Source organism: Pituophis catenifer, unplaced genomic scaffold (genome assembly GCF_029215685.1).
Source record: "Pituophis catenifer annectens isolate HBS135680 unplaced genomic scaffold, rPitCat1.0.hap2 SCAF_1, whole genome shotgun sequence".
Taxonomy (NCBI): domain Eukaryota; kingdom Metazoa; phylum Chordata; class Lepidosauria; order Squamata; family Colubridae; genus Pituophis; species Pituophis catenifer.
The window spans coordinates 308655898-308757212 of NW_027256881.1; the positions used below are offsets into that span (position 1 = coordinate 308655898).

General features: G+C 38.2%; 1 protein-coding gene across 1 annotated transcript; it reads right to left on the minus strand.

Annotated features, from left to right (window-relative positions):
• Positions 1–5430: 5430 nt before the first annotated feature.
• On the minus strand, positions 5431–88368 carry CLMN (calmin). The gene is made up of 13 exons (XM_070931538.1): positions 88287–88368; positions 44788–44849; positions 42751–42846; positions 40218–40301; positions 28234–28326; positions 23827–24017; positions 19861–20054; positions 19160–19242; positions 16955–18199; positions 15292–15479; positions 12900–12960; positions 12071–12135; positions 5431–6601 (listed from the first exon to the last, which is right to left on the minus strand). Exons 1-13 carry the CDS (start codon positions 88366–88368, stop codon positions 6439–6441), a joined length of 2607 nt encoding a protein of 868 aa, XP_070787639.1. The 3' UTR covers positions 5431–6438.
• Between the last annotated feature and the right edge of the window lie 12947 nt (positions 88369–101315).

Consider the following 101315-nt stretch of genomic DNA (forward strand, 5'->3'; position numbering starts at 1 on the left):
TTTAGCACAGAAAATCCATCTCTTTTATTTGAAGACTTGGAACATAAAAATGTTTTAAGCTGTTCATTATTGTATCCTCTTTTTAAAAGTATGACTGCAGATGAATTGTTTTGCAAACAAAGAACCCATTTGCAATTTCAATTGTGCATCTAATGTTTATTAGTTTTAAAGACTAATTGCAAACATTCATATGTTGAAGCAGGAAAAAATATGAAAGGATAGAATGTGTGTGCATTTCTATTTATTAAAAAAATAAATTTAATTTTATATTAAAGTAAAAAAAGAATCTTTTAAAAAATAGATTGTTAGAAACTGAGAGTTCCTTGGTACTCTCTGAGCTTGCTTGTTTTCTTGCAGACATTTCATTACCCAAACTAAGTAACATCATCAGTGCTAGCATCAGTGATGGGATTCAACCAGTGTAACAACTGGTACGCTGAGTTGGGGGGGTGAGGGGGGGCGGGAATGAAAAGCAAATTTAAAAAACTTTCTATAAATGCTTTTTTGTTTTTACATTTGAAGCATTTCTCCCATCAATAAAACTGCCAAACCCACCAGTATCATCTGCTTATTGTGTAACTCAGTTTCAGATTCTGCTTCCAAAGTCAGTGACCCTTGTTGAAAACTTAAGAAATCAGAGAGCATAGTAACACTGAGTCCACAGGTGATAAATCTTCACAAGAAGTTAAGGATCCACAGATCCTACCTTCAATATTTGAGTGATATTAATGGAAGTTTCCACAAACACTGGAATTAGAAAATCAGGAAATATAGTTAAATTCTAGTAAATGAATTCCATATTTGGAAGCACAGGCCTCAATCCAATTCAATATCATGGTAGTCCAAGTCTATGCCCCAACCACTGGTGCTGAAGAGGATGAAATTGACCAGTTCCATGAAGCCCTACAGCACTTTATAGAATTAACACCAAAAAATGATGTCCTTATCATCATGGGGGATTGGAATGCTAAAGTAGGAAGCCGAAAGATAACTGGAAATACAGGAAAGTTTGGCCTTGGAATACTAAATGAAGCAGGGCACAGGCTGATAGAATGTTGTCAAGAGAATACAATGGTCATAGGAAACACATTCTTCCAACAATCCAAGAGACGACTCTACACATGGACATCACCAGACGGTCAACACAGAAATCAGATTGACTGTGTGCTCTGCAGCAAAGGTGGAGAAGCTCTATACAGTCAGTAAAAACAAGACCAGGAGCTGACTGTGGCTCAGATCATGAGTTTCTTGTTGCAAAATTTAGGCTTAAATTGAAGAAAGTAGGGAAAAGCACTAGGCCACTCAGGTATGAACTAAATCATATCCCTGATGAATATACAGTAGAGGTGACAAATAGTTAAGAAATTAGATCTGATAGAGTGCCTGAAGAACTATGGACAAAGGTTCACAACATTGTACAAGAGATAGCAACTAAAACCATCCCAAAGAAAAAGAAATGCAAGAAAGCAAAATGGCTGTCTGAGGAAGCTTTGCAAATAGCTGAGGAACGAAGGGAAGTGAAAGGCAAGGGAGAAAGAGAAAGATACACCCAATTGAATGCAGAATTCCAGAGAATAGCTAGAAGAGATAAGAATGCCTTCTTAAATGAACAGTGCAAAGAAATAGAAGAAAATAGAATAGGAAAGACCAGAGATCTCTTCAAGAAAATTGGAGATATGAGGGGGACGTTTCATGCAAAGATGGGCATGATAAAGGACCAAAATGGCAGGGACCAAACAGAGGCAGAAGAGATTAAGAAGAGATGGCAAAATTACACAGAAGAACTATACAAGAACGAGCTTAACATCCCGGATAACCATGATGGGGTGGTCACTGACCTCAAGCGAGACATCCTAGAATGTGAAGTCAAATGGGCCTTAGGAAATCTGAGCAACAACAAAGCTAGTGGAGATGACAATATTCCAGCTGAGCTATTCAAAAGTTTAAAAGACGATGCTGTCAGATTTCGTTGCTATCTTAAACTTCATTCTCAAACGCAAGGTCTCTAATGAATTTTTTTTATTATTTAAGAATAGGAGAACGACATCCCTGAACTCTTTGTGCAGCCAAAACTGACCCCTCCTTCCAAAACCCTCCCTTTCCGTTCTTCAACCCCAATGTCTCATTGGCCATCGTGCAGATCCATCTCTTCGTCCCAAGCACTTTCTTCTCACAGGAATTTCCCCCCTCCCTCTCGCCCAGGTAACGCTATCTACTAAAGAGCAGGAAACTAGGTAAAAGTTCATCTCAGCATTAAAGCAAAGCTTCTCCCTTTTTCATTCATGTCAGCGCTGGAGGAGAACATAATTTGGAATGCTGACAGATGCAGTAAAATGCTATACTCAATTTGCCAGCAAATTTGGAAAACTCAAGAGTATTGGAAAAGGTCAGTTTACATTCCAATTCCAAAGAAAGGCAATGCCAAAGAGTGCTCAAACTATCACACCATTGCACTCATTTCACATGCTAGCAAGGCTATGCTCAAAATCCTACATGCTAGGCTCCAGCAATATGTGGACCGAGAATTACCAGAAGTACAGGCAGGATTTTGAAGAGGCAGAGGAGCTAGAGATCAAATTGCCAACATACGCTGGATCATGGAGAAAGCTAGGAAGTTCCAGAAAAACATCTACTTCTGTGTCATTGACTATGCTAAAGCTTTTGATTGTGAGGATCACAACAAATTGTGGCAAGTTCTTAAAGAGATGGGAGTACCAAACCATCTTATTTGTCTCTTGAGTAACCTATATGTGGATCAAGAAGCAACAGTGAGAACTGGACACGGAACCACTGATTGGTTCAAAATTGGGAAAGGAGTCCAGCAAGGCTGTATACTGTCGCCCTGCCTATTTAACAGAGCACATCATGAGAAAGGTGGGGCTAGATAAATCAAAAATTGGAATTAAGATTGCTGGGAGAAATATCAACAACCTCAGATATGCAGATGATACCATTTTAATGACAGAAAGTGAAGAGGAACTAAAGAGCCTCTTGATACGGGTGAAGAAGGAGAGTGCAAAAGTTGGCTTGAAACTCAACATTAAGAAAACTAAGATCATGGCATCCTCTCAATTCCTGGCAAATAGATGGTGAAGAAATGGAGGTAGTGACAGATTTTATTTTCCTGGGCTCCCAGATCACCGCAGATGGGAACCGCAGCCAAGAAATTAAAAGACGCTCCTGGGGAGGAAAGCTATGGCAAATCTAGACAGCATACTATCTAGAAGCAGAGACGTCACCCTGCCAACAAAAGTGTGTATAGTCAAGGCTATGGTGTTCCCAGTTGCAATGTATGGCTGTGAAAGTTGGACCATTAGTAAAGCTGAGTGCCAAAGAATTGACGCCTTTGAACTATGGTCCTGGAGAAGACTCCTGTGAGTCCCTTGGACTGCAAGGCGATCAAACTGGTCATTCCTAGAAATCAACCGTGACTGCTTTTTAGAAGGCCAGGTCCTGAAGATGAAACTCAAATACTTTGGCCACCTAATGAGAAGGAAGGACTCACTGGAGAAGAGCCTAATGCTGGGAAAGATTGAGGGCAAAAGAAGAAGGGGACGACAGAGAACGAGGTGGCTGGATGGAGTCACTGAAGCAGTCGGTGTGAGCTTAAATGGACTCCAGAGGATGGTAGAGGACAGGAAGGCCTGGAGGAACGTCCATGGGGTCGCGATGGGTCGGACATGACTTCGCAACTAACAACAAATAGATAATACCCTTGAATAATGTGACTCAATATGAATAATGTTAATGTTGAATAATGTTACCTCAATATGACATCATAAGGATTTTTTAAATCAACCAATGAATTCATTGTACAAACAAGTATTCATTTCAATTCATTTTTCTTTAGATAAATTTGGATGTTTTTTAATCTTTGAGCCTAAATTACTTAATCTGTTTCTTAATAGTTTTTAACTTCTATATGTATTTGTATTTATTATGGCTGTTCACCACCCTGAGTCCTTCGGGAGTAGGGCGGTATACAAATATGAAAAATAAATAAATAAATAAATAAATAAGTGAATAAAAATGTACTGATTTCATTATGGATAAATGTTTGTCTTTTTTTTTTTTTAAAAAGATCAATTTTAGGAGAATTAATGGAGCTTGAGCCCTCAGGAACATGCCTCTTATATATTGAGTTTGAAATTCTCAGGACCCTTCCTTCCTCCTTCCCTCAATTGTTCTTTTTCTCTTCTGACTTTCAACTGTACCATTTTCCAAGTGCCTGAATTGTGATCCCATGATTGCAGGGATGCTGCAAGGCAGCAACTTTGAAGACCAGTCATAAGTTGTCTTTTTCAGCATTGTTGTAATTTCAATGGTCACTGAACAAGTGGTCAGTAAACAAGGATTACCTGTATGTTGTTTCCTGAATTAAGCTTATTTTATCTTCTTTCGTGCAAGCACCAGCATCAAGAACACTGATAGAATATAAAAGTTATACTCCTAAGCAAATGCTCTGTCCACACATTTTTTTCTATTATATAAATGTGATTTTCAGTGGTTTCTCAAATTACAATACGGAAACACGCTTGTGTAATGTAATTTATGTAATGAGTATTAAGTGACATACACAGTATGATAAACAATCTGTAATCCACTATCCAGTCCAGAGTTTCTCAATGTTGGCAACTTTAAGATGTGGACTTCAACTTTCAGAATTCCCCAGCCAGCTTCAGCAGAGATAATGTATAAGTTATCTCCAAAATAGCACAGAGTGCTTCCCAACTTTTTCTAATATGAGAGTCACAGGCTTTTCCCCATGGCTGAAAGAAAGTGCTATCTGTTCCCTTGAGGTGATAAAAACTTTGCTGGCATCCCCATCCATATTCTGCCAAATAAAGGAGCTGGTAAATGGCATTGTTCTTATTGGATATAGTCTCAAGACTTTTATTATTTTATTAATCAAGACAAGATTAAAAGATTGTTATGTCAACAACCACCAGCAAAATCCTTTGCTCCAATATTGGTGAAACACACATACAGAGAGGGAGGGAGGGAGGGAGAGAGAGGCTAATCCCAAACTATGGTTTTGAAACAAATCTTGGTGCCAATTCAAAATGGTTGGGTATGTGTGTATGCATATTAGCCCAAATCAATCCACTGCAGTATCAAGGTCTCTGCACTGAAGGTTGTGGAGCATAATTACCACATTTGTCCAGTGTGGGTTGGTAGAGAATTGGTTTTCAAGTTCTCTATCTAGGACTGAGAGAGAGTGACTGGATCAAAGTTACCCAGTTGGTTTCTGTGCCTGAGGGAGGATTAGAATCTGGGTCCTTCCAGTCCTAGTCCATTATCTCAGCCACTACCCTATATTGGTTCTAGGTATATGTATTAGATTTCATGGATGTGCAAATAAGCTAGAAATAAAGGAATAAATTTTGAAGAAATACCAAAACACTCTAAATACAGATTTCCCTACAAGATAGTTCATTTTATTTTGCATCCTACAAAGCAAGGCATAAATGTACAAAAATTCTGAATTCATTAACCGAATGTCTTCACTCTGTGTAGATCTCTCTATACAAATATATATTATGTACACAAAAGGTCATATAATGCAACAGTAAAATAAGAATACCCATGGAACCAGCTCTGAGCCCAATAAGAAAAGATTACAAGATCTGAGCTTATTGATTTAGAAAAAGGTGAGGAAGGAGATGCCAATGTTAAGTTATGCAACTTGAACAAAATAGAATATTTTTTTCATTCATTATATCAGTACTAAAACTATAGTTTCCAATGCAGTTGAATGATAGATGATCAGGACAGAATAGACAAAAATATTTCCTTCAGGAGGTCTATGAAATTTGCTGTCACAGTATGTAGTAATGCCCCCAACTTGGGCAGTTTTAAAAGAGGATTAGATCAATTCACAAAGACTAAGGTTACCAGTGACTATTAATCAAAATGACTACAAATTATCACAGGGAATACGTATATGAGTATCCATTGCTAAGATAATATGAGCAAGGAGATGCTTTTGCCCAGGGGTGAAATCCAGCAGATTCTGACAGGTTCTGGAGAACCGGTAGCGGAAATTTGGAGTAGTTCGGAGAACTGGCAAATACCACCATTGGCTGGCCCCAGAGTGGGGAGGAAATGGAGATTTTGCAGTATCCTTCCCCTGGAGTGGGGTGGGAATGGAGATTTTGCAGTATTCTTCCCCTGCCATGCCCATCAAGCCACACCACACCCACAGAACCTGTAGTAAAAAAAGTTGGATTTCACCACTGCTTTTGCCTTATTCTGCTAATGGGCTTCTGGTTGGTCTTTGCAGGAACAAAAAGAACCCAAGTAGGTTTTAATCTCTTCCTTCTTAATCCTGACCCGGTTATTTTGGCAGGCATTACTACATCCTGAAGAAAGGATTATGGCCACATAAACATAAACCTCAAGTGGCTATCTTTTATTACTCTGATGCATTCACAGAGATCAAAGTGGGCTGCTAACAAGCTGTGGAAGGAGTAATAAGCAATAAACTATTGCCCAGAGGAAAATAATGAAGTAAAACAGCTCAGGCTGGTCTGTCCGTGAAGAGCTTCTACATAAAAGTTCCTTCTCTAGAATGTCTTCCTCTTCAAGGTCTTTTCTCTTCCTGGAAAGAGTGGAGAAAGTTAAATTACAAATGCCCATGAGCCAGATGATCAGTGATGACCCTTTTCCAAATAGCCAGACATTAGAATAGTCACTAGAGGACTATTAAAGATAAGGCCTTTGAATCCCCACCTTCCACCGAAGTATCTCCCAGGTACTTCAACTATTATCCATTAAATTCTAAGGAAAGAATTCTGTACCCCAAATTTGGTTCTTTGTTAACTGGTGGTCCAATTTACCATATTTTTCGCATTGTAAGACCCCCCCAAAAAAAGTGGGTGGAAATGTCTGTGTGTCTTATAGAGCAGAGGTCACCAACCAGTGGTCTGCGGACCACTGGTGGTATGTGAGAAAATTTTGGTGGTCCACAGCATCCCCGGGTGGAGGAGCTGTTCCGGGATTACCAATGGGCAGTCCTGTGACTAGAGCTCTGGAATATGGGACTGGCCAGGCAGCTCATGGTCGGGCTGGAAATTTTACCGTAGAGGGAGGTACATGCAACTTGCAACTTTGCAGGTGGTGAATGTGCAAGGAGTAGGGCAGCTCGTGGCTGAGTGGAATGAGGTAATGGTGCTGTTGCAGCAAGGGGGGGTGGCGGCGCAGACGTGCCAAAGTAACGGGTGTTGGCAACCCATGGCTCTTTCATCCCCCTGCTGTGGCTTCCTGTTGGATGATCCCACCACTGGCTGTCCCTGCCCCTCGCCCTCCCAATCACTTCTCGCCTGGCCTGAGAAGGGAAGGGCAGGGGATGGAAATTCACTCCATATTTCAGAGCGGGAGCAAAGCTTCATTCTTGCTGGGTCTCGCAGGCGTTTCTTCCAGCCCTTGTTGGTGCTGCATGCACCTCGGTTGCACCGGAGAATCAGAAAGAGAGAGGGGGAAGAGAGAGGGAGATGAGAGAGAGGGAGACAGAAAGAGAGAGTTACAGACAGAGACAGAGAAAGAGAGAGAGATGAGAGAGAGAGGACAGATGAGAGACAGATAGGGACAGAAAGGATAGAAAGAAGAGAGGGAAGAGGAGGGGGAGAGAGAAGACGGGAGAGATGAGCGAGAGAAAGAAGAGGGGAGAGAGAGAGAAGGAGAGGGAGAGGGACAGAGAAAAAGAGATGAGAGATAGATACTGAGAAAGAAAAAGATGAGAGAGAAAGAGATACAGAGAGAGATGAGAGAGAGATGAGTGATCCCAGTGTTTTGTTTTCTGTGGGAAACAGGTCCAAATGGCTCTTTGAGTGTCTAACAGGCAGCCAAGCTAAGTGCCTGAAGGTCCCCATCTCGTCACTATGAGTCCAGGCGCTTCAGCGAGCAGCACGCTGGATTCATATTAGTAGTCCGCAGGATTTATAATTATGAATTTAGTGGTCCCTGAGGTCTGAAAGGTTGGTGACCCCTGTTATAGAGCAAATATTGCAGTGGGGGGAGGGGGGTTGGTGTGGTGGCAGTGTTCACCAACTTGTCACTGCCACTGTCGCCTGTTACCGCCATCACCGCCTGTCATGGCCGCCAGGGAACACTGGAACAAACCTTTGCTGCCGAGCAACCAATAGGCGGTTGGACCGGTCTCCCAGAATACTGCCGATCAGCTGTTCTAGGCGGCAGGGATCACAGCCACCACCTATCGCCGCTGCCACCGATTGCTGCCGCCACACTGGCAATGATAGGTGGCGAACGGCAGCAGCAATCAGCAAGAGGCGGCGGTGATAGGTAGTGGTGGCGATCCCTGCCGCCTAGAACAGCTGATCAGCAGTATTCTGGAAGGCCGATCCAACCATCGATCAGCTGCTTGGCAGTGAAGGCTCCAGCATTCCCTTGTGGCAGCAGCTCAGCTCAGTTGACCAGTGATGGGCGCAACGAAGCAGAACCCTGACAAGCCACGTGCTGGGGCTGCAATAATGTGCTGAAGCTGACCAGGCTATTTGCTGTAAGGATGCTAGCCAGAAAAATACCAGATGGCTGCTGGGAGGCAGAGGCAGATTTTTTCCCCTTCTTTTTCTCCTCTAAAGCTAATGTGCGCCTTATGGTCTAGTACGTCTTATAGTGCGAAAAATACAGTAATTTATCCCTGTATGCCACTGCAGTATGCCACGTAATACTGCAATGGTTCTCAACCTTTTTCTTCACCACGGAGCCCTTTAAATACCTTTTGTGGCCACAGATCCCCAGAACTTAACTCAATATTTAAATCATAACATTTCTTCAAGCCTGCACAGACCCCATGATAGCATCGGGGGGCCCCCAGGAGTCTCCAGACCACAGGTTGAGAACCATTGTAATATTATATATAAATACACTATAAAGTAGTTGAGAGAGGCAAGAATAATTATATAAAATCCCAGGCACAACTTATTTCTATACCCTATTTCATCCTCTCTTTACCTATGCACCCACTGCTCTGTTGCAATTTAAATTGTTAAGGCTTTTGAAACAAGACCTTCGAGGATGCTCTATAATAGATATCATCAATATAAACAAATAAAAGTTGTCACAAATGAACGTTGTCCCAGGATAAGGTTGCAGGATCCAACCTGGATCAGTCACTGGGACCAGAGATTTTGTCTTCCGAGCTTTCGGATTTGTGCTGGAGCCCATCTTCAGGGAACTTGTCTTTAGCAGAGTGCTGTTCTGTGTATTTATAATGCCTGTTGCAAGTGGCTTTTTAGATATTGATTGGAGTGTGTTGATGGCTGGTTTTTAACTCATTAGCTGTAGTTGCTTGTGCTGCCGAACCCTCACCTTCTAAGTACTTGATAGTTTGGTGCAGGGGTGAAATGTTCCCGGTTCGGACTGGCTCGGGCGAGTAGGTAGTGATGGCGGCGGGGAGTTCGGAGAACTGGTAGCAAAAATCCCTTCCCCCCCAGCCTCTAGCTTGTTTATCTTCACTCTTCGGACTGAATCTTGAGCCTCTGGTTGCAACGCCTGCCTTGCTTCGCTTGCTGTAACCCCTGCAATCCATTGCATCAGCAAGCAACTGAATCTCTCTGCCTGCAATCAAGCTCATCGGTCAGCAGTCTATCTGCCTGCCTGCCTGCCTGCCTTGTCCCTTCAATTGGGTATTTTTTCCCATTTTTTTCATTTTTTTCCCCTTTGGGAGCTTTAAAAAAATAGTTAATTGGGGTTTTTTTTAGTTGTTCTTGTTTTAGACCTAGCCATTTAAAGTTTAGGAAGTTTTAAATTTAGCTGCTTTTATATAAAAATAAAATAAAATAAAATAATATTTGTGCAGCTTTCTGAGATTTTGTGTGTTTCTGTAGTGTTTCACTCTAACTACACAAACACACAAAATCTCACAAAGCTATATGTGGAATTTTGTGTGTGTAAAGTGTGAAAGTTGGTTTTTTGGACTTTTTGTGGCTGTGTGAGGTTCCTGCTTGTTGCAGGGGCCATTTTGGGTCTAGCACAGCTGCTTTTACATTGTGGGTGAGCCAGTTGTGTTGTGTTGTGTTTTGTAGTTTAAAAAAGGGCAAAGAAGTGATGTCGACTTGGCCACGCCCACCTGGCCACCAAGCCATGCCCACCCAGTCACCTGACCACCAAGCCCTGCCCACTAATTAAGCCATGCCCACAGAAACGGTAGCGAAAATTTTTAGATTTCACCCCTGGTCTGGTGGTAAATCAAGACTCCTATTGACTGACGAGGATCCTGTTTCCCAGGCTTCAATCACTTCCCTGGCTGTTTTTTTGCCTGCTCATCCAACAATCTTAGTAGCTGCAAATTGAATGTGTGTCCTTGTTCATTGCGGTGCGAGGCTACCAATGAGTTCGGGTTTCCTCGTCTGACTCCTCTCTTGTATTCTTGCTCCAGAACGAGTCTGAAAGCTTGAAAGACAAAACCTCTGGTCCCGGTGATCGATTCAGATTGGATCCTGCAAAATTCAGTTGTGCTTTCTGGATAGAGCATGCTATTAATGAAGCAGGCTGATGAATGGACAGGGGAGAGAGGAAAGGAAGGGAAGACCACAAACCACCCTTTCGCTCGGATGAGTTCAGAATGAGACTTTCAAGAAACTACAGAGGGAGAGGGAAATTGGTATGGCTTGTAAGGGATCTGAAGAAATTCTGTCTTCAACAACGATGAGAATTCTACACATCATAAAATAACCAAAGAGGGGCTGCAGATACACTTCATAAACAGCTGTAGGTAATGACTCCCTAATTAACTGCATTATGATGTCTGGAATAGTAAATATCACTCTGACACAATTATTTTATATTTTAAGATCTATACCCAATGTTCAGATTACAGAGGCAAGCATTTTGAAAAGAACTTACTTAGGAATTACAGTTTATTCCACACGGTTAAACAAACCATGGCTTAGCATAATTTTTGAACACGTGCAGAGAGAGAGAGAATATAGATCACTCTTACAATCTTGGATGCCCTTCAGAGTTGTGCTTGTCAGCTCCAGGAATTCTGCAGCCAGCATGGCTGTTTTGTAAATTCAGGGAGCTGAAGTCCATACATTTGTGGGCGCCAAATCTGGGAAAAGATGCTGCCACACATTTCTGAAACCAACCAGCTGCCAATAGAGTGGAAAAATCGAAAGCTCTGCTGAGCCTACTCTGAGCCAGCAGTAGCAAACCAGGAAAAAACAAAAATAATCACAAGGTTATATTTTGCTGCATCACTTACTGCATTTCCCTCACTACTACGTTTCTCAGTATGTCAAAATGGGAAACAGATTAGTGATTAATAATTGGTTAATATTTAACCAATATTGCAATAGACCCACAATGCGAATCTGATTTCAAACCAACATTATAAAGTGTTAAAAATCTGGGTCTGCCATCCATCAGCCTCATCTCCCGCCATTCTCATCCTTCAAATCTTTCAACTTTACTATTTGAAGAGCATCACAATTGGTATGCTCATATTTAACAAAAAGCAAGGATATTTTGACTCTATGATTGCTAAGTATCCAGTTTTATTCTATTAATGACCACAACTGGGAATGGAGTTTTGGCTGCTAATGCGGTTATTAAGTGAGCCATCACATGACCAGAACCGATTTTATGACCATTGTTATCCCAGGCTTTAAGTGAATCACAATAGTTGGTAAGTGAATTGCATGGTTGTTAAATGAATCATTAAGCAAATATAGCTTCCCTGATTGACTTTGTTTGTTAGGAGCCAGCTGGAAAGATTGCAAATTGTGATCATGTGCTGCAAGTTGTTGCAATTGTTGTATATGCAAGTCAGTTGTCAAGTGCCCAAATTATGATCACATGACTATGGGGTGGTGTGATGGTCAAAATTTTCAGAACAGATCATAAGTCACTTTTTTCCAAGGCCATCATTCATTTAACTATTATTAAATGAACTGTCATAAATCGAGGACTACCTACAGTTATATAATATAATTTTGGTTAGGCATTCTAGAGAGGAATACCAATATGATTAAAGGTACTTTTCAGTCAACCAAATGTTATCTTTGTTCTTAAGGCTCGATGTACAAAAATGAAACAATATACCTACCTGATAGCAGGAGTTGGATATTCGCTTGGGATTATGCTCTTTTGTACACCAGGCCTGCCATTTTCCTAAAAATATAAAATCCAAAAGTGTAGCCATATTATAACTATATAGGCTAAGCTTTAAAGTAGATGATAACAGCACAACTAAAGTTGTTTTTGTGTGTGTGCGCGCGCATTGAATTGTATCATTTATCCTGTCTAAATGAATCTGAGAATGACATGGGCATTTACTAATATAAGTACATTTATAACTTTAATATCAGTCTGTTATACCACTTCAGACTGGGCCTTAATAAGCCAACTGTCTTGGAAGTCAGCTCTTAATATAGGTAGTTCTTGTTTAGTAATCACAATTGGGACTGGCAACTTCATTGTTAAGTGAAATAATCACTAAGTCAAACGACAACTGTGCATATAATCTTGCTTCAGGATACTTGCAAATGTAAATGTGAGAATTGGTCTCAAATTGTAGTTCAACTCTTTGAGGGACATAATATTGAAGAGGTATATTATACAATAGACTCATTTATGATGCTGATAATTTAAAATGATGTGCAGTTTTGTCACAGCCAGATATTTGGACAATATGAATGACAAATGAACATGAGATTTGATTAATTAAATGCAGGTAATATTAATTTTATCTAATTGTGATTCCTATCTGGTGTGCTTGGAATAAGCCAGGGGTTTCAAATCAAGTTTGGAGCATGTTAACAGACAGGACTGATTGCTCCACTGGAAGTATTTAAAACTATGCTATTTCAATTTCATTTAGATAAATAGTAAGAGTAGTACAGGCTAGTTACAGAAGTAAAAGTTCACTTGCTTACCTTAATTGTTGAATCAGTAGTGTTTATTTGGTACACAATATTGGGATCACTGTGGCTGATCCTGAAATGCATAAATGAATCCATATGTAAGTCAACCATGATTTGGAAAAACATCCTAATATTGTTGCAGACTTCCCAAGCCTGAAAAGATTTAGGTATAGAAATAAGACTTATATTGTCAATCTTTAATATTTTAATATTTTTTTAATTTTTTGCTTTTATGATATTGTCACTTGATAGTGAGATGGGTGGCATGTAAATTTAATTAATTATCCCCATTCAGATAAAATACAATGACCAAAATATTGGTGAGTGAATTATAATCTAACTCATCTAGAAGATGTGCTGGAGAAGGATGGTTTAAAAGAAAAATATCTCCAGTGATACAACACATTTCTCACGTTTCAACTATTCAGATCCCAAAATTATCCTAAATGTATGTCTAAGGCAATCCATGTTATCACTTCAACATTTCCACTTTAACATTTCTACTTAGCTACAATTTATTAATAGTTTATTAATATTTATTAATAGTTTCAATCTACTTGAATAAAGGATGTTTTGGAACACTCTTACTACTCTTGGCGGGAAAGTAAGCCAACTCCCAACTCCATGCATCAAAAGTGCAGTAGATACTTTCCACTGTATTCACCTATTTATCTCAACATGGCAGCATAAATAGTTCTTAAGAAGAAACATATTCTTAAGGAAAGCCATGACATGAGGTGTGTTTAACATAACCCCATTGATTTGCCCAAAAAAAAGGAAATAGAGAAGATGAAGAGGTAGCAGAAACTACTGAAAGCCAGGGATGCTGCTGAGTGAAAATGCAGTTGGGAGAAGGGTTAATCAATAAGGGATTAGGCAGAATATTAAATTTGGCCCGTTTGATTCAGTGTGCTGAATGATGGGCTAAGGAGAACGATATCAAAACACATATGAATCCACCAAGTGCCTTAGGAAGGAAATGGCTTCCTTCCTTCCTCCTCTTTCTTTTGACTTCCTCAGCTCATCTTCACAGAATTAAAAAAAGAAAAAAGATGTATCTCTAAAGGCTATTGATTTCCCAAACAGTAAACTGAGATAAATTCACTTTAAAGATCTAGCCTAGTCATGGATGGTATTCTAACAGAACTTTGATAAAACCTTGGTAAATGAGTAATTCTCATAAAAAAATCCTGCATGTAGCTTAGCAGATCACAAGGGATTCTTAGTCTGCTGCATATGTTGCATTATTGATCTTCTAGTTAGAGAACAATCCCAGGCAGCTATAATGAAGTAGCAGTGAAAATATATTCAGGTATTGTTTTGAGTACGGCTGATTCTATGGACGAATGAATCCATTTTTAAAGGAAAGTGACCTACCTATTCTTCTAGGTGACCAGCTGCCATAAAACATAAGCAATTAAAAATATTAAATTCTACAATAACAACAAAAACAAAAGCACAACTAAATGATTCAGTGAAAAACAAATGCAATGGATGGTCAAAAAAATATCTTCCCAAGGTACATTGAGAGGAGGAGGAGGAGACAGTAATACTCAGATAGCAATAGTGCTTAGACTTATATACCACTTTACAGTGCTTTATAGCCTCCTCTGTAAGCGGTTTAGAGTCAGCATATTGCCCCCAACAATCTGGGTCCTCATTTTACCAATCTCGGAAGGATGGAAGGCTGAGTCAACCTTGAGCCATTCAGAATCGAACTCCTGGAGTGAGCAGTGAGTTAGCCTGCAATACTGCATTCTAACCACTGCGCCACCACGGCTCATATATACTCAGATGTTGATGAAGAAAACATATTTTGTTTTATTTTTCAATTGCTTTTCCTTCTGTTCAGTTGTGTCTGATTCTTGGAGACTGTCTAGATAGATCCTGCAGTTTTCTTGGCAAGGTTTTTCAGAAGTGATATGCCATTGCCTCCTTTCTAGGGCTGAGATGAAGACTAAGGCCAACCAACTGGCTTTTTTGCCTAAGACAGCACTAGAAGTTACAGTCCTCTGATTACTAGCCAATACCTTAACCACTACACCCAACTATTTCTGTTTGCTTTATTATACAATAACTAAACAAAACTTTAAAAATACAATATCAAATTCAGTTTTCAATTTTTTAATGAAAGAATGATAGTTTATGCCCTATTAATTTCCCTGGAAAGCCGTGTACCCAATGATATCACCTTTGATATGCTTAAATGTTGGCCATATCATGTCCTTCCAAAATCCATCTGGATGTATATTTTCTCTTTCCTACTCATTTCCCATGCTATAGTTTTTAGGACTGTAGCCAAGAAGACCAGTAAAATGTGAGATATGGCTTGTAACTATGCTTTAGCTAGAAACTGGGCAAGGAAAGTGGCAAGACAAGTTCTGTAGGTGGGGCCAGAAAGCACCTTGACAGAGCCAGATGGTCTATTGATTCCTCTTCCAGCTTATCTATTAACCGGGTAAAGCCAGGTTTTGAGCTCTGGGGACTTTCTCCTTGGAAGATTGCTTTGTTCTTCCTTTTTTCTTTCTTTTTACTTCTTTCTTCTGGCAGCTTTCTTTCTTCAGCTGCAGTATCAGATTGGTTTTCCATAATCTATAAAAAGAGTGTAAAATGTTCAGATTGAAAACATATGAATTATATTCTTCCACCAGGAACTTATCTTCTTTAATACATGTAATTGTTAAATTCATTAGAGGGTGATATCCTATTTTCTTACTTGCAGAGTTTGTTTAATTGATAATGTGTCATCGTTAGTGTCAATTCTTAGCAACTACATACATTTTTGTCAATCATGTTATAATCCCTTGCAGAGTGCTGTCCAAATCATCTACCAACAACATATCATAGAAACAAGTGTGTGTGTGTGTGTGTGTGTGTGTGTGTGTGTGTATATATATATATATATATATATATATATATATATATATATATATATATATATATATATATATATATATATATTTCTTTTAATTCATAGGTATAAATGTGCGATATTTTGGAATCAGGGTTTTTTCCTATGTTGAAAGATGTTAAAATGGCCATGGTGGGATGAAATCTCTATTCATCGCTTTCAGGCCTGACAGACATTTTATGTTGTTTCTTCTGAGACTTATGGGTGTGTCTGGCTGAAGAGGTCCAAGAAGGCCGAAATAGTGCTATCCCAGTCTCCCATAAGTCTCAGAAGAAACAACATAAAATGTCTGTCAGGCCTGAAAGCGATGAATAGAGATTTCATCCCACCATGGCCATTTTAACATCTTTCAACATAGGAAAAAACCCTGATTCCAAAATATCGCACATTTATACCTATGAATTAAAAGAAATATATATATATATATATATATATATATATATATATATATATATATATATATATATATATATATATATATATATATATATATGCATATTCTTTCTAGCCAGGTTTTACCTACGTAAACTAAGTTGTTTTGTAGCTCTGGTTGTGTGAAATCTCATTCACAAGCTTCAGGGCTTTTTTTCTCTGTTGACAAACTGCAACTCTGTGTTGCTCTCTGGGAGACTCAAATAGCTATTTCTGCCTTATAAGGCTTCGTCAGTGAGCCACACCCACTTCTCAAATATTCCCCCTGTAAAGGTATAATGTGTCTTTTTCTTTTTCGTAGGCTTTTATGTGCATATTCTTTCTAGCCAGGTTTTACCTACGTAAACTAAGTTGTTTTGTAGCTCTGGTTGTGTGAAATCTCAGAGGTGGTATTCAGTAGGTTCTGATCAGTTCTGGAGAACCGGTAGTGGAAATTTTGAGTAGTTCGGAGAACCGGTAAATACCACCTCTGACTGGCCCCGCCCCCATCTATTCTCTGCCTCCAGAGTCCCAGCTGATTGAGAGGAAATGGGGATTTTGCAGTAACTTTCCCCTGGAGTGGGGAGGAATGGAGATTTTACAGTATCCTTCCCCTGCCATGCCCACCAAGCCATGCCACGCCCTCAGGACCAGTAGTAAAAAAAATTGAATCCCACCACTGGCGCAAGTTAAAGTAAGAACTATTTTGTTGAACCAAGCAAGTAATGGCAAAAGCTAACTTTACCACATGAGCATCTGGGTGCGCAGAATTGTTTTCAGTGGTAGCCATATTGTTGTTCTTCTGAGGCAGTGTGTTTTTCCCCACCACAGCAGACTTGCTAAACGAAAATTTGGTATGACTCTGAGAATCTCTTTTCTGTTTTCTTGGGCTTTTATTGTCCTTTTTTTTTGGCACATCCTTCATATTGCTTGGTAGATCTTGTTTGGGAATATTCCCTTCAATGCTTGGGCTAAGGGGCTCATTTTCAGCCAAACAATCGACTAGAATTTCTGAGCAGATTTTGCTGTTTTCTAAAAAGGAAAGGTCTGTATCAGAAGTGGAGGTAGCGAAGGCATCCAGCAGTGCTGATATGGAGACATCATAATGTGGATAATAGAAAAGGTCATGAGGAATTATGGAAACTTTGGAAGGATTCGGTGTCATCATTAGTGCTTCATTAGCAATATTAAGGTCTTTGGAAGTATTACTGATTGGTTCATATTCAGGTGTATAAATTGCCTCTGAATTATCTTCAATGTCATGTTCATCAAGTTCCTGATTAGTAGATGGGATTTCCTTTAAGTTAGATGATTGTTCCATAGGTTCATCATTTTCTGTAAGCTTAGATATTATTTCCTGATTCAACATCTGTAATATGTACTTCTGTGCGACCTCTTGTTCTTCAGATACATACCCAGGTTCATTTGTCAGATATTCTGATACATTTTTAGATGAATGGGAAGTCCAAGGCAAGGAACAAATCTTACTCTCAGGTGATTCTTTTATTTCACTGGATGATTTTTGAATGTCAGAGTCAAATTCATCAGAGTCAACAGAATCTTTATGGTAAATAAGAACAGTTGATGGGAGGTCATCACTCTTTATCGAAGCTGACAAATTCACTTGATTTACTTCAGATTGATTTACATTGTTGGCAAATTTAGCAATGGGGCTGATCTGAACACTTCTTACTGGCAATGACCTAGGCCTTTGAGGTTCTTTTGTAGAAGAATCCATATAATCAGCTAGGCTGTCATTAGGTTCTGTACTTGTTGCATGAAAATTTTGATTCTCCTCATCAAGAGGCAAAGTAAGATCATCAATTTGGGGTGGTGGTGATTGGTTTTCTACTAGGTGAATAGGATATATATGTTCTCCATTTTCATTCAGGAGCAACACTTTTTCTTGTTTTTCTTCCTCAGGTATCTCTTTAAAATGGACATAAGCAGATTCAATTGGAAATTCCTTGTCCAGATCTGAAAAGTCTTCCTATGTGACATTAAATATAAATAATAATAATGAATACATAATCATAGAACCATAGAACCTGAAAAAAAGTTGAATGATTATATTTTCCAAAACACTGGGCAAATAATTGTTCTAATTCAATATAAATGAACGGTTTTTATCAAGCAAACTGTACTACAACTAATAATAATGGAATGAAATTTAGGAATTCCAACAGATTGTCTATCTGTTCTGCTTTTTTAAACTGTCATAGCATAGATGTGAACGTTACTTTTTAAAGTCTATATAGAATACAATTCCACCACAAAAAGTTGAAGGAAGGCATTGGGCAGAGACTTAGATAAAAGTGGACAGTATATGTCTTAATTCTCATTTGCTGAAAATTGAGGGTAGGGGAATGTGACTATATGCATGAATTAATCAATATGCTGATTGTCATATTTTGAAAACCAGATTCAGAATACTTTGTTTTCCTTGTAGGAAGCTCTATACCAAGGGCCAATGTCTTCAACAAGCCAGTCTCTGAAGTCTGATATCCTGTAGTATCTATTTTGTTGATCTTTATAATCTAAATTAGGTTTTAAAGGATTCACATGGTCATAACTATCATCAACTCAATTTGGGCAATTTACGATGAAGGTACCTTCTTCTTTCCAGAACAGCAAAGTCCTTGATATTTGCTGAATTCAATATGGTGCATCGTTGTAGAAAATAAGTGATTTGATTATACTTTAATTTAAAATAATAGCTGAATCATCTTATGATCATAAGTTTGAATATATTGAAGTATTAATACCAACAACTGACAAAACCTGACAGAAGTGGGCAACAATCATACAAAGTTAAAGTCTGAAAATCAGTAAGCATTCCTTACTTAATCTATTCAGCATGATAATGTATCAGAAAATCAGAAGGAGTGATACTATATAAGTATCTTAAAAAGAAAAAAAGTTAAAAAGTGAAGTGAAATAAAACACATACCCCTTCCAGTTCTGGGAAATGCTCCAAAAACTGTGCCACATACGTCATGATGGACTGCTCATCAGGTGAATCAATCATAATGTCTGGGAAGAAATCACATGAAGCATCATTTCAATATTAACCAAAGCATCCATGAATGAAAAATAATTACCATTCCAAGACACTGTCTTTTCAAAACTGCCACCTTTACTTTATTCTCAGTTAATATCTTAGTACCTTAATATTCTTCTCCAGGTACAAAAGTTTCTTTTAAAGAACAAGCATGGTCTGGAAGATGATTCTAGAGTAACCAGTGCTGGTATCCTTCCTGATAATGAGTTTGCTAAATTAAAAAATATTTATTTTTCTTCCTTTTTTTTATAACCTTCGTATCTATAAGGTTGGTTTTTGTTCTAGGAAGATTCTCAACATGGTGCTATCAATTCTGTTTTGTATTAAATGCCATGAATGTTCTAAACCTTCTTCTGAACCATTTCTCTTAAGGGTGGAGTGCATGTTGTGATTTATCTGCCCTGTATGTTTATCTGTTTCTGCTAAATAATAACAACAATAACAACAACAATAACTTTATTGTCATTGTACGTATATACACAGTATACCCATACAACGAAATTAACTTAATACCCAAAGACCAGGTCCAACATACATAACAATCCCCAAATACATATATATATAGTGACATTCAAAGATGAGTAGGCTACCTTCTGGTTCCAGAAGCCTTGGAATACCCAGATAGTCTTGTGCAGTACAGAATGCATCCTCTAAGTTTTCCCTGGGAGATTTCTCTAAAGCTTGCTTCATATCTACCAAGCTAGAATCTATTGCTTTGATTACAGCTAAGAAGGCCAGGCCACTTCTCCAACTGCTGGTAAAGTCCTGAATTGCAACACCATATCTAAAAGAAGAAGAGGCACTTATGAATATTCAAATACAAAAACAATAAGCTTAACAACTTTTGGAACATGAAAAATTGTTGCAATAAAATAAGTCAGCTTTAGAAATTGAACCACACAATTATAAGCTGACGACTAAATTTCCAGGGTTTTTTCCCCATATATTTATTTCAATGGAATGGAATGGAATAAAATAATAAATAATAAATTTTATTGTCATTGTACATATATACAACAAAATTGATTTAGCCTCTACTGGTGCAATCCGTAACAAAAATACAAGACAACATGAATTATATAGAAAATGGTCCTTATACAAGTAATTAGGGAGAAACCAGTCATATGTTTCCATGTATGCATGGAGTGATTGTAGTTGTATTTAGGAGTCTGACCGCCCATGGATAAAAGCTGTTTTTAAACTTGTTTGTCCGGCTGGCTATACTTCTGTGTCTTCTACCTAATGGTAAAAGTGAGAAAAGACACTGACCAGGATGTGAATCGTCCCTAAGTATCTTCCTTACTCTGCTGAAACAACAAGACCTAGTGATGTCATCCAGTAGTGTTAGGGGGCAACCAATGGTTTCTTGTGCCAAATTAATCACTCTCTGTTGTGCCTTCCTGTCCGGAGCTGTTGAACCAGCGTACCATACTCTTATACAATTGCCTCCATAAGCTGTGAATACTCCAACACTGGAGGTTTTTAAGAAGATGTTGGATAACCATTTGTCTGAAGTGGTGTAGGGTTTCCTGCCTGGGCAGTGGGTTGGACTAGAAGACCTACAAGGTCCCTTCCAACTCTGTTATTCTATTCTATTCTATTCTATTCTATTCTATTCTATTCTATTCTATTCTATTCTATTCTATTCTATTCTATTCTATTCTATTCTATTCAGTATGTAAGAATACTTTCTATCGTAGACCGATAGATAGAGGTCATCAGCCGTTGTTACTAACCACCAGGGATGTGTGTTGTTTTTCCAGGTGAGATTGACTAATAAGCAATCCCAATCCCAAGAATTTAAAAGAGGAAACCCTCTCCACACGGCCCCCCTTGATATACAATGGAGCAGATTCCTCTCTGTGCTTCCAGAAATCCAGCACCATCTCCTTTGTCTTGCTAGTGTCCAGAATACATATTCTTCTATCCTGTTTTTCATTTTTAAAAAAGATTTCAGTTATTTGCTTATCAATTTTTTTTGTTTGCGCTTGTAGTTGATCTACATTATCTTTTATCACTGTTACTTCTGCTGTGTATGTAGGTTGCTTTTTGAACACCATGTGGATAGCTTCTGGACTTCTTCTCTGTATGCTGATTTGTCCTCTCCAGTTATAAGACCCTCCAGGAATGGAATGGAATGGAATGGAATGGAATGGAATGGAATGGAATGGAATGGAATAGCAGAGTTGGAAGGGATCTCGGAGGTCTTTTAGTCCAACCCCCTGCTTAGGCAGGAATCCCTATATCATTTCAGACAAATGATTATCCAATCTCTTCTTAAAAACTTCCAGTATTGGAACATTTACAACTTCTGGAGGCAAGTTGTTCCACTGATTAATTGTTCTAACTATCAGGAAATTTCTCCTTAGTTCTAGGTTGCTTCTCTCCTTGATTAGTTTCCACCCGTTGCTTCTTGTCTTGCCCTCAGGTGCTTTGGAGAATAGCTTGACTCCTTCTTCTTAGTGGCAGCTCCTGAGATATTGGAGCACTGCTATAATATCATCCCTAGTCCTTCTCATTATACCCAATTCCAGAAACTGTTCTTTAATTTTAATGTTATCCTTCAACAAAATTTATTCCACGCCAGTATTTATGTTTAAGAAAAAAAATATAAGAATATATTCATACATATGACTTGATGCTGGTTAACTCTGGTGCACCTTAAAGCTTAAATGTGCTTCCTATTTTAAGTGAATTAATTTAGGGCTGTTTTAAACATATTATCTAGCTTTACTAGCTTTTCATTTCCATGTAAAAATATACATCAGCCAGAAACCTCCTTTATTTACCGTGTTTCTTCGAAACTAAGACCCTTTCTTACATTTTTTTGAACCCTGAAATAAGCACTTGGCCTTATTTTCAGGGAGGTCTTATTATTTTGGGGCGTGTGGAGGAAACCAGAGGAAATGGTGGGGACCAGCTGTGCATGCATTTAAATATTTTTGGGGAGGGCTTATTTTCAGGGGGGGCTTATTTTAGTGCATGCACTCAAAAGCCCAATTGGACTTATTATCAGGAGATGTCTTATTTTAGGGGAAACAGGGTAACTAATGCCCATTGTCCAGAGAGACAATTATCATAAATTAACATACATGGAAATGCCATCGACATAAAACTGTTTATAACAAAGAATGTAATAGGCCCATGCTCAAACACATTTGGTGATATTACAGCACAGTTTATTACCTGTGTGACATGAAGTATTTACCGTAAATACTATCATGAAATTAGGGATTGAAATGATTGGCCCCATAGAAGTCCCTTCTATGACTTCTGAGTAGTATTTGATTCTATGGCCATCACAAAATGCAGCTTGGACTCCATCTGGGAAGTGAATTGAGTCCATCCCATGATCAACTGACAGCACTGCTGGACAGTATCCTCAGCTGCAAAGGGAAGCTGAGACTGGACATTATAGAAAGTCCCCAGGGACAATATCCCCTGATCAGTGAGTAGCCCAGTTTGCTTCCTGTTTGGCTCAAGACATGTCAAACAATGTCATAATTCACTGAGATTTCAAAATACAGTAGACTAATGGGTCTCCATGATCAGAAAAATGAGAAAAGGATAATTCTCCCTATCCCAAAAATATGCCTCTACGGGTGTAATGGTGTTTATAATTTTTAAAGTAGAGATTAAAATTTAGGTAGAGACAGAAATACAGAAAGAACTCGGGGCAAGTTGATCTCTGTAATAATGTAGAGGAATTATTAACTGCTTCCTGAAATCTAATGGGCAAGTAAACAGTTTATTCAAATGATTTAAGCTGTGAATGTCTATATTTGCACAAGATGAATATTTGAAAATATTGCCATGGGCTTTTTATAATTTTTTTCCAGCAAAAAAATAAATAAATAAATAGATAGTTCTGATTTAGAATATATTCTTACAGAAATGTGATGTGCATAACAGTGTCATTCCACTGACCCATTTCACAACTGTTCTGTAAGAAGTCATTAAACAAAGAAGACATGGAAAGGAAGGTGCATGGAAGCTGCTTGCATTTTAGAATAGCATTTTAACTGGGAATGAAATCTCTGACCATTCCAGGCACAAAAGATTGACCTCTAAGCTGCATATATAGAGATGAAAATTAATCTATGGACAATGGAACTTCCCTCCAGACAAACAGATTACTATACCCCCTTTCTTCTTTGAGATTAATGGATAGAAATGGAAGACTGGAATCACAAAGCTGAATTCCAGTTTAATTTTCCTGACAAATTATGACTCTCCCCACTTTCTCCAAAAATACCTACTAAGAGAAAGAACTGGTACATTCACTCTGGTTTCCATAATCTTTGTATAGTAATGAGGATTTGCACAAAGAAATCAATTGCAGGGAAATTCAGAACAGTGTTATCAACACCAAAATCACAGAACAGGAACATCAGGAAAGCTGATCAGCTTGATAACAGGGTCAGTTACATTCTGTTCTTGCACAAGATCCACTTTACATTGCTTTAAACAGATGAAAAAAAGGACATTTTTCATCCCTCTAACAGGCAATGAAATTGACTTTTGTTTTTAAAAAGTGAGGAGAGGAATCAACGTACTTTCTAGTTTTCCTTTGAACCCAAGTTAAAAGAGCCTTGATTGCTTTCCGCTGATCCTTCACCGAAACAGACATGTTTCTCTCAACATTAGGTGTGCTGGGATGAGATGTGTCCGAATCAGGGCCACTTGGCCCTGATGACAGGCTAGATGAGGAGGAGTTCCTATTGAGGTTGCCTGTAAGTTCCTTTATCTGTAATGAAAAAGGCAATTATTAAGGACAGAAATACAAAACAAAGATCATTATCATCTAGTCATGCTTCCCAGACAATCAGCCCTTTTCATTGCTTTAGGCAAGAGATTGCTTGCAGGCACCCCTTCAGTGCTAAGACCCAGAGTTCAGCTGAGGCCAATTTGATGCATCTGAAAACAGCTGCCCATGCCCTACATCACTAGCACTGGCAACTGCTTTCCAATATATATCATAAAATGCACACCACCTTCCAACAGTCAATATTTTGCAGTAACATGGCCCAGATCTGGGCCAAACTACAGGTATGGATGCTGTAAGTAAACAATCCACAAACATGCTCACTTTAAGAGTAACATATTTATTCTGTGGATTATTTCCTCAGCTTTAAGAGGTTACAAAAATAAATAATTTGCATATACGGTATTACAATGGGGGCAAATGAATATAATGTGCAACTATTCCTAAGTAAACAGCCTTAGCCATTAATAATGTTGATGCACAGTGAAGATTTAAATATATACAATATGTGATTTGTCTTTGCTCACTACCGAAAAGGTAAACTTTAAATTTTTTCTTTTTATTATCATGATTAATCTGTAATAAATCTACTCATCTATCTATTGGACAGAGTGACCTTTCCATAAACACATCTCTTTCTCTTCATAGAAGGGATTGTATTACAGTCGAAAAGCCTGCTTGAGAAAAGTGCTTCTGTTATTTCCCTCTTAAGTGCTACAGGCCTTCATGTAACTGCCTTGCTATCTGAGAATCCTACTTCCCTGAACATTGGATTTTCAGGGGAATCAGTATAAACTATGGTAACTCTCTGCCTTCCTGTAGTTGTGTTCCCATGAACTCTGCTCCAAACCCTTCTAGCCTTTGCCAGAATAGGACGTCACATCTCTTCGCCCCCCCCTCAAAAGCATTCATGGAAAAATGAAAGGTAGTTCTGCTAAATATTGATTATCTTATATGTGGCAATAACATATGATTTATTAGAATGTAGCAAACTGCCTTTTTGATTGAAAGTTACCAAATGATAGAAAGGAAAAAAAAATACTCCAGCGTTTGAAAGAGATAACAAGTGGCAAGGAGCAGGCTCAGTTTGGAGTCCAGTGTTAGTTACAGTTTATGAAGAAGGTATTTTTGGAATGCCATAATAGCAGTAAGACAATGCTAAAATCAATGCCAATGTCACTTTGCAGCAGAACAGGATAAACAACCTGATCTTTTAATGAGTGATACTCAGCACCAGGCATGGAAGACTCTTTGCTTTTCAAAGGCCTGACATATTTACTTTTTAACAGATGGTGGGGCCGGGAAATGTCTTCTCATGTTTCCTGGCTTGTTAGCTCCCATTTTGCCATTTGAAAATTTGGCTCACCTTTAAAGGAATAATCATGTTTAGGAAATAGCAGCTGAAATGGGGGCAGCCGGAAGGAAAGTAGTAAATGGCAAAATAATTGAAAGGAAACGGTAACATTTTTTTCTCCTTACCAAATTCACACAGCTACTGTATGATTATCTGATCAGGTTTGGCCCATTCTAAACCCATACAGTACTCAGAAAGCATTTGGTTGGAAATTATGTTGCCAGGTTTTATTTTTTCTCCTTTCCCTAGCAAAGAAAAACTATTTTGATTTGGCCATTTTGAGGGAAAAACAAATATTTTAAGCATTCTAGTTAGATGTTTTTAATTGAATGAGTATGTATATTTTCTAGCTATAGTTTTGACAAAGCTATCAAAAATCCATTGTTGGGGGAAACTTAGTTCAGTTGGCTGAGCAATTGGGCAGGGGGTTGGACTAGATGACCTACAAGGTCTCTTCCAAATCTGTTAATCTGTAATCTAATCAATTGCATCATCATCACCTGACCAATCTCGCTTAGGCAAATAATCAGTTTAAATCAGCAAGGCTGAATATTCCACTTAATACCTTTTAAAAGAGATTCATGAGAATACTAATGCTTGTGATTTTTACAAACTCTCTTTGTCACCAGTAGGGGTTTTCCCCCTTCAAAATACTGTCTATTTTAAAGTAAATGTGGTTGCTCATTGCACATTGAGGAGAAACATGCTTACAATAGAGAGCAATGTAAATTATTTAAATTATATTAGTGGCAAGAGGGCACAAATTTCATGTGTTCTCCTGCTGGCTATCAAGTTCCCATGTAGGACTTAATCCTGAAATGTCATTGAAAATTTCACTGCCTTTCTTAAAATTAGAGTTAAGATGATCTAGCAAACTGGGATTGAGTTTCCAGAGAAGTACTTCCTAATTTGATACCCTGAAGATCAGCACTTCTAAATCTCCCAACCTTTCTTACATTAAATCCACAATTGTCTAATTGTTGTAATATGTTTTAATGTGTTTTTGTTGTTATTGTTCAATTATTTATATCTGTTTTGTTTTGGATTTTCTTTTTTAACTGTGTGACTCTCCCATAACCATGTATGTGGGATGGGCAGCTATACAAAATAAATAGATCAAAATAAATAAATAACATCTAGACCAGGGGTGTCAAACTTGCATCGTCATATGATATACTGCGACTTCCCCCCCTTCGCTAAACTGGGGTGGGCGCGGCCAGTGCATGATGCATCCAGCCTGCAGACCGTGAGTTTGACACCCCTGATCTAAACAATAACCCCAAGTCTTTTCAGAAAGTGAAGGGACTTTTGTGACTTTGGGAGTTAGCAAAATTTAATTGCCCAAATTGGAATAAGTCAGTTGCCCAAATTAGAGTAAGCAGAAACAATTCCTGTTTACTTGAAAGCCATCTGTAGATACAATCTCTAGTGCCAACCAGACTTTCCTAAAGATAAACTTTAATATATGCAGAATTCAGAATTACATAGTTATACAGCATTTAAATATTTTTTTATAAAAATGACTGTAAAAAGAAAGAATTTTAAGAAGCATGTGTCCAAGATAAATCAGACTTCAACATTTTAATTAAGGTTGCATATTGGTATTCTTCAAATATTTGTGGTATTTGTATGAATCCTCTGACTGAAACAATAGATTGGATAGGTTATTATAATTAAATATTTTCTTCAAAACTGGCAATTCTCTCCTCCTCGAAAAGGTCCAAATTCATTCAAGAGCCATATGATCTGCTTAGGTAAAACTCAAGGAATATTGATTAGGTTTGAAGGACCTGCTGTTCTTCTTCTTAGAAAAGTTTTCAAGTCCTGATTTGCACGTCTAGTAATTGGGTAGTATTTTCAATCTATCAAGGTGGCATAAATAGAACTCTCAATCACATTAGAGGTCATTTGCGGAAAAAAACAGCAACATTTATAGAGAGTAGAAATGCACGAGAAGTATTATTGGCCAAAATCTGGTTCCCAATGCATAAAATAGGGGGCGAGTTAGATCTGCTCTGGACTGATGTTTTTAAATAGTTGGAAGCATATTGATTACATGGGTAAATCATTGTGTGACATTTCAGAGTTTAATTTTGGTGTTAGTACATTGAAACAATGCACATCTACAACTGTTTAAAAAAGCAGTGTGCAACCTTTATTTTTTGACTGAGTCCTGCACTTGGTTTTTTGTGGCATATTGGGAATCATATTCCAAAAATTACCACAGGACAGGATAAAAAGTAGATAGGGCCAAGGATAACACTTACATTTGATTTAACATAAATGTAAATGTAAGTAAAATTAAATAACATAAACACTATGCAGTGTCCCCATATGTTAATTTTTCCTCTCCACCAAAATAAAAATGACAATTTGTTGTAAGGGTTTCTGGAATCTACATCTGAGACTTGAGAGGTTCAACTGCAACCTTAGCTGGGGCCTCAAGTTTTGCATCTCTGTTTAAAGCATAATTGGCAAGATGCATACCATTAAAATGAAGAATGCAATGACTGGAAACTGATCTAAGATTTGGATGAAAGCCAGAAACATTTAAGTCAGGCTGGACATAAGTAACTAGATGAAGAAAACCATTTGTGAAGATAAAGGAAATGTCCTGAGAAGGAGGTAGAGGAAGAAAAAGGGAGAAAAGAAAGAGGTAAAAAGGCTCGGGTGATGGGATCATTGCCATAGTCCAAATTTTGCAATGTTGCTAGACAAAAAAATAAAATAAAAATAAAAAATACAGATGACAGCAAGCATCTATTTAATTTGTATCCTTTTTTGTATATCAATCTGTTTTCTGTTGAAAGCGAAAACGTGAATTATAGCATTGGATTTTTTTACCTGAAAAAACAGGATTATGTTCCATATCAGGCCCAGTACCATGGAGGAGTTCCCATCTGCTATTTCAGATGCATCAATGCTAACCAGCTTTACCTAAAGAAAAATGGTTTGCATTTTTCAAAGTTATGTTTTCAAATAAATATATTCATCAAATAATTGATTTCCAATTGTGGAACTAGAGACTGTATGTACCATCTACATTTCTCAATAAGACTAGGCAATTTTTCGTCACATTGTGCTTTTTTACAGTGCAATAGCTACTGACTACTGTTTTTATCTACGCTTCTATATAAACTGTGCTAGTTTACAATATACAGTAATATGGCCCCACATATTTTCTTGCCTGTAGGACTGGCACTTTCTCTTCTTGCTACCTTGTTTTACCAGGTGACAAAAAAGTGTCAGCCTTTTTGAGAGAGGCCAGATCAGGGAACAGACTATTTAAAAGCTTCTCAATTTTACACTCTGCCCCTCATAAACCAAACAGAATCAAATGAGGGTTGTCTTGAGTTACTTTCATACCTCTTCTCCCTTCAAGGGCTAAGTTGATTTTTATTTAATGATTCATGCATTCTTTCCTCAAGTTATCTTGGTATTCCTCTATACCAGCCAGCAGCAAAGACAGATAACGATCCTTCTATTTTTATTTCAACATAAAGGAACTTGGCCATGTTGAAGGAATGTATGTAGGCCTGACATTTAGATCCCCAAGTACCTCTGGACTCCATGAGCAGGAGAGAAAGATGTCTTACCCAGACTAGAATTATTCATACTGCATTTAACAACTGTTTTTGTGGGTCAGTCACTGTTTATAGGCTAAATATCACTACCAGCCCCTTGTGCATTTTATTTTTTCTGACCTCCACAATCCACCTCTATCACACTTGCTATAATCATAGATGGATTATTATACATTGCAAAATACCTAAGGGCTTGCAATAATGCACAGATAAATATCTAAGAAACAATAACAACTTATGGTGTCAAGATCCAGATGCCCTCCAGAAGAGCTGTATTTTCTGGTAGTTTCCAAAAGTCATGCAAGGTGGGAGCCAAACTAGGTGCTCATTGGGAGGTCCTTCCAAACAATCAGCCCAATCAGTGAAAAGCAGCACCATTGAGCTTTGCCCCCCTTTGCCTTCCTAAAGTGGGGCAATGCTATAGTTTTTCATGGGCTGATTAAACTGGTCCAATCAATTTGTTTCAGAACATGCAGTCCTGCAGGTATCTAGACACCAAGCCATGTAGGGCTTTCTAGGTTAGTACCAGCACTTTAAATAGCACTCAGAAACTTGTCTGCAATGAATACAGGGCCCACAACACTAGTGTAGTATGTTCTCGTCTGTTGAACACTGATCATCACATGGGCTGCTGCATTTTGAACCAATTGCAGCTTCTAAGTCATCTTCAAAGGCAGCCTCAGGTAGAGCATGTAGAGTAGCCCAAGCGAGTTTTGGTGAGGACATGAATTACTGTAGCAAGAGCTACTCCAGGTAGGGTTCCAACTGGTGCATGAGCTGAAGCTGGAAAAAGTCCTCTCTGGCCACTCCCTACCTGCTTTTCTAGCAGAAGCTATGAGTCCAGAAGAATGTATAAGTCACAAAACTGATCATTCAGGTGCAATGCCGCTCTGTCCAGAAATATTGTTGAAATGAACAAAGAATCCCAATGGACAAACAGTAATTCTGTGTTAGTAGGATTCAGCTTAAATTCTCTCCCATCCGTACTATCATTTCTCTAGGTCAGGGGTGTCAAACTTGTGACTCACAAGCCGGATGCATCATGTGCTGGCCACCCCTATCCCCAGTTTAGTAAAGGGCAGAAAAGTTCATGATACATCATGTGATGGCAACATGACACCTCGAGTTTGACACCCCTGCTCTAGGTAAACTAGATCACATAATCAATTCCCCAGGATATCTACATCTACTTTTACTGAGACTGGTTATAATAACAGAATCTTATCTGATTTTGCTGTACCATCTCCTCCTTATGATTCAGTGAATTAGGGAGGTGGCTGTCTGAGCAGCTTCTAGACATTGTCTGGACATTCTGGATTTAGGAATGTTTTAGCCCTTTTTATCTTGGAAATGGAGCCTGTATAACTCTGTTAGGGTCATTTTCCTTATTTTCTACAAAGAACCATACAGCCTCTAGACACCAACAGGCTTCCCTGGAATGTCCAGTCTGGCTTAGCAACTTCATGTAAGTGTTAAATAGGAGGGGGGACAGAATCAGTCCTTGCATCATCCTACAAGGGAGTAGTCTCTGGTCAATCTCTCCTGCCCTTCCCCTCAAATGGAATCATCCATCAAGGAAAGACCATAACAACTGAATATAGTGACCACATTCCTCTATCACTGCTGACTGTCCAGAAGGATAACATGGTTGATGGTATCAAAGGCTACTGAGAGATCCAAAAATGACAAGGATGGATGCATTTGTCCATCTAGTTATAACAGTTATAAGTGTGAAGTCTAGTTGCAAATCACATTTTTTTCAATGCCGTTGTAACTTCTAACAATAGCAATAGCACTTAGACTTATACACCGCTTCATAGTGCTTTACAGCCCTTTCTAAGTGGTTTACAGAATCAGCATATTGCCCCCAACAATCTGGGTCCTCATTTTTTCTGACCTCAGAAGGCTGGAAGGCTCAGTAAACCTTGAGCTGGTGAGGTTGAACTCCTGACAGTGAGCTGAATTAGCCTGCAATACTGCATTCTAACCATTGCACCACCATGGTTCCATCAGTTGCTAAGCAAATTGTTATAAATCAAGGATTATCTGTACTTGTTTTTCCTTCATTCTGGGATTGGCCCTTCCCACGAGGGAAAAACTCAACACAACTAGACACAGGGAGAATTTTTCCCCCTGTGCCATCACTTTGCTAGACACCTAATTCTCACAGTGCTGTCTAATATCTATGTGTATTTACCATGTAGTATGGCTGTAGTATTATTTATTCTTCTTGTGATCATCTTTGGTCTCCCTTTTACTGATATTATTATGAGTATTATTATTCTGTTGCTTTGCATGTACACTGAGAGCTTCTGTACCAATGTCAAATGCCTTGTGTGTCTAATCACACTTGACCAAATAAAGTATTCAATTCAGTTCAAAAAACTGTCCCTGTGTCTAGTTGTTTCAGCATGCAATGCCCTGTAGTACTGTCCCGAGGGAAGGAGTTGAAACAGTTTATGTCCAGGATGTGAGGAGTCTGCAGATTACAGGTCTCAGCCCTCCTCCTGATCTGTGCAATATGCAGGATTTCTATGGAAGACAGTCTGGTTGCAATTATTCTTTCTGAAGTCTTGATTATCTGTTGAAGTTTGTACCTGTCCAGTTTGGTTGCTGTACCAAATCAGACAGTTATAGGAATATAAATAACAGGCTCAATAAAATTAAAATTAATAACTTAATTTTTTTAATAAACAGCAAAAAAAAAAAAAACAATAGTGATTAAAAGTTTGATTTTATAAAATTATAAATGGGTCAAGGATCCCTATAAGATTTTGGAATTTATAACGGACTCCTTCTGTTGGACTTTTGGCTTTTTTTTAAAAAAAAATAAGATTTTAAAAATTGGACACTAGAGGAAGCTAGAGGAAACTAAAGATTACAATTAAAGGAGACTAACACATAAACTCAATTTACAATTACAGAATGAAGCAAAATACTCCAACATTGGGCATTTTGACTGATATTTTTGAACAATGGGATCAGAAATTAATTTTAGCAGTGTCAACAGAGACATCTGCCTCTATGGAGAAATTGTGTCTAAAAGATGTTATGGAATAGGAACAAGTTCTACTTGGGAAGACTGAGTCTGAATTGAATATGGATTTATAAATTACAGGCTACAAGAATTACATGGAAAAAGTTGCTACACTGGACATACAAAAGAAACAGTTGATGTTTTAATACTTAAAATGGATATACAAACAATAAACTAAGAGAGTGACTTGGATAATTTTCCTATATTGGATTTACGAAAGCAGCTTGCTAAAGTTTTGAAGAATCTTGTGAGAAGGAAGAAAAAAAATTAGAAAAAATCAAGTTTTACAAAAATTATTTAAATGGACTAAAAATTAAAATGGATGGAAAGGAAGGAATTTAAATAGGTTTATTTGATCAAGGTTAAAATAGATATGTTGTTATCTCTGAAAACACTTAATGGCCTTTTGATGACACTAATATTGAAAGGATGCTATATGTATTTGTTTATAAATAAGAGATGGGTATTTAAGAAAAGGTGTTAAGTTATTAAAATTGTTAATATTTGTGATGAAGGTAGGAAGTAACTTCTTTATTTATTTATTTTCTTTACTTATTTTCTATTTCTTTTTCCTTTTTTATTTCTTTTCTGCACTTTCTACTTTCTTTTTACCCATCTATTTTATTTTAGTTTGTATTAGTTTTTACTGTTGTAATTATAATCTTTAATAATATAATTATTTTTTAAAAAACCAATAACCTCCTTGCCAATTTATTGGTTAGAAGCATGTCAAATTCATTGGTTTCATTAACTATCTCATGCTTCAACATTCAAACACTCCCTGTCCCTTTTGACACAAATTCTATGGTTAAAATGTACAGTAGCAACATTCATTATTTCAAGCACAAACATGATAAACATCTTCTGATGTTGAATTTGGACAGAAGCCTGCTCCATATTGGTCAAACTGAATGGATGTCAAAGTATACACTTTGTCTTGTGACTCCCTTCCAAATCACCATTACCTACTGCAGTCAATGATGCAGAAAACACTAGAGAACAACATGATATCAAGATACATCACTAGTGGGTTCAAAGGATACATTAAAATATGTCTTTGTCATGCATTACCACAATTACTACTTTGCCCTTCAGTTACATATCTGAATTTTTTTAAGCCAAAGCAATTAAGTTTATGTTGTGGTATCTCCATTTCTGACCATTTTATGATTACATAAGGCTTCAAAAATTCATTATTCTATTCAAGTTACATTTATTAGGTTACTCTGATAAATTTGTTCCAGCAAACTGCATGAATAGAACAGGGTTCATTATAAATGTGAGAGCCATATGAGCTTGTGGGTGTTTGGAAATGTGAACATAACATGCTTCTAATGCAAATGGGGGCTTCAAAACCCTCTCAGCTATCTTGGAAGCATCAGCTTTCTCCATTCATTTTTACTTCATGGCTTTTAAAACAGTCAATGCTTTTTAGGGTGTGATCAATTTACTCAAAGGTAAGATTTCAGGGTTGGGATTCAGGGTTCGCATACTGAAGCATATTTCACAAGACAAACAACATGTTTTACTTATTCCCAATAACACTCCCTGCAGGCAAAAACGGAAACGAGGGAATTTCTGCTACTCCCAGTGACAAGGTTAAATTCCAGTATGATGCCTCCAGTATTTCTTAAATAATAGTAAGAGTACTGGAACTCTCCCATGACCCTTTCAGTTTCTGCATAGCTACACACCATGATAGTCCCTTTGAATCTCTTGTGGCTTAATATTTAAACTAATATTTTAACTTCCCTTAGTGCCAAGGGAATTTTAAAATGTTTTCCTATCTGCCTTTCTCTTAAAGAATTCAAATATACTGCCTCCTGAGGAGTAGAAGAAGAAAGTACAATCTTAAGACATCACTACTGTCCTTTCTCATTCAACCTGGATCACATCGGCTCCAGTCAACATGATGATTGTGGGAACTGCAAACCAACTTATTTGGAGTACACCAGGCTGCAGAAGGGTGCCCTAGGGTGAGATCAGACATGTGATTACATGTTAAATATTTAAGCTGGTGATATTTTTGTTTAAAATGAGCCCAGATGAACTCAGATATTCACTAGGAGTGATGCCATATGAAGCAAAGTCTGAAATACATCTTGTTTGACACTGACTGACTTCATTCGTTGTGCTGAGCTGTAGGTTGTATAACCATTGTTAGTAAAGTAGCACAATTAAATGAATTCATGTTTTGTGGCTAGTAGGCAAATTTATAACTTCAAGAGCGTAGCGTGGGCCTTGTCACAGAATGGCTGGTACAGCAAATATAATCACTTACAAGACCCACCAATTTATCAGAAGGCAAACAGGTTAAGTTGTTCCTCACTACCCTCTGTACCACTTCAGTTTACCATTGTCTCTCCCCACCCCGTGACCCAATGACCAAATTTCAAAAGGAAAAAAGCACTGGTCGGTAGTTTCCTATCATTTCCCCCTTTTCCTTGCCCTCTGCCTTGAAGGAGGCGGTGGTGAGGCCCCTACTCAAGAAGCCTTCCCTGGACCCGGCTGTATTAGCAAATTACCATCCGGTCTCCAACCTTCGCTTTGTGGCGAAGGTTGTTGAGAGTGTGGTGGCACGACAGCTACCCCAGTACCTGGATGAAGCTGTCTATCTGGACCCTTACCAGTCGGGCTTCAGATGGGGGTACAGCACGGAAACGGCATTGGTCGTATTGGTGGATAATCTCTGGAGGGCTCGGGACAGAGGTTGTTCCTCTGTTCTGGTCCTATTAGATCTACCATTGACCATGGTATCATGCTGCAGCGGTTGAGGGGGTTAGGAATAGGGGGCACCATGTTGTGGTGGTTCTCCTTCCTCTCCGACCGCTCGCAGTTTGTGTTGGCAGGGGGGCAGAGGTTGACCTTGAGGCGCCTCGCTTGGGAGTGCCGCAAGGGTCGGTCCTCTCGCCCCTTCTGTTCAACATTTATGTGAAGCCGCTGGGCAAGATTGTCCATGGTTTTGGGGTGAGGGTACATCAGTATGCTGATGACACTCAGCTGTAACCCAGACCAACCCAATGATGCCCTTGACATGATGTCCCGCTGCCTGGAGGCCATACAGGTCGGGATGGGGAGAAATAGGCTCAGGCTCAACCCTTCCAAGACCAAGTGGCTGTGGCTACCGGCGTCCTGGTATAGTCAGCTGACGCCATCGCTGTCTATAGGGGGTGAATCTCTATCCCCCCACAGAGAAGGCTCGCAATCTGGGCATCCTCCTGGATGCACAGCTGTCTTTAGAAGAGCATATGATGACCGTGGCCAGGGGGGCTTTTTATCAGGTCCGCCTGATTTGCCAGTTGTGTCCCTTTCTGGACCGGGACGCCTTACGCGCAGTCACTCGCGCCCTTGTTACCTCCCGGCTGGACTACTGTAATGCTCTCTACATGGGGCTCCCCTTGAAGAGCACTCGGAGGCTCCAACTGGTCCAGAATGCGGCCGCGTGGGTAATTATGGGTGCAACTCGTTGCGCCCATGTAACACCTCTCCTGTGCGAGCTGCACTTGCTCCCAGTGGTCTTCCGGGTGCGATTCAAGGTGCTTTAAACCACTCCATGGCTCAGGACCTGAGTACCTACGAGACCGCCTTCTGCCACCGATAGCCTCCCACCGACCAGTTCGCTCCCACAGAGAGAGACTCCTCAGGGTGCCGTCGGCTAAATTATGTCGGCTGGCGACACCCGGGGGAGAGCCTTCTCTGTGGGGGCACCTGCCCTTTGGAATGAACTGCCCCTGGACATATGCAGGATCTCTGACCTCCGAGTTTTCCGCTGTGCTCTTAAGACCCTGCTCTTCCGACAGGCAGGGCTAGCTTCATAACTGAGTTTTAAATTCGGAATTCTTAAATTTTGGGGGTTTTTAGCTAATTGGCCTTGAATATAATACTTTTAATAATTTTTAAATTTAAATTGTGATGTTTGTATTGTGTTTTTACCTGGCTCTACACCGCCCCGAGTCCTTCGGGAGAGGGGCGGTATAGAAATAAAATTATCCTATCCTATCCTATCTACGGGCCTAGACACATTCTAAATGATGTTTAATCCTGATGCTTTGCTTCATAACATACAAGCTTCCCATGTATTTTTTTTTTAAAAAAACCTGAATCTTAACAAAGTATGAAGTAGGGCAGGACCCTTCAACCCCCAGGTCACAGATGGAATCGGGCTGCACAGCTGGAGGTGAGTGGCGGGCAAGCAAGCAAAACGGAAACCATCCCCTTCCTCTTTCCCCAATCCATGGAAGAATTGTCTTTCAAAAAAACTGCTGCCAAAATGTTTGGGGGGCTCTGAAGTAAGGAATTTATCACACACTAAGGAAGACTTTGGCTGGCACATTGGCATCCATGGGTATCAAACTGAGAAATCAAGGACTAATTTATCAATTTCTAAGTTCACACAAAATGCAAAATACAATAATCCCACAAAATATGGTTTCCAAAAATAGAAAAACACAATTAGTGACAAGGAGTATTCAGTTCTGTCACTAAGACAGAGTTGGGTATATATGCTCACAAGCAAAACTGTTACTTTAGGAAAAGCCTACAGACAACTGACACTTTAAGAAGTGAAACAGATCTGATAATTCCATTAGTTTTGCTAAATATAATATTGATTATACTATAAATTTTAGGGTTAGTTTTAAAATTTTAATATTGATTTTAATTGACAAGTTTTAAATTATGGGCCAAATTTATAAATTATTTTAACTTTATTTTTAACTGTGATGTTTGTATAGATGTTTTTATCTTGGCTGTTCACCGCCCTGAGTCCGAAAGGAGAAGGGCGGTATAGAAATTTGAATAATAATAATAATAATAATAATAATAATAATAATAATAATAATAATAATAAAACTTTCTATTTCTGAAGCCTTAGCATCTGTCATAGCTGAAGGACTGAGGGACATACAGTATTTAGAATTCATTCACAAAAATCTGTGTCAAATTGAGGTTAGGTACGGATCCACAATGAAGAACATCTATTAAAATTCAATAGCTCCTGCTATTCAGGAGCCTGAGTGGCGTAGGAGGCTAATGCCTCCTACTAAGGCAGCATTTAACATCCAGCTGCCTGCAATTACTGCAGGGTTCGAATCTCACCAGGCTCAAGGTTGACTCAGCCTTCCATCCTTTCTAAGGTGGGTAAAATGAGGACCCGGTTTGTGGGGGCAATAAGCTGACTTGGTATAAAATATACAAAAGTATGAAGGCTATTGCTTAACGCATTGTAAGCCGCCCTGAGTCTCTGGAGAAGGGCAGCATATAAATCAAATTTTTTTAAAAAAATTGCAAGTTGCATAGTCCTTAGTTTTGTTTTGTTTTTGGCTTTTTGGCTTTCATTGCAATCAGAATTGAATCATTATTATGCCTACGTTGGAAGTACAGAAATTATGATGGAATTAAAAGTTGCCTAAACAGTAAGGAGCTAAGCTATATCCATGAAGTCATGAGGATAACTTGAAGATTAAACAAAAAAACAATTAGGGAATGGACAACTTCTTGCTGGGAGAAGTTTCCTGTGTATGACCACTGTATTCAGCACTTGCAGATTCAAGAACTCCCCTTAGATTAGGACATACTCTGATTATATTATCCTAATTTTTACTCTGCAAAATCCTCCCACTATCAGTCACTTACAAGTATTATAGGCACCCTCAGGAAGGGCTGGACACACAGATCAAATCACTCCATCTGTCCTTTAAAAAGTTCACTATGCCTAAGAGCAGCTTCACCTTACATACTGAAGTTGAAGCACCTTACTATGACATATTAAACCCCTTAGCAACCAGATACGTATGTGTAAGTGGAGTATGATGTAACAGCACATGCAGAATTCAATGGCATAAGAAAAATCATTCAGGAAGACAATGACTCCCCACACTACTGAAGCTTCATTTTGTAATTTTACTTGTTAGTGCCACACCTTCGTCAATTTTTTTCTATCGGAGATGAAGTTCATTTTGTCCAAGGCTGGCAAAGTCCTCCTTCCAGAATCCATAATATAGGTAATTATACACTTGAAGGATTTATTTATTTTTTTAAAAAAATATGTGGCTACCCAGGTTGTGGAATACAATACTGGATGGCTAGCAACAACAATAAAATCACAAACAATGGAAGAAAAATCAAGAAAAAGCAGGGAACTAATCCATTATCTGCATCTATTCATCTATGCAATCTCTGGGCGCCAACTGTACCATCACAACACCCAAGGAAACGTCAGTTGTTTATAGCTAACCAGATGGTTAAGAGTATGTGTGTGTGTGTGTGTGTGTGTGTGTGTGTGTGTGTGTGTGTGTGTGTGTGTGTGTGTGTGTCTGCTGGATCTCAAGGGGATGGGTATTCCCACAAGGCAAGGCTGCTATGGGAAAGGCATGCTTGCTAAGTCCCACTAACGGTAAAGGTTCCCCTTTAGGAATTCTGGGAGTTGAAGTCCACAGGTTGTAAAAAAGCCACAATTGCCCACCCCTGCTAGATGGCTACATTTAAGGGAATGGATCTGGAATGTTGTCCCTGGGTCTGATCTGGACAAATAGTTTCAGGGAGAGGTAGTCCCATAAATAACTTGGCCCTGTGCCATATAGGGGTTTAATTGATAACTAACCCTTTGAATTGCACAAAAAACTGGAAGCCAATGCAGCTCACATAGCAATGAGGTCTCATAGCAAACCGAGGGGTGTCCAAGTTCTGCACAAGTTATAATTTTTGGGTGGTTTTAAAGGGCAAATAGCTTATTTTTTACATTTGGTAGTAGAGAGGTACCTAGTAGTTAGGAAGAAAATTGCCATCTCTGTGTACAAAAAGGTTGTTATCAGCTCTGCAAATAGCTAACAAATAAAGCAATAATTAAGAAGGAGAAAGAATAGCAGTAGTAGCACCTTTGAAAGGAGAGACAACTAAATGATACAATGTGGTACATTTGTTTTTGATACAGCATGATGTACAAACACTTGGAATACACACGATGTACTCTGTTCTTTTTTTCTTTCTTTTTTTAATCAATGGCTACCTGTCTAATGCTGCTCGGTAAAATGCAGAATGTCCAAACTATTATTCTGTTGAGTCAAAATAGGTACAAGTAGTCCTTGATTTACAACTGGTTGCTTAACAACCAAAGTTACAATGGACCTCCCCAAAGCTATTTACGGCCTGTTTTTGGAGATAAGATAGCTGTACCCCACCTCGTGCTCACATGATTGCATTTAGGTGCTTGGCAACCAGCTCACCTCTATAGCTGTTTACTGCACCATGTGATTACATGATTTTTGCCACTTTTCGGTATTTACTTCTGATTTCTGGCAAAAAATGGCCATTGGGAGAAATGGATTCCCTTAATTATTTATGCATTCACTTAATGTCTGTCATGCTCGCTTAGCAACCATCATAAAAAATGGTCATAACTTCAAATCCAGTCATGTGATGTCTCAGTTTACAACTGCAATGACTTGCAACAGTAATTCCGGGTTCAATTATGGGTGTAAGTCAAGGTCTACTTGTAGATGTGAACTTTTTTAAAAAATTAAAACTTAAGAAAGTGTATTGTTTTTATATTCTGAAGATAAGTTTTTGTTTTATGAAGAGTACTATTATTTTATATTGCATGCACAGAATGTACATATTATTTTCTGTAGAATAGCTTTTCTCTAAATTGTGAATCACTGGTTCCCAAGTCACATTTTCTAGATTTCAGCCTTGGAAATTAAGAGGTCATAATATTCTGAAGACCTTCTCCAATTTAATATCCTCCAATAATTTTTGAACTTCAGCTTTGGCACTGTTCAAGTAGCAATGACCACACATTGGCTGGAGATTATGGGAAAGGAAATTCAATACATATGGAAGAAAGCTGTTTCAGATTTTCAGCTACTGGACTATTTTAGAACTCTGGCTATTCTTTAATAGAAAAGTATAATCCTTAACATAATTGAAAATAGTTTTAAAAATCAAAGAGTTCAATCAAAGCAATTTCAATTGTTCAGAGCCTGCCAATTAAAAGCATTTTTTGCATTCTTCTAATCATTTAATCCAACTGAAGCCTTTACAACATTTTAGAATTAATCTAAAGTAGATTTTAATATCTATTCTTTGCAACCAAATAGATTTTAATGCCTATTGTGTGCAAATCTGGCATTAAGACATAATTATTTAGCACAAATTAATTAGCATAATTTTTGTTAACAGAATGAATTACAATCACACAAATTACTTACATTGCTATCCTCCAAAAACTTAAGGGCCTTTGCAATATTGTTCAGTCGAAAAATACGATGGGTTGAAGACTTGTACTCATGTAGCTAGAAGAAAATCAGAATGGATTGAAAAGAAATCTAACAGTTCTTCATGTGGTACCAATGTCGTAAAGCCCTGAATACTGGGAAATTATTTATAGTACAAAAGAACAGATTTTGAACTTTGTCATTCTATAGCTCAACCTGAGATGTTTGTATGAAATATCACTAACAATATTTTCCTTCAAAGTTTACTAATACTGTATATGATAATGACTGCAAGGATTTTAAATAACTTATTTTGGAAAAGTCTGTAATTCTTTCTTTGGAAGAATAACTAATAATATTATGGGAGTTGCTTTGATGCCAAGAATAACTTCCTAAATAATAATAATAAAAAAAGAAAAATAATGTACAATTTGATTCTAATTGGAAACCATCCTTGGATAACAATGTTATATACAATCCTAACATCCAAGATTTAAGTTTATTTTTCCATAGAATCCTATTTTTATTTCATCTATAGTTTTCAGTATTGATTTACTGTTTATACATAGTTCTGCTAGTGTTTTGCACTGTATTACAAAGTATGTTCAAAGTTCAGTAAGGAAAACTATCTGCATCTTACCTTTTGTTTTCTTGTATGTTTATATATCTTCCTCTTTTATAGCATTTATATCTAGATCTATATTTTCTCTTCAATTATTTCCAATTCTTGAAGACTGCTTGGACAAGTCTCTGCAGTTTTCTTGCCTAGGTTTGTCAGAAGTGGTTTGCTATTGCCTCCTTTCTGGGTCGGAGAGAAAATGACTTGTCCAAGGTCCCCCAATTGGCTTCACTCTATCATGTGTATGTATATGTGTTTTGTGTATACTGCTCCTCTAATTTAGGATTTTAGTTCATCTTATTTTGGGATTATGGACTCAGAACAGTGCACAAAGTCTAATGTGACTCTTAAGAGAAATTGCACACCACTGCTTCAGAGCAAAATGTTCACAAATACAAGAGCACAAAGACACTTGAGTTCAAAACATATATACAATTTACATCTTACTTAAATAAGAAAAAAATTATACAATGGTGGTCATAGTTCCATAACAGTTATACAGAATTTATATAGTCAATAGGTATAAAATAATCAAACACTTTTATGTGGTATGCACCTTTTCCTACCTCACAAAGCTCTCGAATAGAGAGTTTTAAGCTATTTTACTAATTCTGCCCCTTTCCCTCAAAAAAGTAAAACACAGAAGCATCTGTGTTTCAAGCATCTAGAACTTTCATCAGAATGATTAAAAACAATATTGTGCCATAATGCCACAAACTATACTCTTTTTGTATGTGCATGAAGTGTTATGACACACATGCCAAAAGGGGCAAAGCTTGCATAAAATCAGCATAACATTGTTTTTGTAATCTCTCTCCCCTCACAATTGCCTCTGAAGAATATAGTATAGGCTTATATACTGCTCCACAGTGCTATACAGCACACTATAAGCGGTTTACAGTATGTCAGCTTATTGCCCCAACACTCTTGCTCCTCATTTTACCTACCTCAGAAGGATGGAAGGCTGAGTCAACCTTGAGCTGGTCAGGATCAGACTCCAGGCTGTGGGCAGAGTTAGCTTGCAATACTGCATTCTAACCACTACGCCACCACAGCTCTATCTACTCACCAAGGTGATGACATTGTAGCCCATCCTGGGAAGTATGGTTTTGAATGGTGGCATACAAATGTTTAAGTTAATAAAAGAAGTATAGCATCCCTATTGCCTTTCCCATTAAAAGCAATAGAAGGAAAGTGGGGATCCCTAATCACAAAAAAGTTTGCTTGCTTTCCTAGTCTTATACCCAGCGGTGAAATCCTCTGAAGTCTGCTACCGGTTCTGTGAGTCTGCTACCTGACGTGCACCCATGCAGCACTAAAAAAGGAACATTTTGGAGCCTTCCGAGTCTGCAAAGGTAAGTAGAACAGCAAGGGGGGGGGAAACTGCCGTGCCACGTAATTTAGATTAGCTAGAAAGCAGGAATTCCAATGATTCTACCTAATATAAATCACGCACCACAGCTGGTCGTCACCAAGCTGATCGTCGGAAATACCAGTTTGCCTGAACTAGTAGCATTTTTCACTACCGGTTCGGGAGAACTGGTCCGAACCAGTAGCATTTCACCCATGCTTATACCTTCTAAAATTGAACACCCAAGTTAAGAAGTAAATATTTGATTCAATTAATTACATTTAAATATTAAATGCTTCCTTTTGGTTAGGTCAGATTCACTCATATATGATCCTAGGACATGGATAGGCTAGGACATGGATAGGATAGGGTTGATAATATATTATGGTTCCTAACCCTTTCTGTGTTGGTGCAGTTTTATTAACTGCATGGAACACAGAATCCATTCTGATTGTACCTACCTGGCTCAGGAAACATTTCAGATCCTTTTAGGAAACAGAAATCTATCAAGTTTCAATTTATCAGAAATTCAATCCTACAATATATGTTATACATACCAGATTTTGTCCAGACAGCACTTCCAACAGTGCCATCAGAATTTTGCCATCTTTAATATCAACCAGCAAATCTTTAACTTCCAGAGGGGGGCTACACTGTGGAGAAAAAGGGGGAATCATTTAATAGCTTTGGAATATGCATCCATCTATATCAATCAAAACAGTCAGTCCCTATCCAGAAGAAAAAAAAACTGTGTCAAACAAAACCTCTGACAGTAAAATTGGCAATGTTCAAAAAACAAAGGAAATATTTTAGTTTAATTAGGGCATTTTGTAATTGTTCAGGGGGAGCATCTTTGAAAATAAGGAACTTCATACAGAAGCTTATCAAGAAATTATATCCTGTATCAAAAACAAATGTCCATAGATATTAAGTTATTCAGCAATTCCAATATATTTGAATCATTAGCAATTACTGATGTAAAGAATTTCTATGCTTATTTTTTAGGGCTATCATATTTGGGTTGCAAAAATACAAACAATCAATATAGGACAGCAAATAGTTGTCTGTATTTCTTTACTGCCATTTGTCCAGGAAGTCTCTGAGAATCAGACATAATGAATGGAAGGAAAAGATTATTTGGATCTCTGGAGCCCATCTAGTCCAGACCAATGGTGAAATCTGAACTGGTTTACTACCGGTTCGCTGGCTGCACATGCGCAGTGCACACTTCGCACCAAATGCGAGGTGCGTGCGTGCAGTGCATGCCAAAAGGAGGCATGCAGTAAATAAAACAGTGCAGGAGGGGGTGGTTTTTTAAAAAGTCTCTGACAATCATGCTGCTCAGCTGGGATCATCAGAGGCTTTTTTTTAACCTTTTAAAAGCATTTTGGAGGTTGTATAAAAATGCTTTTAAAAGGCTCTGACAATCAGCCAACTCAGCTGGGAAAGTCAGAGCCTTTTAAAAGCATTTTTTTACAACCTCTTCGGCCAAAGAGGTTGTAGAAAAAATGCTTTTAAAAGTAAAAAAAAAAAAAAAAAAAAAGCTTCTGATGATCACGCGGCTCAGCTGGGCATGGAGGGGGAGCAGGGGTTTTTGCTACCGGTTCTCTGAACCACCCGCCATCATCGCTACCAGATTGGGTGATCCAGTCCGAACCGGGAGCATTTCACCCCTGGTCCAGACCCATTCTTTTGCTTTTATCAATAAGCTCTAAAGCAGTGTTTTTCAAACATGGAAACTTTAAGATGTGTGGACTTCAACTCCCAGAATTTCCTACCTGGGAATTCTAGGAGTTGAAGTTCACACCTCTTAACGATGCCAACTTTGAAAAACACTGCTCTCAAATAAATATTTCAAATTTTCTGGGAGGCCCTCAGCTTTGGAAAGGCTGACATTTACATCATTATTGTGCCTTCACTGTACTGAAAAATGTCTTCAGCATTTTTAAAGAACAGAAGCAAACTAAAACTTGATTCTTTGGGACAGTATTTGTGACTTTTCTTAGCAACATTATGGCAGTGATTTATCATTCTCATCTTCTGGATATTTTTAAACTTTTAAGCCTAGCCCAGAATGGGACAAGTCACCATGCTGACTCGCCACAGGACAACTCACTTCAGGGTAATTCAACAATTCAATTTAATTATTTTAAATAATTAAATAATATTTAAATTTTTGTCATTCACATTTCATTTTGTCCTTCCTTTCACATCCTTTCTTTCATGATTCTATTTCACCATTTTTTTGATATTAGTGTAACTCTTGTCCAATGGTGAGTTGTTCCATGTTGAGTTGGCCATGGTAAGTTGGCTGTGATAAGTTCGCGGTGGTGAGATGGCCACAACAAGTTGTCCTAGACCAGTGTAGCCAACAGTTCCCTATTCAAGTACTAGCTGGGTCTTTCCTCGATTGCCTTCCTAGATTCGCCCAAAGTAGCTAAGTACTAAATAAATAACCTAAGGTTTCACATGCTCTCCTGTCTACAGACCTCACTTCTCAGAGAAGAGAACAGAGTACCAATATACAGTACATATATATATATATATATATATATATATATATATATATATATATATATACATAGCACTCTTACCTTTTCCAAATGTAAATTCATCCATCGGGTAAAAGTCCTTTTCTGCACATTTTCCCTTTCCACTAGAGAAAAAAAAAGTTAATAAAATGGAAATGTCTATTAAAAAGGCAATACTCCAGATTTAAAATACTCATTAAAATATGCATTCGTACCACAAAAAGAACTACCTTTGGGGGAAGATGGGGGCATTTTTTAAAAAAGCAGGCTGAACCATGGGGGAATGGGGGAATGGTAATCACATCACAAAAGGAACAGAAGCATACTTTTTGATCCTATTTTGGAGAGGGGCCAGGGGAGATAAACTTATCATAACGTGGCTATGGTAAACCTACTGAAGAATTAATACTCCTGTTTTTCTATTTTCTGGAACAAAAGACCCTGTTCACTATATATCATAATGACGAGTTTGGAGATGTTGAAAACTGCAGAAAAAGTGTTGGAGGGTATAATGTAAATCAGAGCTTATCCATCTGATTTATAAAATCTACCAAACTATAGTAAGACAAATATAATCACATTATCCAATTGCATCCCAGACCTCAGATGCCTTGAATCAACTTGATTATACTAGAAATGCATCAACATATTTTCTTGTTTAGAAAGGTCTTCAAACCTGTAAGAAGCAGGAAAGGGAGAAGAACTGGTACCGAAAGAAAGAAAAGGGATTAAGAAATCTTAATCCCCCATTCTTTAAACTGTTTCTACCTACTTTTTCAGTTAAAAGAGAAACGGCAATGTCAAACCATTTTTTAAAAGATAGGGTGACAATTCTGAAACCCAGAAACTGAATCAAGCCTTAAAACTGTATTGGCAGAATGCACTCCTGAAAATAGTCACAACTAGGTTCTTAAACCATGATTAGATTCAAAGAAACCCTCCAATAAGAGTATGGTGATATATAGGACTTCTCATCCCTTTTTATTCCTGAAACCAATTTGTGAAATAGATTCAGTTGAGAGATGTTACAAAATTGCCCAATGACCTTGGTAGCTGAGCAATGATTTGGAACTGGATCTCCCCCGTTCTACTTCATGGTTTCCACCCCTCACTGTTTTCTCTGGGCCAATACCCCAGTTTTATAGAACTCTCATTATAAATTGTTTGAGTACACAAAGTGTATACACACTCCACAAAAGTTGCATGATCTTAACACATCCTACGGAATGTATCTCTTTGCATCTACCCCTGTGAAAAGGTGCAGCAAGAAACCAAAATTAAAATTAAATTAGATGAGCTCAGTTTTTAGGCTGCAGCTCACGTGTATAAAGTTTACAGCCTCTCTCAAGGGATCTCAGGGCATTGAGAGAACAGGAATAAGATTATAAATATTTTAATTACATAGAAAATACAGCCAGGTTGGTTCTTCTAGGCACTATGCCAGAAAAAAGTAACACTTGTTAGAATCCAATAATGTAAGCAGGAAAAGGAAAATTTCCTGGTCTGGATTTAAATTTTAAAGAGTTTGGGGCTCCATAAAAACATAAGGAGTTCATTCTTTTTCAATTAAGGCATGCAAATGAAAAATAGCATTCATTGTGATTTACGGTAGGGATGGGCGCTCAACAATCTCATTGCATAATTCCTTTGACTTCTCTTACATTTCCACCCTGCAAGTGATCAGTTTAGACCTGAATGAGAAGAAGGAGAAAGAGGACAAAATATTCGGAAGCTCTGGCCTTCTCCCAAAGTGGCTGGAGTCGGCTGCATACGCACCTGCATTGCACTAGCCAGCCTCCATAATTCAAGAAGCAAGTTTTGGGGCTTTAACTTCATCAGTATGAGTTGATGGATTTGGGGAGGTGGGGTGAGCCCCACCTGGAGTTCAAAGAATGCTAGGTGGCTGTGTTCGTACAATACACTGAGCCATTTGCATTCACTCAACCATACTTTAGTTGGCAGGGGAGTTATTTCATATTTATATTGTACTATAATTACATCCCACATTTAATTTAGAAGGTTAAGGAAGCCCAATTTCATTCAAGCATTCAAGAACATCAGCACAATGTTGTATTACTCCTTTTCTTACTGTTCCCTTAAATAAGAAGCCTGTGAAGTAGGCAGAGCTGAGAGACTATTTTTATATTTTGCAGTTATATTTTGTATATGTTTTAATATGAAGTGGGTTTTTTTGTTGTTTGTTGTTCATTTGCTGTTGTATGCCACCCAGAGTCAAATAGTTGGGCAGCTTTATCAATGTAGTTTAGTGTTTTTTCATCTTAGCAACTTTAAGATGTATGGATATTAACTCTCAGAAATCCTACCCATAGAATTATCTATTATTAAATTATAAAAACTGGCCCAAAGCTATTGAATCAGCTTCCATAATTAAGAATGGACCAAAACCTAGATCTCCACTCTCCTAGTCCAACATATCACCACTTCACGATACTAATTGCATATAAGGCAAATTTACTGAGTTGAGTAAACTCTAGTTGCTAACCATCGTTAGATATGCTGTACAAATACTGCTAGTGTATGACCATGGGCATAACATGTTTTTTCACCCACTCAAGTTTATTAGCTTAAGAACAAGTATATCAATTATGGCTGATTCGTCCTACCTTTTAATCTTATTTCAACTAACTCTTAAGGTGCTGGTCTAGAAACCAGGAGAATGCAAGTTCTAGTCTCATCTTAGGCAAGAAAACCAGCTGGGTGACTTTGGGCCAGTCACTCTCACTCAGCACAGCCTACCTCAAAGAGTTGTTGTGGGGGAAAAGAAGAAGAATGAACATTATGTATTTTGGCCAACTTGGGTTATTTATAAAGTAATAAAGGCTTGATAAAAAATATAGATAGATAGATATGAGAGAGAGAGAGAGAGAGAGAGAGAGAGAGAGAGAGAGAGAGAGAGAGAGAGAGAGAGAGAAAGAAAGAAAGAAAGAAAGAAAGAAAGAAAGAAAGAAAGAAAGAAAGAAAAGAATGAAAGAAAGAAAGTTTTAAAGATGATTATCAAGGCCAGTCGGGCCAATTCCTTTGATCCTCTTGGTTCCAGAATGCCTTGACCAGTGTATGCAACCAAGCAACAATGCCTCACAGATGTTCTAGAGCCTACCTTGCCATGGTCATCCAAGCTGAGTTGATAAACAATCTTAATCTCTCTACCCTTTAGGATTTGCACTGCCTTTGGTTGCCACTTAATAAGATGATGTTATTTACTAAAAATAACCTCCTTCATTCCAATGAGATTAGAATAGTAAAGTCGAATTTAATTGAAAAGGAACTTCACTCGTGGGGGTGTCAATGGCTGTTAAGGTTATGAGGTTGCTTACCTATTAGTTTCACATACAATGCACAAATGTACTGATATCCTTCTCAGTAACCCTCAGTTTTAGCATTCTCTATGGACATTTTGAAGAGAAGTGGAAAAATAGTTTTCTGGATGAGGCTAGTAACACTGGCCTGGAGCAATAGTCTCCAACCTTCTTGGCTCAGTCAACACATTGGGAAAATTGAGAATATACAGTGGTTTTCAAATGGCTGCTGGGCAGCTTATCATTCACAACATAGTAGCATCAAAATCTGTAAGGAGGGTTATTTCTCGAATTTAAATATCACCCATCTCTCACTGTTACAAAGCATCTAATTAACCAGAACGCTACCTGTTGTCCTCTCTCAACTATCCCTGCTTACCTTTTCCCTTTTTTTCTGGAAAGTGACAGTTAGAAAAAAGACTTAAACTTATGAAGTCATTTTATTGATTGGTTGATTTGTTTGTTTGATATCTATAGTCTCCCATCTCTGCATTTGAGGCCCAGAGTTATTTTTGCTTGAGGTATTTTGCTTTGCAATACACCAACATTTTTTTTCTTAAAAGGGTTTTTAAAAAAGATGTAAAGTCAGGCAAGATGCCGGGAGGGCACTATTTAGAGACTGTAGGTCCTGAAGCATTCACCTCATACAAAAGGATTCTTACATTGTGAGTTGGAGTAGACAACAGAAAGAGACTCCATAATAAAACAAGCTATGCCCTGCTTAAGGCAATAGTGGAAATCCATCTCATATAAACACCTTTATACAATCTTGCTCTACTACAAACAAAGGAGTGTTGCCAGCATATTAGTATGAATCATCTGCTGGCTATGAATGGACAAACCTACACATCCACACCTCCTCCACAAACAGAAGCACTAATCTGCTCATGCGTATAATCTACAGAGATCTAATTCCATATATATTTTAGTTGTTGTTTTTTTCTTGAAAAAATTAACTATGCAATTGTATAGTAATACTATTTGAAAAACAGCAAGGAGTATCCATTTCAGACTTTTTTTTTTTTTGCAAGCAATTCTGACTTTATGATTGTTTTTTTTTTTTTTGTGTGTGTAGATCCAACTACGACAATAAAATGCAGCATTAGTTTGGGTTCTTATCAGAGGTGAAATCCAGCAGGTTCTGACAGGTTCTGGAGAACCGGTAGTGGAAATTTTGAGTAGTTCGGAGAACCGGCAAATACCACCCCAGAGTGGGGTGGGAATGGAGATTTTGCAATATCCTTCCCCTGGAGTGGGGAGGGAATGTGGATTTTGCAGTATCCTTTCCCTGCCACGCCCACAGAACCAGTAGGGCAAAATTTTGAATTTCACCCATGGTTCTTATGCGTGTAAGATTTCACTGGGTTTCCTGATACTTTCGAAGAATCCCTGCTCATACAAAGACTTTTGAGAAATACAAATGGCAGCCACTAGATGATGGGGCCAGAATACACAGGGCCCTGACTGAGAAGCAAAGCATTATGGACAAGCAAAGAGGTTATCATCTTTCACACAAATCAGCTTCCCCCAAGATGGCAAGGAAAGGAGGACTGGATTTACCAAATTTAAAATTACATTTAGAAACACAGAAACAGAAATTATATTTAGGAACACAGGGCCCTATCTAATAAAACAAAATTCAATGGTGAGAAAAATAAGATTCTACATTTAGGCAAGAAAAACCAAATACCTGGCTCAATAGTAGTAATTGCAAGAGGAATCTTGGACTCCTTGTGGACAATCAGTTAAATGTGAGCCAGCAATATGTGGCAGCAGCCAAAAGCCAATGCAGTTCTAGGCTGCATTAACAGAGGGATAGAATCAAGATCACATGAATTGTTAATACTACTTTATCATGCTGTGGTAAGGCCACACTTGGACTACTGCATTCAGTTTTGGTCACCACAATATAAAAAAGATGTTGAGACTCTAGAAAGAGTTCAGAGAAGTGCAATAAAGATGATTAGGGGACTGGAAACTAAAACATGTGAAGAATGATTGCAGGAACTAGGTATGTCTAGTTTAACGAAAAGAAGGACTGGGGTGACATGATAGCAGTATTCCAATATTTAAGAGACTGCCACAAAGAAGGGGTCAACCAATTCTCCAAGGCACCTGAAGGCAGAACAAGAAGTAAGGTTTCTGTAGGCACAGGGGTGGAAAGATCTGACACTAATCATTATGATGGAATGGTTGGTGAAGTTGACAGTTTTTGCTGAAATTCATATAATAACTTCTTTGTTCAGAGAAAAGACATTATCTACATGTATTGCTGATTGGAAGCCTGTTATGGATGTTTGTGTAAAAATGAGAAAAATGAACTTGTGATATGATGATTATGCAGGATAGGTCATAGAAGGCAGAACAATATGGTGTAACTTTAGAGAGAGGGGTCAAAAATATATTTATACTCATAACTGCAGTGAAGAATATCAGAAGTCACTTCTTCATACTCTTTTTTTCTTTCTTCCTTTTCTATTTTTAATTTTTCCCTTTTCTTACAATTTTGCTTTTTTTTAATAGAAGTTACAATTTTAAAAAGTGAGTGTAAGACTGCAGAAATTTTGCTTTATTTGTATGCTTGCTCTGAAATTTCTATGTATAACTTTTTCCTCAAACAAGTCAGTATCTAAACATTATCTAAATGGTAACTAACAATCTGGTTTGCTTCTACGTTCTCTAAAAATCTACATGTCATTCCATTCCAGATTTATTTTTGGCCATTGTCAGCACAATACATATTTAAAATCTATTCCTGTCTTTAAGGATCCTACACAGTTTGCTATAATTTTCTCTGGTAAGAGTTATATAAAAATCCTTAATAGGATTGGCTTTTTATAGTTAATTATAGTTAAATGCATCCCAGAATCCTGAAATATATCACACAACTGATAATTATCCTAACCTGTATTACAGAGTTAAGAGAGTACTTCTATCTAAACCTTACTAATACTCTAGAAGAGCAAAGATATGAAGCCTGATCCACAAAACCTGCAGGATGAATCTGTAGAATATCACTGGCCAACCGCTAATGTTTGTTGCAAATTTGATTTTCTGAACAACTTTTGAACTTTCCCATTATTAAGAGTTCTTTACCAGGCTTGTGTGCTATGGGAATATTTAAAGTACTATGCCAGAGATGCTCATGTTCAATATGAAAAAGATGTGGAGAAGGGGGAAAACTGCAGTCACAGGCAGAACTCATACCTTTTCCTGTCCCCCTAATGTCTTAGCCAACATTTGTACTCTGAGCATTAATATGTATTAATGTATAGAGATGATTGGCTGTGCCCCCTAGATGTACTTAACTGAGGTGTAGGCAGGATTAGTATGTCACCATAAAAAAACAACACTTAAATCCAGTAAGGGCATATGTGAGGAGTGAGGTCAAAAAAGTCAAGATGGTAGCCATGACCATGCAATCAAAGCCTTGCCCCATTTTCATGTGCATTGCACATGTCCCCCATCCTAGCAAAATAACAATGATTGGGTTTTGTGCTGCTCTAGCCACAATTGGGATTTTTTAAAAAACCTCTCCAACTCCGAAGATGTCCCTTCCTGTCAATGGTAACTCTTGGCCTATTTTGGATTAGTATAATGAAACAGCTGTTTCATGTAAGCCACCTAACCCAGCCAAAAGTGGGACAACTGACCACTCTGCCTGCTCAGGTTTTCAAAGACAAAATGTTGGAACCAGACAGTAATTTGAAGAACCAGGTTTTCCATTATACGGTGCACTGCCAGAATCCTGGAAGCTGTTGAGAGCAAATTGTTAAATCTGATTGGATGGAGGGGTCAACCAAACTACTACTACCCATCAGGCTGCCTAAAGGCCCTCCTCCAGGAAGCACTTACCCCCAGCCCTGACTGAAGAAAAATCATCACACCCATTCCCAATAACAATATTCCAACTAATGCTATTTAACAGTGCTGTTGCTATGCTGAGGTCCCCTGGTGTCTGCTGCAATATTTGGGAGGGAGTCTGCGGTCCTAATTTATGGTGCATATTCTCTTATCCCTCCCTCTCTGACCCTTTGCATTGTAGTTGCTTTATATACCCATGGTTTTTGTAGTTGTTGTAGAGGAGTCGCTCTTCTAAAGGCCTTGCTTCTCTTGAATAGAGTGTGAGAAGATTCCCCTTTGCTCAACCATTTCAGAAAGACTGGCCTTACCACGAGTGTCAAACTGGTGGCCTGCAGGCCGGCTGCATCATGTGCAGGCCACGCCAATCCCAGCTCCACAAAGGGGAAAAAAAACCATTATGATACTTCTTGTGATGGTAACATTACACAACAAGTTTGACACCCGTGCCTTATGCCAAGGTGGTGGGAGAGAGAATGGGATCTTTCAGTATTCCCTCTGACATCATGTCTTCCTTCTTCTGAAGACATTTAGGGCTGGGTAGGCAGTAGCAAAATGGATAATGTGAAATGCAGGTTGGGAGAAGAGGCTTGCTGGAAGCAATGGAGAAAAGTGCCTGCAGTCAGAGAGTTCCCAAACTGTTGAATCTGCTTATGAGCATCCGCCATTACTTTAGTTGAAAGTAGGTTGACTTTGCACTTTAGAAAAATGACATGAAAATTCAGAAGTCTGGGTGTTTTTTTTTTAAATGCTCAATATCTTAATTTGCTCTAATATTTATAGAAATTCCAAACTGGAGCAAGAAGTTCTGTCAATTAAAGCAAGGCAAATTTACATTTATCCCAAGAGTCATGCAAAAAGCCATGTCCCTGATGGCCTGCCAAGTAAAGCAATCTCTGTTCATAAAATAAATTTCTAAATTGAATTGCTGTTACTTTTTGATCAGAAATGGTATCTGTCCTGGATCTTCAGAGAAGGTCAACCCTCCCATACCCTTCATGCCTCACCAAGTTTTTTTTTTTTTCACGGCACCATTATCATATCACTCTAAATTTTTTAGGAGACTGTACTTTTTAGACAAAATGGAGCTGGCCAAATTTCACATTAAAATGCAATCCACTAGTTCTTGAAACAGCAGCAAAGTAGGTCAAAATAAAATTTGCTGTTCTAATGGCTGAACCTATTCTGCTTCAGTAACAGGGAGGGAATAGTGTTGTTTCTACAGTTTTAAAAGCAGGGAAGCTGGCAAGTCCCCTTGGTTTCCTATTTAGCTCCACCAAGCATCACTCGCTCCTTGAAAAGGTGAGCCACCAGTCACTTCCTGCTTCTCTTCCACATGTGATCTACCCTGTTTCCATGAAAATCAGACCTCCCCTGATAATAAGCCCAATTGGGCATTTGAGCGCATGTGCTAAAATAAGCCTCCCCCCAAAAATAAGCCCTCCCCAAAAATATTTAAATGCAGAGCTGGAAATCAGGTAAGATGGCAAGAGGAGCCCCATTTTGCTCCATGCACCCCAAAATAATAAGACCTCCCCAAAAATAAGGCCAAGCGCTTATTTTGGGGTTCAAAAAAATATAAGACAGGGTCTTATTTTCAGGGAAACATGGTGTTAGCCAAGTTATTTTGGATGGGGTTTAGTACAGGTAGTTCTCAATGTATGGCCGCAATTGAGCCCAACATTTCTGTTGCTAAGTGAAACATTTGTTCAGTTAATTTTGCTCCATTTTATGACCTTTCTTCCTGTAGTGAATCACTGCAGTTGTTAAGTTAGGAACATGGTCCTTAAGTGAATCTGGCTTCCCCATTGACTTTGCTTATCCGAAGGTCACAAAAGGGGATCACATGACCATGGGACACAGCAATGGTCATAAATATGAAACATTTGCCAAGCATCTGAATTTTGATCACATGATCATGCGAATGCTGCAAAGGTTGTAACTCTGAAAATCAGTCCTGTCCCTTTTTTCAGTGCCGTTGTAACTTTGAACAGTCACTAAATGAAGTGTTGTAAGTTGAGGACTACCTATATTCTTTCAGAAGAGTTGAAAGATCCATGTTGAGAAAAGTCCCACTGACAGTTCACAAGAGGAACATTGCGGGCATTTCCTCTTTATCTCATGCCTCTGCTTCATGCCTGTGATCTGTCAGATGGGTCACAGAGCCAGTTGCTCTTTGTGATCAAATAGGAGTTGGACAGACAGGGTGACACAGGAAAACGCGAGCTGCACTGGCTCCCGGTGGTCTTCCGGGTGCGCTTCAAGGTTTTGGTTACCACCTTTAGAGCGCTCCATGGCTTAGGACCTGGCTACTTACGGGACCGCCTACTACCACAAACAGCCTCCCACCGGCCGGTACGCTCTCATAGAGAGGGGCTCCTCCAAGTGCCATCAGCCAAACAATGTCGACTGGTGGCCCCTAGGGGAATGGCCTTCTTTGTGGGGGCACCTACTATCTGGAACGAGCTCCCTCTGGAGATACGGAGGATCCCGGATCTGCACACCTTCCGCCGTGCTTTGAAGACCCACCTGACCCAGCAGGCCCACCTGGCCTAATTTTCTCCCCTTCTTTTAAATTTTTAAAGTGAAATTTTAATTTGTTTTAAATTATTGGGAATTTTAATTGTCTCGGGCAAAATTATTTAATTTGGTTTTAATTATGTTTTTTAACTTTTGTATTTATGTGTTTTATTTTGTGCCTGTTCACCGCCCTGAGTCCTTTGGGAGTAGGGTGGTATACAAATTTAATAAAATGAAAATGAAATAAAATGAAAACAATCAATAATGACCGATTTCCATTCTCAGTTGCAAAGGCAGTACTGAAAGTGTCCTATGGAATGGGACAGATGGAATTCCTTTCTTACTAAAATACACGTAGTCCTCCGTTAACAACAGTAGTTTTGGGATTGGGAAGTTATTTTTAAGTAATGTGGTCATAAAGTGCAAATGGACATGATTGTGCTGATTTATGACACCAGTTTCTACACTTCCAGAAGCATTTAAACAAATTCCACAGGGTAGTTATGCGATCTCATTCTGGTTTCCTCACTGACCAGGAGCCAGCAGTGAAGGTCACAAATGGTAATCACATATCTGTAGTCTATGGAGATTCTCAGTCATCCAGGTCACGGTTGTCCCAAAGGTGCTTTTTCAAGAGGCAACCAGACTTTCTCGTTTTTCTTTGAAGACATTTCACTTCTCCTCCAAGAAGCTTCTTCACAGAGCTGAATAAGTTGCTTGGAGGAAAAGCTAGACACCTTGAAAGAAAAACCAGAAAGTCCAGTTGCCTCTTGAAAAAGCACCTTTGGGACATGTGTCTGTAGGACAATGCAACTGTTGGAATTGTGAACCAGTTGCCAAGTGCCGGAATTACAATCATATGATCATCGGGATGTTGCAACGGCTGCTGTAAGTCTCTTTGGTCAGCGCTGTTGTAAATTTTAATAGTCATCATTGAAGAAATGGGTATTAACCGAGGACTACCTGTAATAGCTGGCTTAGGGCCGGGGCACTTACGAGACCGCCTTCTGCCACCAATAGCCTCCCACCGGCCAGTACGCTCGCACAGAGTGGGCCTCCTCAGGGTGCCGTCCGCCAGACAATGTCGGCTGGCGACCCCCAGGGGGAGAGCCTTCTCTGTGACGGCGCCCACCCTCTGGAACAACCTTCCCCCAGAGTTACGTACAATAACAGACCTCCGGATTTTTCATCGGGCCCTGAAAACCTATTTATTTCAACTAGCTGGGCTGGCTTGAGTTAAATTTTAAATTGATTTTAAATTGGGTTGTTTTAATTTAAGGCCAAAATATTTAATTATTTTAATATTGTTTTTTAAATTTTGTATGCTCTGTTTTTTACTTTGGCTGTTCACCGCCCTGAGCCCTATTTGGAGAAGGGCGGTATAGAAATGGAAACAAATAAATAAAATAAAATAAATAAATAGAAAAAAGTGAAAAATACAGCCTTGGCAGACACACCTCTAATAAACTCACCAGCAGCATAGAGCTGGCAGAATCTGGCTTTCTTTCCTGACTTAAATCAAACAAAGGATTACAGTTCAAGAGACAGCTAGTCCTATTTTTTTAGACACACATAACACTTTCTTAAGATTGCCAAAGCCATGTTTGAACAACAGGTGTGGCAAACTTTCAGTTCCAAACTCGTTTAGAAAAAGAACCTATGCAAGATCTGAGAAGCACTTGCGTTGCACTGATCAGGCAGAGGCCTCTGTGAAGAGATATCTGGTCTCTCCTGCAGCCAAGCCAAAGGGATCATGGAGGGCATCTGCCAAATAACCAGGTGGTTATTTGACCGAACTCAACAAACAGGGATCCCTATAAGAAACACGGGTCAACTGATTAATACCCATTCTTTTTGCTGATAATTAAGTTTCAGTAGAGCTTGTCCAAACCGTGCATAAATGATATCACAATTATGATAATATAATAGCAGAGATAAAAATTTATATCATATTGCTATTGCATTCTACTGTATTACATTACATTATATTCGGTTTGGAGAACATGGATAAATCACACAAAACAATAGGCAGCTTTAGTTGAAAAAAATAGTTAATAAAAGATCCTAAAGTCCCCTGTTTCCCCCAAAATAAGACCCTGTCTTATTATTTTTTGAACCCCAAAATAAGTGCTTGACCTTATTTTCAGGGAGGTCTTTATTATTTTGGGGCACGTGGAGCAAGATGTGGCTCCTCTTGCTGTCTTACCTGATTTCCAGCTCTGCATTTAAATATTTTTGGGGAGGGCTTATTTTCGGGGGGAGGCTTATTTTAGTGCATGTGCTCAAAAGCTCGACTGGGCTTATTATCAGGGGATGTCTCATTTTCGGGGAAACAGGGTACAGGTAGTCCTCAAGTTACAACAGTTCATTTAGTGACCATTCAAAGTTACAATGGCACTGCAAAAAGCGACTTGTGACCATTTTTCACACTTATGACCATTGCGGCATCCTCATGGTCATGTGATCAAAATGCAGATGCTTGGCAACTGACTCATATTTATGACAATCACATTGTCCCCAGGGTCACATGATCTCCTTTTGCAATCTTCTGACAAGCAAGATTCACTTAACAACTGCAGCAAGGAAGGTTATAAAATGGTGTAAAATTCACTTAACAAATGTTTCACTTAGCAACAGAAATGTTGGGCTCAATTGTAAGTTGAGGACTACCTGTACAGCATGCACATGAACCCCACTACTACCTAATATGCTCATTGAATACAGTTGTGATCTCCAATATGGTACTCAGAGACTTTTACTTAGAGCCCATCACACTTCTTGTTTCCTATGACTTCTTAATTGCTCTGATTAGGTTTTGATACTGAAGAATGATAGGATAATTTTAAAAGATTTACAAACTTTCAGTCATGCACTACAGGGGAGAAGAGATAGTATAGCCATATTAATAAGTAAAGCTAAACATGGTAAAGCATCTCTAGTCATTCTTTTCTGGCAACTGCATCCATGAAATTTTCTTGGTAGAATTAGAACCGAACGTCCCTAGTCATGTCCCATTCAAATACTAAACAAGACCCAGGCCACCTACAATAGGCTAATTATTACCACCTGCTGAGACATATAGAAAACAAATAAGAGAATAATAGAGATGGAAGGGACTTTGGAGGTCTTCTAGTTCATTTTCTATGAACTAGTGTTGAGTATCTAGCTATGTCCTACATTGTTATTTTGTAAATGTTCCTATCTTCTAACCTTCTACTCCCCCCTCCGGATCTATTTTTATTGAGAATGCCCACAATGTACTTTAAAATTTTCAAATGGGCCATCTGGTCTCCCAAAAGTAGATGATTTGTGGTTTCTATGATGGTAGGGGCACAACTGTACCAATTATTTCATTCTTCTAATAGCTGAGCATGCAGAGTTACTAAGAATTCTTCCCCATGTTCAACATGTTTTAAGTCTCAAAATGTATGCATATTTTGAATATTTATCTTCAACAAGGTCTAAAGTGATATTTGAATGCCAATTTCCTGAAAACCAATCCCCACCTATAGAACAAACGAACCATTCATGTCTCTTATCTTTCTCAACTTTCAATATCCTGGTATATAAGTATTGTGAAACATGCTAACAATTTTCAACAGTGCTCTCTTAACATATTTTATAACTGTTTGGACTTCCCAATAGAGATAAAGTAATTAGGGGAGTGGGGTGGGGAGTAAAGTGAGCCACTTTAAAATTTATTATTTCTCTCCAATAATTAATATGGCAAAAATCTGGTTCTGTAGAAAAACAGCAAACAAAACCATAGTTTTTCAATGAAAGCCAAGCATTCATACTCAAAGATATGAAAACAACTTAATAAGCAGGCCTATATCTATTTCAAAGCAAAACAAACTGGCTATTGAAATAACACTGAAGAAGAATGAAGAAGCTGCATATTGCTGAGAGCCCAGAAACTCGATTTCATTGAGGTCCGCATCAGGGTTGTGTTTGACCTTGGGGGGGAGGCAGAGGGGTGTGGCCAGCTTGACATCACTCATGTTGGGGGTGGCCCAAGTGCTCTGCCAGTGAAAACGGGCTCCTGAGCTCTGTTTTTGGCTGCGATGACTTCCTGCAACCTCTGCCAGCAAAAATGTGGAGCCCTCCCAAGCTCCATTTTCATTGGCAGAGGCACTGCGGGCCGGTCCTTTGCTGTTTCCAGGGCAGCCCCATGAGCCAGATCTAAGCACCCCACAGGCCAGATCCAGCCCTGAGCCTTGAGTTTGACACCCCAGCTGTAGCCTCTTACATCATACTATACCAGCTCAGAAGTATGAATGACATAAAATCAGAATACATTTTTGTGTGGAATTAAACAACTGAATTATTAGCTTGAGTATTTCAAACTCCTTTACAAGCACTCTGTTGGAAAGAACACTGTAGTAAAACTACCGTTCTTGACAGGCCAGATGGAACCACTGAAAAATGTGAAAAATCACTGAAATAATCACTCAATTAAAAGAGAGAGAGAGAGAAAGGTGTTGGAGCTGATAAAATTACTGCAGAAATATTAAAGGCTGGTGGTGTTATGGTAATTTGTTTGCTTCACTCACTCTTTCAATGGCAGTTTAAGGAAATATCAAATTTGTGGAGATAGGAAATAATGGATTCAATTTTCAAGGAAAAAGTCAATGAGGAATGCAAGAATTACTATGGAATATATTTGTCCATTGTAGGCAAGATATTTATGAAAGAAATCCAAGAAAGAGCCAGTTTGGTGTAGTGGTTAAAGCAACTGGCTGGAACCAGAAGACCATGAGTTCTAGTTCTACTTTAGGCAGTGAGATACAGGATTTCCTCAGGCCAGTCACTTTCTCTCTCTGAACTAGGAAGGAGGTAATGGCAAACCACTATTGAAATCATGCCAGGGAAACTGCAGGGAAACTGCATAGGCAGTTGCTAGGAATCAACCTTGACTCAAAGGTACAAAAAACCAAAAATATCTGAAGAGTCAGAGTAGACAGGAGCATCTAGCCCAAAAGAAAATAGGCCATTTTTTGCCTAGAATGGAATTCTATGAGTAAATATATGAACTACAATAATTCCTCAAGGAATGCATCAGTTATGGAAATAGGCTGTTAGTTTACAGCAGTATCTGCCAGTAGCCATTGGCCAAGCCTATGAAAGGCAGTCACTGCAGAATGTGTGTCATCTAAAGTAATAACCTCCTGCAGGAGGCATATGAGAAATCACATTTTTGTTAAGGGCAAAATATACAACAACTTCCTTCTATTATCATAGAACCATAGGGTTGGAAGGGACTTTGGACCTCTTCAACCTCCTGCTTAGTGGAGGAATCCACATACCATTCTGGATGGCTGTGTAATCTTTTCTTCAAAACCTCCAGAGATGGCCCGGAAAACCTTCAGTGTGGCATATGTACTAATGCGACATAAGGCTGCGCTGCATCTCTCTTGCTCTCTAATATTGTGATGATGCAGTCGTGTGGAAAGTCTTTGCGGGTGAGCAGGGTGTCAAATTTGGACAAGATGAATTCATCCCAGATCTAATGTTTGCTTAACGATATTATGTACAGTCATGCTTTATCAGCAGCGTTTTCATCTTGAAAATGACACAAAGGCTTACAGCGGCTGCTGGTGTTTCTCTGCTCTCTGAACTGCTCAGGCCCTTTCACCCAGAAAAGAATTTCGACTGCAAACAGCCAATCTTTGATAGGCCAGTTAGCTAGCTCTCCCTGATTGCGAGGGGCTGGAACCTGGTCTCTTGAACTCTGAACAGGAGGAAGACTGAGGGGATTTGGAGTGAGAGGTGGTCTCTAGGGAAGGAAATTGGAATCAAAATGCAGGGGGGCAGAATTACCTGTCCAGCAGCTCAGAGGCCACTTCTGGGGAACGAGTGTAAAGGCTGGAAAACCGGGACTGAGAGGGGGATGGAGGGATAGTGTTTTCTGAGGGAGAGTCAGTGTTGTTCTGAGGGAGAGAACTGCTGAGTATTCTGGGCTGTGGATTGCATTCCTGCTGCCATGAGAGAGGTAACAATCTAATCCAGCAGTGGAGCTCATAATGGCTGCATTCCTGATCTGGTTGCAGTTTTTCTGATTCATCACCTCAGGCTACAAAGAACTATTTATCTTAATTAAAGCCTCACAAATTCCACAAGGTGTTTCGAGGTGTGTTTGAGCCAGACAGGCTGGTCATGTGAGAAGAGGGACAGAAGGACCCAATCATCATCAGCTCCTTCAGGGGTGAGAGCTACGTCTCATTTTTGCAGACAGGGAAAAGAAAAGTTTATGACATCCTAAGGTTAAGTAACTGCTGCTTATCTATATGATTTAACCATCAATACTGACTAGAAAAAGCTATTCAAAACTGATGGCTCCTGGACAACTATCCACTTTGAGAGAACTCAGGTTGAACAAGTTGAACAATTAAATACCTCAGATCAGTTGGCCAAAAACTAAAAATCGCTGCCACAGACAATATAAAAAAATCAAACTGTTCGGCTACCTCAGCCTGCAAAGCCCTGACAAGGAAACTGACAGAAACACACCATAAGCATTGCTACAAAAATTTATAAATATGCTTATCTATAAGCAACCATATTTATCAATCATTAATGCTACCATTGCTGTTATTTGATAAAGAATCTGCCTATGCAAAATACTAGGACTTTCACTCTATGGTAGTATATAAAATGAAACAATTAAAGAGTGAAGCTTCAACTCATCTATAACAGCTGTATAGTAGAATGTAGAGTCAATGGGACAGAAGTAAAACAATTGGTCAACAATAAGCAATAATACAGGAATATGCTATATGACAAGGGTGTCAAACTGGCGGCCTGCGGCCAAATGCGTCATGCGCAGGCCACCCTTAGCCCAACTCCGCAAATGGGAAAGACGTCACAAAATGTCACATGATGGCACATGATGTCATGCAGTGAGTTTGACACCCGTGCTATCTGACATCAGCAGACCAATAGTAGCTACAACTTCATATTCACCATACTGTGACCATTATCAGAGCATGCTAAGGATTTCAAGAACAAGACTCCTTTTTTAAAGCATATATTTCACTACTAACAGTAGCTGAAAATTGTTATAGTTCTACTACTGTCCCACAAAGGGTGCAGATAATTGGAAAGGAGAGATTAAAACAACTTTCAAAATAAACGATTAGGCCATAAAACCTTTTGCTACATCACATTCCTACCCATTCTCCCAACTTATCTGGAAACTAAAGAACAATGGTTCAACTTTTGTAAAGGTGCATAACTATTTGTTGAAAGCACTTATTTCCTGCAGTTAACCATATGTCAAGACTTCTGGATCAAAATTTATTTTGCTTTCTCTGTCTTAAATTTTAAATATGTGTATTTTTCACCTGAAAATACTTCCAAGTATTCCAGGCAGCTGACTGCAACTATAGCAACAATAAAACTAATACTGGAACTAAAACTAACATGTTTTAAATAGTAAAGAGAACAAAAAACAGGCTCCCATTCCAAAAAAATCTTGGGATAATAAAACAAGTTATAATTTTAATTAAAAGGATAAATTAGTAATGTCAACGTGATAATGGTTTTGTCTCCATTTGCAGAGAATTCTAATAATCACAGCCCCAAATGCAGGCAATTGTAGGAAACTAGAAAATTAAATTTCGAAGGCAAAAGAACCTTGACAAGTAAGCATGATTCTAATGGTAATATAACAAAAGAGGTTTATATTTAGAAGACATTAATTTCACTACCTTTGTCCAAAAATGGAACCTTTTATAGAATAAAACCAAATTCTGAATTATATAACTGGATTGAATTTCTTGACTGACTTATATTATGACTGTCAGAAAATGTTAAGAAAGGAAATTACAGAACTGTGGTAACTCTACACACACAATAAACACAGACTTCTGACAACTTCTGGCATACATTGACCTTTTAAATGCTTTGAAGCCATTTGAGATTTTTTTTCCTTTGGTCAGACATTGTTTTGAATTGTTTTCAGAAACAAATAGGAAGCATGGCAGAGGGACATAATTGTCAATGGTCTTACAGTAATCAGAAGGTTTCAAAGTAGAGAAAAGAATTCATGGTATTGAACAATCTAAGACAGAATTTGAAACAGAATATTTACAATGTTGAAACATGTAATTGCTAAAATGTATAAGCCTTTACTAAACTTGAAACAGAAGAAGAGGTTGAAGAATTCATGATAGTTTCAGTATACTAAAACTTTGATTATAATATGCAGATGGAACAATAAGCAAATATGTAGTTGAAAAGTTTGAAATTTATTGTTATAATCTTAAAGAGGATTTTTATAAAATGATGTATCATTAGTATGACACCAGAGAAATTATGAAGATCATATAAAGGCACTTCAAATATATGTTAGAAATGTGGAAATCATAAGGAACATTTTATCATGCTTGGTAAAAATGTAAAAAAAAACTTTTAAAATGGAACCAAATAATACTTTGATGCAATTGAAGTAGTGGTGGGTTGCTCCCGGTTCGCACCGGTTCACAAGAACCGGTAGTAAAAATTTGGAGAACTGGTAATAACATTGGCTGGCCACGCCCCCGAACCGGTCCCTGGCCTGGTCGCCACTTGCTTACCCCGCCCACCTCATCAGAGGCTTTTTTTTTTAACTTTTAAAAGCATTTTTTCTACAACCTCTTTGGCCGAAGAGGTTGTAGGGAAAAAAATGCCTTTAAAAGCATCGGATGATCCCAGCTGAGTTGCCTGATTGTCAGAGGCTTTTAAAAGCATTTTCTTCTGCAACTTCTTAAGGTTGTAGAAAAAATGCTTTTAAAAGTAAAAAAAAAAAAAGTTGGCCACACTCACCTAGTCACATTACCCACCCACCCAGCCACGCCCACAAAATAAGCCACACCCATAGAACCGGTAGTAAAAAAAAATAGAACCTATCTCTGACTTGAAGGCAAACCTTTTCCTTCTAAAATTAATGGATAAACAGTTGCAAAAAAAGCCATAAAAGTTTGTTTCAATACATGATCACAGCAACAAAATTACTGTATGCAGACAGGTGGATATATTTGAAATTGCCCATTATGGAGGAATGGGTGGTGAAGCTGTCAGATTTTGCTGAAATTGATGAATTAACTATTTTGATTACTGGAAAGACAATATTTACATTTATTAGTGACTAGAAATGCCTAATGGACTGTTTACACAAAAAAAGAAAAAAAATGAATTTGTGATCTACAGTTTTGACGATTAAATTGGATTAGAAACACAAGATACGATGGAACCTTAGACAGAGAGATTAAAATATTATTGTACTTATAACTACTGTAAAGAAGATCAGAAGCCACTTTATATTTTTAATATTGTTTTCTCTACTTCTTTCTCTTTTTGGTTCTTTAACTTTTTCTTTTTGCACTTTTAGCTTTTTAAAAATTTCTTCCTTTTTCTTTCTCTTACCTAATTCTTCTTCAGTTTGTATTATTTCTCATGATAACAACATTAAACATTCTCACTCTATGGGTAGTACGTGTCTTTTTCAATCTCGAGTCCTCCACCAGAGGTTTGGAAATTTGAGGATTCTGTTCAGGAATTTAACTGTTTCTAACACTGTGCTGTTCAGGAGAGACTCCCATGTTGTTCCTGGTATCTGTTAGAGCCACTCACCCAGATAAGGAGTCACATTCTCAAATGCTCCTGCCACCATCTGGACCACTTTTGTCTTTACTTTCCATATCCTCTCTTGTTCTTTCTTCAGGCCCTTGTCTTTCTCCAGCTTTTCATACTCCTTCCTGATGTTGTTGTCACTTGGCTCCCCTAATCTTATCATCACTACTATCTTCTGGTTCTTATCTACTACCAAGGCATCTGGTTGATTGGCCAGTACCTGCCTGTCCATCTGAATCTGGAAGTCCCACAGAATCTTAGCCCAATTATTCTCTGTAATTTACTGTTCCAGCGCCTGGAGTGGGCCAAAAACGGGATGCGCAGAGGCCAAAAATGGGGTGTGTGGAGGCGGCGGTAGGCGGTGGCAGCAACGGGTGGCAGCAATCCCCACAGCCTGGAACAGCTGAACAGTGGTATTCCGGGAGGCCTATCCAAACGCCAATCAGCTGCTCGTGCTAAATCAGGCTGTGGTGAAGCTGACCAGGCTGTTTACTCCAAGGACGCAAATTGCTAGGAGGCAGAGGCTGAAGGGTGGGGGCCAACAGGTGGGTGGGGCTTTGGCAACACTCATTCTATAAGACACACAGATATTTCCACCCACTATGGGGAGGGGGGGGAGTACATCTTATAGACAAAAAAATATGGTAGTTAGCACATCCACTAAAACTGTTCAGGGCACTTTTGACTATAAGTACCTGATCAGAGTGCTGGAATCAAAATCACCTTTGTGATGTGTATTACATTCTCTAGAAAATGTGGCAATCTAAAACAGGCTGAATCTCAGTTCTTTACCTGTCTTTCTTTTTTATTTACTCAGATAAAGACTTTCAGTAGAAAGGACAAACAATTATGAGTTAAAGTTAAACACAAGCTAGAAGAATTGCATTTGCATCTAACTCAGGGTTGTCAAACTCCGCAGGCCGGATGCATCATACACTGGCCATGCCCACAGCAAGTTTAGTGAAGAGGAAAGAAGTTTCAATACGTCACGTGATGCCGCCATGACGGCGTGAGTTTGACACGTCTGATCTAGACTCTACAAAATATTCCATGTCAACAGAACTACTGTATATAACAATAAGTACAGAATCATGAAGAAAGACTATGGAGAGAGATCAACTTCTGTTCTATGCTGTAGAGATGATAAAGGATCATCCAGCGATGGTTTAAATACCTCTCATTGTTAATTGGCTGATCCTTCTAATCCTCAGTTATTTTTTTTACCTTATTTTGGAAGCATTTGGTGACCACTATTGCTTCTCCCCTTAACATTCTTTCCTACAGGCTAAATATGTACATTTTAAAAAATTCGTTGCTTATAAGACCTGGTTTTCAACTTTACTATCTCCATTATCTCATTCATGCTTTTATTTTGCCACATTCCCCTTTCTTTTCACCTTTTTTCTGCCATGGAAAGCCTTAAAGATGTAGTCTTCCTCAGAAAACTAGAAGATTTTCACAAATGAGATTGTAGTTGGCTATTCCTGGTGCCTGTTTGAAACATCAAAACAGCCATTACGAAATGTCCAAACTCTTCCATCTGCAGCAGTAATTGGAACATAAAATTCCCATGAGGTGCTCAGGAATCATGTTGCCAAGCAGCAGTTTTCAACATGTGCCCTAACTCGCTAATAAAGAGATTTGGTTCCTTAAACATACACTCATTAAAATGATGTATCCAAGGAGATTCTGATCAAACAGGACCTGCGCAACAGCATAAACAGTTTGCATTGTTTAGTTTCATGATTCATTGAAGCCAGTTTGATACAATACACTTTACAGAGTAAATGAAAGGCTTCCTTCTAAGAATATTCATGTATCCAAGTGTCAATGTTAAGAGAACAAATATTAAGATTCTACTCACAACTTGTCCTTCAGATTTTTAAGACTTTCCAGGTTATCAAATTGGCTCATAATTACACATAATGGTGATTACCCAATATTAAAATATATCAGATATAGCTGGGGCTGTTAGTAAGTATCCAGGTAGACCTCCATTTCTAACCAGTCTTTGAATGGCCAAAGTTAAGGACGTTCAGAAAAACTACTTATGACTTGTCCTTCAATTTACAACAGCCACATACTGTATATATCACATGATTGTATTTTGGGGACTTGGCAACTGACTCACATTTACAACCAGTTGCACAATCCTCTGGTCATGTAAACATTTTTTGACATTTTGTGGCAGAAAGCAGCAAAAAAACACCCCACCCATTCGATATATTGGATTTGCTTAACAACCATATGGTTTGCTAAATGTCCACATGATTTCCTTAGTGATCATAGTGAGTTGTTTTACAATTGTTGTAAAATAGTTATAATTGGAGAGTAGCATTTATGTGGAGAGTAGTACCTGTGAGTGCAATCACCTACAACTGGAATTCCAGGTTCCAGTGTGATTGTAAATTGAGCTCTACCTGTATGTCACAAATGAATTTCAGTCAACATACTTCAAAAGGAGAAAAGGCATTTAGGAGATCATAAGTACAATGACTAGCAACCCAGGACAGCACACAGGAAGAGTTTTTTTAACATATTTCAACAGGGAAGGAACAATGATGTGTACTCATCCTCCTGAAAACTTACCCACCAAGGCAGCAGCAGTGATGACCTGCCCAATGTGTACTATGTTTGTCTTTTAATCAGAAGACTATATTAATTATATCTGCTGCATACACAAGTTTCTTTCCTTGGTAACAACCTGTTTTCTTCAAGACCCATCAGAGACACATTGTATGGTAAGCTCTCTATGAAAAGCCTCAAAATGAGATCTCCAAGGAAAGCAAGACATTCAAAATTGTCCAGAAGTAGAAGAGAGAGGAAAAAGATCCCAAAGAGGCACCCCCTGGGTGTATATTGAGCACCAGGCAGCTTTGGATTATAATTGGTCAATTCCATTGTCTTGGACTACGTCTTGATTTAATCTATGGTTCCCAAACCTGAATAAATTACCCTATATTGGATAAAAGTGGCTTTTCTTTGGTTAACAGCACACAAACCCTTTACCCAATCACAACAGAGATATTTAAATTTATTTAAAGTGCTTTACCTACATTTTGATTTGGGTAATGAAAGCTAAAGTTTGGGAAGAACGGGCTTAATAATTCTTTCTTGAACTATGTGGCAAGAAAGTGTGTACAAAGAAAATAGGCCCTTTCCTACTGGAGTTCATCAATTGATTTGACACTCTGGACATAGAAAATTATTTGCAATCATTTGAGATAGTTTGTCATCCCACCATCTTCAGAATGGAGGAAAGGATCCTTAACTCCACAGAGATCAAGGAAATCAAAGTTATCCATTGAGTAGAAAAGCTAACAGTGATGGAGATAAAAGGTTCATTACTGTGAGGGAGAATTGCATCTGTGTAACCAAACAAGCATATCTTTAAAAGTGTGCCATCCTCCTGAAGATGGATCTAGGATTTGGTGGTGAGACCAAGGTTGATCAAGCACAATGATTCCTGTGCATTTCTACATAGATATGTACGTAGATACAGGGAGAAATGAAATTGCCACAAAAGGATAAATACTTCAGGGGGTTACAAACAACCAAAAAGCCCCGGTAGGGAGATGAAACAGCTGAAATCACCAATAGGTTCTTCATTTATCCTCTTCATTGATGGATAAGTGACAAGTATGTTGGGACTGAAGAAACGGCTAAGGTATTGCTGTCAAGAAATTCCTAGACCAAAATAAAGGATGTTTATGCAAGCTTGACCTGCATTTCACATGGCTAGGGGGGAAAACGTTTGGCAAAAAGCTTGCAAAATTTATCAAGAGTGCTATGAATAAATCATACAGTTCTACAGAGGAATTATTGAGTCTGTCATCTGCACACGTATAACTGTCTGGTTTGGTTCTGCAACCCAACAAGACAGAGTTTCCAATTGAATCTGTTTATGTCCATATTAAAAATGTAGAAATAGAAATGTAAAGTGTGAATGAGGTAAAGCTTAATATCATTTTCTCTTGGTTTGAAAGCCATAATTAGCTAGCCAATCTGCTGAATTTGAACTTGATGAAGAATCTAAGCTTGTGTCTGAATAACAGATGAAATGATCCTAAGCATCTATAAAAGTCACAAGATATTCATTAGAACAGGGTTGTGCCATGACCTATAAAACAACCAAACACAATCTTGATGTTAAATAGGTAGAAAAGAAAAAAGTCAGGACCACTTAGGGGCCCAGGATGTGGGGAGGGAACAGGTGACAAAATGTGTATTAGGCCATTACAATGCAAACCAGTGATTTATGTACTTTATGGACCATGATGTGACTGCACAAATCACAATTTCTTCATCACCACTGTTAGTTCCAGATACTTGTGTGCATTCCAGCATCAAAGTCATAGCTCATGGTTGACATATCACGCTAAATCACGATTTCTTTAACAAGACATCACTGAATACATCGCATCCATTTGAATTCACACATTACCTCAGCCAAGTCAGAGTAAATATCCCAGTGATTGGATCCACGCAAAATTCTAAGCAAAACTAAAAGATTCTGAAAAACACCTCTTGGAATTGAGCATCAGCCTACTATATGGTTTAGTGAGTCTGAATGCATCATTCAAGTTTATGTTCCAAACTATTTGAAAAGAACCGTTTGGTAAAAACCATGCATTTTTCACTGTTCTGAACAGATTAACTAAACATAGCCAGTCTCCAAATGCAACTCTCATTACCGTACTGGAATGCCTCCTGAGCTTCTTCGTAATCTAGCCTGACAACCTTTCTCAACTTGAAAGTAGATCTGCCAGATCAATCAGATCCTGGCTTTTGTTCTTTCGGAGTTCCATATGAAAAAGTTGGTATGTGCAGAAAGCTCCTACTCACAGCAGACCTCTCTAGCCCTTTGGCTGAGCAAAATAACTGCTAGCAGACTGATAACCCAATTTAGCGAGTCCTTCTTTGTTGAGACTTTTCATTTGAATCAGACGGTATGAATTAAACACAGGGAAAAAAAGAATATGCCATTGTTACAATGCAAGCTAGTTTGTATGAGCCATCTTTTGTGTTTGGAGCATGCTAGAAGAATAACTCGGGTTTGGTAGGCTTTCATTTCCTTTGGGTTATCGAGGGGAGCTGGATTACATCCAGTGGTAGTTCAACATGGAATTAGATTTGGTTTGTGCGTGCTGTCTATAGAGAGCTAATATGAAGAATTTTGGATGATTCATTCTTTTTCTGTAATAAGGCAACATTCAACTTTGGCCTGTTTCATGTACCTCGGAAGAATGTAGGTTTATAAACTCATTTGCATGAAGTAGAACTTAGAGCAGTATTTTTCAACCTGGGCAACATGAGGATGTGTGAACTTCAACTCCCACAATTTCCCAGCCAGCCAATGGCACACCTCATGTGGCTATTATTCATGTATTAGCAGCACAAGAGGAAAAAAAAAAATCACACGTGCAACAACTTGGGGTAGTTTGCTGCTAATCACATGCCAAGCATATATTACAGTTTCAACAGCTTCCTCCAAATCTCCAATGTGTTGTTTTTTAGATTTAAACATTGACTTTAAACGGATTAAGTAAAAGGCAACAAGTGTAACTTCAAGCTCGGAAAATGATTGTTTTTATTACTCTTTTTTTTCTAATTCAAAATAAAGAATTAGTGTTTTCCTAATTCCATCCTCTAGAATTCTCTTTTCCCTATTTGAAGCAGAATAAATTTTTAAAAATAAGCTAACATAAGAATGAATAAGAATAAAAGGTGAACATTAAATCAATAAATGGCTACCAATCAGGAATAAAAGAATTCAGGATCATGGGCCTCTTGTTAGTTTACATTAATAAACTAATGTTTATTCACAAAATAATCAGATTTTTTTTAAAAAAAACAAAATCTTTTTTCTAATTTGATGGAATAATCTTTCTACGAATGAGTAGGGTCAAATAGATTGTAACTGCATGATTTTGAGCGTTATTTGCTTTTCCACTTTCTTTAAAAAATATGTTACGTTTTTCATGTAGCTTTACTTGGCCATGTACAATGTCCTTTTGATAAATCCTATTTGCCTCTACCATGGCCATACTTGAGCATCTTTTAGTTTAAGTGAGGCTTTAGTATCTTAAAATGAGCCATTTAATCCAAAATGTTTCCTTTTGTATCACATTTTCTACACCTTAGTGCTGGCCAGGCAATGAACATTGTGGATTGGATATTTGCAGTATATTAGGATGAGACTCCTTTCAAATCATTTACATTTTAAAAAAAAATATGGGGAAAAAACCCTCTTGGATGGAAGCACACTTGGCAAGAAAAATAAAATGAAATGGAGAATGCAAGATTGTGTCCTGTCTTAATCAAACTTACAGTAAGTTCACTTAAATCATCAGAATCCAAATCTACCATCTTCATATACTAATTCTCTCAATTGAACTAAAAATGTAATGATTCAGAAGAATCATACTGAAGTTAGCTTTTATGATGTACCACATTCCTGGACTTGTTCTTGCAAATATTACCCATTTTTCTCTATGTGATGTGTATGAACACTAATTGCAATGTGAAATTTATAAACCAACAACCAATGGTGACCACGGTATAATTTGAATGTACAGAAGACACGAGCATCCATTTATAAAACTGAATTGGGAACTGGAGGAAGAATAGCATATGACATACCAATGTTATCATATAAACAATCCATAATTTAAATTAAATGACCTAATGCCAACAGAATATTCAATCAGTCAAGAGACTCTCTCAGTTTGGTTCAGCCTCTCAATCAATACTTGAATCCATGAGAATCAGAAAACTTAGAATATGAGGAGGCAAAAGTTATTTTTAGCAATTTTATCTCCTTTGCATTTCCATATTAAATGCTTTCCTTTACTTTTTCTTGTTTTTCTGCTTGCAACAATATTAAATTTAGAATTCCAGTGGAAAAAAAAGCAGAGGAATTTGATAAACAACTGGAGCAGAACAAATGTGAATGTCCTGGTACATGGGAGGAAAATACCATACATAGACAAACGCCACTACTTTGAACTGCAACCTCCTTCCTGTCCTTTTTTAAAGATACCCCTTTTGTCACATTATCTACCAAACTTCTAGTTGCAGATTTTCCAAGTATAAGACTCAACCTTGATTCATTCAGTCATTCATAGATTCAACAACAATTTTACTATTACAGTCTTAGACCAGAGACCATCATAGATTCATATTTATATAAGTGTGTATGTATGTGGGTTTCAGGCAAGGAACAGAGATGCAAGTGAAAGTAAAAATAATAAAAAATGTGCAAGCAGCTTGCAACAAATAAAGAGGTTGTTTTAAGTTAATCAGAAAGTTAAACCAAAATGCTTGGCCATGAGTTAGGTGCACCTAATCCCATTTATTTCAGCAGAAATGTATTCAGTCTGAATCTAATCCTCTTATTGTCCCTCTTACTGTGCTGTTCAGTTTGTTGAACAGTAACACAACACACTAGATTTTCACAGCTTTCTATTCATGCTCCCTGATGGTTTGCTTTTATTTTTTAAAAACACTGTAATATTCTATTTACATGGACCAATATTGATTTTGTTTCCCTGTGCAAGATAACCTTTAAATTCCATTTCAGACCAAGAGGTGTCACATGAAATTCAAGTGATAAAGAATGGTTATGTAGTTGGAGAAAATTCATTTCTTGAAGACACCAGAATAACTAAATATTAGATTCTTCTTTGCAGTTTTCATCTGGCCTATTTCGATTTACAGTTGAAACACAATTTCCCTCCTATTGCTTCAGGCTGTGACTGGATCAACACACCAGAGTTTTCTCTCCAGAGCAACAGCCAAACCTTGATCTGCACTCCAAGCTATTCACATGCTACTTGTTCTTGGCCCCACTCCTAGTGGACACAAGTCTTCCTAATCCTACTTCTATGTAAAACATACTGTTATAACAATGCATGCTATTCCATAAAATTTAATTAAATAAATTATTATACTTCTATCATAATTTCTCTTGGGGAATGAATATAAGCTGAAGTTCCAGATTCTGCTTAACAGAAGCATTCAGTTCTATTAAAAAAATAGTCTCTCTGATTTTAAACAAATACATGAAGCTGCCTTGGACTGAATCAAATAGCCTGCTAATTCAGGCTGCGCTACATGCACTACATACTGGTATTTGTTATTTGAAGCTCTCTAGAATCTCAAGCAGAAGTCTTCCCTAACTTTGGAAGAGTTTTGCTCTCGCCAAGGATGGAGATTATTATATTTGGTGAGAGCAAAAACTAGACCACCTGCCTGAAAAACATGTGCAATCATGCTGACTGAGCTCTTAAATAAGAAACTACAGCCAAGTATGTGATCTATGGCAGGAATAGGGAATGTAGGGTCTACCAAACTCTCAGTCAATATTGCCACTTGTGAGGGACCCTAGGAACTGTAGCTCAGCAACATCTGAAGGACCAGGATTTTCTGTAACTGGTCCAAAAATAGGGGAAAAGACTTCCAGATGGCTGCTTTTCTATTCACCTCTTATTACAAATATTTTAGGCTCACTACCTGTAGTTAGAATTCAAATCGTCCCAATATTAATATTGATATTTTATTTATCTATCAACCACTTAATTAAATTACATTTAAGCAGTGAATGTGTATATCATTACGTATATGTGGTTCCAGGTTTAGCGACAAGGACTATAAAGCATGGCATGAACCAATAACCTTAAATAAGACAGCGATGTCCATTGTGGTGAATATCTTACATGCACCGTTACTTAAAAGCACACTTCATATTAGCTACGATCAATTATTCTAACAGTACACACAACTCTCAGAACAACACTAAAGGGTCTTTAATAATATATAAAGGGAAAAGGCAACAATGGTCTATATGTTTGCTACAGACTGCAATATTCTACAAAGGTGAATGCTGGATGGACTTAGACTCATTGCCCCAGAAACAACACAGTCTGTTTTCTTGAAAAGCTATGCCTAGGTGTGCATATGCATCTATGAGACTTCTATAGTTCTTCTTGCAAAGGCAATCCAGGATGATAAACAAAATGCATAACTGAGTGGCTAAGAAATCTTAAATCTTGCATTTGGACTTTTGCCATTCTTCCACTGACAAAGAAAAGCCATCTGTTCATAAGATGTTTCTTTACCATGAAATAAAGACCCAAGAACAAGCAGAAGGAATACAACATGTAACAAAGATTGAAATTATATAAAAGTAGCATTATGTGGCTACTTTAAAAATATAATTCAGCTTTTTCCAGTGTTCAGATATGTTGGATTATGACTTCCCATTATCTTGACCATAGTTGAGTATAGTGAAACACAATGTTATAAAAGAGGGTACCAGTGGAGAAGGCAATTTAACACTGTCAGTATACATTGATACCCCTGTCTTCTTCCCAGATGTTGGCATACTTTCTCTGTACTTTTAGTCAAGAGTTCACAGTACCGATATTAGCAAGCTATGCCTCCCCTCTGGAACTCCCACAATTTAATTGGAATTAAGAAATTGCCCTAAATTCTTGAAATAGTTTACTTTGATACCCCTGTCTTCTTCCCAGATGTTGGCATACTTTCTCTGTACTTTTAGTCAAGAGTTCACAGTACCGATATTAGCAAGCTATGCCTCCCCTCTGGAACTCCCACAATTTAATTGGAATTAAGAAATTGCCCTAAATTCTTGAAATAGTTCAGAAATGAAATCTAAAAATATTAGGTCCCCAAAAACGTTAATTGGTGTCATGGTAGCTTAATTACTGTCATGACTAATGACCATAATTTAGGTGGAATGCTTAAAAGAACTAGTAAAGGAAACTCCCTCATAATTTTTCCATTGCTTATAGCAGAAGTGCAAACACATGGACTGTGGACTCCATGCAAGCAACTCCTGAGAGCAGCCCAGACTAGATTAAAATTCAATTGGGAAGCATTTAACAAAATGAAATGAAATAAAAATGCAATAAAACATAGAAAACATTCCATTTTAAAACTAAATAATAATAAGCATAATCAACAAAGACCATAATATTCTGATATGGCGCCTTGTGAGAAGTCTTGTACCAATTCACCACCTTGACTTAACTGCGGAAGTGCAGACTGATCAGTGACTGAACTTCCCTCTCAAGTCTATGCTGTAGCGGTGCCAAACTACTTAGCTGATGCAATTAAATTGGGAGATACTCATACAGTAGAGATATTTACACATTTACACATCATTCAAAAGAAACAATAAAAACTCATTTACACACTATTCACCAACAAAATTGTTTCCTTTTTAATGTATTAGTTATATCTAGTTCCTATCTGATTTTTAAGGGTTGATATATATTTTATTTATTTATTTATTTATTTATTTATTTATTTTTCAGATTTCTATACCGCCCTTCTCCTTCCGGACTCAGGGCGGTGAACAGCCAAATATAAAACATTCATACACATATATTATAAATGGGGTTTTCTAAGTCAATATGCAACCTATAGGAACCCTTGTGTTAGGTTTAGTGCCTCCTTCTCATTTCTGTTTGAGTTTGACACCACTGGCTTAAAGGATCTGCTTATAATGCATCCCATAGGGCAGTGGTCCCCAATTTTTCCGGGGGGGGGGGAGGAGAGGGGATAGTTCCATGAGAGTAGGAGGCATGCAACCAGGCACAGCTCTAAATGGAGCTTCGCATGCAAGTGCAAATGCCCGCCACTCATGTGAGTGCAAACGCCTGCCACTCACTTGCCAGTTGCACAGCCCGGTTCCGAATAGGATGTAGCCCAGTAGTGAGCTGCAGCCTGGGGGTGGGGGATTCCTCCCATAGGGAGCTACTTTTTATATCTTTGGCTCTATCAGAGGGAGTCTATCCCAAATCCCTACACTCCAGGTGTTTGGACCATAACTCCCAGACTTTCCAGCCGGCAATTTATTTCAGCTACATTCTTATAATATAGTTCATATAAACGTATCAGAATATTTTGATAAGATCAGAAGAGAGCATTTATACAGCTCCTTAGTTGACAATAAAATGATCAGAATAATAAACCACATGCTACCAAAACAAGAACCAGAGTTTTTCTGTGGCTTTATGCAGAGAGGATGCATGGTTTCTTTGTGGTTTCCTTTATTATTCTGTCTTTGGTTCATACGTAGTTCAAACTTAAGGTTAAAAGGAAACTCATATCACACAGCCTGACCACATGTGCTCTGATTATTTTGCTTGCCTGCAAGATTCAGTTGTTTCTATCCTGTTCGATAAACTAGTATTAAGGCAAATCATAGTTTAGCATAATGTACCCAATGTGTTTGTTGATAAAAAACATTATCTTATATTCCATAAAAGACAAATAAGATATTATTTACATAAAAATAGACCCCAGAAGAAATGGTAATAAAATTGTAAAAACTATTTAGGGAATACTTTATTCTCTAGGGCAATGTCAGTGAATATAAAATAGTTAGCCTAGAGTAAAGGAACTTGTATATTTCAACACAGAAAGCAGTTGAGCTACAATTCATTGAACTTTGTCTTCTGTAACATCAACAGAAACATATTTTTCTTTAACCCAATTACAGGTATTGCCTGTTCACTAGGATGAATATATTCATTATTAGTGAAAAATTAAGTTAAGAATTGCTACTGTGGCTGAACTTTTTAAAGTGCCACTTCTCTATTCTTCAGCTGCCAACAAATAATTGACATTTGGTTCCATGGTGAAAAATTGTTCTCTTATTTTGGATAGAATATTAGTTGAATGAATTTCCAACTTCATGGTTCATTGCACTGTGCAGTCAATATAGCTTAGCACCCTTCTCAGCTTTTGAAACACACCATGCAAATGACATGCAGCCTTTCCCAAATCACCTATTATGAGCAATGATTCAGAATCTGACCTTGACTCTGACAATGTTGCTCCAGTTGAACCTGTGAATTATCTGCCTCAGGAATCTTTAAGCCATGATTCACCTGAGGTTGCTGATCAACCACAGGCATCTCCTGAACAGCTGGAGCAGTCAGATGATGAAGCACAACAAAGCCCCAGGTCTCAATGCATGCAGTGATTAACAGTGCAACATCATTCCATGAGGCTCTTCTTTAGACAAAGGGTGAGGCCTGAGTAATTGCAGCCAGCTACTTGCAGATTTAGGTAGCTGCTTTGCTTTCAGATTTTGATGGAAATAACTTGTTAATATTCCAGCTCATGACTCTAGTTCCTGCTTCTTGTTTATGACCTTTTAACTCTTGGACTGGCTGGCTTCGTATCCTATGATACTTAGAACATATTTGGAGTACTGCCTTGCTTCTTAGACAATAATTGGCACCCTCTAGTAGTTATTTGAATTTAAATCCTATCTACTGCTATCTGCTTAAATTGCAGTAAATACTTCAGCTCCTTAGTAACTGTATCTGCAATCTTGAAACAGAAAACTGATTGGACAAATCTGTTTTACTGAACTATGAAATTGTACTGCGTTCTTGGCACAAACAGACAAGGTACATAGCATACCTTTTTAAAAAAAATCAGAATACAAATTAGAAAAAATGGACAAAACACCTGAATAAGCTAAAAGCATACCCACTTAAACGAAACAATCTGTAAACTTCAAGGAAAAAAATGAAAAAGATTTTGAAAATCAAGCAGAAACAATATCCTAATCAAGGAGAAAGCCACATGCCCAACCACTGGCAGGATAAGCTACTATGAAGTCCTTGATTTACAACCACAATTGGGACTGAAACTTCTGTCACTAAGCAATGCAGTAATTAAGTGAGACATGCCTGATTTTATAACACTTTTTTGACCAGTCATTAAATAAATCTCACTTCTCCCATTGACTTTGCTTGTCAGAAGTCCCTTGGGATGGTCACAAATAGTGGTCACGTGACTCTAGGATACTGTAACCATTGTGAATACTTGCTGGTTGCTAGGCATCTGAATTTTGATCACTTGATTGCAGAGATACTGCAAATCATAAATGCAAAAATTAGTCCCCAGTCACTGTTTTGCAGCACAATCACAACTTCAAACAGTTGTTAAATGAACAGTTGGAAGCTGAGGATTACTTTTGGGGCCCTTGGTATTCTCTGAGCTTGGTTGTCTTCTTGAAGAAGTTTCATTACCAAATTTGGTAACATCACGTTGAGCTATAAATATTCTCTTCTATTGAGGACTACCTGTATATAAATACAGGGAGAAAGCCCCACACTCACACTGAAGAGGTTTCCTAGTTAGGTAGTGAAATGCCTGCAAGTGAATAACCAATCTTAGAGATCACCAAATTCTCCAAAGATGAAAAAAAGAAAAGGATTAAAAAACTGAAGCTAAACAAATTAAAGATGTACATTATTAAACACAATAATTTATCTTCAGTGATTTACTAATAAATGTCATACACTTTACATCACATGCTTAGGAGCGTCTAAACCACATATATGTCTTGTTTAACTGATTAATTGATTATGTACTATCAGGTTTTTGTCAATACTTAGTGAAGAGAGAGAGAGAGAGAAAATAGATCTTCTCCATGGTCCTTCAGGTTTTCCAAAATTGCACTTATTGCACCTATTGTCAGTATAACTGAATCCATCCACCTTGTTCTAAGTGCCCTTTTCTTCTGTTTCCTTCCACTTTTCCCAGCATCAGAAGCTTGTCCACAGAGCTAAGTCTTTATATAAGATGTCCAAAGTTGAATAATTTGAGCCTGGTGATTTGTGCTGCAAATTCCATGCTAGTTCTAATTGGATGAGCATTGATTTCAGAGAAAAGACAGTCCTGCAGAGATATTCAAATCCTGAACTGTGTAAGTCTTTAAAGTTGATATTAAAGTGTGCTAATCAACACAATGAATTGCATCTGGAAGCCAATTGGCAACCAGTTCAATTTTCACAGTAGTGGTGTTAACTTGGCAAAGTGGGAAGTGCCCCTTATTTCCTAAGAACATTTTTAAAAAGTATTCCCACCATTGCAAATTGCAAAATGACACCTATTAAGCCAATAACTTAAACTATGATAGCCAGGAACTTAATGGCTCAGAGGCAGGACTTTAGGTATGTTTGCCCATCTTGAGTTTTACACACACAGACACACACACACACCACATACACATCTTTATCTATATTTGATTAAATAATTGATTAATCAAGATTGATAAAAAGATGTAAAATGTGCTAAAGCTTAGTATATTTAAACTATCCCAATTTTAATGTGTTGTTATAGCCTCCTAGTCCAAAAGACTATAGATGTCTTACAAACCAATAGTAGAAAACAGTAGATAATTTTTTTCATATGTCATCACTTTTCTACCTTCATCCACACAAGGCAATTCTTATCCTCTCTATGCTACAGACCATTGGCTGTTTCAGCTACGAAAGATGGATGTTGTAATCTAATGTATCTGGAAGGTACCAGATTGGGAATAGTGATATTCCCATATAGTGAATAATGCAAAATCTCTAAAGCCGTAAAATTAGAATGGTATTGCTACCTACTTATTTGGGATGTGATATTTTTAACTGTGTCTTTCCTAGCACCATGGCAACTCATAATGGTGCCAAGAGTGAAAATTGTTTTAAGGAGGTTTTGGAAAAGTGCATTTTTCAGCCGTTGAGTAGCAAATCTTATTTGTAGAAATGGTATTCTAACTAGGAGATATATTTCAGTTGTTTACTAATGAGTACACCATTACCTTACAACACAGACACACACACACACAATTTCATTCACTAGGCAAGCTATATTAAGTGAATTTAACTAAAGGCGCTATTTAATCAAAATATTGCTAAGTAGAATAGACCCAATTTCAACAAAATACACTTACCTGGACATACTGTAAGTAACTATCTATTTAAGCCTGACCTTGAGAAATTAACAAAATTTGTTTATATAGTTCAGAATTAATTTATGAAATTATCTGGTATAAGATACAAAGGCAGCTATGGACTAAGATTGTCTTAAAGCCTTTTGAATAATGCTGTTGAAGAGGCCACAACAGGTGAAACGACACACTACACAACCCAAACAAAACTATATCATAATAATCTGCAAATTCTGTAATAGTCTATCTCATCACACGTCAGATATTTCTTATACATGTGGTACCTTTTCTTTTGCATGCCTCTGAAGTCCCTATTATGTAGAAGAAATCTGTGTGACATTAGTGATAGAGAGCTTATATAAAAAATTGATAATTTCTTATTGTAAAGATCAACTACACTACTGTAAGATTGATTAGGTGCCATCTATTGACTCTTAGCAACTACATAGATGCTGTACAATACTGTACCAAACCACACAAAAAAGAGTAAAGCCCACCAATAAGAAGAATGTCATGAAATGCACCATGGTAGATTTCACATTTATTGTATATTCTACACTAACAGATGGCTCTTCATCCAGTATTTTTATAGATGCATGTAAATTGCCAAATTTTAAAAAAAAAGAATTTAGAGCTAGTCACCTACCAAAAGCAGTAACATAATAGACAGATTACGAATACAATACAAAAAAAGGCAAGAAAATGGTAAGACAACACCTATCCACTCTAGACAAGTTCAAATCACCAGGACCAGATGGGTTATACCCCAAGATTCTGAAGGAACTGGCAGATGTGATCTCAGAACCATTGAACCATATCTTTCAAAGATTCTGGAGCACTGGGGAACTACCAGAGGACTGAAAAAGAGTTGATGTAGTTCCTAGGTTCCTAGGTTGGAAGGGACCTCCAAGGTCCCTTCCATCTCTGTTATTCTCTTCTGTTATTCTCTTCATACTATCAAGTTTAAAATTTAAAGTTCTGTCTACTATGTTGCTATCTGCAATGTCTTGGCATCTCTGACTAAAGATATCTAACAACCCGCAGAAAGGGTCAATGCAAAACACGTAAATCTGACCGGCTGTTTCACTCTGATGCACCTTCTACTAATCTCAAACTATGGAAAATTCTATATACTGCAGAATATGTATGTTAACGGAGATAGCTTTCAACATGGAATTGTGGTGATCCAACATGATAAGCATACATGGTCTCAACCATTAATGTACATCCAAATTCTACTCTATTCAAAGAAACATTTCTTACATTATATTAGGAAGAACATTATATTAGAAAGAATGAAGACAATCACTGTTTCCTTTTTTTTTTTTTTTTTATAAATCCTGGGGAAAATTCATTCGTAAATTTGAGATATCCTCTTGCAAGATTTTTTTAAAGACACGTAGATTTTATACTTTAACAGATCTGCTCTGGAACAGCCTTTAGAAGGTGAAGCTGCCTTTGACACCACAATAAACTAGGTTTTCAATTCCTGCATTATCCTATTGTGAAATGATAGATAGCTAGACAGAGAGATAGCAAACATTTCTTCATACTTCAAGCCAAAGCACTCCATACTAAAGTACTTAAAAAAAATCTTCTGGTGCTTTGAAAATTCACATTGGATGAATAAACAAAGTGAACACTTAACTGGGGGATTGCTGTAGCATATGTTACATCACAATTCTGGCACGTTAAACTCCTAATTTCCCCAATATTCTATGAAAACCCTGATTTTCTTGCCAAGATTACTGAAGAAATTATAATTGACTAGATTTCTACAATCTGCTCAATCAGAACCAATAAAGCCATACTGATGGTCAGACATCAGTCAGGACACTGGAATTTCACAATCAATCCTTATCAGAAACTTTACTGCTGGCTATAACAGTGGTGTACAGTGTGATGCTAATGATGGCAGGACCACAGATTCAAAGTTCATCTTGTTCATGTCAAACAGACATACTGTAAATCCTTTCACTTGTTTCTTTGGGGAGAAAAACCAACCACAAATGCCTTGACTGAATTTGGACATCATGCTAAGTTATAATGTGCTTATCTAATTTGTAGCTAAATGTGGTTTTTTTTAATGCCAAACCAAACCAATGTTTGGAGAACCCAGACAATCTGATTTCATAAACTATGGTTCAATTAAAAAAGAGTTACATCTAGTACAAATGCATTCAAAATATGTTTTAAAAAGTTGACAAACCAGTTTAAAGAGAACACTCAGATATAGTAAGTCTTACATCATACCTTTGCAATTAATATTTCATATGTTGAACAGATATTGCATAAGGATTTATTTACATTGATGATATATATGTAATCTTGTTTGCTTTATAAATTGCAACACATACTCACATGGATAGATTTCCCCAGAAGCTGGGCATATTCATTTTATCCATTAAATTTATCCCCAGCCTATACTGAAATTTATTTACATATGTACCGTATTTTCCGGCGTATAAGACGACTGGGCGTATAAGACGACCCCTGACTTTTCCTGTTAAAATATAGGGTTTGGGCTATACTCGCCGTATAAGACTGCCCCTCTTCCAACGCACACCAAATAAAAATTAAAAAACATCAACTGGCTCACCCACAATGTAAAAGCAGCTGTGCTAGACTCAAAATGGCCCCTGCAACAAGCAGGAACCTCACACAGCCACAAAAAGCCCAAAAAACCAACTTTCACACTTTACACACACAAAATTCCACATACAGCTTTGTGAGATTTTGTGTGTTTGTGTAGTTAGAGTGAAACACTACAGAAACACACTAAATCTCAGAAAGCTGCACAAATATTACTTTATTTTATTTTATTTTTATTTTTATATGAAAGCTAAATTTAAAACTTCCTAAACTTTAAATGGCTAGGTCTAAAAAAAGAACAATAAAAAAAAACCAATTAACTATTTTTTTTAAAGCTCCCAAAGGGGAAAAAAACTTACCCAATAGAACAGGGATTTCCAACCTTGGCAACTTTAAGACTTGTAGACTTCAACTCCCAGAATTCCTCAGCCAGCTTTGTTTTGCTGGCTGAGGAATTCTGGGAGTTGAAGTCCACAACTCCTGCCTGCATGATTGCAGGCAGGGAGTGGCTTGCTGATGGAATGGATTCAGGCAAGCGAAGCAAGGCAAGCGTTGCGATTAGCAGCTAAGGTAAGCAAGCTGGAGGGGGAAAACTTTTCCTTTTACAGGGCTCTGGGCTCTGGCGATCCCAGCTGAGTTGCCTGATCGGCAGGCAACTCAGCTGGGATCGTCAGAGCTTGCAGAGCCACGTAAAAAGAAAAAAGTTTTTTCCTTTAACATGGCTCTGGCATCCCAGCTGAGTTGCCTGATTAGCAAGCAAAGCTGGGATCGTCAGAGCTTCGATCGCCAGAGCCATTTAAGGCTCGTCAGAGTCTTTTGGTTACAGGAGCCTGGTTACAGGAGAACGACACCCGGCGTATAAGACGACCCCCGACTTTTGAGAAGATTTTCATGTGTTAAAAAGTCGTCTTATACGCCGGAAAATACGGTAACCTCTGCAGCTGGCTCTGTATTATCTGTCATTTTGGAAATGGGAATCAATTCATTGGATCCTTTCAGGGCCTGGCAATTTCTTCAGATATCTTCATATTAAATTATTTCCATGCCCACAGAAATAAGCAATAGTCTGCATTCTACAAGAAAGCTTTGAAAATGCCTTTTAAAGTAATAAGAAAACTTTTGTATTAACCAAAGTAGCAAATATCATATACAGGACCAGCAAAAAGAAACTTTTTCAGCTGGTATACTTAGAAATCTATCAGCATGCCTGAAATAATTATTTCATCATAATGATAATTAAGGTGAACTTTACAAGCATTTAAAGTCAATACATGTTATTAAAAATATAATCCGGTACATAAAAATACTGGTAATGCTGGTTAAAGGCTATTTCTGTAATAACAGATGCTCAAGAATAGATAATGAATACTAGTAGAGCAAATTATAAACTACTAAATAATGAAGACAAAAATGCATATAAAGGAAGATAAACATATAAATAATAATATGCAAACTAACTAGCTAACATTACAATACATAAGTGAGAATGCTAGGATATTTATGAAAAGTTGAAATGTTAGTAAATTGTAATGAGAACTGCTTAAAATAGTCTAAGTGCTATTGCTAATCATAATCATAATAGTAGAAAATTTGTTTCAAAATTAGTCTGGTGCCCTTCCTGTCATTTAAAAGGATTTTAGCTAACGCTAAAAGTGAAATAGATATACAGTACATTTTGTTAACACAACCTGAGAGATAATTGCTGTCATTACACATTGCTCTGTGCTGTGCCTTGCTTAGTATTTGCTCATTTACTATATAAACCCTTACTGACAGGTTCAGGCAACAAGCTAAAATGCCAACAGCCACATTATGAATTAATGCAATTGTAATAAAGGATAATGATTGACCCAGTCACTCCATAATTCTGATCTAATCTGCTAGTGGCAATATCTCACCAGTGTTGGGTTTGCGTGTCAATCAAGTCATTGTTTGCTTTAACTACCATCCTTAATAAATTACAACAGAAGGATTCACATATTGTACTTAGCCATAACTATGGTTATGACTTCGTAAAACTCAACGGCGGGATTTAAACACACGCCGAGACAGATTTCAATGAATATTGAGATGCTGTCTATTATCTTTTACAATTAATTAAGTACTCACTGGAACACTTCCTTTTGAGAAGAACTTTGATAAGCTAATTATTTCTCTATGGGGCAGCTGACATCTGTGCTTTGCTTTATTGCAGCAAATCGGTCGGTTCTGATTTTGCCAACTCTAATGCCCTCACAGGAACATCAAATACAATGTGTTTCATCAGACCATTGGCCAAATTCTGATTAGATAAAGTGTTTACCCAAATATTTTGGGTAATTCTTTTACTTGTGAGGGTTATCTAATGCAAAAGCCCTGTGAATGGGATAAGGAGAGTTATGCTGGACCACATTGCACAAATAAGTAGAAACGATTTATTTATTTGTGGAAAATCTCTGCTTTCTTATTCTATGTGTTCAAATCAGTCTTGGCTCCTAATCACTAGTCATTGATTAAGATTGTGCAGTGCTATGGAGCATTTGCTCACAATACTTCAAAGCAGTTGTGTATTCCCCCATATTGATGGCAATTGCAGAATAATCACAGTCCCAAAAAGAATGGGCTTATTTTAAAGAGCAGCAGACAGACATCATATTCAAATCCAAAATGCTGCATAGCTTTAATTTTTAACTATTTTAAGTATATTAAATATAACATCAGGAAGCTCCACCACTGATTTTGGCACCATTTAATTTTGTTTCCAATATTGAAGAAAACTTCAGAGGATGCAAAATATGTTTTATTGTTAAATACAGTCTGAATCACCCCATTCATAACAGTGTTCTCTCTTCTTCTTCTTCTTTTTTGCAGTTACCCGAAACCATCAATCATTATGCAAGAATCAGTTACTCTAAATACTTACTGGTATTTTGCCAATACTGAAGGACCTTTCTCTTTTAGCAAGTTTTAAACTCCTGATGCTGTTTAAATTCTTATAAATTATTTATGGGTTACCTTTGTGAATTGTATTTTTATGCTGTTTTTACTATTGTTCTCTTGCCTAGATTATTGTTTTAATTCTGTTAGATCTTGAAGGTACTTTGGATGCTTTCCTGCAAAGGGGAAAAGTGGAATAAAAGAAAAATAATCTATTTGACAGAGTCTAGAGAAGCCATCAGATACAATCTCTAGTTCTCCCTTTTATCTTGTATTTTAGCCAATGCTAGTAGACCATTTGATACACAAACCCACATATAAATGGAGTAAGTGAATAAAAAGTCAACTAATGTCTATTAAAGACATCCTATCTTAAAATCACTTGGTCACTTGGGAAAAAACCACTAAATACCACTAAATTCAGCAGAGTGTATGTTCAAGTGTTTACATTTCTGGCTGAAATCTGTGTCATAAGTTCATCAACTTATTTATATATGTAAGGTAAAGGTTCCCCTCACACATATGTGCTAGTTGTTCCCGACTCTAGGAGGCGGTGCTCATCTCTGTTTCAAAGCTGAAGAGCCAGCGCTGTTCGAAGACATCTCCATGGTCATGTGGCCGGCATGACTGAATGCCAAAGGTGCACGGAACACTCTTACCTTCCCACCAAAGGTGTCCCTATTTTTCTACTTGCATTTTTTACGTCCTTTCGAACTGCTAGGTTGGCAGAAGCTGGGACAAGTAACAGGAACGCACCCTGTTATGTGGCACTAGTTATTCGAACTGCTGAACTGCCAACCTTTCGATCGACAAGCTCAGCGTCTTAGCCACTGAGCCACCGCGTCGTTTATATATGTATATATGTATATGTATGTACATATGTATGTATATATGTATATGTGTGTGTGCATGTGTGTGTGTCTGTTGACACACACACATACACACTTTTTTTTCAACAGTTCAATATGGCATATAAAGTTCTTCCTTGATCCTTGTAGCTAAATTAACAAGGAATAGTAAATCTAAAAGCATTTATGCTAATTCTTTCTAAAATATTCCATGGAATAGCAGAGATATCAGATGAAGCAATTAAGTTTTCTTATGACTGTATAAAATGTTTTTGGGATTCATTTTAGTCTTGCCATGATGAATTAATTCATTAATTAATTATTCAGCTAAGCATTTGTTTTATTTATATTCAGGTGGAGTTAAGATATTCTGCAGAGATCACCAGCTTTCAGTTTGCTTCACTTTTGCTTCAGAATATGCTCCAATATGAAAAAAAAAATACCATGAAGGAGACAGAGGATTACAAAACTTGTAAGAAAAATTCTCAAAATCCCTTACTGGTATAACTTTTCCAGACAATTAGAACAGAGGGTGTTTTTAAGAGTGGTAGCATCTAGATCAGATTAGCCAATGCAGTATGTTTAGGTCAAGCAGCAGGCACTAGAATTCTCTTGAGATGATATGTAAATATCTTCTATTAGCAACCAGGTCTTTCTAGTTTCTGTGAATATATGACAAGGACAAGAGGCCTATTGTTTTACTACTGGTCTCTTAGCTCCAAATTGTCGTTAATAACTGGCAATGGTTATAGACATGAGGAAGTGGGGGAAGCAAGAAGAGGGAAAATGCAGAGACACATGTGATGACATATCCCACAATCCCACAATCCTATCCCACAATTCATGTGATGACATGCATCTGTTGTCATTTTGGCATCACTGTGCTTACCGCAGTTGCCACTGGTTCCTGGTTTTAGACAGGAGTCTACTATTCATTGTTCACATCTCTAGACCTGTCTGGGAATGTTAAGGACTAAACTTAACTTTTTACATGAAAAATATGAACTCTTTCTTGAAGAATGGTTCTTCCTATATTTTCATTCAGAAACTATATAAAGTGTTGCTTTGGGATCTCAATCATTCAGACTCATTCAGGTGCAAGTGTTCTGAGGACTGAAAAATGAAAGATATTCTACAAAGCAAATCATACTGCAGGGTTACATGACTTACAAGGCCTAGATCAGGGGTGTCAAACTCAAGGCCCGGGGGTGCTTAGATCCGGCCCACAGGGTCACCCTGGAAACAGTGAAGGACTGGCCCATGGTGCCTCTGCAAGTGAAAACGGAGCTCAGGAGGGCCTCAGGCAGCCTTCCCAAACTCCGTTTTTCTTGGCAGAGGGTTGCAGGAGGCCGTCACAGCCAAAAACAGAGCTCGGGACGCCATTTTCATAGGCAGAGCACTCAGGCCACCACAGGTGCCCCTGACACAGGTGATGTTGAACTGGCCACGCCCACCTGCCTTCCCCCACCCAAGGTCAAACACAACCCTGATGCAGCCCTCAATTAAATCAAGTTTGACACCCCGGCCTAGATGGTGGCCTGGAATTGTGGGAAATGAAGAATTCAATATATTGTGGATTGCAGAAGGCCGACAGGTCCTTTCTTCATCTGACATAAGGCACAACATTTTTCAAATAAAGATAATTGATTTAAGTGAGCCAATGTTGTTCTGTGTTTCATTGCAGATGTTGAATGATTAACATAGGACTTTGGACCTTTCCATCCTTAAAAATATGGCTAGGGGAATCAAGGCCAACATAGAAGGGTTAGGCATCACTGAACATACTGTGTTCAATCTATGTTCAACCTCTGTCCTTATGTTTAAAAATATTGACTCACAATGTAGAGATATATTCCAGAAAGGATCAGAGGCATGAATATTTGTCTTTATATTATAAAATAGCTCCAGTAATTTTAGCTCCCAAACTGCATTTCTACAAGGCAAACTGTAAGGTTCCATTTTTAGCAATTCCCCTTCCTTCAAATTAATCATTTCCCAAGAGCTTCCCGAAAAGCCTTCATTGTAATATTATCTATTATTTCATCTGATGCTATCTCCTGAAAAACTATGCTTTTAACCACGAATGCTTTCTGGAGATAGATAGTACAGAAACTTTTATTGGCTTTAGATGGTAGCAGATACACTTGAGTGGACTTTTTCATATGTCCCAAGAGAAGATGAAATTGCTTTTTCACAAGCATGATACAGAAGAAAAAGTTACATATGTTTGCAACAACATATCATAATTTTGCCTACATTTTTCCTTGCTGTATCTGCCTGGCATGCTCTTTTCCCCCCCATTTTTTTTTTAAAATCCATTTATGACATTTTAGAAAGAGGCAGAGAGAAAAGAAATCTGGAGAAAAGAACGTGCACTTGCAAAACCTCATTACATAATAGTATGGCATTTTACAAAGTTTCTCCAATCCAGGTTGCTTGGCAGGAGTCCCACCAATCAGCTGGCCTTAGATGGCCACCCAAAATTGGCCAGTGGTTAATTTCACTAGTGAACTATGATTTATTTTCTATCAATTTCATCTGAACTCAACACATGGTTTGAGCTTCAGCTCCTATGATGCCTTTCACAGAAATCTCACCGGCTACCGATTAATCTAAACGTTTACAACTTTAAAAAAAGGAAAAAAAAAAAGACAGGTTCGATACTACCCAATTTAAGTGCCCCCCCCCACCCCAATAAACTTCGGGCCTTCCATCGGTATTCCCCGACCTCCCGCCGCAGCTCCAGCGGCAACTATTTCATCCTGAATCCTCTCTAACAACGTTAAATGCAATACCGTGACTTTCTCTCTCTCTTTTTTTTGACTTCCAAGCAGAGCAGATCAAAGCAGCACGTGAAAAGGAAGCAGCGCTCAAATGCACAGGCGGAATGAAGAACAAGAGGGGGGGGGCTGGAGTGGAAGGCGGGGGGGCAGGGAAAGGAAGGTTTTCCTAGGTTTTTTTTTTTTTAAAAAAAGTCTCTAAATCGAATCCATCTGGCAGCCCACTCCTGGGCACACGGACGTCTGCGCGCGCACACATGCATGCAAACATACATACACGAGGAGGAAGGGGGGGGTGGGAAATACACAGACACACACACACACACATATATTTATTTATTTTTACCTTGGAGATTTTGGACTCTGATGTCGCTAATCTGTCCGATCAGCTCCTCCCGCTGAAACCAGTCCCATTCGCTCCCAGCCATGAAGGATCGGGCAGAGACGTGAGGGGATGGTTTTAAAAACGCCGCGGCCGCAAAAGCGGGGAACCTTTCCACGCACTTCAACCTTCTCCCGCCCACCCGCCCACCGACCCCCAAACCAAAACTGACCCTCGAAAGGAGAGAGGGAGAGAGAAGGAGAAGAAAGAAAGGGAAGGGGGGAGGGGGAAAAAAAGCACGCGAGGAAGAGGGGGGTGGAAGAAGGAACTGCTTACCAAGAAGGGAAAAGAGGGGAAGGGAGAAGAGCTGGACGGAGAGGAGGGGGGGAGTAGAGTCACCGGTCGCCCGTGAGGTGGATCAAGAGCGCCCCGGCTCCAGACTTCACTTACGCGAACCCGAAAGGGGAGGCGGGGAGGGAGAGCGGAGGACGCAGGTGAAAGGTAGGCGCGCTTGTAAGCAGATCCAGAGGCCCCCTCGCCTCGCCCCCACCCCCTCTCCCCCGGTGGGCTCAAGTTTTTAAAGGGCGGCGATGGGAACTCCTGAGGTTTCTAAGCTGCATCCTGGGATGTTTCTCCCTGACGTGACGCAGCCGCAAGTTTGGCTAGAGAAGCGCGAGAGGGAGAGGGAGTCGGGGCTGAGGAACACGCACGCAGCTTCAGGTTAATGTTTACTGGAAAGCGGGACGAGCGGAGCTCACTCCAGGCGCCCATTCACGCGCCTCGCTCCTCTCCAAGCCGCGCCTCGCCTCGCCGGGTTCCCGCCCCTTTCCTGCAGGCCGAGAAGAAAAAAGAAAGAAAAAAAAACCCACCCCGAACCCGATTAATCATTTCTCGATCGCCAATTGGTAAGGGGGGAGGGGACGAGGCGGAGGAGGAGAGAGGAGAAGAGCTTCAAACATTCTGCAAAAAAAAAAAAAAAAAGATCGACGGAGATTCCGGTGCCCAGCTGGAGCCTCCTTTCTAAGTGTTGGACGGCGGCGGCGTCCGCTCAAAGAAAGAGAGGATGATAATAATAATAATAATAATAATAATAATAATAATAATAATAATAATAATAATAATAATAATAATAATAATAATAATAATATGTCAGCTTTGCTTTCTGGCTCGGGGACTTCAAGCCATGTGTGGCGGCGGAGAAAAAGAAAAGCGAGCGCAGGCAGGAGATCAAAACCTCCCAAGCTGCGAAAGAGAGAGAGAGAGGCGGAGAGAAAAGTGTGGAGGCGGAGGAAAAACATTTATACATCTCTAAACCGCAGATTCTGCGAGCCTTCGGGACTTGGGCAGAAACCAATAAACGGGATTATTATTATTATTATTTTTCTGATTCTACTCCCTGGCTTTAGCACAGAAAAGTGGAAAATAATATTTCTCTCTGCCTGCCTGCCTGCCTGCCTGCCTGTCTGTCTGTCTGTCTCTCTCACACACAAATAATAACATACACAAATGCACACATCTGGGCCTTATTTTTCCCCTAAGCATTTTTCACCTTTTCAAGCAACTTTTATTTACCACTAGGTTGGCTCTGGAGAAAAGTTGTCATTGATGATCGCAGGATACACTTGGGGTTAATTTCATGGGTTAGCAAAATCATGTAATTTTATGGGTTTCAGATGAAACAGCATAAGTTTGCCAAATGAATGGGTTTGCTTAGGGAAGGACTCGGTATCCCTGGATCTTTGCCGGCTAACATAGTCAATATTGTTGACGTTTAAATCAAATGCTTTTTGGATGCCAAGTGCTTTAAGGCACAAAGAATTCCCTTCCAAATTTAGGACTGTAAATAATCTGGATGATTATGAGATGCTAGCAAAAATTCTTTGTCTAATCATTAAGATTGTTGTAGTCCAGACTAGTAGCCCTATCTTGATTTGAAGATCTTTCCCTTGTTTGTTATCAAAAGGAATGTAGTATTATAAATTACTTCAAGAAGTCCATAACCTCTTCTCTAACTTTGATGGAAATAGTAATCTCCTGGAGATGCTTTCATTTATGCAGTAAGCAAAGGCTTTAACTCAGTCGTCTATACATCTTCTTTATAATACTGTACATTGATTTGAGACTCTAGAAAGTGCAGAAAAGAGCAAAAAAGATGATTAGGGGACTGGAGGCTAAAACACATGAAGAATGATAGCAGATTTGGGTTTCTCTAGTTTAATGAAAAGAAGGACCAGAAGTGATGTGGTAGCAGTGTTCCAATATCTAAGAGGCTGCTACAAAGAAGAGGGGATCCAACCTATTCTCCAAAGCACCTGAGGGCAGAACAAGAAGCAATGGGTGGAAACTAATCAAGGAAACAACCAACCTAGAAATAAGGAGAACTTTCCTAGAACAATTAATGGAATAGTTTGCCTTCAGAAATTCTGGGTGCTCTATCACTGGAGGTTTTTAAGAACAACCACTTGTCTGAAATGATATAGAGTCTGGAGGTTGAACTAGAAGTCCTCCTAGGTTCCTTCCAATTCCGTTATTGTGTTGTTAGTCTGTTATTCTGATTACATTCACATTCTTTTGTTTCAGATAACAAAAGGGGAAACAATACATATTTCTTAGAATCCAAAAGGTAACTGTTAGTAGGCAAATTTTCTTCCAAATTTAGCATTACCATTGCTATTTGTATTTCAAAGCAAAATAATCAACATTCATCATGGGCACTGATTCAAAAGTACATGTAAATTGTTGGACCACAGTAACACATTGAGCTAATAGAAGAAGTAAATTCTCAATTTGACTCAAAATTATTACATTTGGTCTCCCTTTCCTGAGAAAAAGCAAAATTAGTGAAAAGTGAAAATTTCAAACATATATATTTAATTAAAACATGCATACATGGACACAAAACATGCATACATGGAGAAAATAAGCTTCAGAATTCAGTCTGGAGCATCTTCAGCACAGATGATACTGAGCTAGAAAGATCAATGGTCAGTTTCAGTATATGATTTATTTGATTAATAAACCATAGTTTACAAATGACAAAGGTTGGATTCACTCCACCATTAAACCAAACTGGAGTTAAAACAAAAAAACCAGAAAACATGATGGGATCTTGCAGCCAACCATCAAGTTCCACTTCTGCTCATCTCATCTGTGTAGAATATTGTTTTCTGTTACAATTAAGATTGACCAGGGAATAGTACATATCTTTTGGCTTAATAAATTGTTTCCTTTATTTATTGTGTTAGGTTTTAGATCCAAGTGTCTGATCATTCAAGCAAACTGCTAATCTTTCTACAAAAGCTCCAGTTTATTTGCTGTCTTAACATTTATCCCCAGTTTTATGCAGCAGAAGAAAACAGCGAAGATCCTTGAAGCAGTCTGTTCTGATATATTTATCATAAATACAATCAATCCAACAGAAGGAAAAATCAAGTGGGAACATTTTTCCCCAGTTGCTTTCAGCCAAAATACTTAAGGAAAAGAATATGACATAAGAACAAAAAAAAATTGGAGCACTATTTAATAAATAATGCACAATAATGATTGAAATAAATATTTAATTGAGCAGTTTGCAATTTTTCTATCTTGTGAGTATGCTCAATGCATGGTCCAGGGCAGTAAAAATCTGTGACCTAAAAGCTTATGAGACTAAAATCTTCTGTGTTTTTAGTTTGCATAATACTGCAGCCATGTTATTCTAGGTAGAGGTTATTCACTACTACCATATAAATAAAGTTCAAAGGAGTAATCAACTAAGAGTCTTTGGAATAAGAAATATTGATTTGTTCATGTAGCATATGATAATATAATATATTTTTTGGCACAAGAAATGGACAGTTGTTGCTCATACGGTGGATTGTCAGGGCCAGTATGTGATTATTTCCTGAAAAAATATTGTATATCAAGATCTGAAGAAAGCCCTGCACATCAGCTTTTTGCAAACTGATATACCCCATAGGTCAAAACTAAAAGTTCTAGAGTTCCCAGCCAACATGATTTTGGAGGATTCATGTTTGTGTGTGTGTATGTTGAATCATTCTTATAAATACTCTTAGAATGAACCGATGAACCAATGAATAAAATAACACTTGTCATAACATAAATGACTAAATGGGGTGTTGGCATGCAACTACTACCTAAAAGTAAGCCACCAATTATCTTGATTATCTTTCTAAAGTAGGTGAAATGAGGACCCAGTTTGTGGGGGCAATAAGCTGACTTTGTATAAAATATACAAAAGAATGAAGGCTATTGCTTAATGCATTGTACGCCGCCCTGAGTCTCCGGAGAAGGGTGGCATATAAATCAAATTAAAAAAATATATATTATACATCTATTAGTTAGTTAGTTACTTAGATGCTATATGGATTTTTGTTCTATGCTCTCTCTCCTTCCCAGGCCTGAGGAGAGGGGAATTCAGCCGGTACATTGTTCCGGGGCCCATGGAGCTCAAAGGGGGCCCATGAAGGGGAAAAAATTTACAAAATCAAATTTTTAAAAAGAAAAACAATATTGGATATATACTTCATACTCTATACTTTGAGTGTATAGCAAAACTGCCTTGCAGCCTTGTTTGACATAACCTTTATTAATCTGAAACTCAGCGAACAGTTATTGATGTAATTTATTGAATTTTAATTTCATTACTTATTTATTTAAGTTTGCAAGTTTAGTTTCATTTCGTTTATGAATATATGTTATTTCATTCAGTTTATGAATGGTTATGAAATGTCAACTCAAAAATCTGGAGCTCAAAAACACAAGGAAAAACAGAAACGTGATGAGATTAATAAAAAGGGGTGACAAACACTTTTTCAATTTGGCGTTAAATGCAAAACAAGCGAAACTAATCAAAATGAAACTTCAAGTACATTATCTCAGTGCCGATTCCCAAAATGAGTTAATTGCTGAATGTTCCTCACGTGTAATGCAACACATGTTGGAGGACAGGAAAACTGCAAAATACTTTGCTGTTATTGTTAATTTGTGTGGAAATGGTCTTCGGGTCTCTGACATGCATGCACGGGGCACATGGTACATGGGGGGGATTGCATGTGAATGTGCAGGGTGCATGCAGGGGTGTATGTGCATGCACGGGGGGAGGGGCGCATATTAATCTTGTCCCAGCACTTAATAATCATCTTGGCAGCCCTGCTCCTTCCTATGTGCTCAGACAGAAGTAGCGATTCTTACTGGTTTAGCAACTGTTACTGTCAGTAATATGTACCAGATAGAGTGTAAAAGGAGGTTAAATTTGAATTTATATTTGTAAAGTGATCAGTTGCTGGAGGTGCTGGTCAGTCATGGCATGCTTTAACACAGAGATAATTTGTCCATTCTAACAAACATGATGGATTTACATCTTGTTTTACATAACATGTTCTTTGTGTATTTGATTGTGTATAGACTACTTGACTAACCTGGAAATTATTCTGGGCATTAGGAAAAAATACAGAACTATTTAAATAGGGATTCTGCAGGAGTCAGTTAAAGATCTGGGCTGCATTCCAAAAGAGAAGATGTACTGTATCTGACAAAAAGAGCAAAAATCTTCCTGGACCTTAATTTGACTGGGACCAAATCCTATATACATTGAAATCCCTCTGAAAGCCTTATAACATATATATATATTATACCTCAAGCTTTCAAACAAAAGATTTGGTTTGATCCCAGCGCACCAAGTTTTCTTTCAGGGGTGGTAAAAAGAGAATGTAAGTCAACTTGACAAGTTATGAGCCAGCCTACAGATCTCTGACTCATATTTGCTGATGTTTCTTCACTTGTTTCCTCTGAGTAACAAGGGCACAAAGCAGTTTAGTCTGATGACTTGTGAATTATCGTGAAAGGATAAATTATCCCAAAAGGCAAGTTAAAATCCATAAAAATAATGAACTACATAAAAACAAAAATAAAAATTCATTTTATACCCAGTATTCACCTCTAAAGGAACATGAATCCATATTAAGACTTGTCATGAAGCTATGATGCAGTTGGTAGCATCTGAGTGAGGAAAATTTCCTTATTGGTGGGAGGGTATGCTTGCACAAAGGGACACGGTGGCTCAGTGGCTAAAATGATGAGCTTGTCGATTGAAAGATCGGCAGTTCAGTGGTTCAAATCCCTAGTGCCGCATAGTGGAGTGAGCTCCTGTTACTTGTCCCAGCTTCTGCCAACCTAGCAGTTCGAAAGCACATAAAAAATACAAGTAGAAAAATAGGGACCACCTTTGGTGGGAAGGTAGCAGCATTCCATGCGCCTTTGGCGTTTAGTCATGCCGGCCACATGACCACGGAGATGTCTTCGGATAGCACTGGCTCTTTGGCTTTGAAATGGACATGAGCACCGCCCCTAGAGTTGGGAACAATAGGACATATGTATGAGGGGAACCTTTACCTTTACCTTTATGCTTGCACAATGGTAAGTTTCTCCTCTCCTCTCCTCGCCTCTCCCCTCCTCTCCTCTCTCCTTCCTTCTTTGTGAATTGTGCAGGCATCTGGACAGTGTACAACAAGGCTTAAAGACAAGAGTAACCAATATCAATACATAAAGCAAAACAAAGATAATACTGGTGTTTAAGAAGACCATTAAAACTTCTAGCAGACTTTGATGCCGAGATGTTTTGCTGTTATTCCTTCAGGTTTTGAAATATTTGTCAATCTGATGTTCCCTTATTTATATTATGCAGATATACTTTGATTTTTTTTTTACCTGATTACCTTATGTAAGCCCTGAGAAACTTTGAATTGTGTCAGCATAGAAATTGAAAAACAAACAAACAGACAAATGTATACTTCTTGGATCCATCCATTTTTCAGAGTTATAAGAGATTGGAGCAGCATGTAAACCAAACTGCCAAAACTGTTCTTATGTTAAATCCCCAATATGGTATTCTCGAGCACAATTATATCTATAGGCACTGTGGTAGCCACAGTCCCTGTTCCCCATGTAACTTTTTCAAGAAGTGTTTTAAAACATAAATTAAAAGCTTACATACGGCAAAGCAAGAAAATTTGAGTTGAATTTGGAATTTATATGTACTGTATTTTTGAAAAATCGAAAGTTCCTGTATTCAATTTATAAGTATCTCATCTGCCAAGAAAAGGGGAAAATGGGGATGGAACTAGGAAATAATTTGGAGGCTAAATGGGATGACAGGAGCAAACTTATTTTCTGATAGATACCGGCTTCTGATTGAAAATCATTTGTGAATGGCCCAGGCCCTCTGAGGCAATCATTTCATATAAGATCCCACAATATTCTTTTAGCATTCCAGATGCGTCCATCCTGTTTTATGAGCAATTTGGGGCTTGCTTTTAAACTGGTTCCCTCTGAGCCAATTCTGCAATTGCTGGCTCCCATCGCATTGACTAGATTGTTATTTATGTGTAAGATCCTGGAATAAGGAATTGTGATTTCAAAAATGATGTCTTGTCATCATCTGAATCTCCCTCTTAGCTGGAGAATAAATTAATGCCAGAGATGTGACAGTCAGATGCAAACTGTTGATAGATTCAATTAACTCTGAATCTGTCCATTCCCTCTATTATTTCTCTTTAAACTAATGTTGGACTGCACAGGCCTTCAAAGAGACACCTACTGACAGATACAACTACAATGATGTAGTCTGGTGCCTTATCAGTGGTGGAAGATTCTGAGTGTGATTTCCAGCTATAATCCAAAATCCTGGACAGCTGCTGCCAGTAGCAACTATGATGGGGATTGATGATTTTGTGGTTCTGATTCATACAAAACAGCTGTCTAATTTCTAACAATAAGTGGATGTGGAGCAATGACTCTGAGGCAAAGAAATTCTGAAACCAAAAGTGTAAGACATTGACCTATAATAAATAATTGGGATAATATCTCTAATAAGTATTAAGCCATATTAAAATAAATGGACAAGATTTACCTAAACAACAATATGTCCCTTGAAAAAAAGACTGAAATGCCCTTCATGCAGTTGTCAAATTACATGCTTCTTACCAATACTTGGTTGTTTATGAGGAGGTGGGGAATTGAAATGGCATATCTGATTCATAGTTTGCAGTTGTTTTTGTTGGAAGGAAGGGCACATGATACACTTTCACAATGAGAAGGCTGGATGAGGGAGAATGAAAATCATTGTGAAGTAAAATCCGATAATATTTAATAGCTTTATCACATTATCCACCTCTTTGGCATTCCCAATGCCAGGGATCTTTTTTTTTTTGATAGGATCTAATCTTTAGTTTTAGTTGTGTGGGGGGGTGCCTTTGAATCAGTCTTGACTCTTGTGAATGGCCTGGACAAGTCCCTGTAATTTCTTGGCAGGATTTCAGAAGTGGTTTGTGGTGGCCTCTTCCTAGGGCTAAGAGAGAGTGACTGGCCCAAGATCATCTTGGCCTTGTATCTAAGGTAATGGTGAAATCCGAACTGGTTTACTACCGGTTCACTGGCTGCACATGCGCAGTGCGCATCATGCACCAAATGCGAGGTGCGCACGTGCAGTGCATGCCAAAAGGAGGCATGCGGTAAGTAGAACAGCGCGCATGGGGGGGTGATCAGCTGTGGTGTGCAATCTTTTTTTTTACTTTTAAAAGCATTGCTTTTAAAAATTAAAAAAAAAGCCTGACGATCGTGCTGCTCAGCTGGGATCATCAGAGACTTTTTTTTTACCTTCGGCAGAAGAGATTGTAGAAAGAATGCTTTTAAAAGTTAAAAAAAAAAGCCTATGATGATCGCGCGGCTCATCTCTGAACCACCCGCCTCCATTGCTACTGGATCGGGTGATCCGGTCCGAACCGGGAGCATTTCACCCCTGATCTAAGGCAGTACTACAAATCACAGTTTCTTGATTTCTAGCTGGTGCCTTAACCACTATACCAAATTGGCTCTCCATTCTTTAGTTAGCAAATTTATATTTCAGCATGGCAAAAATTAGCTTCTATAATTGTTTCTTCCATCTGAAAAAAACCCTAATGTTTTACTAAATTTCCCCAAACTGGTTGTAACTTTGCAGTAATTGATCCCAAGGGTCCAATATACTTGAGTTGGCAGCAATTGTTGTTTATGGCAGTTTTCTTGACAGCTTATGGGGAAACTGTCACTGGACTATGATAGGTTTAGTCAATTACATCAAATTATCATTAGTTTGGAACAGTTATAACGATGGGGATCAGGGGTGAAATGCTCCTGGTTCAGACCAGATCACCTGCTCCGGTAGCGATGGAGAACCAGTAGCAAAAATCCCTGCGCCCCCCCTCCCCCATGCCCAGCTGAGCCGCATGATCATCAGAGGCTTTTTTTTTTTTACTTTTAAAACCATTTTTTCTGCAACCTCTTCAGACGAAAAAATGCTTTTAAAAGTAAAAAAAAAAAAAGCCTCTGCAACCTCTTGGCTGAAGAGGTGGTAAAAAAATGCTTTGAAAAGTCTCTGATGATCCCAGCTGAGTTGCCTGATCGCAAGAGAAGCTTTTCAAAGCATTTTTTAAAAAGCCTCTGATGATCCCAGCTGAGTTGCCTGATCGTCAGAGAGGCTTTTCAAAGCATTAGAAAAAATGCTTTGAAAAGTTAAAAAAAAAAAAAAGTTGGCCACGCCCACCCAGTCACATTACCACCACCACCACCAAGCCACACCCACAGAACCGGTAGTAACAAATTTTACATTTCACCCCTGCGATGGATATTATGTTAGCCATGTGATATGGATGATGGGTTTTCTGACATGAGGAGAGTGACACTTAAGCTAGTATACAACATTCTGTGATCACATTTAAAGGGATGTCATTGCAATTATCTGTATTGGGGCATAATGCACAATAATTAGTGCTTGATCCTAATCAATAGAAAAGTCATTTTCTCACCTTCTGGCAAGCTCCATCATGATCAAGAAGTGGAACTGAGTGGGGGACGAAGCAAGTATAGAAGGACAGAGGTAACAGAATTACCAGAGATATCCTGGATGTATCCCTTAACATCCCATATATAAAATAATGAAATGCTATTTTTTCTTGCATGGAAAAACATCTTGGGACATGGTTTAAATAAATGATATGTTGTCAGTTCTCTCTTCCTGTAGTGCTAAGATTTGAAAGCTTCTCTATGTTACATCTGAATTAGTGATTACCAAATTTCAACAAATCATAGTTTTAAGTAAATTTGAGTTTCTGGTTTGTCACATTCTAAAATCTATTGCTTCTTGTTTAAAATATTGTTTCCTGTTTACAATATGTAACAGGAAAATTGGGCTACTTATCTTAGCATGTTTTCTATGATGGAAAATCAAAAATGGACAAGGATCAGTGGTGAAATCCAGCCGGATCTATCCGGCTCGTGCGAACCGGTATCACTGGCAGGGGGAGGCTCTGCCCACTCGCCAGGATATCATTACGTCCCATTTTTGACCCTCTGTGCATGCGTCGATGGCTCTATGCATGTGCAGAAGAGGGTCATGTGCGCAGAAGAGGTGCGTGCGCACAGAAGAGGCGTGCACACATAGTGCGCACACACGCCCACGTGCTCCTGTTTCCGAACTGGTAGCAAAAGTAAGTGGATTTCACCGCTGACAAGGATGAATGCATAGATTTACAGTGCACTCAAAGTGTTCGTATCCACTTTCGTCAATTTTGTTATGCTGCAGCCTGATTCTACAGTTGTTGAAATTCATTTTATTCTTAGACTGGGCTGAAGGTTCACTATTCAACATGACAACGATCCCAAGAGATCCTGAACGTAAACCCTATTGAACATCTCTGGAAGGACCTGAAAATGGCTGTCCACCAACAGGTTGCCATCCAGCCTCATTGAGCTTGAGAAGATTTGCAAGGAAAAATGGCAGAAAATCCCCCAGTGCAGGTGTGAAAGCTTGTCACGTCATACCTAAAAAGACTCGAGGCTGTAATTGCTGCCAAAGATGCTTCAACAAAGTACTGAGCGAAGGGTCTGAATATTTATGCTGATGTAATATTTCAGGGTTTTTTTTCCTTTTTAATAAATTTACAGACATTTCTAACATTCTGTTTCACTTTGTTATTATGGGGTACCGAGTGTAGATTAATGAGGAAAAAAATGAATTTCAACAACTGTAGAATCAGGCTGCAGCATAACAATATTGTCTGAATACCTTCTGAATGCACTGTAGACGGGCAAGAGCCCGTGTCTTGGTTTGCTAGTCTGTTCGGCAGCATTTGCTATTTAGCAGCATTAATAACATGTTGTTGATTGTTGCAATGGGTGCACTGGTTCAGGAGTGACCAAAAGTATTGGAAGGAAGGCAAGGAGTTCATAGTTGTTATGCTAAGGTTTTTTTTTTTTCATGAGGCCTTAAACATGAAGTAATATGGAAGGAAGAGAGGGGTCTGGTATATTTCATGATAAGTGATTTCCTGGTGTAATTGAATAAGAAAGAAGCATATTTCCACCAGGCCCAGAACGTAGTTTTTGGCTCATTTTTTTGTCGCATTATTCAAGAATATTAAGATATTAAGAGACAAAACAAAACAGGAAGACATTCTGGAATTTATCCTGTTTTTTTGTATTCGGCCAGTCACTCAGCAATGTCCAGTTCCTTAATATTAAAATGATATTTTCTCTAAATGTTTTGTGGCTCCAATTCAGAACAGGCCTTAAGAATATGCAGGGAGCTAGAGATTAACACTTTGCTGTACAGAATACTGGTTCTGATAGCTGACTGCTCAACAGAAACTGTTTTTTAACCCTTCCCTTGTTAGGTTTCCTATGTGGCAAAACAGTGTTGTTTCTTACAGACCTGTCGGGTACATGAAATATTATTTGATTCAGAAACCTTTCCCTTTCTTCCTTGGGTGTGGTGAACAGCAAAATAACACACTACACCCAAGTTTATTTACGTTTTATGCAATTTAGTATATGATCCAAGATCTATAAAATGAAGCCAGTATATCTTTTGATACGATATCTTTCGGAAGTGATACTGATGACTTAGATTAGCTTTTTCTGTATTTCCTTATATTTGTGGAATTCTCTGTATAAGGGGATCTGGCAGCTAACTACACTTAAAAACTTTGGAAATTGCCTGAAAAAGATCTTTGTTTTCTTCCAGAGTTCTTCTCGTGGGTTCCGGAATATATTGCCTGGTACAATAAATATTGCTTCAGGAGAGAAATTTTCAGTCAGAAAAATAGCATTATGGGAAGGATTAAATCATTCTATCCCATTGTTGCATTAATCTGACTCAGCTACCAACCCACACATTCTTCCTGGCAGGGTGATTTTTGCCATTTTTAAAAAAAGGAAAAACTATATACGGGGGTGCTACTCAAGAATTTTCACCAGTATATCCTGTTTAACCTTGAAGCTATAGGAAATTATTTTGCAAAAGGAACCAATTTCTGTGCAATAATTTAAATCTGCAATCCTGGGAAGACATATTTTGAAAGTGCATCTTCTTGAAATCAGAGGGACTTGCCAATGTGCCTGGAAAACCCAGATAATCTGCTAAATACAATAGTCAACAGGCCCAGCATTAGACCTGGCTTGCACATGAATGAAGCACTGCAGCTGATCTTGCTGTCTTCTTCATTCTCCCATCTTTTAAAATAGTTTCTATTGGTATGGTATGTCCATTTGTGTTTAACTACTGTAGAGGAAAGTAGGATTTAGGGGTCTCAGCAGGTGCCAGCACCTAATGGATTAAGATTAGATTGATTAACATTTTGATATGAGATCATCAGGGCAAAATGCTAAATTGGGAAGTCACAAATATACCCAAAGAAGACAATGACAATTCACTTTCTTGTTTTAGGGAAGAAAAGTACATCGTTCGCTCACACAGATACATGAAATTGAGCCTGACTTGTAGATGTATTTCCCTTCCTTCCTTCCTTCCTTCCTTCCTTCCTTCCTTCCTTCCTTCCTTCCTTCCTTCCTTCCTTCCTTCCTTCCTTCCTCCTTCCTTCCTTCCTTCCTTCCTTCCTTCCTTCCTTCCTTCCTTCCTTCTTCCCTCCCTCCCTCTCCGTCCCTCCCATTGGGTGCTTTACAACTGAAATAATGCTAAAGTCAGGGTTTCAAATAACACCCCCAATTAAAGAAGACTTC

Bases quoted from the DNA above. Each gene is read 5' to 3' on its own strand.
- CLMN (XM_070931538.1), bottom strand. From the start codon at position 88,368: ATGGCTGGGAGCGAATGGGACTGGTTTCAGCGGGAGGAGCTGATCGGA. The intron at 19,243-19,860 runs GTAGCCTACTCA...ATTTCTTCCCAG, and splicing joins AAGGCTTCTGGAACCAGAAG to ACATTATGATTGATTCACCT. The intron at 18,200-19,159 runs GTATGTGTTTTA...AATGTCACATAG, and splicing joins ATTTCCCAGAACTGGAAGGG to GAAGACTTTTCAGATCTGGA.